We start from the raw sequence: 144179 nt of genomic DNA on the forward strand, positions 1-144179 counted from the left end.
CTTTCTGTCCCAAAAGCGGCAGCAGTCGGGTTCAATCTATTATTCAGTGAGGTTTCTCTGCGGCATGCAAACAGAGCATCAATAATGGAACCAGCAGCTAATGAGTCACCGAATACTGCAGGAGCATAATCTATGGGCCACAATGGAGGATATGGACCATGTGTGGACAAAAATCAGTCGCACTGTGAGAAGTGTGCAAGGAGCTGAAACTAACAAGGCTCTCTGCTCTGCTCATTGGGAGGACTCCTTTGTAGCTGCACCGCACAGGCGACTGGTTTCTGTGGTGTTCAGCTGTACAGGGCCTCTAGAAAGTAATCCTGCTAATCAATCACTAAAATAATGTGACAACACGGCAAATGGATTTTTTTCTCTGCATTGAGTTTATGGTCGTAACAGCTCTTTGTCATGTGGGTCTGCTGTTCTGTACTGTAAACAAAAATAAGAAGAAAACAGAAAAACTAATCCTGGAGTGACTTTTTACACAGGTTCAAACAGGGATGCTATTCTGAGGTTCCCAAAACCGATGCCATCCTCGTCCTGTCTGTAAAAATCACAAATGTGAGTAGAGACATGATTTTTTTTAATAAATAAAGAGAAACTTGGGTGTAAAACTTAAACAAAATCAAAGAAAGTTAATGTTATAATCCCACATGTGATTGAAACCTAATGAATGTTGTAGTACATGATGTTTAACCCAATATGCATTCAACTGCTCACTATAAAATAATTGTTTCCCCCTTAAATTACACCTATTAATGAATTAATATTAATTAATATTAAAGTAGTTGTGACACAATTGTAAGTAAAGCGGTAGGTATATATTTGCATATACCTACCACTTAAGCAATGGTGCACGAACACCCACTAACAGTGCAACAGGTGCAAACACACATCAGTCGAGTAAATTCATCCTGCTGTGCTGATCTGTATTTACTAAAATGGAGCCAACACATATTCAACTGTTACCATATAAGAGTGAAAATTTGGTTGCTGGCTTTTCCTGAATGATAGATATTTTTATTCAGTGTATCTGAGATACAGGTTGGTTACAGTGCTGCTTTCTTTAGATGAAATAAAGCAGTTAAAGCTCCTGCACAGTGTTACCGGCTGTTCAGGTCTTCCTGCTGCTGCAGAGGAAGTCGAGACATCAGTTCTTGGTCGAATAGTGTGAAATCTATTTTTAATAATTTCAGTTTTGTCTCTTTGCACACAGACTTTAGTTGTGTGATCTTTCCATTGACTGACTGCTTTTTTTCACTGGCGTGTATGAACATGAACTTTAACCATTTTATTCTGTTTATACTTGGACAATTTATCTGAATTGGGACAGATGTTTTTTGTGCATTTGTCCATATTCAAACAAAAGCTGTTGGGCGTCATGTTAGCCATCTTCAGCAGTATTAGCTTCCTCCACGTTTGCAGTTGTGTCCTCAGTGAATGAAGCAGAGAAGTGCTGCTGAATTAAAGAACAAAGTCCAAAGAGACAGCAAAAATTTTACTCAACAATGCTAATTTGTAGGAATTATGAAAATACGTTCTTAATTATACATTAGTAACAAATTTCTAAATAAGACACCTGGTTAAGCTTCTTGCAGAAATACACTTGGCATCAGTACTGTGACTCACAGTGTTACTGAAATGGTCCCAGCTTGATAGATCTGGGTGCTTTGACAGGGCCTCCGGGTAGAGTTTCTGACTGTGTATTACCAACCTGGTACTCTTTCTTGTGTGAGTTGGCACATAGACCATCAAACACCAATTCTACTCTTGCACGTGTCCGTTGGGCCGTGTTTAGAGTGTAAATCAACAAAAGATTAGATGTAGATGTGTCAGAATCAGAATCAGAATGGGGTTTACTGCCAAATGTTGAGCAGGTTTACAACATTAGGAAATTGCTGCGGTGCTTCAGTGCAGGAAATCAAATCTAGAAGTTCATACATAGATTCTGTTTGTAGCTCGAACAAAGATGCACTGATGAATCACTTTGGCACATTTGATTCAAAAATTATGTTAAATATCTGGAGTCAGTCGTCTCCTGGTTTATGGATAACCCTGTCATAGATAGATATGGGGACAACTGATTGACTGGGATCTGCAAGAGCAAACGAGACCCCAGCTGCAGAACGTGAATTCATGATCATCACAAATGCACAGAGTGGGTAAAAAACCAATATTATCTTGAGGTATTTGTTTTTCTGCTCGGTTCGCTCTCAGTGATTCTGTTGGTTTGCACATCAGAGCTCTGAAACTTGATATTCTTCAACACTGAATGTTACTCAGTGTGCACAGTGGTCTGACACTTTCCCATAGTCTAAAAATAGGAGATGTGAAAATCCCTTTACTCTGTCGCCAGATCAAAGATCACTAAATTAACTTTATTTATTCAAACTAAGTGTTGTTTGTGACTCCTTTGATAAACAGGTGTTACCAAACTGGGCTGTTTGTGGTGTTAGAGCCTTTTTGCCTTATTCTGACAAATAATATACAGACAAGCCATCAAAGAAGAATATGTTATAGTGTTGGTGAGATCATCCATCCATCCATCCATTCATCCTTCCTTCCTCCCTTCCTCCCTCCGCTCATCCAGGGCTGTGTCGCGGGAGCAGCAGCCTAAGCACAGAAGCCCAGGCCTCCCTCTCCCTGTCCACCTCCTTTATCTTGTCCGGGGAACACCCAGGCGTTCCCTGTCCAGCCGAGAGATATAATCTCTTCAGCGTGTCCTGGGAGGCGCCCAGGAAGCATCTTTATCAGATGCCCGAACCACCTCAACCGGCTCCTTTCGATGTGGAGGAGCAGCAGCTCTACTGAGCCCCTCCCGGATGGCCGAACTTCTCACCCTATCTCTAAGGGAGATGCCAGCCACCCTTCGGAGGAAGCTCATTTCCACCGCTTGTATCTGCTTTCTCGTTCTTTCGGTCACTACCCACAGCTCGTGACCGTAGGGACGTAGATCGACCGGTAAATTGAGTGCTTTGCTTTTACCCTCAGCTCTCTCTTCATCATGACGGACCAATTTTGGCCCATTGCTACGATCCTTATACAACTGTTGCAGGAGCTTGGTTCGCATAGCTGGCAGTATGTCGGACTTCCGGTGGGTGATGGACTCTGCCAGGGCTGCCGTTTGTCACTGATTCTGTTCATAATTTTTATGGACAGAATTTCTAGGTGAGGCCACGTGGTGGAAGCCTTTCACTTTGGTGGTCTCAGAGTCTCATCTCTGCTTTTCGCGGATGATGTGGTTCTGTTGGCTTCATCGGGCGATGGCCTCCAGCTCGCAGTGGAACAGTTCCAAGCTGTGTGTGAAGTGGTGGGAATGAGAATCAGCACCTTCAAATCTGAGGCCATGGTCCTCAGCTGAAAAAGGGCGGAGTGCCCACTCTGGGTCAGGGATGAGCTCCTGCACCAAGTGGAGGCGTTTAAGTATCTCAGGGTTTGTTCATGAGTGAGGGGAGATTGACAGACAGATTGGTGCTGCGGTTGCAGGGATGCAGATGAGGTTGGCTAGATTAATTTGAGCAATTATTCAGCTTGCTGGTTAAGCTTGTTGGCATTAGCTGATTAGCTTTACCGTTTCATCCAAATGTGGTCATGTTTGGCTTCAAAAACACAGCTTTTTAAGGCGAATTCTTAAGTTGATGATTGAAAATGCACAGAAAATACAGCAGTTATGGTTCTTTGTACACTTTTGTAGATTTATCTGTAAAATTTGTGAATGAATTGCTTTGTTTGTTAAAATAAAATATTATTGAGACATTATTTCCAAACACAGACGTTTCTACACGGTCCAAAATTTTTGAGCAGTGGTTTACAGGCATAAAAACTCTTCTCTGAGCTTCCTCCTGACTCTTCTTGTTTCTCATGTGTTATCGTTCAGCTGCCTGAGGACGATGGTGGTTACGCAGAGGTCAAAATCAATAACACTTCTACACTTTAAATGGATGTTTTCTGTTTATTACACACCTCTTTTTTACGATTCGCTATCCTTTAAGTCTTCTGTGTTTTACCAAAGACAGCTGCCTTCACTTCAGACCTGATTTTCTGTAACTTCACATAATAGAAAAAGTAAATGAGCTGATTTTTTTATTTTTTTATTTTTTTTAACCAGGTTGCATAATTTTAGATCATCCTCGTGATAAACATGCAGAACCATTTACTGCTGGCGGTTAAAACACAAGGTACCTTTTTGGAGAAGTGCCAGTGTGTTTGGCCGGAGGAGCTCACTGATTCACTGAAGCTGTAACTAAAATAAGCTGAAAACACCCTGTGATAACGGCGTGTATGCAGCCGAATCTTTGGCTCAGACAATAACATGTTTTGTTCACTTCATAATTAAACATTCACCGAATTCAAGGAGACAAAGCCGGCAGTGTTTCTGCAGCTGCAGCGCAGCTCAGTCAGACTGCCGGAGGTTTGCTGCCATCTTCTGTTTAATGAAGCCATGCGCCATGTAATTTATGGGTTTGGTCAAATTTTATCACTTAATTTTTTCCAACATTTATAACACCTCGTGTCTTACAGGAAATATTCCAGATTTTAAGGGCTAAAACACACATTTAGTTTCTGTTAAAAACGAAATCAGTTTTCCTTCCACTCAAAGAATGACAACCTGAAACTAGAACAAGCTTTTTTTTTGTTCACCATGTTTTACTCTATAACCAGAGTCTATATAGTCTATATAACTATATATGGTTTCAATAGCAAAATGAAACCAGTTTAATGTCTGCTATTGTGGGGAATACAAACAGGCACTGATAGCCAGATATTGGTTTTATCTGTTTTATCTTGGAGGGCCTGGATCACAGAGGGTCTCGGGATTGATGCTTTCTTGTTCCTTCATTTCCTGTTCAGCTTGTCAGTGTTGCTGTTGGCAAACAACAGCATCCCTCCTTTAGCTGTAGTGCGTGACATCCAGTTGCTGTGACACTTAATTTCAGTGTTGCAAACTCAGATCATCCATGTGTCTTCATGTGGATTAAGATGGATAGATACCTCACTGATACCACAGCAGAGTAATACAAAGTAAAAATAGTAAAATCTACAATAAACAAACAACAGCTGCATAATACAAAAACTTTTACCTGACAGGTGTGTTTACCTGTCACAGAGTGAAGAGTTATTATATCAAATCAAATCAAATCACTTTTATTGTCACATCACATGTGCAGGTACATTGGTACAGCACATGTGAGTGAAATTCTTGTGTGCGAGCTTCACAAGCAACAGAGTTGTGCAAAATACAATAATGTAAACAAGCAAAATACAAGAATGGCTACATCTGAAACTAATAAATATATGTACAATATATAATAGTATATGCATTTCTGGATGTGTATACTAAATATTTTTCTACGTGTGTGTGTGTGTGTGTGTGTGTACACATATTTTACAAATTAAATAGAGTAAACAATAAATAAAATATATAAAAATATACAGAGTTGAGACATGTGCAAAACAGTGGCATTACTGTACAGTATGGAGTGCATAATGTTAAAGTTCCAGTAGTGAAGCTGAGGTGTCTATGACGTGTTCAGCAGTCTGATGGCCTGGTGGAAGAAGCTGTCTCTCAGTCTGCTGGTACGGGACCGGATGCTGCAGAACCTCCTTCCTGATGGAAGTAGTCTGAACAGTTTATGGCTGGGGTGACTGGAGTCCTTGATGATCCTCCCCGCTTTCCTCAGGCAGCGCTTCCTGTAGATGTCTTGGAGGGAGGGAAGCTCACCTCCAATTATCCGTTCAGAGCACCGCACTACTCGCTGGAGAGCTTTGCAGTTGTAGGCGGTGCTGTTGCCATACCAGGTGGTGATGCATCCAGTGAGGATGCTCTCAATGGCACAGTGATAGAAGGTCCTGAGGATGCGGGGGCTCATGCCGAATCTTTTCAGTCTCCTGAGAAAGAAGAGGCGCTGCTGCGCCTTCTTCACTGTTTTGTTTGTGTGTACTGACCACGTAAGATCCTCAGCCAGATGTACTCCAAGGAACCGGAAGCTGCTCACTCTCTCCACAGCAGCGCCGTTGATGGTGATGGGGGTGTGTACTTCTCTGCACCTCCGGAAGTCCACTATCAACTCCTTTGTCTTTGCGACGTTGAGGGTGAGATGGTTGTCTTGACACCAGTGGGTCAGGGCGCTGACCTCCTCCCTGTAAGCCGTCTCATCACCATTGGTGATAAGACCCACCACTGTAGTGTCGTCCGCAAACTTCACAATGATGTTGGAGTTGTTAGTGGCTGTGCAGTCGTAGGTGTAGAGTGAGTATAGGAGAGGGCTCAGTACACACCCCTGTGGAGCACCAGTGTTCAGTGTGATGGGGGATGAGGTGATGCTGCCCAGTCTGACCACTTGGCGTCTGTCAGACAGGAAGCTAAGGATCCAGCTGCAGAGGGAGCTGCTCAGTCCTAGATCCTGCAGTTTCCTGTCCAGCTTCGAGGGAACGATGGTATTGAATGCTGAGCTGTAATCTACAAACAGCATTCTCACATACGTGTCTCTCTTCTCCAGGTGTGACAGGGCAGTGTGTAGTGTCAGGGCTATGGCATCATCAGTGGACCTGTGTGGGTATCGAACTGTAGAGGGTCCAGTGAGTCGGGTAGTGCAGAGCAGATGAAGTCCCTGACCAGCTTCTCGAAGCATTTGCTTACGATGGGGGTCAGGGCTACAGGTCGCCAGTCGTTCAATGAGGAGATGGTGGAGGATTTGGGTACAGGGACGACGGTGGCCATTTTGAAGCAGGCTGGGACTACAGACAGAGAGAGGGAAAGGTTGAAGATGTGCGTGAACACTCCAGCCAGCTGAGCCGCGCATGACTTGAGGACGCGGCCGGGAATCCCGTCCGGACCAGTAGCTTTGCGTGCGTTCACCTTCCTGAAGCACCTCCGCACATCCTCCTCAGACACAGTGTGCGCACTGACGTCATCCGCGGTGCGCACACTGTCCGGTCTCATGGTAGCGTAGAATACGTTTAGATCCTCACACAGAGAGGCCGTTATACAGCTTTATAAAGCAGTGTTTCCCAACCACTGTGCTGCAGCACATGGGTGTGCCATAGAATATTATCTGGTTCCACCTGATTAGTACTCTAAGCGATCGGCGTGAGTAATGGACAACGGTTACATTCCCTTCCACTAGAGGGCAGTACAACTACCTGCTCTAATTAAATGAGTTGCCAACTGCTAGTAAAACAGAAGAAGACCAAGAAGAAGGGATAGACAGGAGGCACTTGTCTTAAAAACCACGATCCTCCTCAGCTATTCTCTCCTTTCTGAATTTCTTCTCTTTCCTCCTGTTAACTGTTTTTTTTTGTTTGTTTCTGTTGCATTTCTACTGAACTTTTTTCTTTTTTTTTTGTACCATCTTCACTTTTTTCAGCTTTCTTCTTGCTGCTTCACACCTTTAGAAGAAAGAAAAAACCTTAGAAAACTTTAAGTCAAATAGACACAAATGAAGAAAAAATGACCTCAACCTTCAAAAAGCCTCTCAGGTAAATGTTGTCGGCTCAGTAAGACGACCAGCAGAGGAGGCTGTGGTCTCACAGTAAAACTCGCAGCAGCCTGCACCTTCAAAAAGTCCTGTGAGAAGATTTTTGAAGCTCAGTGTCTGATTTCATTCTGATCTCATGAAAAAAAATCCAAATAAAATATTATTGTATGACTGTTTTTTTTTTTTAAACTAAGATATATAACTATAGTTATCAATTAATTATGGGACAAAAAATACTTATTAATATGTTTCGTAATAAAAAATCAGGGGTGTTGACAGAGGGACTCTGACTGCTGATGAACCGAATAATAAAAAACAGCACAAACACACACAGACACACTGATGCCATTAACTTGGTGCGTATATATAATGTACAGTTTCTGTCTGCGAAATTATAGTTGAAGTGTGAAAGTTTAACCAACAACAGCAAGAATGTTTCTATTATTATTAATATTAGAGCAAAATGTTTTACATTGTTCTTCATGCTCTGGGCCGATGTTTGAGGTGTTTGATTGGGTAAGAACATAAATAAGCAGTATACTTCCTTGCATCGTGGTCCTCGGTGCTCATATAAGATGACAAACTGCCATCAGTGAGGGTGGCATGTGCCCACGTTGCGTAATCCAACACCTTCTGGCTCCTCTCTCAAAGCTAAAAATACCAGCAGGATCTGGATCTCCATCTGATACCATCCTCACCGTCTGCATCTGCATGCTTCCACCTCACACTGAAAAAGAAAAAGAAAACCCCACCCATCCCTTACGACTGCTTTAATCTCACGCAGAGATGTCGTACTGTAGCTCTGATTGCAGGTCGGCTGTAGGGGATCTCAGGGTGGCTGACGTCGAGGCTTTTCTCCGGCTCATGGTGGTTTTAAGAAGCAGCACTCAGACTGCTGACTGCAAATACTGGATGTAAACAGCACATGTCACACTGTGCCAAAAATCTCACATTCAGGACTGCAAGTCTGTGCCATTCTTTAACACTCTATCCTCTGCTGCAAACAACAGAACCAGATGGTTGTGAAATACTTTAAAAATTGCACATATATGCCACCATCATTGCTCCAAATGCAGACAATTTTCCCCCTTCAAACTGGAGAATCTTCACCCTCCCGTGCACGGACACAAACTGGTACACGGGGAAGAAGCATGAGCTGCAAAAATGGAGGCAATAACGATTCATTGCATCACACCGTAAGTCATTGTGAAGTTATTCGTTTTGGTCTTCATGGCCTCCCTCTGACTTGTATGTTATTTTAATCTTTTTGCCAAAAAAGTTTGCCACAATAAACAAAGACTGATATTATCAACCCTAGTATTTTTTTATTTTTTAAAACGTCGTTTTAGTTTTTTTTAGTTAACTTTTATAAGTGTACACAGATAGTTGATGATTTCTCTCTGCATACGTTTGCTGTCTGCGGTGAAATCGCAGTCACAAAGGTCAAGTTTTTTATTTTAATAGTCAAGAATTCAGATTTTCTGGACTTCTGGTTTCAGAAGTGCAAACCTGAAGAGAAACTCTTGACTGTAAACACAGCAGGACTGGTAACACCTGCACACTTACTCCAATTTTCATTCCAGCCTAGATCTTTTTCAGGGTTTTTATCCAGTGAAAATCCAGATTGTTGCTGTGACTTTTTTTCTTTTTCTTTCCCTCAGTATCTTTACAACCATTTCTTAAACTGAGTTTTTCATCAGTTCAAGCTTTCATAACTTTCCACATGACCCCCTGATGAAAAACAGAGAAAAGCCTCAGAAGTATTACAGTTTTTATCAATATGTGTTATGTGCAGTGTTGGTCAAGTTACTTGAAAAAAGTAATCAGTAACTAATCCCCAAAAAAGTAATCCCGTTACTTTACTGATTACTTATTTTCAAAACTACTTAGTTACTTAGTTACTTTTTAAAAACACGATTTACAACCTGAATAGGTGATAAAGCGATAGATCTTTCAGCCCAATTCTACTTTTTCTGCATAATCCATCATACAAAATGTAATCAAATGGAAAAGTCTCTTTTTTTTAACTTGTTTTATTAGTTTTAATCTTTTAACTTTATGCATCAAGCAAAAATTTAATTATATGCAACATTCTCTGACTTGAATAAATTAGTTTAACATTTAAACCTATTTTCTACACATTCCAGCACATAAAATAAAATATTTTTTGTGTTTACACTCAGTCTTTCAAATAGATGCAAGTAAAACACAGGAGAAAATAAATAAAGTCAAAGACTCAGCGGTCCTGTTGCTCTATTTTCACCTGTAAAGCAGGACTACGGTAGGCGGAGGTTTACCCTGGTGCAGGTGTGCCGTGGTCAGTTGAAGAATCCGCGAGTTTCACTGTGAGTTTCCCATTACGTCGTAGCTACTCGGCGCTTGCTTGGAAGTTTAGGGTTTTTTTTCGCTGTAAAAAGAAGTTTTCTTCGCACGCACAGCGGACACTAATGTTTTTGTCACTTTTTATGGAATCAAACTCAAAGTAAGGTCAGTACTTCCACGCTTTACACGCTGCACGCTCATACTCTCTCCCACACTCGATATGTGATCCATTGTTGATCTGCACACAGCTGTTGTCACTAACGGCGCACTCGCTTACGTCACTATCGTGAGACATTCTGGCAAAAAATCACGGTTTTAGTAACGCAGTAAAGCAGCGTTCCTACGGGAAAGTAACGGTAATCTAATTACCGTTTTTGCAATAGTAATCCCTTACTTTACTCGTTACTTGAAAAAAGTAATCAGATACACAGTAACTCGCCCATCTCTGGTTATGTGACGTTTGCAATTTCACTAAAGCAGAACAAAGTGCTGCCTTAGGGGAAATGAAAGTTTATTTAAAAGAGACATAAACATTTCAGACATGAATCAGCAGTTGAAAACATCAACACTTTGACTTTGATCAGTGATTGTAATAAAACTGAACGTTACCTCGACAGCAGTAACACTGGTTTTAATTCAGTGGAAAATTAAAATGTGTTAAGTCTGTTTTTAGTCTCCTGGCTGTCATGTAGCATCGAGGTGAGATGGAGGAAACATCGGTGGGATACTGGAGACCGAATAAGCATCCTGCAGAGTTACACTCTTTCTACACATTTCTTCTCATTAAGTGCTGCAGCTTTTTATACAAACAGCTGCTTTAAATGTCTTGTTTTGTGCTGCTATCTGATTCTCTCAGTGTGTAATCAGACATTTCTTTCACTCTTTTTCTTCTCTCAGATGTAATTAGCTCCGCAGCAGCTGAGCGTGACTTGGGGAGCGCTCGCCCTGATGAAAAAGAGGTTAGAAGCAAACAACTGGTACACATTTCTACAACTCCTCCTTTTATCCCCTTTCTTCTATTCATGTTGCACTTTTAATCAATTTCTGTGTTTTGCTTTGGTGTCACAAATCAGAAAAACACTTTTCATTTTGCACATTAAAGACAAGAAATCCAGATTGCAGAGATGTATGGAAGTTCAAGAATGACAAAAAAAAGAGGAATTTCAATCCAAGATTTCAGTTTAGTTTAAGAGATTGCAGAACTCCACTCTAAGAGAGATTGCAGACTCAGTTATTAAGGTGTGTTTGCAGATGTGATCAGGTTAGGGTTGGTATAGGGAATTATGAAATGCTGTACATATGACTGAATACTCTGAGTTTGGACTTGTTCTCAAATGGATTACATAAGTGCCTCAGCTCTAAGTGCATAAAAAAGTAAATAATGAAATTTTTTTTAAAAAAAGAAGAAATGAATGAAAACAATGTTTTAAAATAAAAAAAAAACAACATTTGAAAACAAAAAGTGCCTCCTTTGCTTAATGAAGGAGAAATGTGACAATATATAAATAAATAGGTAAATGAATGAATTAATTCAAAATGTGAAGAAAAGATACATTTGAATGGAAAAATAAACATAATAATAATTTCAAAAAGTGTAAATAAATGTAAGTTAATTAAAAAATAATTTAGCATTGAAAAATTAAAAATAATGAACTTATTTGCACAATTAATAGTATTTAATTGGATTATTAATATAACATGTTAATATATTACATTTTTTATCTTATATTTATATTTGACACTCTTTTGTGGGGAAACTATATTAATAACTTATTAATACACTTGTTGAATGTGTGTCTGTGTTTGACTGAGAGCAGCAGATAAGTTGATAACACTAATAATCAGCAGCAAAGAGAAACAGGACAAAAGTTCACAATCTTATGTTATTTTGATCGGACAGATCGTCATCTGGTTACTTATCTGGTTGTTTCTTGTCAAATTGCAGCTTGGTTACAGTAACCATTACCCAACTCAAATTATTATTATTATTTTTAGCCGTAAATAACTATTAATTGAAGATAATTAACTACTAATACACACTTTATTCATAGTGGTTGTGATAAGGTGTTATTAAAAAAATCTTGAGAATTGTAAATACAGATGTTGACATGTAAAAGTTGCAAACGTGAGATAATGAAGCAATTTCTACTCTCATTTTGACCCAGTGAGTAGTGCTGGCCTATCAGGTTTAAAATACACTGAATTTAATAAACTTGGTCACATTTTGTGGTTTTATACTTTTGTTGTTAATGAACTTCCATACAGCGACGGGTGGTAGGTTTGTTACCGTTTAACACTCTAAAGGCGTCGTTCATGATATCACTCTCATGTCCAAAGCCAAAAGTAAATCTTCAAAGTTAAACTTAGACCTTAAAATTAATTCTGAATTAAATGATAAACTGAAAAATGAAATAAAAAAACATAATTTTAATAATTCTTCATCTTTTGGATACATAATGCTGATAAATCATCTGCACAAGAAGGAAAAATGTTGTACATGTTTTACATTCTACCAGAGACATTCAACACAACAATCTGGATATCACAATGAATGCCACTGTATCCACGGTGGCATTCATTGTAATATAATCTGTCAGAACATTGTTTCATCCCTTCTGCAGTTACACTGTAGAGAATTTCCACATCTCATAATCAGATCAAGTTTGCACTCTTGTTTTGTTTTTTATGGTTTGGATGTTCCTGAGTTGAATATTGCTTGAGACAGTTGTGCTTCCAGTCACCAGAAATGTAATATGATCTGCTGCTGCTTCGAGAAATGTTTCATTCTTTTAAATCAAATTGTACTGATGCTGTAACTTACTTTTTAAAAAATGTCTCTCAGTTTTTTTTCCCACCAAATTTGCTAAATTGTCTTGAAGAGGTTTTTTTGCCCCAGAAACTGGTTAATTTAAGCATATTTTAGGTACCTCTTAACGTTAGCTAGTCACTATTCTATTAACATCTGTAGCCCTGTGTGCCTCCATACATAGTTTCTGGTATACAGCTAAAACATGTTAATGAAGTGTCTATACAATAATGAGTATTTATAACCTAGGGACGCAACAAGTAGTCTGTATTTGGATTGGATATTGGTCAGATGTGAGGTCATCTGTTAAATTCATTTCGACTCAGAGTCCACTTGCGATCAGCTGTGAGCTGCTACACTTCTTGGAAAGCTGATGTGTGTTGTAAGCACGAGTGATAACATTTCATTTACGCTTTTGTCTTTTGTTGGATATTTATTTGTTACATTTATTTTACTCACATCTCGAGTCAAGCCTGATGATGCCATAGAAATGATTTCCCAGCCCTTGTTTCATTTAAACACTGGTACCAGAGTGGTGAAACGTGAACTGGAAAATGTTGGATTGTTGCATGCTTGCCACAATCATGTAGAACTGGAGCAGCTTCAGAGTGCTACTTTGCGCTTGCCTGCTGCTCACATTGGTTTTAATGAGGAGCGCGGTGGCTCAGTGATTAGCACAGATGCTGCTGGTTTCAAACATGTGTTGGGTCTTTCTGTGCAGTTTGCATGTTTTACTAGATTAATGCTCCCTGTATCGGCCTAAGAAACGCACTCTTCACTTCCCGGTTAAATAAAAGTTTAAAAAAACAACAACAAAACTGTAACTGAAGAACAATGGAAACTGTATTTCATCTGTGCTTATCAAAGTAAAGCTAACAACCTACAGCAAATCACTGACATGGATTTATTTGTTTTTTTTCCTTCTTTTTTTCATTGGCTGGCACGCTAAATAAAAAGTATTTAATGCACACTAGCAATGCAGCAAATGTCTGGCACAATTTTGATGGTGATGCCATTGGTAACATGCTAATTTAAATAAATATGTTTTGCCATGCACTGATTTTTGCGGCACCATGAAATGCATAAAATGTATTTAATACCAAATGAGCCAAAAAAGGCAAATTCTGTTTTGTTGATTGATTTTCTGTAGTATATTCTGTAAACATACTGTGTATATACATATACATATACTAGGGGTGCAACGATACTCGTATCGATATTGAACCTTTCGATACAGTGCTTTCGGTTCGGTACGCATATGTATCGAACAACACAAAATTGTTAATTTATTTTATCAACTTTCCTTCTGACGATGCTGTCTGTGTTGAGCGCTCAGTGGATCTGCGCTCGACAGTGCAGCCTAGGTGGAGTAGTCGAACGCAGATTTACTAATCACCTTATATGTTTAATATGCTGCTGAGAATATAGCCCAGAAGAAGCGTATAGTATAGCTTATTTTGGAAAGAGCCATTTCTCTGTAATAAACTCTACTTTGTTGTTTCAGCAACATTAATTTTAAAAACTGTACTTTTGAGTTAAAATATATTTTTATAATTTTAATAAATGACAAATTAAAAAGGCATGAACATTTTTTGTATCGAAAAAATATCGAACCGTGACACCAAAGTATCGAACCGAACCGTGAATTTTGTGTATCGTCGCACCCCTAATATATATATATATATATATATCATTAATATGTATACTGTGATAAATATCAGAATATTATAATTATATTAGAATTTTGAATTGGCACTGTTAACAAGCTTGTGGACCTTTTCTTTCAGGAAAATCTACAAACGTTTGAAACCAGTGGTTCCCAAAATTTTCACCTAAGACTGAGATGTGTTTAGAGTGCGTTTGGGGTGCAGTGCTTTCTTCATTTAGGTCGTTTTTGTTTGAATTGCAGTTTGGAAGGCAGATATAGAAAAGCTTAAAAATCTTATTAAAAATGACTTGAAATGCTTTTATTCACATGGCATGCTCATGTTTTACCTCTAATGCTCTTTGGCATACAAAACTCCACAAGCAAGCAGGATTTAATGAGGCTTTAATCTGTGCCTCCTCGTCTCCCCTGTCCTCCTCGCTGTGACCCTGAATCAATCTCAGTACTCCAAGCTGAGGGATGTCTCACTTCCTAAAATGCATCAAGAGGACAGAGGAGAGAGGACAGGCCGAGGCACAGGAAGAAGCTGTGATTAAGGATGCACAGACATATCCTTGGAGATGTTTTTACCTTCACTATAAAAGAAGCATGGCACATAGCTGGACTATGAAGAACATGGAGAGAGGAGAACTCATCTTTTTATTCATATGTTGTGTCAGTTATGTAAGAGGATCAAACATTCAGCCTTTGTGTGTGAGATTTTTGAAAAAAAGGTATGATATCCTGTCACATTGCATCATATTATGAATTTAATTCACAACATGATGCAATGCCCTAAATATAAAACATGTCACGAGCACAGTTACATCTGAGGTCATAAATTCGGCAGTAGATGGGCTGTAGTTGTTGTCGTTTCCATTCATCGCCTCCCCCGCTTGAATCGCTGGTGGGAGGGACGTGGGGAGAGAAGTCGATGATGTGCAATCTGGGAAAATTAGAAAGAGGGATGGAAACCGTCGCTTTTCTCTAGTCATGTGCGACCAACAGGAATCTTCTAGCAATAGGAATCAACAAAAAGCTCTCACATCTACAGAAAGCCCTCATTTAGGCCGAGGTGTTTGCTGGTCTGTAATTTATAAATCGAAGCTTGTGTTTGTGTACGTCTTCTTTATTTGTTGCTTCTTTGTATGTAAAGAACGAAGTGGTCCGTTCCAAAACCTGAAATTCGGATGGGTTCTGGATGTCCAGGTTGATGACCTGTAGATTGTCCTTTTTGATCCAAAGATGTCTTTTTATGTGGACATCCTTTTGTACGCCTCATCCAGGTTCCAAGATTCCTATTGGTGGAATATCCTTCACACCAGCTTGTGTGTATATGTTAGTCCCCATAGGGAAATTGCTCCTCTGCATTTAACCCATTCACCCAGTGCAGCGCCCGGGCAGCTATGTGCTTTGCAATGGAACTTTGCTATTGTTTTAGTAAACAAAGACTCTTATTAGTGGAAGTAGCAAAGAGGTACTATTTCCTGATGAAGGCTTGTTGTCGGAACTCAAAGAATTTTCATTGAACATGACCACGCCATGAGAATAACAGGCATCTTTGATGTACTTCAGAACGAGAGTCCCTTGGAGTGTTTTGATTTTTAAGCTGAGACTTTATTTTAGCGCTGTCAGCGTTAATCTTGTTAAAATGACGTCAACGCCATAACCACATTAACGCACTAACTCGCTAACGTCTCCGTTAGCGAGTTAGTGCGGATCGCTCTGTGCTTGGGGCTGCACGGCGCTAACGCGTTAACGAGCTAACGTGTTGACGCCGTGAGGCCCCACGCACGGAGCGATCCACGCTAACTTGCTAACGGAGATTTGCCGCGTTAATGCGGTTATGGCGTTAACGCCATTTTAACGAGATTAACGCTGAGAGCACTACTTTATTTACTTGGGGTTATATTTGAATGAATGCAGATGGTACGTATATAGATAGATGTAGATGGTATACAAAAAGGGAGTTCTTCCTTCCCACTGTTTCCAAGTGTTTCTCATAGTCGATTATCTGTCTGTTGCCGTTTTATCTCTAATATTATACAAAGTATAAGCCACTGTTGTTGTGAATGTGAATTAAATTTAATCCAGTTTAAGGATTTAATTATGTTGATTTAGAATAAACTTCTTTAAACTGCCTATTTAAAAACTTGCCATGTGACCTCTTATGGGTCCTTATCCCGTATATTGGGAACCACTGATTAAACCATACCAGCAGAGATGGAAAACATGAAGACAATCAGATTGGAAAATTACTACTTAATCTACTATATGCAATAATGTTAAATTTGGGATTATATAGAATCAACATAGCAATACAGCGTTATAGACAATTTGTAAAATGTAAGTTTCAATATTTATAGATATCATATCTGAGAGTGCTTTAAATACAAACCTACTTCAGTCACTAGTGTATTTACATTCAGATAGATTATAAATGTTGGGTTTTACATATTCAAATCTATTAACATGTTTATATATTTATATATATATTTAAAACACACACATCCATATGTACAGATAGTAAATGTCATATTTACATACAGTAGGTCACACTGTTGTGAATGTGCTGATGGCCTGTTTGAGTTCAGCAGCTGGACTGGAAATAGCGCTTCGAGTCGAGCTGCTTTGGGACACGCTGAGATTCCCGAAGGCAGCAGGGGTATTGCTTCGTGTTTTATTATTTTCTGACAGAAAAAAGTGAGTCTCGACCGTAGCCTCCTGTTCCCCAAAAACCAGACCTGGACCTGTTAGAGCATTGCCCGGGGCGTTTCCTTCTCCTATATTGCTTTCAATATTGCTGCTGTTGAAGGAGAAGCCCGGGAGAGCTGTGCCGCTGTAATCCAGGGGCGCTGACAGTGTTTAATAAGGGTGAGGGATTCAACGGGAGGTTGGAGTTTGTTGCTGTGTCTTTCCTCTTGTGACTGGAAGGGTCAGAAAAGATCCTGAGGGCCCAGGTGGATGATTATAGGTGTGGCTATGGTCTGCGGCTGGTAATAGGCACTGTCGATGTACAGGCCGCCTGCGGAGAGGAGACAGGCAGGGTTAACATGATTAGGAAATAATCATTATCAGCTAATGGAAGGCTTTTTTTCTGAGAGTAGATAAACATAAATCCACTAAGAATAAGTCCATACCAAAAGCTGCTGTTCTGAAGCGGATCTCAGCCTATATCCAATCTGAAAATTACTGCCATCTTGTGGCCACAGTTGGTTACTGTCTCTGAAAGCTAGCTTGCCTACCAGCCACTGAATCTGTCGTGTCAAGGGTTATGGTCCACCCTCTGTCAACAAAAGCTGGAGCTTGTTAATCATAGAGATTTGAACTTTTTCAAAAGTTCAAATCATTTGCTAGTCGAGCTGTTCCTGCCCTTAGGCGGTATAAAAGATGAACACAGCTACTATGTCACCCAATGGTTAATGAGGTCTCTATGAAGCCTCGAGCGGAGTGTTTTTACCATTTTCATCTTAGTGTAGCTAGTTAGCCAATGAGCATACCTAGGATAATCCTCCTTCACAACTGTAGTAATGCACTTTCTCACAAAACAAGAGAGTTGCCTCGTTTTTTTGCAGCCAGCGCAGTCGCCCCCTGCTGGCCATGGAAAAGAATACAGGCACTTCCAGGCTGGCTTCATTTTTTTAGATGTTGAAGTTACCCCCATGTTTTATAAACATATGTTACAGTCTGATTCTGCAGATTTGTGTGGAGACGCAGGTAGCTGTAGCATGATGGTCATGAAGAGGGGACCATCAAAACAGGAAGTTTATCCAGCAGTATTTTTAAATTAGAACGTAAGAGGTCGTCTTGGTTGACCAGAGTTTAACGAGTTTCCAAACAGGAAGTCGCAAGAGAGACGCTTTCAGCACAGAAAACAGAGGCAGCACAAAATTCGGAAATGTTGTGTTTTAGTCGACTTTAATTTGTATCATTGATGTGTTAAACAGTTGAACTGCTCATTAACACAGAGGATAAATTGGGGAGCTGCACTGAGGCATAGTATAAGAGAAACGAAGCTTATTTAGACCTGTGAATAATGCAGGGCTTTACTTTATGCTAGTAAAGTCAAAGTATGAATAAAAGTCTTAATATGTTGTAGGTGGCGATAAGGTTTTCTTCCTGATTCAGTGTAAGCAGTGAACCTAACTGCACTTTTCTCTATACTGTAGTTGATCGAGGATACGGGCTTGGAGATCAACTGTATGAGTGAGGAAATGAATGTGAGACAGTTGCTTCAGCCTGAGCAGGTTCGCGGTGGAGCCCTCGGGGAGTTTGTTGTAGAAACTTACCCAGAATGTGAGCTCTCCTTCAGGAGCAGAAAACCCAGAGTTTCCTTCATCACAAGTTTATCAAACTAAACTCACTGGAACAAGCCCCAGGGGATCAAAACTCATCGAGTGCAACAGTTTTGGTTTTTAAATGGTGTTAATGCAGTTCATTAAAACTCCACCTTTAAGATATTTTCTTCTCTCTGCAGTCAGTTTAACAAAAACAAACAAACCAAACACCCAGTGTCATCAATTTAACCTGTAACATGAGCAGAGCAGGACACGGATCCCTAACATTCAGGGTGCTGCTGTTTTTAGAGGAAGCTTTATTGGCTCTCAGGATTGTTAAAGGCCAGAAGAATTAAGTAGATTCAATGCATGCATGATGGATGCAAGCCCTTTAAACAGGGAAACAGAGAAACCTAGAGATAAATAGAGAAACCTATTAAAGCCTTGTACTTGGTGACCGCGATGTAAAGTCAGGCAGAAAGAGCATTAGAGATTACTGCAGACATGGCTTTACTAGCATTGTTTAGAAATCTAATTTAATTGTTTTTAAGACCTGTGCACATTAATACCTGTTATCCTGCTCTAAAGCTATCGCTATATTAACAGTTAATTAACTAACAACTGTTCTGTATGTACTGCAAGGACTAAAACCTTCACGCCTCTGACACAAAGCCTTAAATAATGAATTTTAGAAGCTTCAAATGAATAATTATCTTGAGATTCTTCAATTAGCCAATGACAAATTTGTTAATGTCAAAGATAATAAAGCTTCTTTTCTGAAGGCACCGGGTGGACTTTATCTTCAAATTATGAGAAGGTTTTGAGTTGATAAATACTGCAGAAAGACAGATTTCATATTTTAAAAAAAATCTGTTTGTACATCAAAAAATTCAGAGATTTTATTTTAAAAAGTGTTTGGCCTTGAAAGTTTAAAATATGATGCTAACAAAAGCCAGAGCTATGAAAATTGGATGTAACAATTATAATAAACTTGAGGTCATGTTTAAGGGTTTCTTAGTGGACACATGAGATGGAATAGGTGAGTATGTTTTGCATTTCTATTACCCAAGTCAGGACAAAGTTTCTTCAGGTTATATTTGCCTGACTGTGGATGTTCAATACATTACAATTATTTCTTACCCACGTTTTGACATATGCAATCCCAGTAGCAGTTGGGGTCGACCCTGCCACTAGTTGCTAGAAACTGGGTGGTTGTTGACTGCCGCTAGCTGAGAATGATCACAAAGACGTTGCTTCAATAAAGACGGGATCTGATGCAGCATTGTAAACCTCTCTGTGACCAGTATCACCCACGGACTGTCAGCACCCTCCAGTTCGCCTGTCGGTTGTGGTGTCCAGAGGCTTTTTAGCAATACCATACATTGGTTAATGCGATGAATATCCATCGGCATGGGAAAAACAAAATGTTTCACATATTTGGCAAGAAAGCCTGTCTTGTGACAGAGTAATTAGTGTGACTAATACAATATACTAATTAGAAATTTCAGCATGCAACAAACTGGGGACCACAAGTTAATCAGTTGTTGACAAAAATATTAATTTATTTAAAAAGAATATTACCTACAAACATAAAACAGCTCTCTGAGAAGAAATTATTTGAACTCAACACAAAATGGCTCATACTCAACAGTAAGTGTAAACTCGGACACTCGATATCCAAACGAAAGGAAAATATTTCTCAGTGCAACCGAATATTGTAAACCTGTCTTTTTTTTCTCTCTAACAGAAACAAAACATCTGCAGAAAACGGAGAGAAATGAAAATACAAAACAACATTCACATATATGAATGATTGTTAAAGGAATACATAGCCTTTTGACAAAGAAGCTCTGATCACTTTCACCTCAAGGACATGCTGTAATTTAACAAAGTATGTTTATAATTATTCATTTCCCTACAACAACTGATTTTTTTTTTTACTCTATTAGGGACGCTGAATTATTGTATGTTTAGTGTGGTGTTGGCTCTTTTGGTTCTTTACAATCACGGTATAGCTCCATATTGTTGGTATTTAGTAGTTACTTAGATTTGAAAGGTCTTTGGTTCCCTCCAGATTTATTTTTAGTTCTCTAGTTTCCACATTGAATATCTGTTACTCTCTTTTTTTCAAAATATATATAAAAAAAAAAAAAAAAAAAATTTAGTTTGCTACTTTGTAGTCACTTTATACCCGGTCTTAATTTAGTTCCCTCGAGTAGTTAAACATTTGTTTTTAAATCTATTAAATCAAATAGAATATGGTAAGCTTTGGGACACTTTAGGGAAATTAAATAAATAAATAATTTACCTAGAGATGATGTTTTATTGAATATTTCCATCGTATTCTTTGTCATCTGTGTTTCTTTTGCTAAAAGTTAGTTTTAGTGAGCCATTTCATCATCCGTGTGTAGTTGTTGCTAATTTAGTTCCCTACAAACCTGAATTTATGCATTTAGTTTTAAGTAACCTACCTGCTAGTATATTACATAGTTAAATGTATTTTTAGATCCCTTCTGAACATTTAATGTATTTATTTACATATTTACTGCATCGTATTTTCAGTAGTCTCACTTCACTTCCTTGTAATGCTCATGCCATATTTAATTCTCTGCAGTAGCCATCTTCAGTAGATCGAAGGGAACAAAATAAGAGCCTCTAAATATATCACTATCCTGTTAATTTAATCCTACAGAGAATGTTTGGATCATTAAAATAATTTAGGAACACTGTAGGATGATGTATTAGAACCAGTTGCTTTTTCCCCCACTGCATAAACTCTCACCGATAATCATGTAGTCGTCCTATACAGAAATTCCCACAATAGGAAACTCAACCATGGTCATTAATTATTGTTTATTGCGCCTCATAATACTAATGACATTTAAGTGGATAATATATTTTTGTTTAGTAAGTTTTAAGAAAAACAAACTACACTGTATTATTGTGTTCTCTGCTGGATGTATTACCCAGCAGGACATGTAGGGCTGTTTAATTTGTCATATTTACCTCACCAGTCTTCCATACACTGCTCATTAAACGCTGAACTTTTGATTGCGTAATGATTTAATGATACAGAGCTTTTTTGTCAAACTCTGTGTTCACATGGATAGTAATGACATGACTGTGAAACTGTTTTAGCCCAGAGGATGAATGCTGTACAAAAATCCCACTGCCTGATTTGATGCTTAAAGGTTTGTAGACTGCAGGGTTGGGTTTGTGTCGTGAATACACAGCCAGTCAGGATATTCCTTTAACAAGTGACTTCCTGTGAAGTGGGTGAGGGAGAGTCCTAATAGGGGTAGAGGTGGGTGACGGGGTATGCTGTGGGAACTCTGATGACTGGGACAACTACTGAGGGCATTCTGGAGGGAAAACCTGAGGAAGAGTGAAAGAAAGAAAAAGAAACTCAAATGTTGGGGTGATGGAATAGATTAAATGGATGGATTAAGGATCGAAAGTGAAACTGGGAAATTACCGTAAGCAGGGAGGGCGCCTGCAGGGCTGTAACCATAAGGAGCACCAAAACCTGCGGGGGGTAAAATAAATCAAATGTTATCATTAAATAGCACCTATATATACACACACCTGTATCACCCACAGCTTTTGTAATCTATTATCATCTCAGCAATAGTTTTCACCTACATCTATGTTGAATCATATTAAAAACTGTTGTGCTTCCAGCCCTTTTTCCCTTGTAGATTGTCTGCTCAGCTGCCATTTTATTATGAAGCTCGCCAGAAACTTTGTTAATCTGAGCAGCTTTGTACAGCACTGGGGGGCAATTCAATGTTGCACTCAATTAATGTAGCACTATCAATCTGCTACAGCTTTAATTGTGAGGCGCAGATGGAACACGAGTGTGTATTTACCAGTGAGAGAGCACCGAATTATGGCTAAAGTTACTCTCAAATGGGGGGAAAAAAAGATCTAATCTACTGTAATTGGTGGACACAAGGGTCATGTCAGTTCATCAAATAAAAATAATAATCCTACCAGACCAAGATGAATTTGCCTGAAATAAATCTTGGGAAAGACATGTCTTAATATGAATTATACAAAATTTTGGGTCCAGGCTGTCATTAGTTTTCTCCAATAAATAAATCAGGGTGAGGTGTTGTTAAGTGTTTTTAGCACTAGATCCATTATCTAGAAAACTACTTGAGATAGGTCCTTCGAATTTATTCTGGGTAAATATTTGGTGCTAATCTGATCCATTCTCTTGGACCTGGACACTGGATAGTGTAGTGGTAAGACTACACACCTTTGGAGCAGGAGTCACAAGTTCAGTTCCCACCATCCAGTAAGGGTCCTGGCTAGACCCCCCATGCTTAAAACCAAGCCCGGGAATGGCGCGGCTATGTCTGCAGCTCGGACGCAAGAATTTCACTACATCTTGTACCCTGCATAACTGTGTATGTGGCAAATAAAGGTTGTTTGTTTTGTAGGGGACTGATTTTATTTCCAGATTCTTATACAGAAGGCTAACAACACTCTGGTGTAAATCCTGAGCACTGAATTAAAGATCATTCAGTATAACGCAGGTTTGTACAGCTTAATAACAGTCAGTCAAATGAAGGAGTATTGATTTATTAATTTTCCCCTTGGTATATGTAACGGACATGTTAAACAATGATGTGACTGCTGTGTGACTCACCTGGTGGGATGTATCCATGTGCGGGTGGGGTGCTGATGTAGGGAGCTCTGGGGATAATGGGGACCCGTGGAGGTCTGGCAGCGAGGGCTGGGAGGGTGAGGACCGAAGCCACGGGTCGCTTTGGCTGTACAAAAAAATAGACCACAGTAAGAACAATACATGTTTTCTTTCACTGGGAATTTATTAACATTTTACTCACATCCTGATCTAACTGCTAAAAGGAAAAAGACTGATTTAAGTTTAAAACTCTTTGATTTGTCTCATCTGTCAGTATCTGGTTTCCAGTGTGGGCAGTTTCCTGTTATTTCAACTCTATTTATACCTTTAATTCCCTAAAAGCGTGGCATTATTCCCAGACATTGACACCAATTCACACACAAACACAATGCAGGACGTTAATTTGAAAGTCATTCTGAGAACCTTAATGTTTTACTCACTGGAGGGTTTGGCCGTTTCTTCTTGTTGGTCGTAGATTTAGAGCCGGAGAACAGGCTGTTCAGAGCGGCGAGCGCAGCGCTGGCTTTGGCTACTTTCTTGTTGGGACCCGTTCCCCGAAAAACCTGCTTGTCTACCTCAACCTGTTATCGCACACAGAGATGAGAGCTCATATTAACAGGGTTCCTCCTGCTAAAGACTGAAGTCTTCAAGACGACAAAGAAGAACAAAAAAACCACTTAGATTTGTGCACAAGATCGACTCAACAATAACTTTATTAATAAGAACAAAACGCTGTTCCCCGATGGTTAGAGAAAAAGTTTATGTTTGAAAGAAAGAAGAAAATCAAAATACTTGAATTTGAGCAGGCTGCCTCGATTCCCATCATGTAAAAATTTAAAACACATTCTGCAAAACACAACACGGCTTCAGTACAGCTGCACTACTTAGATTAAAAATAACTGATTCTCATTGAATTTGCATTTCTTTATTTTGTTGCTAGCAAACATACAGTGCAGTAAACTGTTTATCAAACATTTAAATTGCAATATTAGAATTTTATTTAAAACAATTAACTCCTGCTTCCTTAAATCCCCTTTTAAAGCATGTTAGCATGATTAAGCCTGATGTCTGTAGACTCTAATACCAGTTAAGGCCCTGTTTTTTAAGATAAATGAATTTTCTTAAAATTTAAAAAACAAATTTACATATTAAATTTACATTTTTCTGTTATATTTACATATAATAGAAACATACAGATTTTCATTATCAATGTTACAATAAATCTAATAAATTATGCCATGCTATTATAGATTATGCCAACCAGCTTAATCTATAAAAAGTCAAAAACAACCTTCTTTTCCTGAAGCACCGCTTTGAAAAAGCTCTTCTTTTGTTTTAATAATGACTTAATCGACAAGGGAGAAACCGGAAATTACATTAACTGCTATGTGATACAAGTAATTCAGTCCCACACCTGTCGTTAACATCTTCTCTGGAGCACCTTTGTTTCTTAATAAGACATCTACATATGCAGCTCTTTTGTTGTTAATGCCAAAGGAAATCATCGCCACATAAAGAAACACAGAGCTTCTTGCATAAAGCACTGCAACAACATATAGCCTTAAAAAGCAAGCAGAAAACAAACTACAGCAGCGATTTTACAGGGACTAAACTAGTTTCATGTTCGGCTGCGTTTGCTGGCATTTAAAGCTGTTTTCATATACAGGAAGCTCTGAACATAAAACGCATTCTGTCGTTCATCTGCTCCTAATAAGAGAAGACATCGGGGACAGAGCGGAGCAGTGAGTGGAGGTGTGTTTGTTTTCCTACCTCTATGATGAAGCGTTTGTCGTAGCTGCTGCCGCTCTCCGATATCAGCTCGTATTTGAGGCCGCGGCGTTTCTCATTCAGCTCCATCACCGGGTTCTTACCTCCTGCCGTCAGGATCGGTCCAGGAGCTCTAGACTGCAGACGCATGCAGAGAGAGAGAATCAGCTGCAGGCTTTACATCCGGTTTATCCCCCGAATGTGCTCAAGAGCTCATGTTTCCTCAAAGTAAGACAAGCTATCTAAGCAGCCCGTTCACATCAGGTATACCTCCTACATGCTGGAAGAGTGAGAAAGAACAAGCTGCTGATATTCAGTATTTGCTGCACAGCTTACAGATACAAATGCCTATTACAGCTAATTAGAAAATGTAGTCTTTTTGTTTTTCATCTTTACTAAGCTGCTTCTTTTCTGTTTTCTTTATGCAGTGAGATATTTTGCGCCTGTCATAATGTATTCTGATCTACTTAACCTATTTTGTTAAAAGACTCTGTAACAAAATCATTTCCCAACTTTTGAGATAAATAAGGTATCAAAGTATCCAAGGAGCTTAGAAAGAAAAGCGACTGGACTTCTTTAAGTTCCTTGAAGAGTTTAAGTTCCCAGGTATTTAAGCCCTAGTGGGAGTTGTGCTGTGAAAGAGACGCAACAAATGCAACAACGGGCGTATGTCCCACAAATAAGTGTCCAGCCCGCAGTATTTATGTATTTATTTATTTAGTTAGTTAGATGGTTAGACAGTTATAAGTGCACAAACTCTGTGCTGACAGGTAGGCCAAAACAGTCATTAGCGTTCATCCTGGGCTTAATGAAGTATGCAGACTGTGCTCTCAGCACCACCAGGCTACCTTTTTTTTTTTTTTTTTTTTAAACTATGCAATTCTGATTATTGAGAGCTAATATCATTTTTAAAATTCTATTTTTTCTATATTGGTTCTTGGGATTGTTCAATCAAAGCATCATCATCATATGACCCCTCAACCTGAATGTAGGGAATAAACCACGCAAAATTTACAGGAAACCCCAGGGCCCGTCTGAACCCTGACCACAAATAAAAATAAACACTTTAATAATTCAATATGTTAAAATTTATGGAATTCACATAGTAATAAGTTTTTGGTATGCAGCCTATATTATGAGGTTCTTTGTGTTTTTGCTCACATTTTCAAAGACATCATCCCAGCCCACATAAAACGCAGCCCACTGATAGTCACACACCCATGCACATCTATCAAGTTAACACTGATCTAACACACTTTAATTTCTATGACTGGAAGGTTAAAACAGAGCTTGAAAAAACGTTCTGAGGACACGACTGAAAATGATTTTAAAAAAGTATTTCCAAATAACAACTTTGAAACATCTTGATGTAACTTGGAGAGCACTTAAAAAAAAGAAAAACTATCTGAAAGTCTGGCTCAATACTTTAAAGAAGAGTTCAAAGAAATCTAAAGAATAAATCAAAATATCAAGTTGCAACCTAACAGAATAAAATGAAGCTCATGCTTCTTCATGGTCTGATGAACTAATAACCCAGCAAACCATTGGCTAAATGAAAAATCAGGTTCTACCAGTCTCAGAAATAACCTCCACATCTGGTTTGGGATCTATGAGGAAACCTGTGTGTAAGAATATTATTTCACTGTATTTCATTTTCTTTTAAATTGTATCTATTTTTTTATGTTATTAGATTAGACTGAAATGGATGAATGAAGAAATGCTTACTGGAAATAGTTTCGGTGATTTGCAGTATAACATGTCTGAATGGTCAAACTGACTTTTATTTATTTTACATTTTCAAAACTCAACTTTGAGTTTTTATATTATAACGAATGAGGAGGTTTACAATGAAAGCTATCAAAAGAATGAAATTCAATTAACTTTTATTTATATGGCGCCAGACTCCCAGCAGCTGAGCTCTGACCGAGCAGCAATTTTAAATGGCTGTATCTGTCATTTTAAAAAAATGATTGTAAACCTATCGAGATTAATATTTCACACACAACACCTACAAGCAAGGTCGTCTGCTCTTTATAAAACACGGGCATAACCATTGTGAGGTCGACAAACGTTTTTGAAGTCCCAAGTTGAGTGTTTTCACCATCGCCATTGTCAGTGGTTTGACGCCGGACGTGACGAGCGAGGGGCGGCTCTGACTGTGAAGTCTCACTCTCATTGAGTGTGCAAGTATGTAAACCTACTGTACACACACACACACACACACACTTACAAGTAAAAAGGAGACAACCTCAACAACCAAGGGACTGCAGGGGACAAACGGAGCTACAGATATAAGAACTAATAAGATGATTAAGCAAAACTTGCTTTCACGCTGCTCATGTTATTGATACTTGATGACATGTTTCTGTTTTGCTGGCCTCAGGGTAATCCCTAACATTAGTTAAGTGTGGTTGTGAAACCCAAACTCTCCCCACACTCTGCTGGAGGTCTCTTCCTGTTAAAAGGGAGTTTTTCCTTCCCCTAGTCACCAATTGCCCCTAAGAGGGGATCCTCTTTCTAAAATTTTACTTTATGATGAAAGCATCTTGAGGTGATTGCTGCTGTGAATTGGTGCCATATGAATAAAACAGAAATGAATTTTAGTGGTGATTTTAAGAGAGGCATTGAGGTATCCGGGAGTGAGTAGAAACATGACGGCCTTTTGGATTTTTAGAAAATTTGTCCTTCACATAGAAATCAGTCTTCAGGCTCTCAGAGGCAACAGAGTCGGGGAAGGTTACATTTTTGTTCACATAAGGACAGGAAAAAAAAATTAGTAATACATGAAAAGAAAGTTCCACAGAACATGTTTAAATCCAAGGTTTCCAGCCTTTGTAATCAGGACGACCGAAAATCTGCAGAAGAATTTTTATTGTGTTGAATCTCTAATGAACCTCATGGATGTGTTGTAATCAGGAAGAACCTTTCACAAAAGGCCATAGTCTGTGTGTGTGTGTTCGTTCCTCACCTCCTGTGTGTCTGTGGAGGAGGTGATGGAGGTGGAGCTGGAGCTGGTGGACATCCTGTCGTTCTTCCCTTCGCCATCTGACTTCTCGTCGGCACTCAGCGAGTCCACGTCTCCATCGCTGCCGAGCACGTAGCCCAAAGCCTGCAGCGCCTGAGGACGACAGCAGCGAAAACAAAAACAGCCAGAGGACGTTCATTTAAATTTCATCACCGCACGACTTCCTGCTGCATTCAACACGACAGTCATCGGATTACAAAAGTAGCGGATAAACTTTTTGTGACGTCCTGACAGCCGCAAATGGGAGATGAGTCACGCTTTCGCATCCATCATTTGTCACTGAGCTGTCCTTGAGCAAGGCACTCAAACCCCAGCTGCTGCAGTGAGGCTGCAAAGCGAACAACAAGAACAGAAAGACTGGCTGTGCTGGGAGTGTGAAAGTGCAACTGAATGAATAAATATGTGTGAAAAAGACTAAGTGTGAGCAGTCAAACTTCTAGTTCAATAAAAGATTTGTCACAAAAAGAACATTGTGTGTTCTCGTATCGATTTAGAAGAAAACTTCAGCTGCTGTTTCTTTGTCCAACTTAATGTTCAGCTTTTAAACACCTGAGTACAAAATTATTGACAAACCAAACTAACAGGCAGACACAGGACTGGAAGCTAAAGTGGTGTTGTTAACCCTCTGAACCCCCTTTTACTTGCTTCACTTACAGATGTCATAATTTTAAAAGTAGAGAAAGCAACTTGATACCTGTGCTGATATTAAAGTGGACCTATTCTGCTCTTCCTTTATTTTTTATGTCTTTTGCTTTTAGTGGAGTTTCTGCAACTAACGACAAACCGGATTTCCTTTGTTCTCATGATTTCTCTTGTTCTTTTTAGTCTTAGAAGACTAAAACGGGGGGCGACCGTGGCGCAGGAGGTTGGGAAGTGCATTTGTAACTGGAAGGTCGCCGGTTTGATCCCTGTGCTTTCTGTCCTGGTCGTTGTGTCCTTGGGCAAGACACTTTACCCTACCTGTCACGGTCCTGGGTCTTATGACCCAGTGTTTTGAGTTTTAGTTCATTTTGATGTTTTAGTTTATGTAAGCCCTTCAGGTTCCTAAGTTCATTTGTTATCATGCTTAAGTGTTTCTAGTTCTTATTATTTTCCCCTCGTGTTTCCAACTATGGTAAATCTCCCCTGCTTTTCATGTGTTTCATGTCTGTGTCTTACATTGTGAAGTTTGGGTTGTCATGTCTACGTCTCATTATGTTTCCTGTTTTATTGTGAAGAGGTCTGGTGTTTCTGTGTTCATCGTGGTCAGTTTTACTCTTCCCCTGTGGCGTTGTTATGTTCATGTTGATCTACTGTGCCTTTCTGTTCCATGTTTCAGATCCCTATGTTCTGTCCCCCCCAGTTGCTGTTAAGTTTGCGTGTTTTAGAATTCGGTCAGTGTGTTTCCTGTTTTACTTTGAAGGTCCATGTCTCATGTGGGTGTTTCTAGTTTTGCGTCCTTGCCTCGTCCTGCTTGGTTGCTCTCAGCTGTGCTCTCCTCCTGTGGCTCATTCCCCCTCGTTATCCCTCAGTGTATTTAAGCCCCATGTTTCTCTTTGTCAGTGTTGCGTCCTCCATCATAGCGGTGTGATTTTTCCCTGTGGCTCCTTGTGCTTTAGTTTTCCCAGTTTAGTTTATTTTGTATTGTTTTTCATGTCCCACTCCACGCCAGCAATAAAGCTGTGTTTTTTGAGTTTACCTTTTGACTCTGTGAGTTTGCGTTTTGGGTCCTACTCTTGCCTGCACCCAGCCGTATTGTGACACTACCGCCTACTGGTGTTGACCAGAGGGGCCGATGGCGCGATGTGGCAGCCTCGCTTCTGTCAGTCTGACCCAGGGCAGCTGTGGCTACAACTGTAGCTGCCTCCACCAGTGTGTGAATGTGAGAGTGAATGAATAGTGGAATTGTAAAGCGCTTTGGGTGCCTTGAAAAGCGCTATATAAATGCAATCCATTATTATTATTATTATTATAAAACAGTTTTCAGCAGTTTGAAAACTCATATGTGTATTAGAATTTGAAATTAGAGCCTAAAAGAACTGCAGGACAGTTCGAATCCACTTTCTGTGATGTTTCCTGTTTGTTTTGTTTTTTAATCTTTCTGTATCTGCTCGTCTGTGTCTAAGTGTTTATGGAGCTAGTGCTGTGGAATCCAAGTCCCTATAAATCAATCGGTCTATCTATGATAACCCAGTTAACCCAGTATCTAAAGGAATAGGCTCTAGCCCATCGTGACCCTGAGCAGAATTAAATGGTAGTGATGTTCATCATTTTAGTTTGTCTCAATCTGAAGCTTTCAAACATTAAGCACAAATCATACTCTGGATTTTGAGGTGTTTACATGTCCCAAAGAAGACATTTGCTAACCGATGACTATCAGACAACCCATCTAAGGTTCATTAAAATACAACCCCCAGACTTCTGTGACTTTTATGCAGCTCTTTGAACTGTGTTGGTACCTTGAGAGCTACTTGGAGCTTGGCGGTTCTCTTGGAGTTCCCTGTGGCCTGGTATGTGGTTCCCTGGATTTCCACGGACATGGTGAAGACTGGAGCGTGCACTGGGCCGGATTGGGACAGCAGGCGGTACTGAAGGCCCGGGTGGATCTGGTTCAGACGCATCAGAGCATTCATGGGATGGTTTGGATCGGTCATCCTCCAGTCTAGCACTTAAAGAGGAGAGATGCACATGTTATTAATGAAACAGAGACCTCATGACTCCACAAGCAGGAAGTGAGAGAAGCCATTTCATTGGCCCAGCTTCTTTCCTATTAGCAGCTAGCTGATGGGACTGGAATGACACCGTCCGGGTGTTACACCACTGACACTTCAGCCAGCGACACTTCACACCTACACAGTGACGAGAGATGAGCTGCCTCCCCGGAGTCCTGAGCAGTAATATCTCACTGATGAATTGGAAATGAAACCTCACTCCTGGTGACATCCATTACAAAACAAGTGCTGAGTGTCGCCAAATAATAAGCATTTTTAATAATAAGCAGATTTTAGTCCAACTCTGTCAACTGTGCTATGAGGCTACAAAAGATTTGACTTTGTAAACAAAAAAGATCTATAAAGGACAGAACTGAAGCCAAATGACATTTGTCAGCTGTCAAACTTTTAATATTAATATAGAAATGGGAACAACATCATAGTCTGAAATCAAGTTCAACAAGATGCTTTAAAAAAACAAAAACTCTTTGGACCCACAGGAAAACTGATCAATTAAACAGGTGCTGGTTGTTTCCAAGGAACTGACGAATGCTCATTACATAAACGTGTGCACAACATAATGGAGACAGATCCATGTACGTGGACTTATCCAGTCAGTTCTATTTATTAATCTATGAATTTAATAAAAAATAAACTGTTCAAACAACCTGCAGGGTTTCATAGAGAGGTGATAACAGATGTCACCAAGTGGAAACATCCGGGGCAGAAAAATGAAATCAATTTCCAAAAAGTGCAGTTCCTGTTAGGGCCACCTGAGCCTGGCTTCAAAACGGAGTCAAACCCACAGACTTGTATGTTAAAATGTACAACTCTAAAACAGAGATGAACTTGCAGGTATTAAAACAAACAAACAACCATTTTGGCCTCTGTGGATAGTGTCCACTCTTCCTTGAGTTATACTGGTAAGGCTAGAAGTTATGGCTCCTCTGACTGACAGATGCTGTTCCTCTAATGACCACTTGGGGCTCGTCACAAAAGCGAGTAAATCCACATAGAAACATTCTGTTACCTGTTTAGATTTTTTTTAAAATTATTCTTGTCATCTGAGTTTTAATTTGTAGTTTTATAAAAAAACAAAAACAAAAAAACATGCTTTAGAGCTTCAAGGCTACAGCTGTCACCACCTGTACCATTATTACAGGTATTCAAATCTAACGCAGGGTTAATGGACTGGGCAAAGTTGAAGAGGAAGAGGGCCGGCAGAAACGTTCATGTGTAATTTCAGATTCTTGAGAAACACTACAGAGTTATCGATGATGCCGAGGTGATCATTTATTTGCATATGGCCACCCACAGATTTCAGCTTTTGTGTAACAGGTGTCACAGCGGGGACACTTGAGGCTTGTGAAGTGTGCAGCCGCCTGGTTCTGCAGCCACTGTGTGTAATTACTGAAAGGTTCTGACAGGCACTTTAGACTTGAGTGCGACTTCTATGAATATGGATGCAGACGAGGTGTAAGAAAACGAATGTGGAGGTGCTGGTGGACAGGTGCCGGAAGGAAGACAGGGGGAGGTGTTAAAGCACTGTAAGTGTGTGTGTAAAACCCAACATGCGCGCGTGTGTGTGTGGTGGGAGGTGGTGAGATAATTGCGTGGCAACAGCCAGCAGTATTAATCCTCCTCTATCTCTGCCTCCGTCACCTCCTTTGAACTGGAAGCAGATGAGGGCTGCCGGAGACGATGGTCCCAGCGAGGGCCAATTTAATTACTGTGACACTGACAGACAAGACTCTGAGAGCGAGGGGGAGGAGGAGTGAAGAGGCCGAAGGCTGCAGCCATCAGTGCCAAGACCGTTTAGTTTACGGCTGCAGCTAATTATTATTTTCACTGTCAACTAATCTGCTGATTTTTATTTTTTTTTTTAGCAATTATTGGATTAAACTGTCTATAAAATACCAGAAAAAGCAGCCAGACATCTTTAAATGTCTTGTTTAACGAGCAGTCCATGGCTAAAAATATCCATTTGAATATCTGTACAAAACAAGTGTCAAACTCATGGCCAAACACAGCCCTCTGTATGCTTTAATCCAGTTGGAACATCCCTTTTTGGCTAACACATTTTGGTCCACCTAAGCTCAGCTGTGGTCTGCACAGGAACACAACAAACCAAACAAAGGGATTCAGCTTCCCAGCACCCAAGCTTACGAACACAAACTGGCAAAAAAAAAAAAAAAAAGACTGGTGCAGAGGGCAGGCGGTTTAAAGAAAGATGGGAGACTGAGAAGCGTGTGTGAAGGGAGGCCTGCGTTTCCACCACGACACAGGCTCTGTATTCAAACAACATTTCAACTCCACGCACCAGCAGAGATGCAGAGCCACGGAGGAGGAGACGCGAGGCAGAAAGCTGCTGAGCTGAAGAGGCAACTAAAGCAAAACATGTTTTTTCTCAAAGTGAGATTTCTTCACTGCAGAGGGGAGAGCTGAGCGAGAGATTTTCAGGGAAACTGAAGTTTATTTGCAAATTTTCATTTTTATTTGTTACTTGTAGTTAATTTTATGCAACACTAGCCTGTGTGCAGCACAGTACATGATCAAAGATTCTTTTTCTTTTGTTGCTGAGACCAGGATATAAAGAACAGAACTAAAGTAGTGCATTAGGAGAGAAACCTATATGATCTGAAAGTGAAAGCTGATGTGATGCACTTGAATACACCATAGAAGCTAAAACCATTCAGTGTCTGAACACAGGTGATGTGATCTGTGCATATCAGGTGACCTGTGCACGTGGATTTTATGGATTTTATGGTCTGAACCAAGAGAAAGTTAAAATCCTTTGAGACATCAGTGGGCAAGTAAAAATTATTATTAAAAAATTGACATAAATCATCAATATTTCATTGAATTTGAGTGAACTAGAGCAGCGGTCCCCAACCCCCGGGCCTCGGACCGGTACCGGGCCGCGAGAGTTGAGGTCAGGTGTGAAATGTATGGTTTTCAGGGTTTTCAGCATTATTTTGTTATCGTTTTTATCGTTTACTTGGTTTTCCTGGGTCTTTTCACATGTGTTATGAATAAATCTTCTTTTTTTCGGTACCGGTACTAGTTTTATTTTGTTGTATTTATCCGCGACACCTTAAAGGCCGGTCCGTGAAAATATTGTCGGGCATAAACCGGTCCGTGGCGCAAAAAAGGTTGGGGACCGCTGCACTAGAGGAAAAATGTCTCATTAGCAGAAAAAAAGTTGTGTTTTGAGTGAAACTTTGTGTAATATGTCAACAGAGCAGCACAGCAGGGGGGCCACACAACACTGTAAATCATGTCCTGACAGCACCATATGAAGTTATGTCAGCCAAGAAATATGACAAGATGCCATACTTAAAAAATTAGCCTGATAAACACACTGTCACAACAGAGACGCCGCCTGTGTAAGTGCTGTCCAAACAGCTGCCACAAAACCCTCTGTGAGGAGGGAGTGTTCAGAAGGCTAATAAAAATCTGGGTGGTTTGACACTGTTCTGGTGTTCAGGACTGAAATCTGACATTAAGCCACTGTCACACAGACCTCTGTCAACCTGAGCTGATTGATTCCTAAAACTGTCTGAAGCTGAATGTCTTTTAAGCTTCACCAGCTTCTCTATCAGCTCTGCGGAAATCTGATAACTTCACACAATTTTCTGCTTCGAGGACACATCTCACCTAAAAGCCACTGCTGCCTGAAATCTTCCTTAACCCGCTTCATGCTGCTGACTAACGCCGCTCTGAGATGCAGTGAAGGGGGCGACCTGGTTCCTGAAATGGATTCCTAATAAGATCTCATGAAGATATCGGACGTCGCTGCCTGCTGGGTTTTACACATCCAGACTATAATGGATCACTTTCAGCAGGGTCAGGCCATTTTCTCTCCTCTGATACAGAGATTGAAGTGAATGTGCCGTGTTATTCTTTGGCCTGACAGGCCGATTTGATCCCTGTCACAACAAAGCGTCCCGGTTTCTGAGAAAAGATCAGCGTCGCTGCTCACTTCTTTCAGCTCCAGTGCTTCACTTTTCCACCTTTTACACAAAGACCTCTTTTACAGACAGCTATAGTGCATGTCCAACACACACTGAACCATGAGCCTTGTCTCTTAGTCGTCAGTCAATATCCACTTATCTGCTGTGAAGAGTTTTTGTCCAGGGAAGTCAGCCTCTGTATGACGCGGCAAATGTGACCTGCACAGGATCAATCTTTTGTGCACATTTTTAATATGTCGCCATTTTCCATTAAAGACAAGCCAGAGTTTTTAATATCATGATGGTGGAAAGGAATCCAAATAGCGCTTTAGAGGACACAACCTGCAACAGCCAGTCCCTACAAACACATTAGCGCTGTGTCACTAAACGTTGTGTCTTTTGTTATAGACAAATGCAGGGTTGAGTTGCTTTAAAGCACTTCATCAGCACTTTAATTGCCACTCAGATATGCACAAGTGCACATTGCTGGAAAATTACGTTTGTCAATGGGGTAATTCGACTGTTCATCGAGAGCAGGAGAAATTAACCACCGCCTTAATAACTTTTACAGAGCTGGAAAATCCGCTGCCACAATATTACAGCAAACGCGCTGTTTAAACAAAATCTGAATGAACAAAAATCAGCTTAGTATTAAGAAGAATCATTATTAAAAAGGCAAATTTAAAAGAGAAAGATAAAAATGGGTTTATCTACAAGAAGTAAAAAAAAAAAAAAAAACAACTTTCACATTGGTTCATATGTTAACTCATGAATGTTCAGCTGTAATCCAAAAAGTTCCAGGAATGGGCTCATAAAAAGAAAAAAAAAATCTGACTTAAATTTGGCAGGTTCCAATGTGGCGGCTTATTTTTAGATCATTCATTTATGCCCTCTTGTACCTCTGTGACGAGTGCTGGATCAACTCCAGTGGGTCAAAGCAATGATCCTTCAATCAGATTTTCATTTTCTGGAAGTGGACAAAGTCACAGAGAAGCAAAGCTGGCAAGCAGACGCGTGGTGAGTACAAACTGTGCTGGTGTGGCCAAAAAACTCCAGTGTTTTCAAAGCACTTTGTGTTGGCACGAGATTGCACGCTGGCAGGTACTAGTTCAGAGGCACCAGTTCAGAGCATTTCCTCAGAGTTTTCTCCATCAGATGGTACGGGACATTACAGCAAAACTCTGGGCTGGCGGTCTCCGAGTGGGAAATGAATTCTTGGTGCAAAGCAAAACAGCAAATGCTTCCAGTCTCGCTCATCGCCTGACGAGCTGCCTTTGTTCTTCCGTTGAAGACCGCTCGGTTGTATCTGGAGAGCCAGCTTTGATGACACTCCTCATAAAATTTGAGTCTGTTTGAAACAGAGTTGATGTTTGCTCTTTGTGTTAGTTTTGATCACAATGATCTAAAAATGAAATCTTCAAAAACTCCAGAAGATGACCGTGAACAAAAGAGCTTAAAAATGTAAGTTAGCTGAGGCTTTATGGTTTTATCACTGCATCCAATGATTTTATGGTCTTAAATAAACGCCGAAGTTAGTCTCTAACTTTCATCTCAGTCAAATTATGATCTTATATTCAAACACAATTTGCAGTTAACTATTGTGCATTACTTTTGGAGGGCACTGCATATGGTATCTACAGTTGTATAAATAATTAATATTTGATGAGCCGTTTCCAAGAAGTGCCAGAACCTCTCTGTGCCTCTTGGCCAGAATAATATGAAAGAAAGAAAAGACCAAAAAGCAATAGTTATAAGATGCAATAAAAATAACATTAGTAAAATATAAAACAATAATAAATTCATAATAAATCTAACCCAGCTATCCTGCTGCTCCAGAAACCAGAGGCATGCTGAACTCTCACATTACACACATACTTTCACTCACATGTACTCACAGTACTGCAAGTGTCTGACTGTGGTTTTACTGCAATAATTACACTTATGCATATGTGTTTTTGTCTCTTTTTGTCTTCTATTTAAGCACTTTTCAGATAAATTATGACCTTCAAGAAAGCCGGCTAGTTTAGCAGCTCTGTTCATGTTGTATCATATCTATAGTCTTCTTTATATTCCTTTTTTGTCTTTTCATAATGATGTAATGAATTACGCTTTCAGTTTTCTTATGCAGAAAGAAGTTTTAGGATCACAGCTCCAACTAGATCTTTATGCCATACTTGGCATGTTTAGAAGGGATGTATCGCCTGAAACTGCACCTGCCCCTGAAAAGCTACCAACTGTTCATCCACACAGAGATCAGGACGAGCGATATAATATTTAAACATGCAAAAATCCCTGAAAAGATATCCTTCATGCACATGTAGAGTTTAGATGTGGAAAATACAACAAAAGCCTGATAAAGTTTATAAAAACCCACCAGCACACCAATGAACCAATTTACCCAAGTGACTATGGGAAGTAGATTGATGTAGGAAACTTTATGTTTGGAAATATCACAAGAGCATAGAGAAACATATGGACTGGGTTAATAAATGAGCCCCTTCAGCCACTTTAAAGTTAAATTACAGCACACAACATAAGGTTTTTAATCAATATTCATTATATCGGAGTCTTGCTCTTTTCTCCTGTGTGACTTCGAGCTTCCGGCAATGAACTCTGTTTAATATAAAGCTACAGCCAGCCACGTGTATCAGCCTGAATCTAAGTGTCTGCTGCACCTCAGAAGTGACAGGAAGAGGATTTCGATCATCTGAGCAGTGATTCTTCGATACGGGTGAGTTGACGGTCAAAGTCACCTTTCATCCTTTTGATGAAGTCTCTGTCGTCTGACCCGATGTCCTCCCGGAGCCTCTTCTGACAGCCGCCTGCAGAGCGGAAACGACCGAGCACTTAAAACATCACACTGCCCACTCAGACGCACATGCCGTCTAAGCATGCTGTTTTTATTAATGCTGCCAGGACTGTATCTGAACAGAGGGCTCAAAAATGAATTTAAAAAAGGTAAAAACAGGGAAACGAATAAACTTGCAAAACAGAGAGCACAAACAAGTCTGCACGCACCTTCTAACAGCCTCGGTGAGGGCTTGCTGGCTGGCAGAGGATCCATATTCAAGACCTTGTAAAGCTGTCCAAAGGCCAGGAGGCGTAACGCATGCTGAAACACACACAGCCGACAGAATAAGGGCACATCACTGCGGTGGTAAAGCCACAGAAACCCTCCTGCACTCACAGGAGAGCAGGGCCATTTATTCTCAGATCAATGTGCTTTAATTATCGGGGAAACTTGAGCGAGCTGCTCGCCGTTTGTGTAAACCAACTAATTCTGTTGGGAGAAACTTCATGCATTATGGAGACGAGGCACAAACAAAGGAGGAAATGGGAAAAATATATTCCCAGACTTGCACTTCATCAAGAGAGCAAAACAAAGATGAAGATGAGGATGTCTTTATATTTCTCACTGCTGAGCCTACACTTTCTGCCCGGGGGCCAGATTTTGTTATTTTGTGTGGAGCAGCAACGGTGGTGGTGGTAGTAGTTGTAGTAGTCTTGGTGTGGGTGTAGATGAGGAAGAGCGTTCCCACGGTCATTAGCTGGCTAATTAAGCTGCCAGTTTGTCAAAGCTTCCGCAGCACTGAGGGGCTGCTTATCTGAGGTCAGAAACCATGTTTCTGTGGACACTCAGCTATTTATAGTGCTGACATGAGCTCAGGGCTCCACCGGCGGAGGCCCAGGACTCGTTTTAAATAACCCTCCATCAATCGGTGTAGCGGGAAGGAGTGTTACATGTCTGATTTACTGGAAAAAATGCTGACTTTCGTACAGTGGGTGGAGGGGGGCATCGAAACGCACGATAGTGGGATGTTTCAAGGTCTCACAAGTTGCATGGCTGAGTCTGACTTTTTCTTTCTTGGCACATGAACTGATTTTTCTCAGTGTCTGTGGCTGGTTTTATAGTTGGAAAGCAGGAAGGGAATTTCTCAGAGGGAAAGATGTAAAGCTAACATCCATAAAGAAGAGTGTCTTAGATGGAAAATGGATCTCTAAATTCAGAACATCTGTGGTTTTGCAGCACTGATTCACCTCCAGGGAGGAACGAGTTTGGACGTCACTGATCTCTGAAAATACGGAAATATTCTCAACTTAACTTTAATCTTTCTTTTAGTGATTTAGTGTTTAAAAAAATAAAATAAAAAAATTAACTTCTTCTCTCATCCCAGACTCGATGAAACTGGAGATTTTCAGCAGCACCAGTTAAAACCTGGACAGCTGTGGCCCACAGGTGAGACATGGAGTTGGAGCTGAGCTAAAGGGGGGTAATATAATATTAAGGTGTAAGCACAGTTAGGTTCATAAGTTTTTGGGCAATGACACATTTTTTGTAAATTAATGGACCTCACTGTGTATCATTGTGCAAAAGGGACATAACGGCTCACTAAATCCACAGTTTGTGTCTTCTTTTCCTTCAAAATAAGACATTCCGTTCCTTCAGAAGGCTCGACTGAAGGAATATTATACTAGTAGGTGTTCAAATGTAAAATATGCGTAAACTATGCTCAAAGTCTGTTCTTGCAGAATGTTGTAAGCTTCATCATGCCTTCATCTTATTACACATGAGACATTTTGTCATATTTACTGAGTAATCTCAGATCAATTTCAGATAACCGGTTAACAAGAATGTGGTTATTATGTAGTAGTAACAAAGCAAACAGTATTATACAAACACACTGAAACCCACCCGAGGGGAAAAAGTCCTGCACTATGGGGCAGATGGCTAAAATACTAAAAGAAAATCGGTACCTTTATGTGAATAAAAACATCAGTATGATATCTGCTGAGTAATTACTACCATTACTCAACATCCTCTCCTACCTCAGTGATTCCTTCACTGCACTGGTTGTCTTTAAACTTGCTCCATCTCAATCCTGGCAGAACTGAGGCGCTGGTGTTCAGCCCGACAGTTTCTCTGAAAAGGTCAGTCATTACATCGGCCCGCCTGCGAGCAATATCAGATCTTCTGCTAAGACGCCTGGTGTTATTTTTGACCAGCATTTGAACTTTGAATCTCACATCTCAAAGCACCTCCAGTTTCTTTCATCTAAAAAACATCACAAAAATCAAACCTCTACTGTCATCCAGTAATTCTGAACTTTTAGTACACACTTTGATTTTCTCCCGTCTCGATTACTGTGACTCACTTTTCACATGGATCTCTCTCTCTCTCTCTAGTCCTCCCGAGCTCGTCTTTCAGCTGTTCCAGAAACAGTAGTCAGCGCTCACACGTCAGCCCATTCTTGCTTCTCTTCACCGGCTTCAAGTGAAATTCTGCATTTATTTTATTAACAACGTAAAGACCTTGTCTTATAAAGCCATGCAGGACCAGGCTCCACACGACATCTCATTATTATGTAACTGCTTCCCCTCCCTGAGCCTATTTCTCCTGGAGGTTTCTTTCTGTTAAAAGGGAGTTTTTCCTTCCCACTGTTGCCGAGTGCTTGCTCACAGGGGAGTCATCTGATTGTTGGAGTTTTCCCTGTATTACTGTAGGATCTTTACCTTATGATATAAAACATCTTGAGGTGACTGTTGCTGTGCTTTGATGCGATATAAATAAAACGGAACTGAATTAAAAGGGTTACCTATGCCTATACTATATATGCCTATGGTTACCAGAGCCTGAAATGTCCTTTAGCCACGAGCCTTCAACTACAAAGTGATACACAATGAGCAAACCAAAGCCTTAAGATCAATTAAGCTGTGAATTAGTCGACTCTTCCCCTACAGCAAGAAGGCTCAGATCCTCCAGCTGGCTGGCACCTTTCTGTGAGCAGTTTGCATGTTCTTCTTGTACCTGTGTGGGTTTTTTCCGGATACTCCACCTACCCTTCACAGTCCAAAGATGTGTGGTTAGGTTGGTGATTTTAAATTGCCCATAGGTGTGAATGTGAGTGTGAATGGTGATGTATCTGTGTGTTAGCCCTGTGACAGACAGCCAACCTGTCCAATGTGTACCCTGCCTCTCACTTACCAGCAGCTGAAATGGATGGGGAAAAACTAATGTCAAAAAAAGTGACATACATTCTGAATTTTGTGGGTTGAAGAGCTTAGCATGCACACTGCAGGAAGAGGAAACCGTGATGTCATCATAGCAGGCGGATGGGTAACATGTTCACTGACCTGAGCGCTGTGTGTGATGGCGTCGGCCTGCTGGGCGCTGAGGTCAGACAGGACGTCCATGGGCTCCCTCTCACAGGGGTCATGAACTCCTGGACCCCCTTTGAAGGAAAAAAAAAGAAAAAAAGAAAAAACAGTCAGACATTCGAACTTTATTTCACTCAACAGGTAAACACAAATTATTCTCCTCCTGCCTTAATGCTTTTTACGCCTCACGTAAAGCACTCAGTAAGACCTCAGTGCATGAAAGGTGCTTTACAAACAAGCTCACCTTACTTTAATGTGCACAGACTGAATAATAACTCATCAGTGACCGAGTGCATTCATGAAACAAACTGCCCTCAATGCTGAAGGAACTTCGGAGCCAAAATTTAAAAGTCCAGTGACATCATCACAAGGACGAACTCGCTCGAGCTGAAGTTTTCCCAGATGAAGCATTCAAACACAGCAGCGAGCAGCGGTGGAAAAAATAAACGTGAGAACATATTTCTGTTTGGAGGTAAATAGGAAACATTTCTCCATGTGGACTGCACGAAAATGAAAACAGAGTCTCAGGGGATAAATGTTCCCATGATTCAGGAAAATACTCCATCACCAATTTTAACTGAATGAAATCATGCTGCTGTGAACCCGCTGGGACTCTGTGCCCCAGTTTGGAAACCATGAACGCATCACAGTGCACTCCACAGCCTGCCATGAATCTTAGGACCATATATGTAAAGACATTATATTGCAGAAAAACCACCTATTGACGTCTTGCAGACACGTCACAGCTTACCACGTGACATTAATTCGTCGGCCATTTTGGACACATCAAGTGAGTGAAAAACCTGCTAAACATTATGCAGATGAGAAACTATGGCAATCATGAGTAAACAACAAGTGTTTCTCTCAGAGGAAGTAAAACACTTTCATGGTAAGCGTCTTGCTCGTTATGTGGAGAAATTGGGCAAAGGAGGAGCTGAGGATGGATGTTTATTTACTCCCTCTGAGAGTGTTTACTCATGTTGTGAAGTGCAACCCTGGCCCTCTTCCCAACTTCACGCCTCACGATTTTCATCATTTTGTTATCAACAACCCCTCAAATTATACTGGATGAGATCTGAAGCCCTATAAAAGTTTGGAGGCTTATCACTATTTTGTGTCAAGATGAGTAAGAAGCCTCAGTCATGGGACTGCCTGGAACTGTAGTCACAGGATCAAGTGGTCACTGCTCAGGTATCCAACGGATGTTTATGAAATTTCTGATATTGACATGGCTCTGCGTATTATCCCTAACATTCTCAAAAGTCAGTGTAGATCATTGTGATTGATGAGAGTGATACTGAGGCGAATTGTTGAGAATATCCATAATTTTCCATCAGTTAGCTTCTGTTCACCGCTATTCCCCACTGTTACTGAACCCTTTTTTGGAGTGGATCTAACGTGGGTAGACGTGAACTTAGCATGTGCTGTGAGAATGTAATCAAACTGTTTATCACAGGAAAAGTAAGAGTTTTAGGACGTTAGCATGACATTAAAATTAGCTTGCATAAACATAGCTTATAGCATTATGTTTTTTAGCCGGCTCTTGTCAGCTGTCTGGAGACAGGAGGGTCACATGTCTGATCTGCTGACGATGACCAACTTCAGAACCGGACTTCAGTTTAGGACTGAGGCTGGTAGATGGATGGCAGAAACACCTTATAACTGATACTATGACTGATACGGCTGTATCAGAGTTTTTTAGCCCCCATATTCTTTTATCCAAATCAGCAGGTAAGTGATAAAAAAAAAAGATTTTCTTTCTTTTCTTGATGAACGCAACAGTGCAGCAGAATATAGGCCAAAAAACATGGCAGCAATAATTTCTATGTAAACAAGGTACGCGTTATTGCAGGGGTGGGCAACTCCAGGCCTCGAGGGCCGGTGTCCTTGCAGGTTTTAGATGTGTCCTTGAACCAACACAGCTGATTTAAATGGCTAAATTAGCTCCTGCAGTTCTCCAGAGGCCTGGTAACAAACTAATCATGTGATTCAGATGTGTTGACCCAAGGTGAGATCTAAAACTTGCAGGACACCGGCCCTCGGGGCCTGGAATTGCCCACCCCTGCGTTATTGGATATCGCTAACAGTTATCACATCCATGGCAAACACCTCTTAAAGTGATTTTCCATGATGTCACATGCAAAACTCAGTCCTAAAACCGTCTGAGGAGTTTTAATGCTGTGTTCATCTTTATCGTTTTTTGTCCTTATCCTTTCCTGATGTCTTCTGCTTTTCTTTCTTCATGTCTGTTTCCTGTCTTATTTGGCTGTTTTGTGTTGCTGGTTTTCCTGCCCATCTCTGCGGTAGTTGGCCATTGTATCTACCTGTTATGCTTATCCACTTTCACTGTGTCCTCTTTGGGTTTCTTCTTGACTTTTTTGGGGGACCTTTTACCCAAGTATTGCTTTACTGTATCTTGCTGCTAACCCTTTTCATCACTGGGCCTCACTCACAAACAAATGCACAATGTGAATACAAATCTGTGTCTCTTCAGTTAAACACAGAGAAAACAAAGGCAATTATTTCTTATTTTAGTGGCAAGGAAGACACATCAATGGTGACTGGATTGAGGTTGTAAATGAAAATAAATGCTTGGGGACAGCAATCGATGAAAAACTGTGTCATTCAAACAAGTGTCATTTACAAAGATGCACTGCAGCGATTGAATTCCATGCGGAAGCTGCGACTCTTAGGAAGCAACCACACACACTTGATCTTTTATATTGTTGTTTTGGAGAGAGAATTCAAACTTTCCACTTTATTGCCTCGTATCTTTATTTCCCTGACGTTAACGAGAACAAATTCAATAAGATTGTAAATATGTCTGGTGAGATTGCAAGTCAACATGTATTGTGACACATCTTTGAGTTGAGTGAAGGAAAAAGGGTGAGTGATCCTCAGTGATGTGCCACGCACTCTCGAGGAAAACGAGTTCCAAGTGTCTTCTATACCTTACAGCAGGGGTGTCAAACTCAAATACACAGTGGGCCAAAAATCAAAACTGGAACAAAGTCGTGGGCTAACATTAATATTTATTGGAAAAAAAATCTTCCTCCAGATATAAGAATGAATCTTTTCTTATGGACTCAAACAAGTTTTGCTGAAAAACTGAATATGGAACAAGTAAAGCTTAATACTAAACAATATATATATTAGCTGTATAATACCAGTAGGCCAGCTCTAATAGTAATTTGGTATGGCTTCGCGGGCCAAATGTAATTAGGCTGCGGGCCAAATTTGGCCCGCGGGCCAGAGTTTGACACTTATGCCTTACAGTATTGTAAAAATCCAGGGCACGGGAGCTGTTTCACTTGGACTATGTGATGCATTAATTCTTGGTGAACATCAAATGTTACCTGAAATGGCTTAAACATTTATGACCTTACTGGATACCACTCATGTCTCAGGTAAAATTTCACTGTTTTTTTCTTTTAAATGATTACAGTGAGTTTTTCCTTCCCACTGTCGCCACGTGCTGAGGGCATCACGTCATCTTTGGGGTTTCTTTCTAATATTGTAGGGTCTTAGCATTACAATATAAAGTGCATCAAGGTGATAGGTGACAACTATACAAATGAAATCGAATGCAGCTGAATTGTTTGTAAGATTTTATTTTTTTATGTAATGTTATGTTACTCTGAATGAAAATCAGTTTCTGTACACGTTGGCTTCTTAGTTTATTTGCTTTTTTTTCTGATTTCTGTTCTGATAGTTTACAGTTTACACCTGTTATCAGGCATGTAAGCACTGCAGAGTAACAGTGCATGCTCAGGTTTAAATGAATGAACTAAATATAAGCAAAACTGGGATTATATTTTATCGTAAGTCTATATATTACAGATATTTGCCGCAGTTCTTCAACTCATAGTGCATACCTCTCAGTGAATTCTGTATTTGTTGAATTGCCTCTAAATTTCTCTCAGGTATTCATCAGATTTTATATGACTTCATGAATATTAAGATATTCCTGGATGAGCTGTGGCTTCTGAATTGCAGCAGAGAGAAAAGAGTGAAAGTGTAAATGATTGCTGACCTGGGAGAAGAATCCCTGAGGCGATGCACTCGATGACGCGGCGCAGGGCTTCACCTGGACCCAGCGGCCGGTTACAGGTGGCTATGGCCTTTTCACAGATCAGCTCCAAAGGCTGCAGAGGACGAACAAACACAAAATACTCAGTGAAGGATGAACTATATCAGTCACAGTCCTGATTCTGTTACTGGGGCAGTTTATTACACGTCACACATACCAAGCACTTTTAAAGGACAAACTTAAAATAAAGCTTGCAGTTTGCATCTTCCATGTATCTACGCCAAACATTATTCTGATTCTGGAGCCGTCACCTACCCAGCCCTTGAGAGGCTGCCACACAGGCAGCCGGTTGCACATGTCTCTGAGGATCCTCAAAACGATGACGCAGGACTTGAGGTCTGTGACTCTGGCCTAGGGAGGGAAAAACGGGCAAAAGTCACCAACAGCACGAGAAGCATTTTAAAGAGGCAAGTGCTTGCAGGCTCAGCAGCGCCAGCTCTAAAAAGTGAAACTTTTAGACTCTGAAAGATGAAAATTGTGCAGCGTTATGAGAGGCATTTTCATGAGTTCTGAAATTTCAATATGCTGCTAATACATCTCTAAGAGACTGAGTGTGAGATTTAACGTGACAATGTGAAAATATCAGACGTATTACATTCAGGGGAGCTCAGCTGTGGAATAAATACTGCAGCAGCTGCCTCTGTCACAACCTCTAAATTCAGGCTTAGAGTACCTCGGCTGAATCTGAATTTTTCTATCCTGTCGCCTCATTCCTGCTGACTTTAAGCTTTAAGTTAACTGTGGTTTATTGTGTTTTTGCCTAATTAATGACTGCAATTTCACATGCTGACTTTGTCTTGAGGGAGAGTTTGGGTTGAGAGCACAGCTCTTTATGACTCTGCACACTCCCAAAAATCAAACACCTTATCTAATTAAAATTTGGGCAGCTCCCACCTCAAGACTGCATTCCTCTCATGCACTGCTGGACCACTCCCAGCATGGTTGCCATGTTTAGATTTCTCCCTGGTAGTCCAGTTCTGACTTCTTGCACTTGGAAGAAATGCGCAAGACAAACTTAATCTGTTCACAAATTGTATATATGTTATATAAATATGTACTTTTTACATCTTTTTCCTTAATCGTTCAATTGTATGACAAAAACGGATGCATTAGGTGCTTCTTTAGAGAGCCACAAACACCCTACAAGCTCTGCAATCTCTCTATTCTGTCTATTTATGCAACACTGCATGTACCACAGCTAACTGCTGGGCTCTGTGGTACAGACACAAAGCAAAGTGGAACAAGAGAAAAGAGAAAAGAAGAAAAAGAAAAATGAAAAACTCCACCAAAATCTTAAAAAAAAAAAAAAGAAAGAAAAAAGAAAATCCTGACCAGACCAATGAATGGGACATTTCTCCAAAGAAATAAATGAACAGCCAACACTGAGATAACACAAGTGAAGCCGAAATGTAGTTTTCAAAATGTGATTAACTAGAATGCCTGCATAAATATTCATATCGAGAATAATTTCATTTTGGTGGATAGCTGGTTTGTTACAAGTCTGTGTGTGGTTCATTTTCCTCATAATCATCATTCTTAGATGATTAAATTGATAAAATTTGAATTACAGGGAAACTAGAGAGATGAAAAAAATAAAAAAAATGACACATCGATTTCTTTTTACTTTTCCCTCTACTGAGGCAGACATCTCAGCATCGTTTGCCACCCAGAGCTGCTAAATCCATCTGGATTTAATGAAGTCTGGTAGAGAGGTGGGAATGTGGACAAAGGAAGATGCTGATGTATTATGGAGTGGATAGAACAGTGCATTTAGACCAAAGCGTTGCCCCGGGCTGCTGTTTTTGGACCACTTAGGAACCCAGAAATGACTCTCCTCCTACACAGAGTGGAGCAGTCACTAGGGGGGACACCAGTAACGAGAGAGGGACCAAACTGTAGCCAAAGTATGATGAGAACCGCTCTGTCGAACGACCTGAAACTTTGTGCTCTGTGCACGCTGTACAAACACAGATCAGATAAAAAGACAAGCACACAGAGAGTGTTATTTGTCACTTTTTCAATACGATAATTCTCCACACAGTGCCTCAGAGTAGGAAAAAAAAGTGTCTAAACTCAGGACAGATGATTCACTCAACACCTTTACATTTAATAAAATAGCAAACCTGTTGCTAAATTCCTTCAAGTTTAAAAGAAACCACTTGAAGAATATAAAGAGAAAAGTAACTGAACTACCCAAAGAAGACGGTGGTTGAGGCTATTACATCTAGACTTTAATAGAAAGCAAATTAAGCCTGAGATTACTGACACTTTAATTTGCACAGGATGGCTTTTCATAATAATCAAGACTGTAATTTCATTCAGGTGGTCTCACTGAAACTACGCAGACAGGGCGAATGAGACAGACGTCACTATTTGTATCTACAGTTATTACAAATCAGTGGAGATCCTCAGGTCATGTCAGCCCGTCTGAATATGATGAAACAGAACCCGGCTTGTGCTGCTACACCTTCAGGCCACAGTGCAGCCCTTCACTCTGATAGTACTTGTCAATTAGCTCTCCTTCCCCGAGGGAAACTACTGGCCGGTTCACCTGACCTTGACCCTCATCTCTCTCTCCTGCCTCTCAAGTGGAGGAAAAGCTCAGTTCATTCAGGACAGCAGAGCTGAAGCTCATCTGAAACTTGATTTGGTGAAGAACCTCTTCATGACCCCGTCTCCGTCGGAGCTATATTTCAGGCTCCTCAGCTACTCACGCTGATAAAAACTTCACTACTTCTACCGTTTCTTCTATTCCCATGCTGCCTGTTCTTTTTCTAACAAACTCTACAAGCTCATCCTGGAAACATCTATATTCAGCTCTGTTACTCCACAGTTGGACTCACTGGTCAAGTTTCTCACAAAAGAAAGGGCAAAGGAATATGCATCGTTATCCAGTGCAGTTTTCTGACATCTGGAGTTGAGCTTATTGACTGATCTGCCATTAAATACGGCAAAGAGCACACATAAGATTTATTAGCATAATGCACAAAGTGCAAAACTGTGTTGAAGGAACTGTTCTGTAGGTTATCTACTAACAATTTGCAATCAGTTAATTCAAATAAGGACAAAAGCAATACAACAAAAATAGAGAAAACTGGAAAGTCAAAAAAGCAGACCCATTGAGGGAGCAAGAAATCTTAAATATTATATCCATTTCTCTCCAGAATTTTTCAGCACCTCGCTCTAATTTTCTGTCTGTATGGGAGGTTTGACAAGTTCAAGTCGAAGGAAAGAATCTAGCTCCACCTGTGCTCCACCTGTGGGCATCAGTTACGCTCAGTGACACCTGAAAGACACATTGTAAGATTCATACAATATTGCTGCCTTTTTAATCGAGCCCAAGTTGCTTGTTAGTGTTTTGTACGGAGCCAATGTTCTCACTCTGACTCCACATTAAGTTCCATTGTGTTGTATTAAAATAACAGTTTTATTAAAGACCAGGAACAACCGAGGCTATGCTCCAAATATTCAGGGTTAAGAGCTAGTGGGAAAAACCAAAGCCCCCACAGTTTGAAGCAATCCACCCACATCAATTACATGCTCCTTTGGATAACTACCTGGCATACCTCACAGCAACTACTGCAGCTAAATAAAGCGCACAATAACATTTTCTCCAACTTTAAGTAATGGTGCATTTTGGAGTAAACTGAATGCTACAAACATGACTAAATCACGTATTTAAATACTCTCCTCCCCACATTTTTGCAAATGTTGCATTTAGGCGAATGCAAAAATAACTGCCAATGATTTCAGTCATTAAATGTTGATGCATGTCTTTAATAGATCAGGAAAGCAGCTTTGGAAAAGGAGTAAAGAACAGAAGACATGATGAATGATGCCTATATCTGCTGTTTAAATGATTAAAAAAGGAGCTTCATTTCAACCTCTCATTAATGTGTTCATTGTGGCTTGATGAGTTTCAGGGAAATGAGATGCACAAGCTTCACTGAGTCATCCCAGAGCTCACATACTTTACACCCCTCTCTGGAAGCAGGTTCTACAAACTGTTCAACAGTTTCTTCCCACAAGCTGACGGCTCCTGAGCACCCCGCTGTCCCCCAACCACCCAGTCGGCCACCTTGGAATGTCTATAAATTTAGACCTATTGTGCACATTAGTTCATTTGCATACTGTCTTAAAATTGCATTATCACTATGTAAGAGAAATGAAACAAATATACTTTACTGCTGCTGTGAACAATTTACAATTCCCAGCTCATATTCAGTCTTCTTCTTATGTCCTTTATACACGTGCTTGCATCGTGGTCCAGGAGTAAGTAACAAAGTGAACAGCTTTTCTGAAAGTGTTATTTTCATGTAAATTACTTCAGGTTTTCAGGACCACATTGAAGACAGTTGAAGAAAAACACAGAGTGTATTTGGTAGCAGTGGCTCCTAAAACAGACATCCATGGCAACAGACAGGTTCACACGATGAGATGCTCCTGAAATTGGTATTGGTTATGACATCAGTCCCTTTATACTCGGCGATGATGTGCTTCCCCCTTCCGATATGTTTTGTGTTTGTATTCAAAATAATGCATGTTCATCCCAAAATGTCTTATAACGCCGTTCTGTCAGACCACTTGTTTGTCCCACTGCTATATAAAACTTCATGGCAGAAAAATAACAGCGGTGTTTCGGCTGAGTAATAACGTCCACAGCGGGCGGTTGGACGGGTAATTGCAGGTGTATCAGACAGCCTGGTTCTTGTCCCATTTGGTCTGCTGTTTTTCTACTTTCTAACTTATTACTTGGTCATGGTTAGGAATAGAACACACTTTGAAATCTGCCTCCTGCACAGCAGTAACCTTGCTAGTCTACAAATGACTAGTTACCTTGAAGCGCTAGGGCACAGATGTGGACAAAAAAACCCACCTTAAATGATCCATGCTAGTGGTTTTGAACTGCATAAACTAACAGGACTGTGAACAGACTCCCCCTGAAATTAGCCCTAAAAGAAGTCAGGGGAAGTTCCTGTGTTAGGTGGAAAACTGCCTCAGCTTATACAAGTAGAGAGAACCAAAAACTCTGAACGTAAGGAGCAGGTTGTGTCTTTGTTGCTGCAGCAGTGTTGGTATGAGTGCATCAGTTGAGCAGTAAAAAGCTTCATAATGTCAATGCCGTAACACCTGCGTGCTAATGATAGACTTCATTACTTTGTGTCATTTATTATGGTGATAAAAAGAAAATCTAGGTGCCATTACGTTTCCTTCAAAACCAAGTTACTGTCACACATTAAAGCCAAGCAAATGTAATTTTAGGCACACGGCTGAATGCTCAGGTTGCCAGAATATAAAGACAGTGTAGAGAAATCTGTCACAGCCCAGCTGTGCTCACCTGGAACCATTTGGCGTGTCGGAGTGAAGCCAGTGCCGCCTGGCACTTCTGCCTGTCCAGGACGTCCTCCTCTTCCTCCTCCTCCTCCTCCTGTCTCCGTTTGTCAGCGTCCTGCTCGCCCTCCTCTGGAGAGAGGGACAGGATGAGACAAGACAGACTGAGCGTGAGCACGCTGACCTCTCACACTCACACACAGACACACAGGCAGCAGGGTCGGACAGCTAATTATTAGGCAAACCCACTGATCTGACCGAATGAGCTAAGAGGAGGGGAAATTTGAGAAATTGTGTGATTTTTCTGGGAGAGGGAGGATTCTCATGCACAAGGCAGGATCTTTCATGACACTGACAGGAGGAACCGGAGTAGACGTGAGCGCATGCGTCTTGCTGCCCGGCCGAAGTCTCACTCTAGATGCAGATCAGTGGCTGAAGGCAATGGAACACGCCAGATTAGTGTGTTATCGATTACAGCGCAGGACGAAAATGAGAGCATGGCAATGACTCAGGACCAAAAGCCAGATTAGAGATTAAAAATAACACTTTAGAACAAGAACACATTGGATGGATCGAGAAAAACTGGCTCAAGGGGGTCTGAGTTTGGGTCACAGGCAGAGTTGATGCAAAGAGACATTAGCTATTCCACTTGAAGAGGGGGAAAAAGTCATCCTGCTCAAAAGGCTATGCAGTTTTCTGGGGCGCCATGCTAGTATTTTCACTCTTGCGGGGTCGGTCAGATGTTTATGTTTGACTGAAACAGTCTCTCCACACCGGGTTCCTGTGGGGAGCACTCCTGCCATGACTGGAGGCCAAGCCATGGGAGAACGACAGCAGAAGAAGAGTGACAGCAGATGACAACATAAACATCTGAGAGTGAGAACGCCACCCTGGAAAGAAAGTGAAGGCTGTTTGTTCTCAGGAGCAGCTAAGGGGTGCCCACTGTGGGACAGTCAAGCAGACGAACAAAAGGGGGAACAGACCGCAGACCACACTGCAGAGCTCGGTGAAGGCCCGCAGGTTATCTCGTATCAAATAAATCTAAGATAATGAGTTCCCTGCAAGCTGAGACATTGTTGCAAATATCAGATATTGATTGATGTACCATCTCACTCGAATCAGTGTCATTATGGTTCAAAGCACTCTTCCAATGAGCAACAGCCAGCAGAGATTAAATTGGGACTAAAGCTGACAGGAGTGCTGACGCAGAGCATTAAAGGGCTCTTGCTCATAGAGAGGAAACAGCAGTGTAGCCTCTAAATCCACAAGTATTCAAATTCCAATTTATCCATGTGGCACCGCAGCAGTAAAGCGAGCCGAGGAGCGATGCATGTGGTCTGGCAGTCTGTTGCTGTAGAGACCGTAGTGAAAGCTGAACAGGATGGAAGAGGTGGAATACAAACGAAGGAGCTGATGAGAGAGACGGGGGATTTCTCCCATGTCACTCCTCCTCCAAGACCAAGACTGAGTGAGGACCTTCATGTTCTGCCCCCGGGACTTCTGGCTTCTATTTACCACTTTGGCAGCAAGTGTGCAGCTAATGGCGTGATTTGTTTTAATCGTGCATGTGTGGGCGCACTCTTTACGTTCTGCTTGCTTGATGCATCTGGAGACCTCGGAAACAAATGAAAATGAAGTGAACCCCGACAACAAGCCATTAAGAGGCTCTTAGTTTGTGGCTATAAACTAAAGACGGAGTACAAAGTAGACAATTGGATACCAGGGTCACGCAAACGATGTTCCATATAGATAAACAGACAAAGCAGAGCATGATGGATACAAACACTTTACACAGTACACGACAGGCTGAGTGGAATTTATGGAGTCTCAAGTGTGCCATGCTAATTACAGGTGCTTATTTTTTTCAATAATTAATTATTTAACTTAATGTAAAATCTTAAAAGTATTACAAACACGTCAGACCTTTACATTTACTGCATTCCTCTGCTCTTAAATGTGCCAGGCTAATGATCGTTTTTCTTTGTAAGTTGGAATCAATTATTCAGTTTTATGTAAAGTCTAAAAATAAATCATTAGGGACCTACCTAACCTTTACTGCATCTTCTTCATTATAGTGAAATCTATGGAGTCTTTGGAGCCAATTAAATCCTTAGATTTGAAATACACCTCATTATCATTACTATTCTAATTATTTTGGCAGCAGAGTGGTTCAGTAGTTAGCAATGTGACCTGACAGCAAGCATGTACTGGGCTCAGATCCACTGGCTGGACTCCGCATGTTCTTCGAGTACCAGTGTGGGTTCCTTCGGCTTCTTTTCACAGTCAAAAAGCAGGCATGTTAGGTTAACTGGTGATTCTCGGTTGTTATTAGGAACCCTAATAAACCCCCCTCCCCCCAAAAAACTATAATGACATTTTTCTCAACTTAAGGCTCTATTCAACCATTTTGAGTTTTTATGTTTTGTTGTTTTAAAAGGTGCTTTTAACTTGTTCTGCTTGGTATGAACACTGTGAAAAAACAAAAAAAAACCAATCAGATTTATTAAGACGGCTTGTTTGTTTTGCTGTTTTGAAGTTATAAATTTCAAAATTCTAAATTGTAGAAACAGATGTCATGTGCTACTTTTACTATAAGTACTATTTATTAGATTGACTTAAAACATTTTATTCAATAAAGCCAATATGCAGGCAGCTGTGATTTGCCTGATGCAATACTATATACAAAAATAACTACTGATGTCATCCCATCAATTATTTTAATTATTTCTTTCTTTATATTTTTTGTCTAACAACACAAAACTAAAAACGTTTGGACAACTAGCAATTATCTGATCCGAGAAGCTGAAAAAAGTGAGTGTTTGTATTTTCAAAATCCCTGACTGACATAAAATTGCCAAATATCAATTTTGTGTTGTTTAATCAACTAAACAGTTCATTCTTATCTAACACGTGTAGCTTTGTCTCTGCTCTTTGCTTTGTAAGTCAGTTTGATACAAACTGCAGGGATTAAAGCATCATTCATCATCAATATTGAACTTCTTTTTAATCCTGTGTACTGAATATAAACCTAAACCAATGATAAATTTTGGTAATTAACCAGAGTTAAATTTTAAAATTAAGACCTACAAGAAGCTACTAGAGGCATTAGCTTGTCTCATGGTTTGGCATTTGTTTTAAATATTCTGATTAGCTTTCATTTAAAGATGACTGCCTGTAATTGAGTTCACAGGACTGCCGAGCGCCACCTACAAATTAAATTACATCTAAATGACAGCAACAACCAGATTTAGATGGACCAGCTGGCCAGTCATTAAAAAGTGAATTATTCTGGCAACAAACTCAAAGCTCCACTACAGCAGAGGGCTAAAAACACACGTAGATTTAATCATGAAGGAAAAATAAGGAGTATGTGTGTGAAACAGTGAGCGGTGAAAATTATTTCCCAGAGGCAGGCCATGAAGGAACCATCAGTCACAGGTCAACACCACATACAAATAAGGACAACCCCCACTAAATTCTCCCCGGCATCATTAGCTTAGGGGAATTTCGATTAGTGACCGGGACATCAGAGTAATTCAATTAACACAATTTTTCCAACATGAAATTATGGGATGTCACTCTGAGCCAATAACAACTGATCAACAGACAGAGGTCAGCCCCAGTAATTAAAGCAAAGGGAGCACAGGTGTGGATGTGGGCTGCTGGGTAATGTAGTCATTTTGTCCTTTTGGTGTGTGTGCTCTATCAGTAGACATGGACCAGAATTTCATGGTGACCCAGTGAGAAGTCCAGTTAACAGAGGAAGGGGTGGGAGAAGAAGGAGGGGGGTAGAGGAGCATGTCTGAGGCAGAGAGTGAGAGTGGGTTGGTTTGGTTTGGTTGTTGGGGAAGCCCCTTGTACCCGGGGTTTCCTGCTGTTGGGTGTGGGGGATGCCTCGTCAGCAGCGGGGCCGCAGAGATGTGCCAATCCACGCAGCGAGGCGACCTGCGGAGCTATGGCAACAAAACCAAGAGTCAGTGAGCAGCGGCCAGCTACAGGAGGCACACGATAAAAACCAGGGAACCACTTAGACTGTCAGGGGTCAGTCACCAGAAAAAAGACCCTCAGAGACCCTGCAAGGTAGCACAGATAGGGTTGAGTTTGGCTGGCATTTTATTACTGATAAAACCCTATTTTAACACGTGGAAAAGACAAAAACCCAGAAACAGCTGAAGTTAGAACTAAACTTGATTTTGATTTGATATCACCTTTACTTGGCAAAGAAAGAAGAGACACCCCATTGGTAACCTCATTATTTAAAAAGAGAGAATGAAACAAACAGTATGTTTCAAACATGTGTCCCGGGGCCATTCTCAGCCTGCCATTGGGTTCTATTCAACCCACCAGATGGCTTTTTCAAAGCCTGAAAACTGCAGTTAAGTAATTAATTGCTCGGATTTTTCAATAAAATGCACTGGTACACATCAGTGGAGATGTATGGAGTGTTAAAGTAGACAATCTGTTTCAATCAAAGAATTTAAAAACCCTACTGTTTATTAATCAAACCTCTACAAGTGTAGGTTTAGCAATTTTGCTTTGTTATCTGTTTAACTTTTTTAAACAAGTGACGCTTTCAGTGGTTTCACGACCTTCATATCAAATCAATTATTCATTTGTATTATGATCCATGTTCTACTGCTTATCAGGACTTGACTGTGACACTTAAGCATTCACAAACCCCGCCTTGGAAAGCGTCAGGGTTGGACATGTCTGAAGCATCTCACCTCACCACACGTTCTCAACTTTTCTAGGCAACAACCATGAGTGCTGCATGTGCGAATACAAATGCCCTGCACAGCTCATGTTTAACCTGCCAGCTCTCTATTTTAAAGTCTGTGTAAGTTCCGTTTGTGCTGAAAAATGCTGCTAATATTTCAGTGAATTCGCAGCTAGAAAGTGGGTGTCATGTCCTGCCAACTGTGTAATCTCTCCAGACCTGATTCTCCTGAAACTGTCTGTGTGGAAACAGCCTTAATCAGATGTAATTTCAGGTTTGCAAAGTATTTGGAAACGTTAAACTCTATGGCCGTCCTAAATACCTTTTTTATGGATCCATCCATCTATTTCAACCATCCATCTATATTTTCTGCCTCTTATTGGCATCCAGATCACAAGCCCAGAGGCTCAGACTTTTCTCTCTCTCCGACTCCACCAGCTCTTCTTGAGGGTGGAGGTTAGATCTACATGTAGTTAGATATACCCAAATCTCTACTCGGAGCTCTTTGTCCTCTCTCTAAAGCTGAGATTAGACCACCTTCAGCAGCTGATATTTGTAAACATCATCTTTCAGTAACTAACCAAAGCTTGATGCCACAGGTGAAGTAAGAACCAATGTTCTACAATAAATGTGGTCAAATTTAAAAGGAGTTACACAGTTAGCGAATGTTTATTAACCTGCACGATGTAACACAAAATTTAAATCTCATGTTATATTGCAGACATTTAAACATTCATGCATGTGTTTCTGTCTACAGACAAAACTCAGTTCTGGCATGCTTGTCACAGAACTTCATGAACTTGTTAAGTCTAAACTGACGCAGGGCTGATGATGCAAGAAGAGTCAAAAATGTGCCTCCACATTACAGTTTCCACTTTCTGAAACTAAATAAAACCAGATAAAATTGCATGTCTGCTGGGCACAGATACAAAGCTGCTCAGAGCCAGCTCATCACAAAATTAACTAGTCAATATCTATAGTCTGCAAAGTAACATCTGAAACAAATGACACACAAATAGAGCCATTTGGCCACAATCACCAAACGTACATTTGGAAAAAAGGAGTCAGTGCTTGATGGAAAGAATCAACTGCTGACTTTTTAGCACTGGGGTGGAAATATTCTGCTTTGGGTTTGTGTAACAGCTAGTGGCACAGAAACATTACAATGATGGAGGGAAGGATGGATTGCGCTAAATTTCAATTGCATTGATGTCCTGCAGTCAGTCAAGAAAATGAAACAGAAAAGATTACTTCAGCAACAGCAGAAAAAGCCAAAGAAGACATCAAAAGCCACTTTTAGCTACTATAAGAAACATAAGCTGGAGCGTTCAGAATTTCCTCTCAGCCATTTGAGCTGAACATCTGCAGTGAGAACTTAAAGTAATCTGGAGAAAGAGGGTTTAAAAGTGAGAACAGAATAAAAAGACTATTACCTGACTATAAAAAGCATTTGCAAACTGCCATAGAGGGACTGCTGAGTACCAACTTAGTAGGATACCCAAATCTTTGCAATTTTTACAATTGCTGTTTATTTTTCAGCAGAGGAAACGTCCTCCTGGGTGGTCCAACTGTATACATGCATCCTCCTCACATTCGAATAAAATGAGTAATTCTTGCTTAAAATGTGTAATTTTTCTCCCATTTTTTTAAGATCTACTTGTTCCAAATTCTATTGGTTGGATCCAAATTTTACTCTGCATGTAGCAAAAACAAATAAAACAAATAATCCTGCTGGTCGCTTAACAATCAACAGCGTCAATCCTTAGATTCATTCAATAAACTGCCAAAGCACTCTTTGAATGTGTACAGATGCCAGGGAGGAGGTGCAGGAGTCCTCTGTTTTCACTGATGTACTTCCAAGTGAAGACTGAAAACTCTTCACATCACATGACATTGTGACAGCCTTCTCACAGTCTTGGAGGTGGGTCCAAGCTGCAGCCTCTGGACCTGACAAATGAAGCCAACGGTCAAGTCACAAAGACTACATTTCCTCTAATGGCCAATTGAAGCTGCCTCCAAAAGTTATCCAAAGACTACCAGTTTAAATGGCCAGCGAAGTCAGAATTCAGTAACCTCTGGTCATCTAAGGAGCTCAAAAATAAAGCAACTGGACTTTAAGTTTCATGAAGACATTTCACTTCTCACCCAAGAGGCTCTCAGGGTGTAGTTTCCCACTCCATAACAGCTGGTTTTATACCACATCTGTCTGGATTTCATGTCATTCAGCTGTCTATGACATTTTGGAACAACCTGTTTAAGAAGCCTGTATTTCAATTGTGGTTACTGGAAGTTACATTATTAGCTTGCTAGTTGCTATATGACAATAATTAGCAAGTACAGGCGTTGTAAAAAGACTGAAATTGCGGCCAAAACACTGACTGTAGTAATGCTGATGAAGTAATGTCACTGTTTCTTTTATCTGTGGGTGAGAACTGGGCCATCCAGCCTCATATCTACTCACCCTCCCCGATATAAACCTACTTTTGTGTCCGCACTTTCCACAATCCCACCCATCACTTACAGTAACACATCCACTGACTACTTGAATTAATGAAACTACTGCCTTGCACACACCACTGTTGTCCTGTGTTGGTTTAAATGCATTTTGTTTCTCTTTTCGTTGAGCCTCTTGCTTGGATTCCTGTTTGTCACAGCTCTGAAAGAGTAACTGGGAGACTCCAAACGCTGACTCCGAGATTATGCAATGAGCTGACTGACAGCAGACGGCCCAGTGCACAAAAACACTCAGAGTGATGCATTGGTGCTGCAGAGTGCTGTCTTTTTATGTAACAAACAAGCTTCAGCTGAGTTCCGACACCAGCTCACAGTGTTGCAGGTTACCTTTTTGGACTTGACGGTTTGGATTTCAGCTGTTTAAACCAACCTTAGAGAACATCTTTTAGCCTGTCCCCATGTATTCAGTAGTTTAACAGTGCTATATCTAAATATCCAACTATGTGAAAACATGCTAGGTCAACCAGAGACACACCTGCTAAAAATAATCCTAATATCTCAGGATAATATCTCGTTAAATAGAAATTATTAAACCAAGCATGATAAAAAAACCCCAAAAAAAAAACAGGTGTTTAAATGAAGTGTTTCTTCAGGGAGCTACTCTGTGGTTCACCTGAGTCTATTTAGAATATTTCATTTAAATTCTGCTGAAGTGTATGAAAACAGTATAATATGTCACTGTGTTTCATTTCACACTGAAATGAAACAAAAGAAACTGTGTCCTTGTGAGTCCTGACAGGATGCTGAAGCTGTTTTCCCTTCCTTGTTGCCCTGAGCTCGGCTGTGCTCTGCCTCTCTCCTGTTTGGCACAATCCATTTTTTTTTTACCTTTTTTGTGAAGGCTCAATCTTTCCCACTGTGAGTGAGAACCACTAAGGGACTCACGCTTCTGTAATGGCAGCTCTTCAGTCCCAGCTCGCCTATCATTCATTTTTAATTTCCTTCCCATCTGTGGGCCGAGAACAAACAATGAAACCGCTGATGGCAAACGCCGGCGGCTCTTGAGCACGTTTCCCATCAAATTTGGTCACCTGAAATGAGATTTTATTTTTTTATTTTTTCCACAGCTGGTTACACGAGATGAAATCTCTGTTTGGTGACACATATTGGTTCACTTGTACAGCCAGAGTTGTTTAAAATATATCTATTCTGTTTAAAAGAAGGCTGACTCTTTTCTTATCAGAGTTGCAGGAATGCAGGATGACACAAAAGGACACCAAAGACGGAAATATCTTTTTTCGTCAATCCAAGCCAAACATTCTCAGTGGAAATCATCTCTCCTTGGCTATTTCCACAACACTTGACCCAGATCCATATCATCCCTTCTCCTTTTTTCTCCCCGTTTGCCTCTCAGCTTTCAGACCTCTTGCTGTATCATCCTCCAGTTTTCCCCAGACTGTCTTTTAGTTTAAGCTCAGATTTACCTTCACATCCCTCCCCTCTTCCTTCCCTTTCAGCCTTCTGTAGTCATAAAAAGGTCAGATAAAAACAGGTGAGGCATCCTGCCGAAACAGGAGGCACAGATGAAGGTGGGTGGAGGGAGGGGGTGGAAGGGGAATGGAGGAGGAGTCAATACCTTCTTCCGTGGCGCTCTGCTCGTCCCTCATGGCTAAGGAGGAGAGGGTGATCTTCAGCGTGAGATGGGGGTCTTTGGTGGTGCAGACCTGGATGGCCGCCTCGGGCACGCACGACCGCACCTCGTATTTGTCGTCGGTCATTGTCTGCAAAGCAAAACTGCACGATTAATTAAAAATCGAATCACAGTTGTAGCACTGACTCCTGCTGTTTGTAACAAGGCATCACTGCTCTACTTATTTGGAGACTGTTTTACCTCAAGCTCAGGGAACTAATGGTCAGATTTTATCGTTAATTAAGAAAATAAGATGTAAAATATGAACGGACATACTTATTTTTTACAGAGCTATTCGTATTTTCTCTTGTTTTATGAGAAGTCTCAGCCATGTGAAGAAACTCAAAGCAGGAGCCACATGCTGGGTGTTAAAAAGCACTGAATTTGGTGAAGTTGCTCATACATTTATGTTATTCCTAATCTGTTGAATGCAACAGCTCATTACCATTTTTGGAAAATCTCCGGTTGGGTTGGTGTCCCCCCCCCCCCGAGTCCTTCATGTCACACAGCTGTCTCAAGATCCCAGAGTTTTTCCTCCCAGGAGCTTTCGGCTTTCTGTTTTTCAGCTTGTAGTCTGAGCTCAATTACTGCTTGAGTAGGCTTTGGTCATGTGCAGTTAAAAAGTATCAGTGGACAGGAAAAGAGGTGATGCTCTATACTTTTGCTTTAATTCGATTTTGAAATCATCAGCTTTCTTTTTTCATTGGCTTCCTAAACGAATCTCCGGCATGTTTTGTGATTTTTTTTTAAGTAATTTCCTCTATTATGTTACACTTCCTGGTCTATTTACACTGTCAGTTTGTGATTATCTTCTCCGCCCTTGTTAGTACCAGCTCTGTATAATTTGCCTACCTGTGTTCAATCAGTCACCTCGGTATATATAACTCACGGCTTTCACCTTCCACTCGCCAGATGGTCTTGTTTTTTGGCTCAGGCTTTCTAGCTGGTTTCTGTTGTTCCTCTTGTTTTCCATTTTCCCTCGTGTATGACCTTTTGTTCCATTTCATGGAATATTTGTCTTGCTGTTTGTTTTCCTGTGTATGACCCCTGCCTCCTTTACATTAAAGATTTAGAGTTTGACTTTTTCCCTACTCCTAGTTGGACGTGACAAGACAGTGGCTGTATTTTTATTCTAATGGAGTCCATTATTTACAAAGTGAGCATCACATTTTATTCAGAAGCAAATGTTTGAGACAATAGACATTTTGAATAAACAGTCTATTTCCTGGTAGGAATTTGAACATTTTCATGAAATATTGGGTTTACAGTGATTACAAGCAAGAAAAATATGTATGAATTGTGAGCGAATTAAAAAAATTACTGTGTTAAAAAGAGAAACTCAGAGCGCCCCATCGGTGGGTGTCACATGACCTCTGTCGTATTGGTGGGATTAGTGTTTTTGTTAAGGCCCCAGGTCACTCCAATCCTCCCTGCTTGTGTAATTTAACAGTTTTTTATTCTGATTAGTCTGTGCAGACCTGTTCATTTTCCATGTCTTCCTCAGCTCCTGACTCCTCCTGTGTCCTGCCTTTGATTGGTCCAGCGAGTGGTCTGCCCCATTCCTCTTTGTTGTTTGGTACTTGATTAAAATTACTTAATTCCTTTACAAACATAGCAGGCATCAATAGAAAGGTTTGCGTGCTGTGGGTTTTCTCCCAGCGAGGTTTCAGTTTCAGTAAGCTGCTCATGTTTCTCTCTGTTTGAGGCAGAAAGCTGGGTGAGGTACTAACTGTTACTAATTTTTCTACAAACACCAAGCTGTTAGATATCAGTCAGTCAGGTCAGTGACCTAAGGATTTAATTTTTTTCCTCTGGTAGCTTTTACGCTTTTATTACAAGTCTCTGTGTCTTTGTGTTGTGTTGCAACCAATCACATTGCACTCCCGCGTCTTTCCTTTATTGTGCGTGTTTGCTTTTATCTGTGGACTGTGAAACCTGCTCGGACTAGCTCACGAAACCTTCTGCCATCTGGTTAACGAATATTGCTCTCCCTTCACGTAGCAAAGTGGGGTTGTAACAGCTGTGAACATATATATCAGGAATTTACCTGTACATGAGTCATTATATTAAAACTAAATAATCCTGCTGACCTTATTATTGAACAGCCTCTGCCCATTTGCAACCATTCCTTTATTTAAATAACAGATTATCTTTTTATAATTTATGGAAATGCATGTGCAAGATGACCTTTAGGCACTGAAAGAAATAATGGCAAAACACATCTCAACAATGAAACACTAAGCAGGCCCATCAAGGCGGCAAAAGGCACAAACAGTTGTGTTTACATGCAGCTTTTCATCTCGAGTTTACACGCCTGTTATTGCCAGCCGGTTCCCAGCATGCTTCTTTTCTTTTATTCCAACCTTAAGATTGCTGTTACCTTCAGTGGCATGTTTTCAAGTGCTTTCTCTCTATCGCGTCTCTCTGAGAAATGACCCCATCAATCACCCCACTGCCTGCCAATCTCTCCCAGTTTGGCCCAGGAAACGAGAGCTTCAAATGGTTTCCTCCCTTGATGATAAAGCACGCACGGCAGCTTTGGCAGGTAATTAACTGAGATGAGGGGAAGAGGAAGAAATTTAGGCTCTGTGGATGACACTGCTGCTTTGTTAGCAACTGCAGTTGCTTGGGGAAACACTGCGTAGGGAGGCGCTCTTCTGATGAAATTATTTGTACGACTCAGGAGCACAGAGCTCAGAGCTGGGATGCTTAAACTCGCTGAGCTCTCAGAGTGTCGGGATGCATCATATTCAAGTGAAATGAGCAAAAGCAGGAAAAGTCCCAGTGGTCAGAGGTGCAGGGGTGAGTTTACACTATAGAGTCTGGGCTTTGGATGTCTAAAGGAAACAGAATGGCAGACATAAATCAAGTACGATCTCAGCAGCAGCAGTCACTTCCTTATATCATATCCACTTCAAATCATCTCCTCTGTACCCTCTCCTCTCCCACGGACTAAAAATAATCCTTTCATCTGGTTTAAGAAAAAAGAAACACCGTCACCCAGACAGATGTCTATAAAAGTCTGTGCTCCATTCAGACTGCAGCGCTCCTCCGTTGGTTTGTGCTTAAATTTATCTTTAAATGTGCTGCTAAAGCTCTGCAGGAGTCTTAACTAGAGGTCTAAACAACGATTAAACGATTATTTGTTTTTTGCATGGATTGGAATATCAATAACAGAACCCATTTTAAATATTAAAATTAATTAACCTAAGAACATGAAAATGATCTAATAAATTTAGGCTTTTATAAACAAGCCAAACGCAAGTGTGGTACAAAACCATGTAATCCTTCCTAGTTTTGAAAGCCTATCTTTGTTACACATCACAGTGAAGAGAAAGTATTTGGATTCTGGATTGAACGGAGTCTGAAACCTTGACTTTTATTTCTGCTTTTTTCCATTTACTGTCCACGGTTCATTAGAGTGCCTGCATCATTTTAAAAATCCAAATGAATATATTTTAAAACATAAATTTTTGCTTAATCAAGGCCTCAGTCACACCTGCGAAGAGACCAGTCACCACTGCATGTCAACCATTAGTCACTAGTGTACAGTGGAAAATGTCTATCCTCTAACTGTGTGGCGAGTGGTCGTAAAGAAAGTGAGTCACAAAAAACCTGCTTGCTAACATTTTACATGATGACGGTCGGAGAGACCAAAGTGAAAAACAGTCTCCAAGATTTCCAATTAATATGAAGCATTAATTGAAGCACTCGCTCGGATGCACACAGAATTTATTGAACTGTCTATAAAGAAGTTGTTTTTTCTTTTCTTTTTTTTTTAATTACTTTAAACCTTTTTTAAGGGAAAGGCTTGATATTCATTGCAGCTGATGCATTTTATACACTATACATTACTGTCCCATTGAGCCACATGAGAGCTCCTCTACTGTTCTTATCATCATCATCATCATTATGAGCACGTCTGTTCTTCAGTGTCACCAAACAACCTCTGTGGGTGTTGTTCCACTGAAGCTTGGATCATAAACACTTTTTAAAGCCTCCCTCAGCTGCGTGGCTCATTCTAAATGCGGAGTGCTGAACACCACAGTGGTGGAGGTGTGGCTGAGCGTACCTGGATCTGAAGGGGGAGGTTGGCGCTGATGGTGTAGAGCAGCAGTTTGGTGGGTTTCTCTCTGCACATTAGAACCAATTCCAGGTCCATGTCCCCTTTGATGAGGAGCCCTTTGGCTACCAGGCCGACACGCGTCACCCCACACAGCACCGATGCAGCATCCAGCCTGAGGGCAGATGGAAGGCAGCCAGCGTCAGATTATCCCACAGCCATGCAGAGAGTTTAGAGGTGATAACACACACACACTGAAGCCAGAGAACGAACCCTGAGCTGCTCAACAGGGTCTGATATTCCAAATGGATTAGCAACATTGAACAATGCTGAACAAGAATCTAGTGAACGATCTCTGCTGTCTGCAAAGGTAACGATCCTTTTTCTTTTCTTTTTTTTTTTTTTAAACAAATCTGAGCTAAAACAAATATTTCTCATGTATTTTTCCTCACTGGTTAGTTTTTTCACTAGTTTTTTAGGCCAATAAATATTAAAAAATTGTTTAACTTAAAAACAGAAAACATTCACAAGAACTTTTGTTAATGGTTCCTTAAATATGAAAAATAAGAAATAATAGTAGGAAATTCTACGTTTGATTAGTTTCAAGGCTAATAAAAATACATTTTTAAAAAATGCTTTATGTGTAGTATATGTGGTATGAAGTATGCAATCAGAGTTTTGCAGCTCTTTCCATAAAAAAATAAAAATGAAAGCATACCCATATCCAATTTAAATTTGACCCATTTTATTATTGTTGGGTGCTTGGGTTTTTTGTAATATGCAGGTCATTCCCACTTTTACTATATTTTTTAATGCCTGTGAAGCACACGGAAGCCAAACATTCCCATAGACTTCAGTACAACCAGAAGTATTTTTATAACCAGATGAGTCACCCCCTGCTGACCATTAAAGAGAATGCAGGCTTGGTGTATTTATATATTCAATCTGTGTATGTGCGTGTCACTTGCAGAAGTCCTGCAGATCGTGAATGACATGCTGAGCAAAGGGGCAGGTACCACGTGTACTTCACAAAGCTCCTTCAGGATCCCCTCCTCCCAAAGAAAAACAGTTCATGTGTGTACTAACATGTGTCTGTACTGACCTGCACCATCACATGAAAAACCAAAGATTTTCTTTGGTTTTTCAGAGCTGGTTTTATTTGTATAAAACCAGCTCTGCACTAAATCTTCATATAGGTGTTTTGCTAATATAGAAGCTCTGTGTGGATGTTTAGGCTACAAGCCAAATGCAGTGAATTTATGACCGCTGTGCGTGTTTAATTGCCCAGTCATCACACCTCACTACCCGATGAAGATATACGACACAGTTTTATAACGGGAGCGAGCTGTGCACAGGAAACAGCTGAAGGTAAAAACATTCTTTAAAAACTAGAACAAGACATAAATTTATGTCATGTTACGCTCTGAAAACTCGTTCTTATAAAACTGAGCTGAAGTAAAATACTGCACTAACATAAAAGTCATGGTCACGGTACAAACATTAAAGAGCACTCGCCGTGGGACGGACTTTTTCTCAGCAGCATCTTCCTCCACCGTGTCATCCCCGGCCTCGTTATTGGTGGATGTCTTCCCTGAGGATTTGCTGAGGTCATCCATCCAATCAGAGACTTTCTTGAGGGCTCCCTCCACGGTAGACACCAGCGTCTGGACAGCCTCCAGCTCCTCAGGGGCTGGATAGATGCTGGCGTGCTTGGCCATGACGTGGCGGTCGTCGTTTGCAAACGACCGAAACGACCTCTGGAGAGAAAGAGAGAGAGAATTTTTTTACTGTCTTTCCAGCTGGTGCTTACATCAGGCATGAATCACGCAGAGAGAGCAGGTGGAGGGTCATAGTGAGATTCAAAGACATGGAGACAGGAAATATGTTCACTGATGGACTTAAATGGACTCAGACCCATGGCCTTTACAACTTGTGGCCTTTGAGATGGTCTAGTTGATCTAACGTTATTAATCAGCATAAATATCACACCAGTGAGCACATAATGACCCAACGACTGAAAAGAGGCTGTAATGTTTTTTCTTTTTTCAGTAGAAAATGTTTTAAAATGAAAAACAAGACTTGAAGATACAGTTTAAAACATTCTCAGTTATAAATAACAGAAAGAGTTTCCTATTAAAACAAAACCACAGAGCAGAAATTTTTTTTTTGCTGATTTTCTGTCGACTGTAGAGCATATTTGACTCCATTTCCCTGACTGTGAATCCACATTTTTTTGTATTCACCAAACATCACGGATGAAATTAGCCCCTAGCCAACAGAGAGACACTGATTTCCACAGGCAGTGTTGGAGAGTGATGAATTTGATCAAACTGGTCTTGAGGTAGCTGAAAGCTACTGAGAGCCAAAACAGTGCACTGAGCAGTGAGCAGGCTAGTTGGGAAACTTAGTCGGTCGTCGTTATCTCACAAGAAAGATTAAACAAAAATTCTAAAAACTGCTACAATAATTTGCAGAATAATATTTGATTGCAATAAATATGGCTGTCAGCTGACAGAGTGTGGAGTGCAGATTATAAGTCGTTGCCTCAAGTGCAGGAGTTTGAGTATCACAGCTTCTTCTGCAGGATGAGTCTAGAAAGGGAACGACAGACGCATTAACGTTGATGTGAAAAGAGCCAGGCTCAAACAAAGCTGTCAATTTACTGGTTGATCTTTGTTCTGACCCTCCTCTATGGTCACGAGCTGTGGTTAGTGACTGAAAGAAGGCTACAATCGACAGAAAAGAGCTTCCTTACTGGGGTCAGCTTAAGAGATGAGGTGAGAAGTTAATTCATTCAGCAGGGGTTTAAAGTAGAGGCCCTACTCCTCCACATAGAAAGAGGCCAGTTGAAGTGGTTAGGGTGCCTGCTTAAGCATATGATGCCTCTTGGATCCCTCCTAGATGAGGCATTTCAAGCATGTCCTACTGGGAACTCGTGAACCTGTGCAGACCCAGGACATGCCGCAGAGATAAAGTCTCTCGTCTGGCGTAGAAACACCTCAGTGTCTTCCTACATGTGCTTCACTCCTTAGCAGCCTGTGGTAAGCTTGCTTCTGTTCACAATCATTTATTTATTTTGACTAAACTTCAAAGAAACTGACTTCATTAAGATGACAACTTTCTCCCTTTCCAAAGTTGAGTCTAATATTGTTCAATCTGTGACTGATCGATTTTAGGTAATCGCGATCAAAACGTGATTTTTGCCATAATCAAGTAGCCACACTAGACGTATACATGTAAAGTTCATGAATGGACAGTGTTGGCTAACATCACACATTACACCCTTAATCACTAAACTAGTTGTTATTTACCTATGCAAGCTATTCAGTTAGCAGGATGGTTAGATAGAAAGAATTATATGTGTGCAACATTCACTCAAACTCAAGTCATTTAGAATAAGAAGAACAGTGAGGTGTACAATATTTAAGGACAATTATTGCAACAACAACTTCTTATTGCATGGAGGGAAAAGCAAAACGTGACCGTAAACAAAGGAAAAACAATTTTAAAAAATAGATTAAAGGGGGAAAAGTCACTATTTAGATATTAATTAATACTAAACACCTCTCCCGCTAATGCACAACTTCCCCGCAGCACCTGCAGACAGGTAAGCACCGTGCCTTTTATGAGAAATTTTGTGAGGTCAGCAAAGCTCCCATTTTAACAGCACTCAGGTACTGAACAGTGTTTATAAATGGTAACATGGTCGGTGCACTTTACTGTTAGCATCACCGGCCTCAGCCGGTCCCAAGCTTGGATAAACAGGAAGATTGTGTCAAGAAGGGCCATCCAGCATAAAACCTGTGCCAAATCAAAAATGCTATCTGTTAACTTATCATTAAGGTAGCAGCTAGCAGCTATGGCTAATAATAAAATAATATTTATGTGAGAGTTGGCATCAAACATTATCAGTCCCTCCTGTCTGTAACATTAATAGAACAGAATAATACAAGTGTTTGTGTCTAGAAACTGTAACACTACTCTTAAAAGCTCAGACTGAGGCTGTGAAAAGTCTAGCAGCAGCTGGACAAAAACAGTGTAGTCGACCTTACCAGCTCTGGCCAGCAATGAAAATATGGAGCCAAGTCAAAAAGCCTAAAATGTTGGGTTTTTTTTTTTAACTACCTACGAGAATCTGTCATATACATACATCTTAAAATTATGTTAATGTCTATATTTCTTTGCAGTACATTCGACAGATTAAAATTAGTGCCATCGTTTATGTTAATGCCTCTTTATTTTTGTTTTATAATTTTTTCCCGTCATATCAAAAAATGTATCAAGTATTGAATATATTCCTGTGTATCTTCTAGTATTGGGTAATTAGCATCGTGACAACCCCAGTTAACATGTCGAAGCTCTACAAAAGCAACACGTTAACGTGGTCACAGGCAGGATTTATGATGCTAAAAGCCTGTAGCTGACTGCATGCAGACCCTAACCAAGAAGCCAAAGCTTAATTGACGACAGCAGAGGTGAACCGTCCTGTAGGACTAATACATTTCTACACAACATCTGTTTGGTTATATCTGATTTTTTACTGACTTGGCTGTCAGCTTTTATTTAACAGATACATGGAGATATGAAAAGTTTAGTGTTATATATTACTGCAAAAATATAACAACTTACTTTCTTTACAGGGAAAACTAAGGAGTAATAACTACTGAATAACAGGAATCTTTTACAGGCTTCTACAGGCTCTGTCACGACAGTTGAGTTAGTGGAGCAACAATCTGCTCACCAACAACAACCATGGAAATTGAGGTTCTCTTAACTCACTCCTCTGCCAGTGATGAGTGAAATTATTCAGTGCTGATGATCTGGATCATCACCAGGCTGTCAACAGAGTAATGATTCAAACTAAGAATGTGTTCTGTGCGTTCATTACTCTTTGTGTTCATTGTCCATTGCTTTTAAAGCCATAAATAGAGCATTTAATGAGCAAACTAACTGCTGATGTGGTTTACAGTAGATAAAATGCAGGACAGGTCCACCCACACAGTTTTATTTACTCATTTACAACCTGCTTCCCAAACAAGTAAAACAAAATGATCAGGACTATATAACACAACATGATGGTCACCTCAGACACAGCAGCCCCAACCATCTGCTGTTCAATCCTTTTGTTTACATGGGGCAGCCAATGACAGCAATGTTGAGGGGGGCGGGGCTAAAACACAAATTTCTTCCAGACCAAAGCTGAACTGAGGGTAAAAACCAAGTCTGCAATTGCATATGTAGGAAGGGTCTCCCCAGAAACCTGGAGGCTTTTAAAGCAGCAGAATATTCTCTCTCTCTCTCTCGTTTTATGGCCATGTCACTAAAGTGCCAGATTTGATCAATGATTATAACAGATTTCACATATGCAGATATTCAGCAGCCAAGTTTTAAAGGTCATCAATGCCAAAATACCAGAAAACTGGTTCAATGGTTGCAATTTGGATTATCATTATCATCATCATCATTGTTACTCATCAAACACCATCATCAAAGCACTGCCAACTCCTTTTAATTACAGAGAAAGCAGGCTGAAGCTGAAGCCGCTGCTGGAGGAAGCAGACTAAATCCAAAGCCAAATCGATTTCTTTGAACTTGAACACACCGTTTATACTTCGATTCCCGGTGCTTCTCCTGTTGCTGCTGCAAATGCTTGTTTCTGGTGTCAGAAAGATTCCTCACAGTCAGCACGATGACAGCATTACACCTGAAGCAACCTGCGCTGCTGCCAATCTGTGCGTGGCCTAGATTCAGCTGCTGTTACTTAACATTAACATTTATGGCATGTGCTTAGGGATGGAGCCCATCTCTCTGAGGGGTAGATGAAAAAGGGCTGATGTGCAAAGCGTATCAGCGCTCGCTTTTACAAGCCAAAGTACGCCGGTCGAACATCACGGCAGGCTTTCAGTCCAAGGTCAAACTGCTACCTCTCTCTCATCATCCCTTCCTCTTCTACTCCAGTCCGCCCCTCTCTCCTCCTGTTCTCCCTGCCTGCAGCGTGTAAGCACCCCTCATTACGGTGAGTTATTTATGACGGTGCTTTAATAATTCATGGCCACGAATCTCGAGGGCTTGTGCTGGAGTTGCGGGGGTCATTCATCACGACCTAGCTAATCTCTCGCTGAACTGCCACGGGGCATTCGTGGCTGTGTAGCAGCAAGTGTGGGCAGCGTCGACAACCATAACACACAAACATTAACAAGATCTACATGAAAGATTAAGAGTTTCATGGCATCAGCGCCGATTTGGATCACAGCCTGGCTTCATATCGGGCTGCTTCCTTTTGTTTGTGGCCTACGAGTCAGCTGGGAGTTCAACCTCGCGCTGCAATTAGAAGATAATCAAATCTACTGCTTTAATTAATTGCATTGCAAGGTTTTTCGGAGGATGTCTTGTACTTAAATCTAACATACAAATCAGAAGTAATTCCTTTAACATTTTGTTTTCACTGTGGAATCACTCAGGAGGATGATACCTGACACAAACAGGTTTTCACAGAGTAAAATCAGCCGGGTTTACTGTGAAGCCAGCAGACATATACAGATATGGATCCAGAAGTCTTTATTCATTGATAAAAAGATGTACATAAACGCTCTCTCAGGACATCTTAGCTGCATGCTTAAACCAAGCGGCAAGCCACTACAGTAGTTCACTTACGTTTGGCTTCGAAAGTGAGTTAAACCTGAACTTTGTGGCATCACAGTCAGATCCACTCGCTCATCACATCCAGTTTTAAAATGCCAAGGTCAATGGGATTTCTGTATACTTCAGAAACCAATGAGTGACTTAACCAGATGTTGAATTTAATAAGAACAAAAACTCCTTACATCCAGCCTTTAAGAACTCACTCTATAGCCATGTCAATTATTTAATTTAGTGGCCAAAGGCAAAGAGCAGTATATTCATTTTTTCAATTTTGAATATAGATTTAGTTTAAAATTTAATATAGAGGCTCACTTACGGAAAAAAAAGACATGATGGAAACTTTTAGTGATTCTGCTCAAGTCTACACATACTTATTTTGGTCCACCCAGCTGGTTCGGGTCTGCAGATATCTCCTCTCTAAAATATGCGAGAAATTCCTACTATGAATCAGACCTCAGGTTAGGGCCGTGCGATATGACCAAAATCTCATATCCCGATATAAGACATCTATCGTCCCGATAATGATATAAATTACAAAAATTTTACATTTTCTGTAAATTCTGGGACTCTCGGGCAGCTCGACTTGCGTGAAGTGTTTCCAGCTGGGCGTTGTGTACCTGGAGTCGAGTGTTTTAACCGATGCATGAAACGATACATTTTTAGACATAAGTTGTAACGGCCGCCGTTTTCTTTGTGAGTATTTATTACGCGGCGTGCTGCGGGGAAAAGCCTGTTCTAACGTTTGAGTCTAAGGTTTATTTTTTAGCACCTGGCGGCTCTTTTTTGTTTCTCATCCACAAACACTCTGCATACTAGTTCACATGATTCAGTTTATTTTGAAAAGTCTCAACAGGATCTTGAGCTTTATTGTGAAAGGTTTATGTGGAAAATAAACAAGTGGATACGTGATGGTTTTACCGTCATTGTTGCTAACAACAACACATAAAAAACAGGCGGTTGTCCATCCATAATGTGGTTATATTAAATATAAGAGAAAGAGAGAACTTAAACAAATATATATGTAGCCACTACAATGACCACCATAACGATCAAAAAATATTGCCGTAAACAGTTTATTTTGCGACATCACGAAACAAACGATAGCGTAAAATGAAACGATAGATGTTTGTATATCGTCATCCGATATATATCGTTATACCAAACAGCCCTACCTCAGCTGTCCGCACACCTCATTCATGACAGTCTGCAAATGTGCTCTAAATACAGAAAGCAAGTAATTAAACCACCTGTGGAATCTTTGACCACCACAAAGGAAAATATACATTTGTATTTGTTTTTAAAATCTGTATAGTAAAGACACTTTTTTTTAACAGTTAGCATTCGTGAAATTTAATGTAATATAGCTTTAGGCATTATTGCAGTTATTTTGTTTTTCTCAGCGTACTGCCTGACAAGAGTTCCACTAATTTTAGACCATTTCAGAGCAGGAAAGGAGGCAAGTGTTTTTTAACATGGCAAAATTAAAAATAATGAACAAAAAACCCCCCAACAAAACATAAACAAGCTTCCAATCCTTTTGCCCGGCACATTCAATGTCTACGATTAATTATATTGTCTGACACATAAACAAGCCACTAACCTGCCAGTACTCTCCAGACGACATTATTTCTGGTGAGTGCACAAACAAAAATGCAATAGATAATGTCTTCTGTTTGGTTAAAAACAAAACTTAGGAAGTAGCGTGAACACAAAATGTTACAGGCTGACACATACAGGATGATACTTTCTGCTAATAATAAAAGGTGGGGGTTGTCTGATGGTAAAGACTGTTTTCAGTCCATTCTTAGTGAGTCCTTCAGCACCAGGAATGATTGACTGGCACCATTCAAAACGGTTTTGTTTGGAGCTCAAAAGGACCGGGTGCAAACTGCGACTTTAAGAGAAAGTGATTCAGAGGTTTAAAAGCCTGACAGGTGAGAGTGTAAGACTTGGACTGCATTACTGTGTTTAATGCTTCACTTTCATCAGAAAAGTACTTGAAGACTCTACTCCTTAGATGTTGTTTACCTCAGAGAATCTTTACCATCAGGATGAGTATGAAAACGTTACTTAACTAAATGACTGTTATCAGTCGTTATCAGACGCAGGTGGCCTCTTCTGCTTAAAGTGTTGTATACTCTAATGCAAATGTGGTTATTTTCTTCTCCTGCTGTGTCTCGAGTCAGAAAGAAAACAACAAAAATCTACATTTGAAGGCTGGAGGCGTGGCGGTGCTTGGATCCATCATTCGATTGCAATTTAACAACATTTCCTTCACAGCTTCTGTTTGGTTCATAGACTAGACTTACCAGCTACCTCATTAGGTGTACTTGATAAACTGTTTGTAAAATATCTAATCAACCCAATCATATGGTTGTGAAAATAAGTGAATTTAGGCACATAGACATGGTCAAGGTCGTGTGCTGAATTTCAAAATTAGTATCAGAATGGGGAAGAAAGGCAGTTTAAGTGTCTTTGAATGTGACGTGTTTGTTAGTGTCAGATGACTGCTTTCAACCAAAGCAAGCAGAACAGCATCTCTGAAATCTCAACCCAACAGAGCACCTGTGGGATGTGTTGGAACATACATATCATGTATGTGCAGCTGAAAAATCTGCAGCACCTGTGTGATGCTATCATGTCAACATGCACTAAAATTCATGACAAATGCTTCTTGAACCTATGCCATAAAAGTTTAAGGCAATTCTGAAAGTACCCAATATGCAGTGATTATCTTGTTGTCATTCATTAAGTACAAGACTGCGTTGTGAAAGCCCAGAGGCCTGCGTGCCAATTAGTGCCAATTGACAGACTAATCTCAAGACCAAACTTCCTGGAATTATTTGTTAGATAATTCCATTATAATTCCATTATAATTCCATTATAAATGGTCCAAAGGGCACAAGAACCACAAGCATCACAAGAACAGCTGCCTGTGTTGTATGACTAGGTGTTTGACTGCTCATACACCTAAAGCCTTAGCAACAGTGGAGAAGAAACAATCCACCATAAAGCCGATATAAAGAGTGAACAAGGCATACAGGCCAAAACCATTTTTTGTGGCACATTATTATTTTAGCTGTAAAGTTTATCATTGTAACCTGGGAGTCAGTAGGGATTTACTTCCCTTTGAAACAGCCTCAAGTGGCCTCTAGAGGAACTGCAGTTGTTGACAATTAGCTCTAGGGTGAGGAAATAAAAAATAAATCACAGTCTGGGTTAAAACCCAGCCTGTTAAACTTTGTCACAACATTTATCACAGCATTTACCATCAGAGCTTTTACATGCACTTCTTCACACAACCACTAGATGTCTACATAATCTGGTTTTCTCCGCTGGTCAGTGGTTACAATGAATGGTAAGAGTCTATGGAGCCTGCTCAACGGGAGAGAAGATGCCCGCTGGGGATGTGTATGTGACTGATAACCATTAATAACAGCTATGATTGGGGTGATAAGATCCAGATCACAGGGCATCATCCAATCAGCTTTTTCTCAAAAATAGGACATGGAAAAGTAGAGTTACTCTTCTTATCAAGTTGTCGTGCTATACTGGAGAATTCTAGCATTTTAATTTTGTTTTCAATGTATTTTTCCTCTCCCTGAATGAGGTACACATGATCAGTCATCGTGCTGACTGATCATGTACCTGATCAGTGTTCACACTACAGGTGAATATGTGTATATAACAGCTGGAAACACACTATTGATAGCTAAACACACAAAATATACAAACACCAGACATAATCAGGAGACTCACCATGTCCAGGCTTTTGGAGAGGTCGTGGGAGGGGTTTAGGTGAGGACCAGAGTCCCGTCACTCGGCCTCTTCATGCAGTCGAACACCTCTCGACTGTCGGCTCCTCGGTCAGAGTCTCACTGCAGAGACAAAATATAAAGATTAAGTCCTCCATTAACCTTTGTTACACCCACACACTCAGAGAGTTTATTCATTTGTTGGATTGCTGGTATTGCTTTAATCTTTGTATTTGTACAGTTTGTTGCTTATAATGTGGGTGATCCAGGATTTAGAGCTTATTCTAAGCTGCTCTGAATAAACATCAGCTACATGCTATAAATGTGAAGCTGCATTATCAAGACTTAAACAATAATCCCAAATGTCACATTTTTGGACATTGTGCTCCATGTTGCACATCTATTAATCACAAATCTTCCATCCTCGTACAACTATAGCGGACTTAAAACAGAAGGTATGAAAACTGAGAAAACTTTCAGAAAAGCATCAGAGTAAAGCAAAGATTGGAGTGGAACCACACTTTCCACAAATCCACCACATCTTTTAGTTTTTATGTGAGGGCGGGACGTAAATCTGACGATGCTGACGTCAATCTGCCGCTAAAACAGACTCCACTGTTGTTTCAGAAATTCTACTCTGAAAATAAAAAAATGGTAATAACACAGGGCATGAACCACAATCTCCCGAGTTAAAGTCCTGTTTACAGTTATGTGTCAGTAATTTTAAACTCCAGCTCTCTCGTTTGTGTCTCTTTTGTCCCACCTTCCTCTGCTCTCTTCTCTTGGCAGATGGCTGGCCTTTCCTGAGCCGGGTTTTGTCAGAGGATTTTTCCTGTTAAAAGGACGTTTTTCCTTCCCACTGTTACCAATTGCCTACTCACGGGTGGATCGTTCGATTGTTGGAGTTTTCTCTCTAATAATTTAGGGCTTTAACTTTACAAAATAAAGTGCCTTGAGGTGACTGTTTGTGATTTGAAATGAAATGAAACTGAATGAAACTGAATTGAAAGCTAACCATCATTCACCACCTAATTTTTGTAACTTGTCACATACTCTGTAAATCCCAGGAGGGATTATTCTGAGCAGTGATTTTCTTTTTTATAGGTGCCACAATGGCGCATTATTTGTTTCTAGATTTGAATTTCATAACCACTTTCTGTGAGGAGTTTGCATTAGTAATGTGTGTGATTGGTCGACTCTTTGCTGAAATGTTGCTTTCCATTCCACAATAACTGAAAAGAATGAATAAACCAATAAACGTATTGTCTTAAAAGAGCAGAATATTTCAGCAAAACATATCAGTGTCTTTCCACAACTCTTTACCAAAATATTTCTAATATATTCAGGAATTTAGACTCTGGATTTTGTACTTTATACACAAGAAAGTCAGCAGCTTGTTACGCACCCAAGTTTCTGTTGTGATTTAACTACACCTATAATCTCTAGCTATTGCTTGGAAATTAATGCAATCAGGGGAATCTGTCCTGTTATAAATCCAATCAGATCATCCATTTCACATTTGTGAAAATTAAAATTATTTTTAAAAAGTCTAGAAGCAGGTGTAAATGTAGAAATAAGTAGTTTAGTCCCTTAGCTCCATTCGCCGAGGGCTACCTCCTGCTACACCCTTGGCTGCCTCCAATTTCTGTCCAACGTTATTAACAGGAACTGCCTTTCCACTACCATGTGGCGCTACTAAGCAACTGCACCTTGAAAATATTTACCAGGTTGAATTCTCACATGTGCAGAATAATAAACAGTCAAAATTAAAGAGAAAAACAGAAAGAAAAGATATATGATGACATCCATAGGATTTCTTCAGTTTGCTCAACAACTCCTTCAAATCACAAACCTGTAAACATGTACCATGTACCAAATGTAAGTTATTTGGCTATAATAATCTAAAACTTCACCCACTGATGGTGCTTTATGTTTAATATGGATGATATCAAAGATGTGCTCCCTATTATGAATAAAAATAAACCAGCTATTAACAATTTGAAACACACCACTTTGATTGTGACGCTGCTGTGAAATTGTTTTAATGTTATCTGACCGCAGACTCACACTAAGGCATTAATTAAATTACTCTGAATATAGTCTCACCATTAAATGCATTAGATGAAACTGCAGCTTTGGCCCACGCTGTCAAATGCTAATGAGATGCAAGTCGCAGCTTGTGGTGTAACCACGTGGTAATGGCGGTGCAGGAGGGTGAGTGAGCAGCGCTGCTGTTAAACATCCCGGGGGGACTGGCGGGGTTGAGCCAAGCGTCAATTAGATTCTCCGTCACCTTGACCTTGCTTTCAATGACAGACCAGAGCAGGCTGGTGGTGCTGCTGCTTCTTTTGCTTTATGTGGAACAGCCATTTTTTACCATCCAGTAAAAGGAAAAAACACAGTGCAACAGTGGGCAGAGAAATATCAGGAAAAAGGATTTTGATCAATACAACACAATAACTAGCTGAGATTTCTGCCTTTCAAAGCCTCGCGTCCCCACTCCTACTCTCTTTTGGAGCACAAACTCCCCAAACAGCACAACTTCAAAGCATTTACTACTGCTCAATAATGGAGGATGTTGCTACGTGTGAGAGACCAGGAACGCAACACATGAATGCTAACGAGCCTGCTTCTCACACTAAGAGAGCTGCATTTCTGCCACAGGATTCAGGCCTCCTCGCTCCACTTTTCTGCTACATCTCTGCTCCCATTTGGTTAACACATCTCTAGCATGAAAAGTGTGATTTGACTGAGTGCCGTGATGGATTACTGAGGAGGAAGAGGATGAAGGACGCAGTAAGGTGATGTAGTTACCACTTCTTTTGTTGGCAGACAGACCGAGGACCAGGCCACGGGTTTCTCTACACTCGTGTAAGTGACACATTTGCAGACAAAATAATAGAAAAATTCAAAATTGCTCTCACTGTTTTACAGAGCTGCAGGTGGAGGTAAACACACTGCTATTACTTGGGTGATTTCCTCATGTTCCTTGGACTACCGCTGCAGTCCAAGATCCCAGAGGTATCCCGAGGAAACTCACTACAGAGGCAGCTGATTAATGTGCCATTGTTTAGTGTCATATATTATATTATATTATATTATATTATATTATATTATATTAATTTCGTTAAGAAAGAGCAGGCGAGCCTCCTTGTGACGTGACATGTCGGAACTTCAATATGCTCAAAAACAAAATTATCTCATTGACTGTGTTGTTTTCTTAAATCAGCATTTTATGATTAAAAGTGGAATTGATCAGAACTGTAGGAGGATCTAAAATTCAATCACACTACAAAAACCAGAACAACACAAACAAGTCATACAGAACTAATATAAATACAGCCAGAGGAAGGATTCAAGTGTGATGGATGTAGCTTCAACCACTTATAAAAAGAAAAAGAAAAAAAGAAGCACATGGTACAAGGACAACAGGACCTACATCCCCAACCGTGGCTGTATATACACTTGCATACAGAGTTGTGCTTCAGTTTTAATAAAATCCCCGTGTGGGCTCATTTTCTAATAACCTTTCATCTCCCTGAAGAGGGCAGGCGATTAAAGCAAGATAATTAAGTATACAGCAATGACTTTTTAAGGACGTTGACGATACTGCAGCAGTGGCAGATGGTGAGCTCAGCATGTGACAAAAAGACAATGATGATTTAAAAAAAAAAAAAAAAAAAAAAGTAAAAAGCAGGCCAGGGCACTAGCAGGCAAGACTGTTAAAAATACACTTTCCACACAACTTTTATCATTGGACTGACATGTTTTACACTGAAAAGCCTGCATAATAAAGGATGTAAACACTGCGTTAAATGCATCCACTCTCTTTGAGTCAGGTTTATTTGCATAAACTTAATCACAGCTAGAATCTCAAAGGGCTTCAAAACACCCACATTATAGGACAATAAATTAAAACGCACTCCCCAATCTCAGAGCTTCGGCAAGAACAAAAACTCTGCAAATGCATTTCATTTGATTCTGTCAAACAGCCATTAACATCATTAAACTCCTGTCAAAGACAAATGTTTGCAAGAATTAAGCAACAAAAGCAAAATTAGTTTCACTGTGCTTCAGTGACGTGGTACAAATGCAGTGCTTGTTGCACATGGAGTACAAATAACCTTAGTTGCTTATGAGAACTGGTTATTTATAACAGAGGAGGGTCGAGCCAGGCAACAACTTGGCTGTGAGGACAGGCACAGAGAGGGGGATCAGTTACACGAAGGGATCTTACATGTCCCTAATTAAATAATAAGGAGCACAAAGATATCATAATCCAGACCTAGGCTTTTAATATTTAGCATCTGCCAACAAGTGTGATGACACTTTTATTATATTTGCTTGATTTTTCTTCTGTGAGGCACTTTCTTTAATTATTGCAAGTTACATGAAAAACAAAGCAAATTATGTGCATTTAAAATGTATTAAAATATGTTTTTAACCAACAATAAGAATTAAAAGTATCCTGTAGTCTAGATTTACATTAACGTGAATTCTAAATTAGACTGAATGTGAAAGGAATTCTCCAGTTATATCTTCCCATGTCGTGACCATCCCACAACACTGCTGTTGAGCTCTCATTACTTTACCAACAGAGGCTTCAAAAGGTTGTAAAATGAAATGTGGCACTTCAATGCATGAATTTAAAAAAAAAACATACAAACCAGGAGGAGGAGGATTAAGCAACAGCTATGGCAAAGAAATGAAGGCATCCTTAATCACTGTAGCTAACTGCAAGGACACTATTGATATGTTGGGCATGATTTGTAGTGAACTACACTGTCATTGGGGTCCATTTAGCCACCTTTTTTATATTAAGATCATGTTCTGTCTTGGTGTGCACAGATGTGTAATGGTTCAGGTAAAGAGTAAACTGAAAATAGCTTTTATTGCAGGGCGATAGTGGCAAGGCTTGTTGCAAAAAAGCACAGGTCATAGGCTGAGCCCAAAAAACAATGTCTGCACACTGATCAGCTATAAAATTAAAACCATGTAACAGTGGGTAGCTCCCACTCATGCTTCACAACAGCTCTCATATTTTGTGGTATGGACAAAAGACCTCTGGTGTCTACCACACACCACTGGAGGAGGATGCACTGTGGCTTGTGGGTTGGGACCTCTGCAGATCAGGCTTGTTCTGACACATGTTCAGATACTTTTATTGGACAGTCACTCAGCTATGGGCTCTTTCTGAGCACGTTCCTTGAACTGTGGGAGAGGTTGATGAGATCTGGGTGTGCCCTGGGCAGTAATAATGTTTAGGTGGTTGGGATGTGTTACACAAACCGTCACAAGATTTTGGAATGAGAGTGGCTTGAATAACACAGTATTTTCAACACTGCAGATCACATTTTCGGATGTGTTACACTTAGTTTGTATTTTACATGTTCTGTTGAATGTGGCCATATACAGAAAGCAATCCGATAGGAGACGTGAGCAGATGCAGTAAACCTGGTGTCAGTCAGAAGATTGGAAACTAGAAACACAACTGGCAGAATATAGGATGTTGTAAGAGATTGCTAGGATTGCGTGAGCCACAGTAGGCGACTAAGGTATGAATGAATGATGCATTCAGACAAACAAACAGCTTCACAGCTCAAGATATTTTCAGAAATCTCACTGAAATTCAAATAGACAACTTCCACATACAACCTTTGTGAATGTGTGCGACTGTGTGTGCAGAAAGGCAGAAGTGCTACTGGTTCCATCCCCAGTGGGACTGAAACACTACCATCACTACCAGAGTCAGAGGTCAGACTGTAGCCTGGCTAAAAATGCAACCACTCATGCTGCTGTAATGCACTCTGGACAACTACATCCACCAAATAGCTGCATTCTGCCACTACAAAACCATCCCATGCTCAGGCACTCGGTCCCTAATGCCTCTTCTAGCCTCTCCTGTCCCCATCCTCCATTCTGAGGAAAGGTTAGCTGAACCTGGGGAGAGTTTTATTTCAGGGCTGTGTTTATTTAGGTCGTTTTCACTGCAGGGAACTTTTATGAGCAGGCTTTTATGTTCATACAAGACTTCAAATAATGCCCTGCGCAATCCTGTGAGCTTGCACCAGGGGGGATGGGAAGAAGGGAAGAAAAAGGCTTTTTCTCTTATACAAAGCTTTTCTGACTAACATTTGATCTGACGACAAAAGACAATCCAGACTCTCTCATAATAATCCAAGTGCTGAGAATGACACTGTTTCCTACACTTGAGTTTTGCTTCTGAAGTGATACCTGCAAACTAAAGTAAAACGGCTCAAAAACTAATGAGAATAAAATTAACATGATTTCATGTTTTAGTTTTTGTTTCCATGACCCTCTCTCTCAGGAATTTATTTTGTGAAGTATAGTTCCTCTGTATTTTCCAGTTTTACCATCGACCACTTAAGCAGAGAAAAACTACCAAAAGCTTGGGGAAAACAAAAGCCTATAGCCTGGCTGTTTTAGTTTCTTTCCCAGGAGATTTGTTGCCAGGTGTCCGACAGAATTGCACTGTCAAGTAATCAATGCATCACGCTCATTTCCTTTCCTAAGCTGTATTACTACAAGGGTTGTTTGCTGGACTCAGCAGAATGAAGCTCATTCAAAACAGGATGCAGCTTGTTCCAAGCATGAGGCCAAACTCTCAAATAGCCAATGTCAAAAATGATTCTGAATCCAATTTGAGCAAACATATATTCAGAGACCAGACACACCAACTGTTAGGTTTCAGTCACATTTAGTAATCAGGTCAAGCCGATGCACATTTTCTTTATCTATACCATGCTGGCTGTTTGGTTTTCTTCTAAGTTTGTGTGTTTTTCCTCCTCTCTCTCTTTCTCATCTTCTCTCTCGGTTGGTTTTAATGCATGTTAAAGTTTTGGTTGTTTTGGATTTTTCCTTGTGTATTTGTATGTTTCGCATTTTAAATATGTTGATAAATTTTAATTTTCTCCCATTTTTAAATATGTTTTTCTGCCTGTGAAGTCCTTTCAAACTTCATTCTGAGCTTGACTTGATAAATCTTTAACATTTAATGTTATTTATTTGCCAATTGTCTACATCGAGCATGGTTTATTTAAAAAAAAAAAAAAATGTTTGGCCACCGCCATCTTGGTTAAACAAAAATGCAAACAAACAAACAAAAACAAAAAAACCCAAAACAAATTGACTGCTCGCTGATTTGTGATTGACATTAGTCGATGTCCCGTGGAAAACATGGCTAATCCACCTTTTTATAACGTGGTATGACCAAAATGTACAAAATAAGAGTGTTGGTTTTATTCAGTATGACACAAGGTGAGCAACTGAGCCCATAAACTCGTAAGTATTTACAGAGGTCCAGAAAGAAAGCCATTTCCCAGCCAATTGCAAGCGTTTTTGCAACCACAACTATCGCCATCTGGTGACCTTCAGATAAAAATGCAGGTTTAAGGCACTTCCAAATTGACATTTTTCTGACCAGAAAGTTACATCCATATTTTATACAATCTATGAATCTAATGCAAAATGCTTGTCGGTTTGGATTTCTGTGTCAAATATTAAACAGGAAGTTGTTAGGCTGCTTCAGCAAGCCAATCAGATTCAAGCTGAGACTCACCTTTGCATCCTAGTCTCTCTCTCATTACTATTTGTAATGTTCCATACATTAACATCTTTCATTTAAAAAAAAAAAAAAGAACTTAAAAAGGAAAAAATAAGCATTAAAAAACTCAAGTATACACTTTTCTAATTTACTATGAAAAATTTGTGTAATGTAAAATCAAACTGATAAGGGTTGTACAGAAAAATACATGCAAGTCCTGACAACATGAAACCGTAGCCTCATTCACCATCTCCCCCGTCCATCAGTCTGTGCACACTCACTCCTTTATCCTGACTGCAAGTGATTTCCAGAACACACTCGGGATTTGGATATTTTTGGGGCATGCTGCAGGTTTTCAGTGTGAGAGCACATATTATGACATATGTGCAGGATGTGAAGACGGGTCAGAAACTCCTTCTTCTATACTTAATTTCAAAAACAATGTGAGTCTTGACCCGCTAACCTCGGTGACAGAGCCTCATTCTCTGCAGCTTTCTCCTAACACTGAGGCAATCTGTGTGGGCGCTCCCACCAGCTCTGCAGAATCATAATGCGTTTCAGTGCAGGTACTGTAACCCTGAACATTATGACGCCTCACAGCACAGCAGAGAACATATTTCACCAGCTGCACAGATCCTCTGTGATCTCCTGGCAGAGCCCGAGTTGTCCGACTCTGCTGCAGAGCCAATAAACCCAACTACAAATGTTATAAATGTGAGCCACAGCTGGCAGGGAAGAGCTACACTCAGCAACAGAGATCCGAAGGTACACATCCGAAGGTAGATGCTTTTAGGGACAAGGCTATATTTACTAGAGATGGACCAATCCGATATTACGTATCGGTATCGGTCCGATACTGACGTAAATTACTGGATCGGATATCGGAGAGAAATAAAAAATGTAATCTGATCCATCAAATATCAAAAAAGCACCTCGCAAAACTTGCGACATGGCGTAACTCGGCTCATAACCGTAGCACCTCAGAGCAGTGTGCTCACGTGATAGAGCGGCTGTGTGTATTTGTAGCCTTGGTACCAAACCAGCATTTCATTTCCGAGGAAGTTTTCCCAGAGAGAAGTAAAGCAAGTGTGTAAGTTGATCTCTGAATGTTTGTAAAGCATTCCACACGTTAAGCTTAACAACCGATATATGGAGCGACTGCCTCTTCTCTCTCCCTCCCTCTCCTGTTGCTACTTCAATCATGAAACTGATCAATGATCAGCTGATCGGCTTTTCTGTCGCGACTCCGTCTCTCTTCTTTGTTTTTGGCCCACTTTGCACCAGAAAGAGGAAACCAGCGGCTGAACAACAGCAGCACGTTTAAGCTTGATAAGCTGTTGTTAGAATTTATTTAATATTACTTTCTACACCAGGATCTTTTTCTATGCAGCTGATGGCTGGTAACTGTGCAGGGGCGGATCTAGCAAAGTTTAGTTAGGGGGGCCGATAGGGCATTAACAGGGAAAAGGGGGCACAAAGACATACTTTTCTTTCTTACTCTCATTAAAATGTCTAGCTTTTAATAAATAATTATCTGGATCTTACACCCAAAGTTTTAATCTTGTGTGAAATATATAGAAGTCCATTACTGTATATAGTAACTGTTAAGTCTAATATACCCTAGTAAGCTATAGTACTTTTACCTTTGGGAAGGTGCGATCTGTGCAGTCTGCAATTCTGTTGAAGAAAGATGTTGAATCTATTTAATTATTCTTGAAAAATAATTTATTTCTGTGCATTTTTTTCCCACACTGCATCAAATTAAATTTGATTACATCGATTAAGCATCATGAGGTGGAGGGTGGGGGGTGGTTCCCTATTTTTCTTTGCTGGGAGTTTGCAACCCTATTAGTTAGGTTGCTTAATATTTCTGCTAAGTTCTCTTTAAAATACCAGAATAGGGAGGATGGTGTAGGTTTAAGTTTATTAGTTTGATCAGTATTGATGAGCTTTAGTGTTGTTGTTTATTTAAACTTGACTATGAACGTATACAAAATGCAGCAAGATATTAAAAAATAAACAAACAGTTTTATTGATTAAAAAAAAAACACTGTATCGGATTCATATCGGTATCGGCAGATATCAAAATTTATGATATCGGTATCGGACATAAAAAAGTGGTATCGTGCCATCTCTAATATTTACCTTAAAAAAATATCACAGCATGCTCTGAATTTATAGCCAGGAGTCGCAGACAGGGTGAGATGTCTGAGCCAGGCCTAGTTTCCTGTGTAAGACTAGAATGCGAGAAAAAGGAGTAATGTTACAATAAGTGTTATACATTTCAGTGAGCCTCTAAAGATTTGTACAAAAGACTCAATTTCTAGATCTTAACAAAGCCAAGCACTGGAAAGAAGAGTCAGGGCTAACAGCCAGAGATAAAAATAGCGTGTAAAATATCATCAAAATTAAGAGGGATGTTAATTAACACCTGGTTGTCTGTGACGTTTTAGCTGCTGCTCACAGTCTTTTTAAAGAAGCCATTATCCCATATCACAGGCTGGGATCTGCAGAATTTCTACACATTTGCTTTAAAGATGAGAGGCGAGACCACATCAGGGTCTCTAGAAAAGTGCTAATTGGAGGCAGAGGCCTCCAAACATCAGGCATCCTGGTCGTAGTTTAAGCAGACAAAGCAAAGGGTGACGGTCCACACAATTTAAAACAGAGCATATCGACTAACAGTTCACACCACGGCCTGTCCGGGCTCAATTGTTTTCTCTGCAATTGTTTGCGTTTAAATCTTAAATTGGTACTGGCTGTAAAGATCCATTAGTTGAGGTCAAGATTTATGATATACAACTGAGCTGTCTTGAGATAGTAACTAGATTATTGGCTGTGTGAGATGAACTACACAAGTCCTACCTTTTTTTTTTTTAAAGGGGGAAAAATTTCATTTGTTATGTATTTTTGCTTACATGGGTATAGATATATAAAACAAACAAACAAACAACAAACCCCCCCCCCCCCAAAAAAAAACAAAAACAGGTGGGCCCGAGGGTGTGAGCCTCAGTTTTGTAAGGAATTAAAAAAAGGCCTTGCCAGGAGGGGGAGACTCCTCTAAGAAAAAGAGCATGTCTGGGAAAACATGCTTACTTTCTCTGTGACATGACTGGTCCTTTATCGGCTCAATCCCCAGTTTTTGGAACACAGTTCATTCCATGATGAACTATATGCGCTAAAGTTTTAGCCAAAAAACGTACAGTTTCACACTGAGATCCGACCACCAATGCTCAGCTCTAGACTTTGTCGTGGGAACACACTAACCAATGGGTGACTGCATGCTTCTTTCATACTAGCTTTAAGGAAAAGTTGCTAATTATAAATTATTGATGGTGTTTTCCCAGAATTCAATTGTATTAGCGGCTGAAGTGTGGATGGAAGCACGTGTGTGTTTGCATGTTCTCGGATGGATAAAACATTAAAATATGTGCCAAACTATGCACAGATGGCCATCAATACACCAGGACAGCCCGCGCAATAAAAGTGTACGTGTGAAATCCTCAATAATCAGCAGATTATATATTGTATCACTGTTGGAAATAAGCTTTCCTTAACTAACACACAGCTCTGTTCTTTGGCTCTGAACCCTAATGCACCATCAAGACTCTCGGACCAACAGGGAGAGTCCGAAGACTCTGACTAGAGCCTTCAGGCTTCTGTTGAAATCATCATTTGGACAAAATTAACAGAACAGCAGTATTTGTTAAAGTCTGGCCTTGCCATATTTGGAAGCTTGTTAAGGATCCCCCGGTGTCACAATTAAATGGTTGTTAGAAAAAGAAAAAAAAAAAAAGGTCTGGGTTAATTTTCTGAAGAAGTGCATTTTAAGCCAATACCATAATGGCACAGAGTCAAAGCTGAGCCAGGTAAGCCTGTCAGAAAATATTCTAAATTTGATTATATAATCAAATATTACAAACATTTGCACATTTGACTATGAAAATGAATAAGTGATTGTGAAAAAAAAAAAAAAAAGACAGTGCTAACAGTGGATGGTTTTCTGGATTTCCACCATGAAAGTGTTAGACCCACTGGCTATCCACCCACCACACTACATACTGTGTGACAAAGCCATAACAGCTGTTTGGCGGGAGTTTAGGTGCAGTTCTTGCTACTTCAGACACACAGCGACTAATGACAGAACAGTAAATCATTTCATGCACCACGCTCCGGACTGATATCAGCTGAGGACCTTTTTGCCCAGAGAACTTTTATTTGGATTTTTGATATTTTTGCATTCTTTTCCCATAGTAACTCTTTCTGTCATTACATGTGTAATTAACAGTCATGGCGAGCCTTTTAAATACATAAGTGTAACAGAGCTAGCTTGTGTCTGAAAAAACATTTTAAAAATAAAACTAATTCTCAATGCTTGGCAGCACTTAAGTAAAGCAAAAATCACGAAAGCTCCTGAGCTGGACCCTAACCACAGTCTCCACTAAGAGACACTCAGTATCCAAATGTGGGCTCTGAAACATTTTAGAAGGCCAGTGATCCCTCTCTGCATCCAACAGTAGTGATGACATCAGTGCCAAAGGACACCTGGTGCAAAGCTCACACCGTAGCACAATGACAGAGCATGCATTGCCCATATTGACCCATGTTCTGCTTGTTTGTATAAACAGTTTCTAATAATGTTTTCCTCTTAAAAATTTTATTATAAATGTACATCTAAAGCTAAATAATGGTACTTTAAATTTTCACTTATTTACTGTGGTTGTCAGTTGTATGTGCAGGTATATGGAGAACACCCTGCTGTGTTTTTTGCCGATTTGCAGTCTGGCACAGCATGCTTCAGCCTCCAGTCCTGTTATTTTCTACAGCTGTTTAAAATTGTACCATCAAAGTCATGCAGACAACAATCAGCTGAACTACTCTGGTGCTGAACATGCCTACATTTAATTCAGGAGTTATGTGTACAGATGTAAGCTCTCAAAATGATAACAAAAAAAATAAAAAATTAACAAGCAGATAGAAAAATGTATAAATGAGTAATTGTTGTCATCTTTGCAGTGTTGGAGCATGCACACTGAACATAAAGCTTTAGGCTGGCGCCTCGCGGCATGTGTTCAGGTCTCTCCACAGAACGGTTAACCTCTGATCATTAGCAGCAGTTTTAGCAATAGACGGAGCCCACTATCTGCACGATCACCTGCAGTCAGGCTCCTTTGGAGGAAGGTGAAGTTTATAAAGCCCAGCCGGGTGACGCCCACACAGAGAGCTCAGGAAACTCAACTATTTAGTTATGAAACGGCAGCTTCAGTGGTTTTTTGTTTTTTTTTTTTTTTCCCAGAGGAGGATTAGGCCTTCATTAATGCATTAATGGATCAGCGCTGCACTGAGGGCCTGAAAATATCCAAGTAAGCACAACAATCTCATCCCTGGCTGATACTAAAAGCATCAGCAGCAGTGTGTGTCCATGTTTGTGTAATTGTATGCACACTTTAGACAAATGTTGTGCACTGGGCTTGTGTCACACTAGGACGAAGAGATTCTAAATTTAAGCAGTTTTGTTGTAAGAACTCAAAATGGTCCAAACAGGACCATTTTAACGAGAACCTTATATTTCAGCTGGGCAAGTGAAACCCTTCAATAACCCATTAATGTGGTACTTTGACACAAGTAGGCCTAATCATTTTGTCAGCAAAGTTTTTGCCATTGGACTTCAAGCCTGCCTGGGTTTAGCTCATGCATCCAAGAAGTTTAAAAATGGAAAAAAGGAACAAGCAAATGTTATTACCTAGTACTGTCCATCTTTACCATCTGTCCACTTATTCCCACTAACAGGGCAGCAGACAGGTCTAAAAAACCTTTTCAAAAGTGGTTCAAGGTACCAGAATTTCTGTTTGTCCCTCTGGAGCTATTAATTTGAAAAACCTAATCTGTCACATATATTTGCAAAATTTAAGTTAACACAGAATGTCTACCTCAGGATCTACTGCAGAGATTTTACAAATGTATAACAAAAATGAGCTTCTTGTATAATAATTTGTAAATTTGTTTAGTGCTAAAGTGTTTTATTCTTTGCAATCGTTTTTTGCACTGCATTCAGTGCAAAATAGAAATCCCTCCCAAAGGAATTGAGCTAAAGTGTATAACAGGTAAGACGGAATAACATTACGACACAAACTTCGAGTCTGGCTGTGTTGCTGCCACTGAACAGCTTCTCCAGATGGACTGTGCTTGGCTGTTATTTGATCATAGATGTTTACTTTAACTTTTTTTGAGCATTTTAAGCTAATTCAGGATCTGAATTCATTAACTAAGCTGTGCTTCTCTGTCCTTCTTTCTTCCTGCAGGTAAGGGATTTCAAACTTGCCAGACTCTGCTGACAATAGCCAAAACTTTACCCACCAAAGTTTTCCTGCAAAGGAAAACTGAGTCAAACTGTGAATGTGAGGATGTTGTCATAGCACAGAAGTGTAACCATCTCCCAGATAAAGCTGTCTCTGTATCGACAATGACTCAAAGAAGAATTTCCGCCTGGAAATTGTGAGACAGAACAGAGAGCAGCTGCTTTCTTCACTTCTGCCTTATTATTCTCATCCATAGAAGGAAGCTTGCCTTGCATTTTTATTGCTTGCTATACCATCTTCCTTATTATCCTTATAGTGTTTGTAAAGCACTTTTGCTTCTGCCCAAGAAAGTTTTATATGCAGCAGATTAAGTTTACATTTCATGCATGTACGTGTGTTTCTGTTTGTGTGAACTGCTGCAGGAAATTAACAGGAAAGTTGAGTTTGCACTGTGGATATTTACCAACAGTAATTGAATAGAAACCCGCTTTCTGTTTTAACAGACAGTACCGCTGTGTTTGTAAGGGTAAGCCTGGTTAGTCTTCATTGTTGAATGCATTTCTAACATCCATTGGTTTTATTGTCGATTCTATGGATTCTTCAAATTCTGTCACCGTGAACATGAAGCCTGGATTAATCTTTGAAAAGTTTCAGGAGTCTGCAACCTTTTCCTTTTTGCATCTGTTCTATGGAAGCTCAAAGCTAAAATTTTACCCAAACAGTTTTTTCATTCAGTGGGTAGGCAGTAATTTTTCAATGTCAGGACTCAGGTATTAGTTTTTTCACACTGAAGATTTTAGGTTGTTTGCCTCACCCAACTCATTTCCAGCTCTATATTTTTTATTCTTGGGCTGTTTTATAATAGCTTTACACGATTCAAATTTCACAATAATCCTTATTTATGTTATACCATGAAGTCACAGAGGGCCTTAGTGCATCTTTTGTCTGAAAAAACGCCGTTTTGCTCCCGTCTCTTTAAAGCTCTGCTCCCTAGGAGCCTTTTTTCTGACTGGCTGCCCTTCGCCTGACTTCCATTAACAGCTTTTAAGCCACACCTCATCTAAGGAACAGCCAGTCCAATAAATTTCCTGATGCATGCTCAATCATCCAGGTAAGAAAAGTCAGTTCTGTTCATCTGAACTTAGCGTTTCCAGTTGGAGAACTACGTCCAGATAAAAAAGTCAGTTTTTATAGGCAGGACAATTATTCATTAATTAACAATTTTTCAAGCAAAAAAAAATATTCAGAGTTGTTAAATTGTGCTGCTCTTAAATTTGAATATCTTTTGGGTATCTTTTCTTTACTGAACTAAAGATACCTGAAGTTTTTATTCCACACGAACCTGTTATGATTATATCCAGCTCTATGATTTAATTCTTGAATTTTACTAGCTTAGAGCTGGGTCCTTCACCAAACAAAATAATCACTGTAAAAATATTATTTTTTTACTATTCATTCTTACCCCCATGAGAGACAGAAAAAAAGGAAAAACCCACAAAATATCAACTTTAATAAAGGCTTAAAAAATTTAATCAAGAAAGTAAACTGTTAATGGCAACTCCAGCTTTGTTGTACCCTGGTTAAAGAGCTGCTTTGAACCGTCCTACTGTAAATAGAGATTCACATTAAATAAACCCATTTTTTACCTTTACCACATTAATTGCTCATTTTCTCCTAGCTGTCAGCTTCAAATAATTAAAACGGACAACAATAGGGATGCAACCCATACGGCCTCAAAGAATAACTAGTGCAAAACGCCCTGCAGAGGACTCCTTAAACAACAACAAATAAGCTGGCGAGCAGACTTTGGTATATGTGCAGCTGTAAAACACTTTCTGTATCCAATTTCGCCTCATGGCACGGGCTGCAACCAATCAGAAGAGAGTGACAATGAAGCGAGTTGCCTGCAGTGAACACAAGCAGCAGGTGGTATATAAGTGTGCGTGTGGCAGGCAGCATGTCCGCCTCTCAGCCAGGTAATGGAGACATCATGTGGCCATGCATGGCTGACCACTCACAGCTCAGCAGAGAGGAACTCAGAGGGCAGAGAACGTGGACACTTACACTTGGCCGTTTCCTTCCTAAATGATTTCACATATCTGCACTGTTGAACAACTATATATTTGAGTAAATGGGTGTCAGTATCACTCTGACTACAGGCTACTGCTTAGAGTAACAAGCTGACATTTGGAGTATAGCACACAAGTGTAGTTTTTCATTTAGCAAGAACACAAGTAAATGAACTTGAAGTGTTGGAGCTTTAGAAAAGACTAACTTCATGTTTCAGTTCATTTTGGTAATTAACTAAATTTACAGTTAAGCTATAAATGATTAAGTAGGCATTAAAAAAAAGAATAAATAACACCTAACACCTGACAAGTCAAAAGAAACACTGAAAATCCATCTTAAGCACAAAGATTCTTTTATAATAAACACTGGAAGCCAAAACTGTCATTTAAGATCAATTTCAAATGATTACTTAAAACATGTAACAATGACATGTAAAAACATTGTAATGTAATATGTGTTTATACGCCAGATAAAGAAGCTAGATTTTTTTCACGATTAGACAAATAAAGTGAGGTAAATAATGTCCACTCAGGAGTGAGTTCAGCACAAAAATCATCTGTGGAAACTGACCAAAAACCCACTGCAGTTATTTGTGTGCTACAGTAAATGGTGCATAGAATTATTTGAGCATTTGGCTCATCCCTTTATGATATAAAAACTGAAACATTTGACCCATTCACCAATGAGCCCAAACAAATTTCTTTCAATCTATTTTTTCTGCTTCTTGCATAGCCTTCATTGTTATTTTAGTGTGGTTGTTGTGTATTTTGAAGGGAGTGCACAGAATGAAATGCCTTTCCCAAACTTCCCTGGGAGCCCTGTGTGAGCCCTGAATAAGGTTCCAGTGTAAGAAGCTAATTATAATACACAGCAGCGTAGTATTGGGCTCCCGTCCAGGCAGCCTTCATGGACTCAGCCCAATTCAGTACAACCATTCACCTCATACAATCCAGTGCCTGGGAGAGAGTTATCTCACTGCCAGACTTTTCACCTCGCGGCGCTCCAGCAGACCTGCTGCCACTACACCTGAGGAATCAAATAAAGCTGTGAGCCGCACTCTGAAATCCACTTTCAAAGTTCAGGGCAGTCTATGCAGGGATTTAGGGACCGTTTTTGTCCTGATATTATGATGTTTTATTTTTTAAAAATCCATTTCCCAACATGAGCTCTTTTATGCAACCTTGCAAAGATTTGGCATCAAAATAAAATACTGATGAAGTGGCCATGAAATTTAAGGATTTTATTTCAATTCAAACGATATGTAACACAAATGGTGAAAATTGTTGGTTTCTTTCATAAAAGAGATAGTATACGTAGAAATAGTGCTTTGAAACAAATACAAAAACATGCATTTTTATACTGCTTCCAAATCCAAGGTACAGCAGCATCATTAGATTTTACCTTGAATCCCTAAATCTTTCACACAACAGAGCAAATCACACAAGGGCCTGAGCGGTCTCTCTACGCTGACTTTACCATAACACATAAACCATCAGAGTTGCTCTTTAAATATCATCTCTGGAGGTTTCAGCACCTGATCTCGGTGTTCACTGAAAGTTCAGTTCAATGAACGGCCAACCTGAGCTGATACGAGTCTCTGTACCTTCTAGGTGCCTCAGTAGGCTGTTGCCTTTAAGAGGTGGTGATGTTACGGTCGTATGAAGACGCACAAGTAAAAGTTTCATTATCAATGTTGTGTTAAGCTTTGTAAGATGTTCCTATAATGTATTTTGGCCTAAAGTTTAATCTCTTTCCACAGCACAGTGCACTGGGTGTCTAAACCTAGCAGTGTGGACCACCTTCCCTAACCAGAATGTGAAAATGAAAGCAAACACCAAGAAAAACTGTTTTTCATGACTGAGATAGGGCTGCTTATGAATTTTACATTTTCATTATGATTTTAACTTTTATTGACTATGAAAACAAAATGAAAAAGCTACTTTGGGCTGCTCCCTGTTTCACAGGTGGCTGTCACAGTGGGTTGTGCCGCATGTTTGGTTTGGCAGACACTTCACACCAGATGCCCTTAATGATGCAACCACAAAGGTGTCTCCTCCCAGGATCAAAATCAGAGGCAAACACGTACTGTACACCACCACACTATAGAGCCACTAATAACAATTAAAACAAAATAATGAGGGTAACATTATTCCTCTATTTTATTCTTGTTAAATAAATCAACACATCTCTTTCCTTTATAGCGATGCATTTTCCGCTGCCTTTATAGTCCGTTGTGGATCTATACGCAGTCACATGCAAATGACAGATGATTGGTTGATCCTATTATAGGAACAAAGCATTTCAAAATGATGCCAAACATGCGAGGAAGAAGAAGAGCCCTAACAAACTAAACAAACAGAAAGACCTGTAAAGCAGGAAGGTGGCGAGTTCAGAGAGGTTATGACTTCAAAAGCATCAGCACAGTCTGCTGCATTTACCATCTTACGGTAAAATTGAGGTCACGCACAAAAATCCTACTAAATTTGAAGACATGGAAACTGTAATGTTGATTTCAAAGTGCAAACTCATATATAGTTTAGTTCAGCGTGAGCCATGATGACTAGTTTAGTTTATTAAGATCTGCCATTAGAGACAGCAGTGCAGTAGCTATTCTTCTTCCAAATGATGCAAAGAAGAGTCAACAAGCTTTACATTTTGCTGGTCTCCTGAGGTACAAGAGTCCATTGCCATCTGTGGCCCTGCACACACAGACTTCCAACACTGACAGCAGGAAACCAGCAGTTAGTCTTGTAAGATGAACTTTAAAAGTAAAAAAAACAAAAACTTTTTTTTATTGTATACAATTTTCTGTACCTTTGGAAAACTTTTTTTCTTTTCTTGTTATTATAAATGTAAACAACAACAACAACAACAACAACAACTAGGGACTCAAATACCTTTTTTTGTTTGTTTGTTTTGTACATTTCAGAGCTAGGACAGGATTTTTTTTTATAAATAAAGGAGCTGTACCAAAGCCGAGCAGAACATAAATGAATCATAACTGTGAATCATGCAAAGCCACTGTAGTGGAGTCTAAGAATAAACACTTGTAACTGAAAATTAGCATAATAGGTCCATTCACTTTAAAGTGATTTTTCACATATAAAGAGCATTTTGAGATTCAACCAGCTTGCTGTGGCTGTACTTTCCACCAGCTGGGCCATCAGAACAGCCTGAAACAGTCCTGAGCACTGAGCCAAACCTACTCACTGTCAGGCCCTAAATACACCATGAAAAACACAAAGAAAGTTGAGCTTTTATGTTCTCAACAGTGAAGATGAAAGCTTGAGCCCTGGCAGCTTTTGAGGGCCATGATGCAATTCCCGTACTGGATAGCGCTCAGGTGAAGCTGTGGGAGAGTCTCCTCTGAAGTAGTTCAGTCCACTGATGGCTTTCATTAGTGTGCCTCTTGACTCCACCTCATCACACTCACAGCTTACATACCTATTCACAGCTTTCCTGCTGTGTGAAATAAAAGAAGTGAAGAAATGAGAGGGAGGGGGAAATAAAAAAATATATATTAAAAAAAAAAAAAAAAAAAAAAATCACCCATCCTAACAGCATCAGATGACCTCAGCTTTAACTTCATATACACCAATAAGTGTTTTTATTTTCTTCCAGTTTAAACCTGGTTTAATGAGTTGATTTAAAGTTCAGCAGCAAGTAATTTCAAAAGTCTGACTTGAGTAAAAACAGCTCTATGATGCTACCAAAAGATGAGAGATATCACTCAGGGTTAGCAAAGAGCTGAAATGTAAGCTCTCATCAGCCTGACAGTCGAAGCCATCTTATAGTATAAACCCTGAGACAGTCCTTACCTCGAGATGTAAGCACTGAAGTGGTTATATTAAGCCACACAGAAAAACAACCTGCAAATAAGTTATTTGGACAGTTTTGTTGTTTCAATTGTCAGGTTTTAATCTGATCACCAAATATTTACATTCCTTCATTAGTTTGATCTGGTTTTTTTATAACAAACTCAGGCCACACTAAGCAAAATACTAAATTTCACATCAGAGTTTCAGATTTTCCTAATAGCTGCAGACCCCTACCGCAGTGGTCCTTGATATCTTTAAACTGCTTCTTCAGAAAGTTGCCTCTCTTGTGGCCTGATGGATTTCAACTCCACTATTGTGGATCACAGCTTGAGATGGTAGTTCTTCTACAAAACCCACTGTGAGCAACATGGTCGCTCTAAACAGAACCTACAGCTCACCAGGGCTACAGAGCAGAATAATGACTATTTGTCAGCTAGAAGAAAAGACAGCGTGCTTCCAAAAAGTAGAGACTCTTACTTTATCCACTTGTTAAGTCTGACATTATTATTCATTTCAGATTCAAATGATCCAGTTCCCAAAAGCAAACAGACACTGAGACCACCGGGAGCTAACTCTTTCAGCTCATGTAACTGTTCTCCCAACAGTTACAAGAAAATCTCATATCAACATAGACATGAAAAAAATGATTTACAAGCATCAACAGAGTCTGGGGTAGTTATCTGGTTTCTAAAGCTTCCATTAAAGAATAAATAAATAAAAAGGAGCAGTGCTATAACTTTGGATGTGTAGAAAGATGGAAAACTAAATACCAGCAATGTCTGGAGGTAAAGTCGAGCTTATTTTGGCTAGCAAAAAGACTTATAGGCATGCTAATATAAATATATTAGCACAGCAACGTACAGCTGGACAATAAAAACATTAAAATAATTATCGTGAAAAAAAGTTCCTCTATCGCAATATAAAACATCAATATAAAGTTGACAGAGATCCATACTTTCACAGACAACATGAACAGCCAGTGACAATGGTAATAGCACCCCACAGACCAGTCATGTGGCTGCAATAGAGTTACAGCGATGTCAGGTTAGGTTGATACACAGAGCATAGCCAGCAGCATCACATGTGCTAATGTGTGGGCTGCTACACACTAGTATGTAAGGATTTTAAGTAGGAAGAAAAGAAAAGAAAAAGACAAAATGAAAACTAAAGCAACAGCGCTAGCACCCCAACACACAGCCCAAGTCTCAAAAGACGAGGACACTGTTGCCTTTTGACCTAATTTGGAAGTGTGGAGATATTCTAGTTATTTAAAACCCAACAAAGGAACAGAGCAGAATACACATTAAACTGTGTCAAAACCAGGTTTTCACAAAAACAGGTAACACACCCTGAGAAGCCATGATAACAGTAAGGACTGTCGAAAAATTATGGATTTACGCAGCTAACAAACTCAGCCACCTGGCGTGGCTTTGTTAGGTGAAAATATTCATTATGAGGATGAGAGCTCATCCAATGCGCTAGGCTTAAGGAACGAGAAATAGGATCATTAGGTCATCACTTATTAAACAGAAGTCATTTAGGATGCGAACAGCATTCGCCATCTTTCATGCGCACTCTCATCCACACGTGTATGCACCCCTGCTATCACCACAAGTAGAAAGCAGTTCTGTGGTAAACACTGGACTCCAGTCAATTCAATATTGTCTGCTCTATTACTGAACTTGGGTTGGGATCAGAGCCAAAAAACTACCGTAGATATCAATAGCATTAATTACATTTGTGGTGATAAAAAAAATGTAATTTCATCCAAACCATCTGAGTCTACTTCAGATATTTACGTGCCAAAAATACAGACAGCATATTTGAGAGTCTGAGTGGACCACTGAGACAAAACAAACTCTCCACTGACATCACACTAGTGACATTTCCTTTTTCTTTCCTTTAACAAAATAGAAACTCAGCATGTTTCTAGATATGAGAGCTGCATCATCTACAGTGAGATGCACGTCTCTCTTAATCAGCCCAGATTTTCCCAGAAAGTTTTCCAGTATCCTTTGTTGCTCACATCGTTTACTGGACAGCAAAATGATATGCAGTCAAACATGTCACATTCATTCCAAAGAAAACTGTAAAGTTCAATTATTTTGGCACGATACGCTTCAATTTAACATTATTTTCAGTTTAATTGCCCTAATTGGGTGTCATAGCTACCAACCTGAATTATATTAGGAAAAATAGACACCAACAGTCTAGTCAACAGATAATTGATAGTATTTCCTGCTGACTGACTGAATGATGACAAAAAGGATCTACAGAAATAAAGTCACAGCATATTTCTTTGGTCCTCATGCTGTGTTTAGGGATCATTGGCTGCTGATGTCTTGATGATAAATAAAAGGGCTAGTTTCAGCTCAATGTGCCAGTGTCACCCTGAAATCCATTTTTATGCTTATCCAGTGTATAAGCTCTGTCCTCTGTCCTTCATCTGCAGGAAGCTGGATGAACGCGAATGCACAGAGGAGAAAGTGAAGACCATCCTTTCATGCTGTGTGCAAAGTACCCTGCTTCTATGCGCCTTTTTCCAGCAAACCTCAAACAAGCAGTGGCTCAAGTCTATCTCTTTCAAACGGTCTAGAGACTCATTGGCAACTGCCTGGCAACCACTGGTCGCTAGGAATAAATGAGTATCCAACTAATCCAGCTACTCGCTAAGGGGTAGCTAAAGTGTGAAGAGAATGACGCAAACCAGAAACGGAAATTCGCTTTGACAGTAAAAGCATTTAGTTGAAACATGCTGCTTTCAGGGGTAAGGCACAGCGTTTACTGTGAAGGCGAACATTGTTCTTGCCAAATCTGGAAACCAACCATCCTCCATCCTAGTCCCTAGTCCTGTATCCCTGGGAGGCTTCCATCACCCCTGATTCAGCACAGTAACTGGAGTTTGTGTGGAAGAACTGGAGACTACAGCCTGGTTAGTGCAGGTAATGCACTGGGATGCGTATAGCTTGTTAGGACTGGTACAAATCCTAGTTCTTTGCAGGGTTGATTGGTTGTTATAAAATATATGTCAGACTTTGATTGGGACTGGCAACCCAGCATTCACAACTGACCCCCTACATGTTACTGTGAGTACCTTTGACCATTATAATCAATGCATTATTTCCAGCAGCCTGTAAACACATCACAACTGAATTTGAGCCTGATAGCTGATCAGGAAGCTGCACCAGTGCCAAAATGTAATACAGTATACATTAATGTCTGTGCAAGTTCAGCATACAGAGATTAAAAAATTCATAAGTTTACTAATGCATCTTCATTTATAAATTAGACAGCACTAAGGCAGCACACAAACTCCTAAAGTGAGACTGGTTCATGTGTTGCTGACTCTGAAAGATCTATTAATCAATATTTTTACATTAGAAATTACATAGAAAACCCAATAAATGTGACAGGAGTTGTTTCAAGTGATTAAGTGACAGATTTATTAGTAACCTTGCAGTTATTCTGAGTACTATTGTTTTGGCTCTCCCATCTCATACTGCACTGTTTTATTTCCAGCAGAAACAGGGATTTAAAATGATGCTCACCTCCCCCACCCATCTTCACAGCAATCATATCAGGTATTGGCAGTCTTACAGGGTGATGTTAGGACAATCAGACTATGAAGAACAGTTTTTCCCTCACAGACTTGCATTGTATTTGTGACAGCGGTTATTATACAAAAAAAAAAAAAAAAAAAGTTTGTCACCCTTCCCCAAAGAGACTCTGGACTTCTCCCAAAGTCAAATCACTAGAGTGGCAATAACAATATTTCATTATCTGTGGATCAAGGTTATAAAAATAAATGAGCAGAAATACCAGGAAAATGCAAAGACGTCTTCAATTAGGTGGCATGGACTCTTTGCATCAACTATACACTAATCATGGTAACAAGCACAATAGCCTCTCTCTTAAAAATGCATTTTGAGTCAGGAAATATCCGATGTGTACACACACATAGGCACAGATGAAGTGAAAATTGGTACATTTGCTTTTCTAAGTGAACTCTCAAACAATCTTGTTCATATGTTTCTTCTCCTGCAATCATTGTATTAGCAAAATATTTCATGACCAATAAAAAGCTAAACAACATAATCATCTGTTACATGAAGCTCAAGCAGTACTGTCAGCAGCTGGAGTCCAAGTTGGTGGAGATGGAGCATGTCTGACCAGAGTACATTATCTTTCCTTCAGAAGTACTTGCTACCTCTGTGGCAGAAACTTGGCCACTGAGCCAGGACAAAAGTAATTTCTAAGATCATCATTGCTAATTTATAGGTCAATATTGGTGGAAGACTTTGGGTTTTTGTCACTATAAAAAGACAATGGATACAATGAATTTTTGTATTTCTCATAGGCAAGTCATCTTTGAAAAAATTAAAGAGATTTGTGATATTTGGCCACATACAAATGTCGCATACAAAATTCTCTGTAAAAGATTGACAAGTATTATACTTAAAAGTCTGAACTCTTCAACATTTCACCCTTTATCCACAGCTTCCAGTTGCTTTGTGCTGTAGAAAACATGTCAGTTTTGCACATCTGGGTGCATCATCTCCCAGTGCCCTTCTTTTTTCTTTTCCTTTTTAAAAGATCTGATATGTTCAGCCCTTCCTCACCTTTTTTTTTTACTGCCCATCTTTTCCTTTTCACTACTTTCGGTGGAACATTGATTTTTATTGCTGCTGCACAACCTTTTACTGCTCCAGGTTTAATGGTTTTCCACAGGTGGTAGCATCCATCTATACATTCATTTATTGCTATTCAGAGGCTATGACATCGAGTCACTACTTTAAAAAAGTTAAACTGTTAAATATTGACTATAATTCAGGCCAAAATACCAGCCAGCAATTAAATAGCCCACCACCAATTGTTCCAACTCCAGAGATGTACTGCTTGGGCTAGCTGGTTAGTGGAACTTTCAAAATAAAAGTAAGAGACTTGTCCACTTGAAAACTGGCCACTCATGCAAAGTAGAAATAAAATTAGCAACCAGACATAATTTAGTCACAGTGAGCTGCTGAATAGCACCACACAAGTTCATAGTCACAACACACATTAAATAGTTAAATAGCAAATGAAGAAATACTTCAAGAGAGGTCTGGCTTTTGATGCATGTCATTGAGGAATTGAGTGTAAATGTAAGCTAACAGGGCTGTGATCAAAGTCCATGCAGGGTTTGGTAAACAAGTTCTGGTGCTGGCAGAAATAAACTGACTGGCAGCTACCACAATTCAAACATCCAGAGTGCTGCAGGGTTTCTGTTTTCAGAGCACATCAAACAGCTCGGGAGAAGAGATGTCCTCAGGGACTCTGGAAAAAAGTTTTAAAAAAAAATAAAAAAATGTCTCAGATGATGAGATATTCATTTCACCCTAGCAAAACCAAAGCGATGCCGGCTCCAACTGGATTCTGTCATCATCAGGGCTCTAAAGCAAGGTTACTTTCTGAGGTTTGTAATGCAGGATGAGCCGGGCTCTCTAGCTTGGTGAAATGAGGGCGAAGGATGAGCTGAAATAAGAGAAGATGGAGCTGATGGTGGTAGGAAAGTCTCTACTCAGGTTTCACAGTTTTACCTCAACAGCTCTGTTCAGTTACAGAGAACAAGAAGCCTCTGCAGACCAGCCAATACATGAGAGCAGACCGGAGTCTGAAGATCAATGCTGGCAGCAGGTCGAGAGAACAATATGCTGATGTAATTTTCATTAAATGTTAGTTTCAATTCATAATTTATGTGATTACATGTGTCCAGCATTGCAAAGCTTCTCTGTCATAAGAAATAAAGAAAATGAAGTTTTAATCTTAATCTCAGGCATTGGCTGTCCTTTAAAAGGACAAATGGGTTTGTGCGGATCTGACAAATTTACAAATATCAGGACAAAAAAGAAAAGAAAAACAGTTTGAATTACAGAAGCCATACTACCCAAATATTGAGTTATCCGTCTCTAAAAACAGGCTGAATCTGTGGCCTCCACTGTAATAATGCATTATTAAAGAACATCAAATCTTATTGCTCCCATCTCCATTATTTATGTTTGATTTTTGATTATGTTTTCATTATTAGATATTTCTTGAACTGCAGCATCACAGATGCATCTTATATGTAAGATTCCTTTCAGTCATGGACTTATGGTCCAGAATACTGACAGGTCGACGATGTTGTGGTCTTTCAGCTCAGTTTGATGAACTCTTGATGGTGGCTGGCGATGCCAATTCTTCTTCTGCTCTGTAACTCTGCAGCTCACTGAGGCTACAGAAGAACAAGGACTACCGCTCTGTAGTCCAACAGTGGAGTTGAAGTTCCCCCACTGGAGAAGAAAGTAAGAGGAACTTGTTATTGCCGCTATTTACTGTCATAAAATACAATCTATTTCTGTGATAAACTCTAAATTTACTGTTTGACTGCGAGTTTTAAACATCACCATTATTGGTTGAAAAATGTATAATCTCATCTCAATAATGCACAGTCAATTTATGAACATATTTTTCAGGTTAAAAGGATTAATCCCCCACTCTTCAACAAAAACGAGAAGCTTGTAGCTTAAAGAGATGCAGAGATATTTCACTATTGATATGCACCAGTGAGATTCCCACAAGATGTAAGCAAAGTATGACCTTCACTGCTAGATTTCTTTGTGTATTTTTACAAAGGGTGACTAAGGTATATGGGAAATCTAAATGTCATACAGTTAGCATCCAAATATTATGTCACATTTAACCTCTGATCTCACTTTGACATTTTGAATCTGCTTTTCAAGTTGACCCCAAAACACATTTCTTATCTTTAAAGACATTACTGTCAAGAGAAAGAGAATGAGATGAATGAAATATAGTGTAGTACAATATTAAATAATATAAAATAAACGACTACAGCCTTAAAAAAGTTATAAGAATTAGTAAAACAATGCTACCTTGAAGCTAGTCATTATACAACAGTTCCCAGTGAATACTTAATAGCGGTTTTGGCCTAATCACCACATTTTTTAGCAAGTTAATCCACCATTTCTCATTCATACATGTAGTTATTAAATAAGTGTGGCAGGTCTGTCTGGGTTGAGATCTTCTAACAGCAAATACTTTCATGAGGCTGGTTTCCATGGAGAGCTTTAGCTTCCCGCGATCATCTAAATGTGTTTTCAAAGCCTTTCAATGCTAAAAAAAATAAAGGCATGCTCAGTATATGTTATTCATGAAAATGGAAGATCAACAGGGAATATAAAACATCCTGAGATATTCACTTAGTGCAGGCAGCTCTGCTATAAAGACACTGTGTGCTACTGCAGGGAGGGCAAATCAAAAGGACAGCATCACTGCCATCCCCTGCATGTACTGCAGAACCTGAAGTGACCCACAACAGCTGGGGATAGCTTAAAAAAACAAACAAACAAACAAAAAAAAAAACACCATACCATGTGATGGTGCTCCAGAGCTAATGTCACAACCGACACGTTGGGAAAAGACCGTGAAGTGATTTTAGACAGCTGCACAGCTGGGATGTCCAGCATGCAGTCCACCAAAAACGTCCAATCCCGTCCACTGGATGACTTTGTAAAAAAAAAAAAAAAAAGGAGGGCGTGCATTTTTAACTTTTACCTGTATTTTGTCCTTAACAATCGATTACGCCCATGGAGTCTGAATTCCTCATTTCATTTGAGCGAGATGAATCTGGATCATTGTTCATTTTATAGTCTTTTTCATAACAAGGTTATCATGGCCTGTCATTCACCACTACATAAGTAAGAGATTTACTGGCAGTACTACATTTGAGAAAAAAAAGTTTTAATAATAGATAATGTTCTCTGTTATTTAATGCTTTAAGTGATGAGTCCAGAGATTTTTCTGAGTGGTTAGGCCAGAGAAGCCAAGCCAATGGGTTTCCTTTGATTTACTACAATAGCAATTCTACATAATGTGCAACAAAAATATCAGTGACGTAACATCTCTTCTCTTGATTGGCATAAGAACTAGGAAGTCATTCAAAACAGTTACCAACTTGTCCCATCCTAATCTGTTAACTTCTCAGTTAATAAAAGTATCAAGGAAAAAAAATTAAAGCTCATGACACTTATGGTGGAAAACTAAACACTGCATGGTTTTGTTTTTTTTATGTCAGACACAATGAGTTTGTGCTGATCTGAAGTCAACCTCAGCACCACTGGTCACCACAGCTTCAAATAAACTCTTACTATTCACTGTTTGTGTATTCCTTACATACAGCACAGGACAACTCTAATTGAAATCAAAATATCACACACACACTTGATCCTCATTTACAAGAGCAGTGTTGCATCCTCGTCAACACTTTTAGCTGCACCCCATCCCAAGGAGGCTGAGCTCCAAGGTTAGGCTCTGGTTACCGTTTCTATTTACCTTCCTTGGGATTGGAGAAGCCAGTTGCTTCGAGCAGTGCTCTGCTCACCGAGTACAACCCCCCCATCTGAAACCTGAACCTGTGACGTGTGCGCATGTGTGTGTGTATTTATCAGGTTCAGGCAAATGCATGGAATGCAAATGCAGGGGAGCAGTAATAGTACAGAGCTCCTCTTTGTTCCCAAACACTAATATTTCCATGTTTTAAGCTGCTGACTGTCCATTACAGCAGAGGTAAGGACCAGAAAATCCCAATTTCTCTTCCCCGTTGCCTTTCAAGCAGTAAAACCTGAGGAGGAGAGGATCTGTTGCTGTTCCATACCAACTTGCTTTCATTTGAGCCTCAAACTGTCATTTAAAACAGCAGCAGCTTCAGAAGTGACTGTTAAGTCATAATCAGCTGGTTCAATCTGGCACAGACATGTGACAGAGTAATATCATTTAACATAGATTAGGCATGAGGGTTTTTTAAGTTTCTTCTACATCTGGTAAAAAGGCTTATTTTTGGCCTCTGAATCCAATGACTCTGATTCACTTGTTATAAGAGCGGTCCAAGACTCCAAGCCTCCCCCACAGCTAAAAATTCACTCCACACAGTGCATGACTTCAGTCTCGGATTATTTTCTTGGGTGGGTGTGGGCAATTCTTAAGAACTCTGAATTTTGAATTTTTCTTATCTTAATTTGATATGCATTTGTGAAGATGTGATGACAAATGTACCAAGAATCAAGAGTCCATGACTCTAAAGGTTAATAATTTACAAGTTGGGCAAAGCCCAAACTCAGGCAAAATAACCCACCCACAACTTTAAGTGTTCTTGCTAACATACAGATATTTTTGAAAAATCCAGACAAACCAAGTCAACCTCCTTAGTGGATGTAAAATAAGAAAAGGGTTGGGTGACAAAGCAAAAAAAATACCATCACCACTAATATAAAAATATAATTTCTCTCAGGTTTAAAGGCAGAGTTTTGGAAGATTCCTGTATGATTCTTTGCTGCTGTGTTGCCTGCTGCTCTGCTCTATGTGACCACAACTCTGTCTGTGGGTTTGTTTGATTACCTGTACCAGGTACACCTTAGGAACCTGAAGGTTTGCATCTATATCAGATATCATGATGCCATCATGTTGCCTAGCAACCACCTAGGAACAGGCTACAATTACCCATTTTTAGCATATAAATATGGTGTGTTTTTATATTTTATTTTGCTTTACTTTTCTCAGTTTGATTAAGCGATGGTTCCCTGGTGTACTGGTTAATACATTCACTTTACATCAAAAGATCCCTTCTTTCAGACCTGGAAGAGAACAAGCCTCAGGGTCTGTGACACTAGCTTGTGTCTCCTAGTGCCAGGCCCTACCTTGGATAAATGGAATATCAGCTCTTCTAGCCAACACAATATGTCAACTGTCTACAATAATAACATGAATTCTACACGAACCTTGAGCCAACACCAGTTTTAATAATGTTTAAATGTCTCTTCTTGGACACAAATCTAAACTGTACAAATTCCCTGAATGTGATTAAAATTCAGATTAGAACTTCACCGTTTACATAGACATATAAATATAATGTGCAGTTTCATTCATTAAGCATTTTAATACAATGAATCAATTTGTCTAACTTTCTGGGAAGAGTAGAAGTTGTGATGTCTGATATAAATACACACTGGATTTGTCTTGATTTCTCATTTTATCTCCACCTTGTTGTGTTCCCCAGGTTTCAATTTCTCCCCTCTCGCAATGGTCCCCATTTCAACTTTAACCAGTATCAAAGCAGCACAATGCATAAGATGCCATCTTCACATTCTGTTGATAGTTTTAGTTAATTTCTGAATGATTTACACTCTTTTTAAACAAAGGGCATTTTTAGTACTGCTATAATTTGTTTATCATTCAGCCCTATACAAATCTAAACATTAGTATTAGTAACAGTTAGTATTTTTAGTATTAGTATTTAGTAGTTGGTATTTTTCTGTAACTAACACAAAAAACATCAAGTAACCCATGAAATATGAACATTTAAAAAAAAAAAGAAAAAAAAAAAAAGATAAAAGTTGTTATCCAAAGGTTTGACCGGCTCAGCCTACTTGATATCTGCCTGTATGCAGCCAATTAACTAAAATGAATTTCACACCTGAATGTCACAAAGCTTCAACTACTGCCATGGTAAATCCAAATCCTTATTCAATTCTTTTTTGTGTGAAACGTCTTTTGTCAAAAGCTTTGGTGCTGCTTGGCATTGTTTGCCTGAGAACTCTACTGAACCTCGCAGATTCAAAAGATACTCCCAATACTGGTATCTGTTGTTTTGATGATGATCTTGTAGCATCCTGTCTAAAATTGGGCACACACTTAACAACTGTCAGGCTAATTATACATGTGATTAAGACATGATCACTGGCAAATGGCCCAGGTCTCTTCCAGTCAGACTGAGCCAGTGTTTGGAGTCAGCAGATAGCCATGTAGTGTGACTGACACACACACACACACACACACACACACACACACACACACACACAGAGAGAGAAGTTGTATTATTTCCACCTATAAATATTTTTTTTTCCCAGAAGTTAAAAAAAATGCCAACAAAGACCAGCAGAAAGCGGAGAGAAGAAATGTGAGTTTTTTGATGGTTTTTCAGGTTGTGAATAGAACAAAAACTTCTAAATGGGGAAAAAGTAATGGAGGGAAAAATACCTTGGCAGATGTAAAGAAAGAAACATTAGTAAACACTCGGCAAGGTTCGCCAAAAACGCCGGGCACGTCAACCATTTTTACACACCAACAATCACAGCTGCAGCTATTTATAGTGCGAAGAATTAATCCTCCAATTAATAATTAAACAGTTATAAGATGCCTGGCACAATTTAACACACACAATGAATTATTTACAAGGCATGAATGGTACATTGTACATATTAATATTAATGTCTGAATAGGAAAGAATTGTGCCTGATCCCATCTGCCGGTGGATCACCGACTTCCTGACGGACAGGAAGCAGCATGTGAGGCTGGGAAAGAATGTCTCGGACTCCCGGACCATCAGCACCGGCTCCCCTCAGGGCTGTGTTCTTCTCCTCTGCTCTTCTCCCTGTACACCAACTGCTGCACCTCCACCCACCAGTCTGTCAAGCTAATCAAGTTCGCAGATGACACCACCGTTATTGGGCTCATCTCGGACGGGGATGAGTCTGCCTACAGGAGGGAGGTTGAACGTCTGGTGCCTGGTGCAGCCACAACAACCTGGTGCTGAATGCCCAGAAGACAGTGGAGATTATTGTGGACTTCAGGAAGCACATAGCCCCACTCCCCCCCATCATCCTGACTGACACCCCCATCACCTCTGTGGACTCATTCCGCTTCCTGGGTACCACCATCACCCAGGACCTGAAGTGGGAGCCCACCATCACCTCCGTCATCAAGAAAGCCCAGCAGAGGATGTACTTCCTGAGAGCGAAGACCTGCCAACGGAGATGAGAATTCTAACGCAATCTCGAGTCACTCATCCATCACCGGGACGCGCAATAGGGAAAAGACTGCAGTTCTACACTGCAATCATCGAGTCCATCCTCACCTCCTCCATCACCGTGTGGTACGCTGGAGCCACTATCAGGGACAAACAGAGACTGCAGCGTGTTGTGCGCTCTGCTGAGAAGGTGATTGGCTGCAGACTCCCATCTCTGCAGGACCTGTACACCTCCAGGACACTGCGGCGTGCAGCTCGGATCTCAGCTGACCCTTCTCACCCTGGACACAGTCTGTTTGACCTGCTCCCCTCAGGCAGGAGGCTCCGGTCCATTCGCACCAGAACCTCTCGCCATAAGAACAGTTTCTTCCCCTCTGCTGTTGGACACATGAACAATAACCACATGACTGTCCCCGCCACTAACACATGACCCTACGCTGTGTCACTGCATCATTTCATGTTTGGCACTGATCACCACCTGCACTCATGTATATATCTTTCTACGTAGCACTCATAAGTCTTATTCTCATGTATATATCTCATGTATATCTCATGCACATATCTTTCTTTCTACATAGCACTTTAATTCTTATTGTTTGCACTGAAGCACCGCAGCAATTTCCTAATGTTGTAAACCTCAACATCTGGCAATAAACCCCCATTCTGATTCTGATTCAATTCTCATTTTGCATTTGAACATGACACATCAGATTTTCAAAAAATGAGGACATTTTCTCTAAGGAATGCCTGTGGTTTTAATGATTTTTTTAATCAGTTTTAAATAAAATATAAACAAACTAAAGTTCCCTAACTGAGACATTTCAAAAACAATGGCTACATGAACTCTTTTCCGCATGTCAAATCTTTTCCTCATTAAACAAACATGGTCCAGGGTGTGTTCAAATGACCACAAGGCGATGGCAATGATTACACAGCCAGTGTAGTCTCACCCAGTCCTTCTCCTTGTAACCTGAACATCCTCATTACAGCTGCAGAGGCTGCAGAGCTCTGAGCCTTTATTCTCAACAACCATGATGAAATTATTTGACTTATTATTATCAGTCCTTTGAGACGAGAAGGATCTTTGTTGCTTTTACTCTTATGGCAGCAGGACTATGGTGATTTATTTTATGTCCATGTATCTTCACATTGCCTACATATATTTTATTCAAACCTTAAAATAGGGTTGCTCAATTAATCGAATTTTAATCTAAATTACGAGCTTTCAACGATCACCTCCCTCGTGCTTTACTCTCACGCTGCTCCGTGTTGCAAATCGAGCGCACCTCTCTGCATTTCGAACACGCGTCACAACAATTAAGAGGACCCGAGGGAAGCTTGGAAAGCTAAGCAGAAGTTATTTGGAGAGGAGAGTGACTGCCGTTGGTTGAAAAGAGAGGTAAAAAAAACAAACAAGCAAACAAACAAAAAAAAACTTCAGTGATGTGGAAACATTACGGGTTCGCGGAGTCAGATGTGGATCAAGTAGACACAGTGTGTAAACTTTGCTACGGTGTCATAGCTGCACCACAGAGCAACACTGCAAAGTTCACTAAACATAAATGTTTACATTTTTCATTTATTTTTTTATATTGCAAACACTTGCACTGTTATCAGTATTTGCACATTATTTTATGACAATCTTTAAAGCCATTATTCAATACATTGTTATTGTTAAATAAATATCGTCAAATAATCGAGATCTCAATTTCAGTGAAAATAATCGTGATTATCATTTTTGCCATAATCGAGCAGCCCTACCTTAAAACTCACTATAGTACATTGTATGCTTGTGTTGGACAGGCCACTTTGTCATTTTATAGACCAAACCGCTGGTAGTAGTAGGAATGTTTTCCCAGGAAATTTTATGCAGTCTTTTAAGTATAAAATAACTGTAACACTAACAACAACTAGAGTAATTTAACTTTATAACTTGAGAAGCGCTGCAAAACACTGCCACAAAATAAAACAATGTTTTTTGTTTTTTTACCTTGAATGTTTTATTTTCGTTCAAGTCTTTGTAACCAGCTGCTTAAATCGCTGCTTTTCCACCACATAACCATATCAGTAATTTCCATCATATTGTTTACTTTTGGGCTGCAGAACGGTTTTTTGAATATCTTCCAAAGCACTGTGCTTTGGTGGAGTTTGCTGAAGGTACTAAATCTTTATCAGAGGCTGAGATTTGCCTCCAGCTCTGAGGCTTGCTGAGGCTTGTCTTGTTGTTGTGTGCACTTGGATATGTAAACACATGGCATTGCGATAGCAATGATATTGTGAAATATTCCACTTTCAAATCACTCCAAAAAAATTATACATGGATGACATGAAATGGCACAGCCCAGTCACACAGTGTATGACAAGAACTTTTATTGTGAAAAGACGGAACAAGGAGCCCTTTCGCACACTCCTAGAACAAATCTTATTTTGGGTATGGGCCGTTTTTCAAAATGCACACATGTGTGTACTTCTGTACTTATGAAATGTAATAAGTAGCAACCCCAGTACAGCAACCCCAGTACAGTTCCAATTCAAAATTGCTGAAAATGCCCAGATGTGTTCTTGCTCCGCCCACTCTATCGAGGGTACATTAATCATGACTTGTGTGTGCTTGGTGCAGCCAAGTACCCCAGAATGCATTTCATCTGAAACTCAAAAGCGGCAATAGCGGAGGACAGCGGCCAAAACTAAGTAAAATTTAAAATATTACTGTCTTTGATGAATTAAACAAACTTTTAAAATGTTTTTAGGCATAAATGCAGATTTGTAAACTTCAAATATCTGTTTGATTTATCAGCAAGACATTGCCTGCTTGCAAAAGTGCTCCGATGTTTTTGTAGATATCCATTTTTGCTGGTCTAATGGACAGCTGCCCCACTAGCTGTCAGCTGACCACTCATTCAAGGATCATTATACCTGGCAGAAAATCTGAGTCCTGGCACATCATTTTCAAAACCCTTTCGCCACTCAGTGAAAGTTAAACACTAGATATAATTCACTCATATGCTTTCTAACTGTTGATGTTTGGTTTATTTCAGTGTTTTACTTGTTTCTGAGAAAATTGGTTTGTTCCCTAAAGTAGAAATGTGCTGTACTTATTGTAACGGCAGCTTTTCCTGAATTAAAACGAACATTAAAAATATTTTAATCCAGGAGGAAAGTATGAGCCTTTTCTCTGGAAGCAGAAACATCTGGGCCAGCATGTTTATGCTGTTCATGGAGACAGATGTCAAGCTATGAAACGATAAACCATAAATGATCAAATTATGTTTTTAATATTTACTCAACTCTATTCTAAACGCCAGCTGTCTGTTGTAAGTTGTGAGAGTCTACTAGAATAAAAATGAAATCATTCTAGCATCTGAACAGTTTGTCTTTGTTCAATAAACAGCGTGAAACAGATCATATGAATCACTAATAATAATAATCATGAAGACTAAAAGCAGTGAGGTTGCTCTGAGTGCTCAGAGTAGAAAAGTGCCATATAACAACCAGTCCACTTCCCATTTCAGTAACATGTGCATACATGTGCCATATAAATTACATTTTAAATCTAGAGGTGCTGACTACTATCATATTAGTCTTGTTTTAAGATCTAAAGAACAGTCACCTCATTCACCCATTCACACTTTCTTCTATGCTTTTTCTTAGTGAGTGCTTTCTATCTAACATTCACATTCCAATGGATGCATCGGAAAGCAACTTTGGGTTAGCATCCTACCCAAGGATATTTGGCACGCCAACTTGGAGTAACCAGGGATCAAACCACCAACCATGCGATTAGTAGATGACCTGCTTCACCTCCTGAGCTACAGCCAACGACAAGTGTTTACTGCAATTTTTCTAAATTAAGCTATTTTCTAAATCTTTCTATATTATTTCACCTTGATGGCTTTTTTATGCTTATTGTTCTTCTTCAAAGAAATCTAGTAATTAAGCGTATCATGGGCAATTTCCACCGTAAATATTAATCCGTGAAATTAAGGGGGAATGGGCGTAAAAACATAGCCAAGGTGGGGGGAATAGGCTCCAGCCCTCCCGCTACCCTAAAAAGGATACGCGGAAGAGAATGGATGGATGGATGGATGGATGGATGGATGGATTGGAGTAAAAACATGGAGATGAGGTGGGCTGAGCTGAGATGTCATGTGATCAGATACACTGCCATTCCACTTGTCCTCTGGAAGTACTGGAAGTACTAGCAAAGTACACAAGTACAAACTTGCGTACTTCGGTACTGAGAAACAGTCATGCACTGAACAGCAATAGCTACAAAGACACAGCAACCACATAAACACAAGCTTGAGTAGCCCACAGTCCTGGTCCACACATTTCTGACACTGCCCCCTGGTGACACTGCACAGCTACAACATGTACGTAACAGTCTGTTCTCCTGACAAGGAAGCACATTCAGTGGAAAGCAAAGGTTTTCTCCTCTGATGTGGGTGGTAAATAAATGCGCACCTGCTGAAAACTTCCTAGTTTGTCCTGTTGATGTGAGTTTTTTGTTTGTTACACTAAGAGGGCCCAGTACCACCCAATGACTCCCCACCCCGACACGCCTCTGAGAGTAGCATGAATATTAAGGCTGTTTGTCCAAAAGATCCATATTTCAGCCTTTAGCAGATGGAGTGCCTGATATTTACAGCATTACTATGAGGCAGTGCAGCAGACTAAACATGCAGCATTAACAAGGCTGCAAAGTACTGATGCTGTTCAGTGGAAACCTGCAGGGTAATGTGTGATAAATCATGCAGGGTGTAGGTGCATCTGCGCTATGCGGGCCTACCTGTCCTCCTCAAATACTCCAACAAACAGGTGCTCTTTCTCCGCTGGTCAGAGCCACAAATGAACGCCAGCGAAAACTTCATTTGGCATTTACTAGCAGGTAGTACACACGCTACCTACAGGAGAGGGTTTATACCCTGTAGAGGAGTGCTGACAGTTTGTTTTCTCTTAAAAGCCACATTCAGGACGGTTCGCGGGTCTCCACGCGCGAGGAAAACTTCCCGTTAAACTGTCCGTCTCGTGAACGAGCAGTTGGTTCAAACAAAACACGGAGTCCTGAAGCTGAGCTAAAGCCGGTCTGAAGTTAAACCAGGCACCCGCAGGGCAGCAGCCGACCGCTCATCCCAAAAACTGTCACAAAAAGCGGACACTTACCTCAAACCACTGTCCGCGGACGACCGGGAGGAGGACGGGAGAGGAGAAAGCTCAGCCGGTCAGCGAGTCCAAAGCCTCCGAAAACACTTTGCTGCTGTTGTTTCTGTCCTTTAACTGAATGTAAGTCCCGCTCCGGCGTCACTTTGTATCCGGACGGAAGCTCACAACGTGGAGTGAAGCCGGTGGCGGCGGAAGCAGCAACAACAACAACGGCAGCAGCACCAACGGTCTCCGGCCAGCCTGCTGCCTGTCAGCGCTCAGCGCAGGGAGAGAGAGTGGAGACTGACGCCGCGCATGCGCACGACGATCGCTACTGCAAAAACAGAGATCGTCTAATGAGCAGTTGCAGTCCAGTTTGTCTCTATAAATGGGGTTTGTGCCCTGGTCACACTATCTTTAGAGTACAGTACAGCTTTCAGATTTATGACATTCAAGAATTCAAGCAATATTCTTACATTCTGTCCTTTTCTGCCTATGGAAGCAGTCTTACATTTTCAGATCAATAGGACCAGGCAATATAAAAGCTGCAATCCCCCATTAAAAAAGTTTTTAAAAAGCAAAGCAAAACAAAACAAACAAACAAAACAAAACAAACAAACAAACAAACAAACATTTTGGCATAAAAATCTGTTTGTTGGGACCAGTCTTTTTTCCCCTATATAATATTTTAACCTGCAGAGCAGTCATAATTTTAAGTCATAATTTTAATAAAAGGGGGTAGCATTAAATCTGTTAAAAGTCTAAAAGGTGCACATTTAAAATTCTGTAGTTATATTATTATATTATATTTCCAAAATGTAAAAACATATGAGAATGTGGGCTTGTTTCTTTTTTAATAATTACACTAATTCTTTAATTATCTTTGTCCCCTTTTTCAACACCTATTCCACTTAATCCCAAGGGATAATCTGGCAGAATGAGATGCACACTAAATTCCTCCATGATTCTGTAGAAATTATAAGATGATTAAATATATTAAAATTATATAGGTTAAGATCGTATATCATACAACCCACCAGGTCCATTCAGATAAAATCCTCAGGGACTGGTTCCAGTAGAATTTTCTTTTGTATCCTTTAAGGACCTTTTGAGTGGAAAAATGTTACTGAAAGAATGGAACTGGATTAAAATTAAATCAGAAATTTGCTTATTTTTTGCAAGTTGTTTTTCATCTATAATTCAGTTTGGAGTTTTTCTCAAGTTATGAACACACAGAAAACTGCATAAAAGCTAATGCTATTCTATCAGAGAGACACTGTAAGTCTGCACCCACCAGTTACCATGACTATCATATATTTGATATAGCATATAAAATATTTTCAAATACAGTTTATTTTTCCCTAAAATCTAGCCTTTTATTGAGTTTCATTAGGTGCCTGGTGGTTAACCCAGACTCTTGGAAAAGAAAGGTATAACTTAAAATATTCTGAGATAATCTAAAATGAATGAGATTAAACATATCAATTTCTCACACACTTGGTCTCTATTAACTCTTAAATTTAGGAAAAACTGAATGTGTCTAATCAGCACGATGCTCAGGCAGTCTATATTTATGTGATTTGTTGTGTATGTCTAGGCTACAAAAGCTAAAGCTTCTTGACAGTTTCACTCTCAGTCAGTAATACAGAGAAAAATATCTGATTCCATGGATGATAGAAATTAGTACTAAAACTAAAAGCTGTTTTATTGCTCATTAGTGATGGCTGGTAATGAATGGTGAATAATAAAGATTATTGATAATAGAAAAGTCAGTGCTCTGGGAACACTGAATACTCCATCTGATTTTTATTCCAGATTACAGTTTATTTATGTTTTTTTTTTCTTCATCCAACTCAATTTCATTTATAACACAGAAACAATGGTCGGTAGATGCATTATGCTTATTTAACCTTTGTGCTTTTACAAACTTATTTACAGTGTGTTTCTCATTCACTCGTTCACACAGCTGCTATGGAAGATGCTGGTGTGCCATCTGCAGCACCTTGGCATAGTTCATAGATCAGTTATGCTTCGGATTCACAGGTATTTCGATTGAGTCAGATACTGTATCTATGTGCTGCAACTTCTGTCTATTTGCAACCAACCATGCACGCATTTTCATGATTTTCACTCGGCTATACAGGTTTAATTTGAGCCTAAAAGAGCTTCTACTGTTGGGCTTAAATGTGCTGTACACTATATAGCAAAGCAAACTGTGCTTGTAAATCTGTACTTTTCTGCATTTTAGATGCAGTGTTGATAAGATTTTCTGTGAGATGTGCAGCTTACTGAGGCTGAGGTGTAAAGGCTGAGGGGGAGGTAAGTTCCCTGCAGATTAGATAACACAAGCCAAGGACTTTCAGGGACTCTCTGGGCACAGCTGTACTAAAAATAGAGCTCAAAATTACAACTTTAATGTAGCTACATCAGGAGGCTAGCCTCTGCTGGGTGAAGATTAATGGATGATCGTCCATAGCTATTCTTACTGTGCATGCAAGCCCTCCCATTCAACTGTTTAAATGTTCCATCTGCAGCCTCTAATTTGAAAACTGCCGTGACATTGCACACCGTGCTTTGGTGCACTGTTTACTCTTAAGCTGTGCCCAGTCAATAGCAGGCTGCTGCAAAACAACCACTCAGACCTCTGCGGCGGCCGGCATGCACCTCTAGTCTGGCTGGTTGTAACGCGATATTCTCAAAGCTAATTTGACTTCGGCCCACAACAAAGTCACTCAGTGCACTTACCAGTTAGTGTGAATCACTTTGCTGCTGAATTATCCACAGAAAATGTGACACAGCTGTACAGTTCATATGCCCACCAACTGACAACCAGCTTTCAAAGACATGAATTCAAAATTTAAAAACACATCCAATTTATAACATGTACTACAAAATTAGTGCCATTAAATAAATCATTCGTTCAGTTGAGCCTCTTATTTTCTGGAGCCTTGACTTCCATAATTCCCTCCATTCTAAAAAAAAAAAAAAAAGGTAAATGGCCTGTATTTGTATAGCGCTTTACTTTACACTACATTCAGTCATTCACCCATTCACACACACATTCACACACTACCATAAAGGATTCTCTTTACTCAGGCTCCCTCTGAAGGGAGTAACTTGGCTGTTGGTCGGAAGTGGGTGAGGTGGCATCATTGCCTCACCCAATTCCTAACTTTTTGTTCATTTCAGAGTGAATCTTAAGATTTTACTGTAATCTTTCAAAACCCATCTGGGTCTGGCCTCAGGCTGCATTGCAGAATTCGTATCCTAGTTTCACCTCTTCTCTTCTCTGGTGCCCTTCTTGCTGTTCATGGCTGAGAACTAAGATCACATCCACATAAAACCATCAAAACCCTGTTTTGTTTGTTAGGTCTAGGTGAGTGTCTGGGCAATAGGCTTGCATGCATTTATGCAAGTAAAGGCTTGGTTCTACATTGAAAATAATACAAGTGATGAACAAGAACAGCAAAAAGAGATTAGCAGAGCAGAAACCATTGGCACTGCCAGTCAAATATGGCATGAGAGCAATTCTAGAACCAGCATTGCCAAACAAAGTCATGGCGATGTGAAGACACCCACACGTGAAGGTTGAAATCACAAAAGGAATGTGAGCCTATCTGAAATGTGTTTTCACTTGATTTTTAAGTCATGCTAAGAGGTAAATATGAGTGCCTGCATGATTATTCTCCACAGCTGGTCTGGACTAAAATACTAACTCTCACGTTTCAGATTTAAACTGGGTTTCTACTGAGGGGTTATAAAACACATCAGCCTCATGGACACTGGGTGTATTTGTAGTTTTAAAGTGAAGATAGCGCGAGTGTACCTTAGATCTAAAGGTGACTGCAGTTTTGGCATCAGGACCATCTACTTGTAAAACAACCTGAAGAAGCGTGCACACTGACGTTTTAATCTTCTATTGCTTTTATTCCTTCATTTAATTTATTTATGTTAACATTCACCTATTTGCCTTTTTGGACTTTACTTTAACTTAACCTTGATTTTATTTGACTTAACCATCTGGCTTTCTGTTTAAACTTATCTTCTAAATACACCTCTGCTTGTGTTAAAGTATTTTTAAATCTCTTTTAAACATAAGTTATTGTGCTGCAGCACAGATGGCGATAAACTCAACTTTGTTGCTATTCTTCTATATGTAGAGTATACTGTAGGCTACAAGTAGGTGAGAGATGGATTAAGGTGCATACAGCAAACACCACAGAAACAACAGTAATTAGTACAACCAGACAGACAACAGCACTCACAATTGTGCCAATGAAATATTGAAGTCACCAAAAGGCTGTAAATTGCATACCGGTAGGAAGTGCTATTAGATCATATCCTTTAAAAAAAACAAGAAAGGGTTCTGGGTTTGAACCTGGTTATCAGGTGCACCCATGCGTGTTCTCCTTCACCCTTTTTCCACTTTTCATTAGTGCCTGGCAGAAGGCGTGATCAGCCATGTTAGTTTTCCCCATAGAAATGACCACATGGGCCTTTCAGGTTAACTGTTGAATCTAAATTGGCCTTAAGTGTGGATGTGAGTGTGTGGTTGTCTGGCTCGCTGTTTTTGCACTGTGATGGACTCAAAAGCTTTCCTGGGTGTATGCTGCCTTTCAGCCTATGATACCTGGACATCTGCAGATGAATACACTACTTATACTATTACTACTACAAAAACAAATAAAATAAATACAAAAAGTAAATTGATGTGCACTGGCAAAGGAGGTGCTTTCCCACTTCACCTAAACGAGGACAGTCTGGATTTTGTGCATGATGGTCTTTGCTTGTTACCCCTCGCTGACCTCAGAGAACCTGTGCACTGTTACAAATGGCTGCACGTACCATGAAATGTTTGTTTCAGGGACACGAGGACAGTCTGTCCTGTAACTGATGAAATTCAAGAACGCTTCTTTTTTCCCTGCTGAATCCTGTTATGTGGGGCTCATTTAAATAAAAGAGAGGGACAGTGGAATTTGTGTGAAGATTCACAGCAAAGGTGTGAAGACTGTTAAAGTTTCATTTTCAAGCAATGCAACTATTACATGTCTCTGTAAATTACAGAAAAAGGGAAACCACATGTTCTGTGAGCATGTCGGCATTCAAACATACACTCCAGGTTCTCTGTTTATTTAAAAAAAAAAAATCTTAAATCTCCTTTTATCTCAAAAGACGTGATTTTTTTTTTGTGGAAGAATATTTATAACAAGGCTTGCTAGTCATGTCATCGTTGTGGGGGTGTGGCCAACAGGGCACATGGAGGATGTGTTCCAGTTACCATATTAGCATGCCAAAAGAAGATTTAGTTTGACCCAGATATGGAGCATGTTAAAAGCAGTATGTCAAAAATTCCAGGTTGTTTCACAACATCTGGGCAGATTTTGCAGCACCTCCAACCGCTCTGACCAACAAATCTGTGCCAGCTACATGTCACTCAGTTTAGATCAAATTTACATGTCATTTAATTTAAATAAAATAAAAAATAACACAAGTTAGTGTTATTACAGTGAAGCTGTGAGGAACATTAAAAGAGAAGTGACTCATGTCTGAATGATGTCACTTTAACCACTGGATGAAACCAGCGATGATCCCATGTCTGAAAAAAGCTTTACCTGTGGTTTTCAATTTTTTTTTTTGCACCAAAGGACTAAAATTTCAGGGAACACCACAATAATCATCTGCACAAAGCAGCTCATCTGAGTTGGCACGAGTTCTTCTTTCGATTGCACTGTCAGATAAGGGCAGCACTGACTGCTGCTTTCTGCAGTCTGGACATGGCATCAAATCTATGATATCTAAATTCACAACTCCACCAGTATATAACTTGCACTTTGCTTTCCTTGTCTATTCTATTCAAATAGCTTTGCTTTCTCTCAGAAGGGATGTTTAGTTTGCAGTGACACACTCAAACTGAGGTCTGCTGATGATTTCAGTCCAGTTGAAGCCACAGGCCAGTAGATTTCATGATCCCCCCCCACACACACACACACTTTTATGTGTTTTGCTCCATAAAAGAAAGCGATCTCTTTCCCTATTACTAACCTCCTCATTGTCAAAGACCTGAGAGATAATGTAGAGCATGTCCATGCAAGCACTTAAACTGTATATATCTACATAGGTCTCTCTCTATAGATATGCATCCATCCATCCAATGCAAGTAATACTTCCCAGGAGACATCTAAAAATAGACATCAATTAAAGCCCAACAAAGTAAAAGTGTCCTCTCTCCTTCTGTCCTCTAAAGGATCTCATGTTGCCTATTTCCATCCATCGTGTAAATCACTGTCGTCTCGAAGCTACAGCTGATTATTGTTTCTGGATTTAGCTCGACTTTGAGCCACAGATCCTGGGTGTGTCTTTGCTCCACTTGCAAAGCTTCAGCTTGTCAAGCTCTGAAGCGTATGGTTTTCCTGGTTGTTTGCATATTGTGGACAACCCTCTGGTCTTTGATGGGAGGCTGACAGGAGACCAGCATGTTAGATAAGCTACTCCTGGCTCTGCTTTGACTGCCCTGAGATCAGCGACGATCTGTGTATCAGATACGTGCAAACAGAAGTAGTGGCAGCAAGTGAATACACAATTACTCTGATTTCTCATCTTCACAAATGAATTTTCTGTTGTTAATCACATTTGCCAACATGGCTGATGGAGATGAGTTTGTGGTCTGAACAAATTTTTAATAATTCCTTTAACACTTTAGTGATGAAATCTTTCACAGCGATTATTCTGATCACCAGGAGAAAACCCCCAGTTTCCACCGTGTGTGTTTGGCAAGTGAAACAGCTGCAGGTACCAGCTGCACTTTCACATCAGCATGTATGACAAATCACTTAATTGTACAGATGTGCTAACCAGCTGGTTTTATAATACACCCCCTTATTTTTTTTAAATTACTGGATTATTGACAGTTAATTCTGTCATACTGTTCTCGTTTCTAATTTGGCTGTGATATTTTTTGCCACATGAATACAGATTAATTCAATATACTTTGTTTTCTTTCCTCTAAACCTCTAAATATGGAGTTACAGACAGGAAACACAAAGCTACTGAACTGGAACGAGCGGTGCACCAGTGAGTCATCTCAAGCCAAATCTTAAAATGAGGCGCCGTGAAGGCAACTTTTGTTTTAATGCCTCTCAGTAAACTTAACATGTCAGGACCTTGATCCGATTCCCATTTTCTAGTGTGGCTCTTTGTGAATTTTACACTACATGGGTCAGTGGTCCATCACAGGGAAAACACCGAGAGACAAACAACCACACTCTCTCACATCCAACCCTACGGCGAGCTGTCCTGCCCATATACTCAGATATGTCTCCCTGTTGTTGCCAATCATATCCTGACACACTTAAAGATGAAATATTGATATATTGTCAATAATGGATATATTGTAATATTATTATTATTATTATTAATGTTATGCTGAGAGGTGATTTTGGTTCCTAGATCCTCCAGCAGAGTGGAGCATCTCACTTTTTTGACTGATCTCAGGTGTAGAGGCAAAAAAAGCTCTCTGGCAGCAGAAGCCCAGGCAATTCAGGTAATACAAAGTAATCCTGCTGGTGAGTCACCACCACCGTGCAGATGAATAAACTAAGAAGTGCAGCGTGCTAATATACATCACATATTATCCAAATGAGCATTTGATTTTGATGACTTTATGCCACGTCATGTTGAAAATTGCAATAATTGCAGCAATTTCCATGCTTAGCTGGTTGTTCTCGTTAATTAATAAGCACACTCTGGTTCAGCTGAAAGTTGGGGCTGATGAAGACGACATGTGACAGCTGATCATTTAGGCTCCTGTGGTTTGAACTGATGTGTGCGCACCATTGTTGTGTTTGGCATCTCTCACGCTGCAGCAAAGACACACACTCGCGCTATTTTTTCTGCTCTCATTCTCCTACGATATTTCTTTTTTTCTCTCTCACATTTAAAGTCAGCTGTCTCTTTCACACAAACGCACACACAATCTCACATTTACACACGCACAAAGCTGACTCCCTCCATCTGGTATGCGTTTAACGCCACAGACGTCAGGTCCCCCACGTCTATCTGTAACGGTGTGCATCAGCAGCCGTCTCAGCCCTTCAAGTGGAGAGAAGGACGAGGCTTATCTGTCATGTTGCACCGCTCTCAAGTAACACTGTTTAGATGGAGAGACACACTGGCTGTTGTACTGCTGCATCAGCAAAGTGCCGGGTTACAGGGGTGAGCGTGTGTGTGTGCCTGCGCGCGTGTGTGTGGCAGCCCTGTCTGCGTCACTTAGCAGCAGGTGGACTGTGGAGTGAGAGAGCCTCCCTCACTGCTGCAACCCTACAGCCTGTTTTCATATAAACAGCCACAAGTTTGGATTGTTCCACTCTTGGCATCGTTCTGGTTTCACACTTATTACAATCCTGTGGATTTATGTAAGCTGAAAACTTAGATATTTAGACTTTCATTCCTGCTACATTATGCAAAGTCTGACTACTTTTTAGGCCATGTTCAGATTCACCGCAGCAGAGCAAATAAAAAAAAGAAAAAAAGTCCTCTCTTTCTTTGATTTCAGTGAAAAGAGAATTCGATATGGAAGAGATCCCTGACTACTTATGAAGTTCAGTTCAGTTTGGTTTTATTTATATGGTGCAAATTCTCAACAGCAGCTATGTCAAGGTAATTTATATTGTAAAGATCCTGCAATATTATAGAGAGGATGTTGACAGATGGTCCTTTTTGAGCAGCTCTTGGCAACAGTGGGGAGGAAAAACTACAAGGTGGGAAAAAAGACAGAAAAAGGAGCATAGACAGATAAAAACAACAAACAATCAGGCAACACGTGATCTTAAAGGCCTCATAGTACTGCATAATTCTAATAGAGCACTTCACTCTCAGACTGCTGGATTACTTGTGGTTCCCAGGATATTTAAAAGTAGAATGGGAGGCAGAGCCTTCAGCTTTCAGGCCCCTCTTCTGTGAAACCAGCTCCAAGTATGTATTCGGAAACACACACGCTCTGTTTTTAAGATTAGGCTGAAATCTTTGCTTTTTGACAATATAGGCATATAGGGCTGGATACTTACTATGTGTTTATACACCAATCTGCATTTAATCACTAGTATTTACTAACCTCTGCCTTCACTAAAAGCTTTGTCAAAAAGAACAGAGTGTCTGCCTCCTCCACCCAAACTGGGAGCTCCCAGGAAGCTTATGGCTGAAGGCTTTGCCATTTTACTTTTAGAGACTCAAGGAATCACGAGTAAGCCTGCAGTCTAAAAGCAAAGTGCACGGTCGACGTGATACAATACTAATAGGGCTTTGAAGTAAGACAGGTCCTGATCATGGGATGTTGTATGTAATCAGAATAATTCAACGGGGAGCCAGTTAAGGGAAGCTAAAATGCATATAATCTCTCTTTCTAGTCCCTGTTAGTACTTATGGTAATAAGGAATTACAACAGTCCAGCCTACAAATAACAAATGCATTACTTTTTTGTAGCATCACTCTGAGACAGGATGCTTCTATTTTGACACTATTGCACAGATTAAATAAGGCAGTTCTACAGATTTGTTCAGCGCAAGCTAGAGGACACATTCACAGCGGTGCATTCTGGAGGAAAGCAGCAACTAATGCACACAGTGAACCTGCGTGCTCAGAGAAATTAAATAGATGAAGTTTTGTAAACTTCATATTGTTGAAAATATGTTTGTGTTTGTTTTGTGTTTTGAGTTTCTGCATTGTAGCTGTTCCCAGTTAAATTACTCAGCTGCAGTAACTCTCTGGAGACAAGCACATGGACGAGAAATCCACTGCCAGATGGACATTTTCTGGATGCACACATCACTCAGCCATCACAAATGCTGAGCTTAGCTTTTGTTTGACAAGCGAGTGGATGTTCAGGAAGCCCGTGACGAGCCAGAAGCAGCAGATTTTTATTCAGCGCTCTCTGAAGCTGAAGCAGTGAAACACAGTGGCAGACAGCTCTGGTGGGAGTGTTCACAGGTTCGGGTCCAGCGTACTTAATTGCAGAATTTAATCAGTTTTTGAATTTGAGTTCTGGCCTGAAATTAAATAGTGTCGAGCTATTAATCTGATTTTCAGGGGCATTTTGCAGTGCTTATTAATCTTGGGTAGCGTTAAGTTTTTTTCCCCTCCTACTTCTAAATGCAAATTACAAACCTTCCAGGAGCCTTCCTGCCCTCACTAACATAATGATAGAATTTTTATGTCATTTTTGTGTGTAAATACGTTCAGATTTGCCTCTGAATCTGTGCTGACGATCTCTTTTGTTCATTGATTTGTTCAAGGTTTTGGTAAGTCTTAAAATCTGTGTTCTAAGTAGCTTGGAAAGAAAAGTGTCTGGACTTAAAGAAGTCCAGACGCTTTTCTTTCCAAGCTCCTTAGACTACAATGATCTGGATGACTGAGAACCTTCACAGACATAAAATCTGTGTTCTGCACACCCTTTTCTTACTGTAATTTATGCATTGCATGGACTGCATTTGTAGCTTTTATACAGAGGATCAGTCACAAAAGTCCATCCATCTGTTTTCTCCCACTTATCTGGGTCTGGGTTGTGGGGTTAGCAGTTTAAATGGAGATGACCAGACCCTCTCTCCACAGCCACCTCCTCCAGCTCCCCAGTGGGACACTGAAACATTCCTGGCATCCCTGTCAGAGAGGGGAGACAGGGAGGAGAGTTAGGAGTAGCCAAGGTGAGTTCAATGAAATATTGTAATTATTGAGAACAGTTTCTTTTCTGAAACAGGAGCTCTGGAGAGGTTACTGGCAGGCAGGTGAATATCTCAAGTATGTGGATGAGAGTCAGAAAGAGTGGACAGCTAGGTGAGTAACTGGTAAGTACTTTTCTTTGCAGGTGAAGGAACTGACTGAGATAATCATGTTCAGGTGACTTGTGGTGTTTGCAAAACCCCTCAGAGAGCAGGGATCCAGGTAAACAGGTTTGCAGGTCAGACTTGAAGCAGGCAATTGAGAGGCAGATAAAAAACAAGGTTAGAGGGCAAGAAGTGGGCCTGATTACCACCATGATGACACTGGCAGAGAACGGCAGCAAATGTGGGAAGAAAAGCCCAAGTGACAGAGACTTAGCCCAAGGTGGGCCAGCAAGGAAATGCCAGCCCTGGACATTTTTCCTTCTATGGACAGAAGAAGAAAGGAGATACCAAACCCAAGCCTGCCTGGACCTGAACACCTGTTTTACTCTTATGCTCTAATCTACAGATAGGACTATCTTCAGTGACTACCTTCCCTTTTTGTAAACATGTCTGTTATTCTTCTTCATGGGTTACCCTCCATGATTGCTTGCATTTTTTAAAAAAAATTCCTGTTGGACCCCAAAGCCAGACTCATGAGAGCGGAAATAAGCTTAAAACACAGATTTTTTTGCTGGCAACAGATGGTGTTATTTTTTTGGCAAATTGACTGAAAAATAAAATTAGAAGCAGCCACACCATTAGAGGAGCATTGAGAGATGAGAGAGGACACAACAAAGGCACGAGCAAACTGAAGGTTTAAGTACATAAGAGGGGATTAGGGACAAGTAGATACACCTGGGGAAAACCGCACAGCTGAACTAAATCCAACTAATAGGACAGGATGAGAGACTATCAAAATAAAACAGGAAGTAACTGGAATCTGAAACTTGACAAAACAAAATGGGTAATCAGATCACTACATAGACAGAACACAAACAGACTGGGCAGATATAGGGACACGACTGGGGAGTCAGAAAGGTATCACAGAAGATGGTAACCGAGTAATACAAAACCAAGAAAATGAACCAAAATATAAACGGACTACAAACAGAATACCAAATATTGAACATAGTGTAGTAGTCATAGTGCACTAGCGGACGTATACAGACTGAGACACACTAACTCACATTAGACTGTTGTAGTCAGTTTTATACACACATGAGATTACACCAGTCAGTAGAGCAAGTACAGGTGTGAGCAGCTGAGAGGCATAATAACAGTATCACCTTCCACATAAAGTAAATCACAGGAAGGATAACGGTTTTACTGCAAGAAGAGGGAACATAAAAATCCAGACAGACTAGAGTCACGCGCCCAACAGTGATCTCAAGGACAAAAATAATTGTGCATCTGCTTCTTTGTTAATTTGCCTGACTTAGCAATCATGAAACTACAGAGTAATGCAGAAAACCTGTAAATAGACCAGGACCAGCAGTTAATGTTAGTGTTTATTTCTTTCTCTTTTAGATGAAACAGGGCAGAATTTAACTAAATGTAACGTGGCTTGCTTACAAGGCTGAGGCATATTCTGTTGGAGCACACCATATTAAAGTGTCTGCTGCAATGCAGCTATTAATGTGACTGGCAGACCTCAAGTGGCTTAGATTAACACCTGAATCGTAAAATGAAAGGGGAAATATTGACTTTAATAAATACCTGCAGCCTGAAAAAGGGCGATGGATAGACACATGGCACAAAAACATAATTAACTTAAGAATCTTCCAGTTAAAAAATATTTTACATTCTTCTTCATATCATATAATTCAGCTGCTACACAGATTATAGTGGAATGGTTTGTCACACTCCAGCTCTCCTCTGGCTCATGGCTTTGTGGCTGTCTCAACCTAGAGGCCCACACAAGAGTTTTCCCTTGTATGGATTCCCCTTCAGCTGCTTCTCATGGTTCTGAATTGCCATGCTGTTTCCAGCAAGAAATCTACACTTACACAACATTATTTTTAGTGTGTTACTCAGTCCTTCATCTGGTCTGCTTGTTTTTGTCCCACTAATTTGTGTTTGCTGGTGCGAGAACGCTGCTGGTCATTATTGGAATGAACCGGCTGTGTCTTTGGTTATCAGTTAGAGCATTCTCAGTAGATCACCAGTGCATTTGCTGAATTTGAACTGTGCATTAATTTGTAAATCCGACCAGGAGCAACTTGGGGTTCAGCATCTTACCCAAGGACAGCAGTGAACCAGGGATGGAACCACCAACTTTCTGATTAGCAGATGACCTGCTCTACCTCCGTAGCCACAGCCACCCCAGCAGCTTCAATGAAATGTATTCTCCCTCAGTTTTATCAAGGTATCCAAACGGGTAATGTCAGGGGGTTGTTTTTTATTAATTTTACTGATAGTCAGCAGAATTTGGATCACGTAGCAGGACAGCTGTTGTAAACATAAAAGAATACTGAGGATACATTTGAGCTGAAGCAGTTAGGAGGAAGAAAACACCTCCAAAAAGTTTGCAGGTTTGATTTATGACTACCAGAAGGACATGTTTGAGGTTTTGAGGTCACGTGCTTGGCAAAAGTCATCACAGCACTGTGATCACCCATTAGGTGATCACTTGATGGATCTTCAATAAAGGATTATAAATTTTGAATGCTGTTATCGTAAGCACCTCGTGTTTGTCTTTACTTATGATTTATGTGAGGATAAAATCGCAGAACTAATTAATTAAGCAAACCTCATAATTCCTTCTTAACTGGGTTTATGTGGGGCAAAGCAATTTGTGGCTGATCACTCAGCTTTACAGAATGACTTTAGTGAATAGCCGGTGTTTTTACTGAATACATGAGTGGGCTGTTACACAACATCAGTCCCTCAGTCTGCTGCAGTCACGCTTTGAAAAAGAACAACTTAGTTTATTAATAGCAAGCAAACAAAAGGCATTTATAATCTTGGCAATTCAAATGCAAATTTAGCATTTGGTTTTCTTTTGATGAGCACAAAGATCAGTAGAGAATTTTTATTTATTTGTAAAGTGAAAAATGATGCCCTTTGCTACCTCTCTGCCTGTGAGGCTTCACAAGAGCAATTTGCCTCTGAAAATCAATTATTTACTCATTTGCATTGTTTGGTATTCATTATTTTCCACCTTTGACCAGAAATAATTAGTGTAGATGTGAAATGACTAACACGAGAGTGCAGGTGAAGACTGAGGCTCATTAATACATTTTTTTCACTGTTATTATATTATAGTTATGAAACCAAGTGAAAATGGCTTTAAGCTTGCTTAATTAAAAAACCCTAAAAAGCCATCAGTCTAATTTCTTGATGAAATGTCTGAATCATTCTTACAAACACTGTGAAACAGCATTTCTCTTGCTTCTGTGCATTTGTTAGGAATATATTTTCATCAGCGCAGTTTAACTTGGCTGAAGTTAGATATGTTTGCATTAACCAGATAAAGCAATTTAGTCTGAGGCTCTAATTGTCACGGTCTTTTGGATGCTGCTCTGGTGGTTGTGCTTACCTTCTCCACCACGGCGGCGCCTGAAGGTTCTGTGTCCCCCTGGATTCAACACCCACAACTTACTCACCTGTTGTTCATCCCAGCTGATTACTCCAGGCAGTATTCAAGGCCTCGTGGAGTACTGGCCTTTGCTGGATTGTTATACTCTTTTCAGTTAGTGTAGCCCAGCTCTTCTCTAGTGTGTTTTTCTGTGATCTCTTGGCTTGTCGCTTTAATCGTAGTCTAAGGAGCTTGGAAAGAAAAGCGTCTGGACTTCTTTAAGTTTCCTTGAAGATGTTTCACCTCTCATCTGAGAAGCTTCTTCAGTTCTAAGAGCAATTGGTGGAGAGTCCCAAGAGGGTCATGGACCCCCTATTGACCCTCTACCTAATCACACGAGCCAAGGTGTGAAAATGGGTGTGGTTCACAATAAGCTAAGGTTTCAGGTGAACCCATTGTGAAACCTAGCCCCACCCTATTATGTGATTTACTGAGGTCAAATGGCCCAGGATGTGAGTGAGTGTTAAAGCGTCTTATTATAGATGGCAGATAGTTGGTGTCTTAAAATACTGCCTCTGTTCAAAGATGGTCGCTCACAGTGGACATAGATGGCTTCTTTCACTCCTCTTTCAACCATCTGTCTTCTCTGTCCAAAATGTGAACATTGACATTTTTCCCAGAAGATTTTTCTTCTGGGTTCTAGGCTTAGGCATCATGGATGTCTCACTTAGGTTTGGCACTGTGTACAATAGGTTAAAATATTCTCCTTCATAGTTCATGCATTTATTACTTCTACTATAATTCATTATTATCAGGATGTCCTAAAAACTCCCTGAAAAGCCTTCAGTTAATCCAAAATGCTGCAGCAAGAGTCCTGACAGGGACTAGAAAGAGAGAGCATATTTCTCCTGTATTGGCTTCCCTTCATTGGCTCCCTGTTAAATCCAGAATTGAATTCAAAATCCTGCTCCTCACATACAAGGTCTTAAATAATCAGCCCCATCTTATCTTAATGACCTTATAGTACCATATCACCCTATTAGAGCACTTCGCTCTCACACTGCAGGCTTACTAGAGTATTCAAATGTAGAATGGGAGGGAGAGTCACCTTTCTCACTCACTATGTGTTAATAGACCTCTCTGCATTGAAACATACTTGTTATTAATCTCTGTCTCTCTTCCACAGCATGTCTTATCCTTTCTTCCTTCTCTCACCCCAACCAGTCGCAGCAGGTGGCCCCGCCCCTCCCTGAGCCTGGTTCTGTTGGAGGTTTCTTCCTGTTAAAAGGGAGTTTTTCCTTCCCACTGTCGCCAAAGTGCTTGCTCATAGGGGGTCATATGATTGTTGGGTTTTTCTCTGTATCTATTATTGTAGGGTCTGCCTTACAATATAAAGCACCTTGAAGCAACGGTTGTTGTGATTTGGCGCTGTATAAATAAAATTGAATTGAATTGAATAATAGTTACCCTGACAATGATGCATTGTGAGTATCACATCACTCTTAGTTATGCCATAACTCGATGCATCAAAGCACAAATGCTTAAGGACACCTTGTCTGTAAATTAGCCACATTAGCAGTAAAGCTGTACGAAGTGACGCCCCAGGAATGAGGACATGCACAATGAACTAATTCATTGTAGGACAAAAACACAGTTCACAGTTACAGTGACACAATCCTCTACTGCATATTTGGCTTTGTGTTTTTATACCCACTATTTGGTTTACCAAATGAGACGCATCACCTGGCTTCAGGTTACGCTGCCATCATAGTGATGGTGTGTTCCAATCACAAATTGTATGAATGCATTTTACTTTTTACATGAATTTGTTTGAATTATGCAAACACATTTAGTACTGCCACACATCGAATGATGAAGTCAAGACTACCTTACATTAACAGTCCAGTCTTTTGGTTATATCTCACTCATGGATGTTTCTGTAATAAGATAATTCATCTTCCAAAAATAAGTTTGCTTGTCTTGTCTGGTCCTTGGCTGTTCATGACAAAACCCTAATTCTTGCTGACAAGGGGAAAACCCCAAGGCACGTCCTGTCAGTTGAAGTAGATTTCATTTTGCTGATCACAGGTGTGTGAGTTATAGATGGGTTTTTACTCCCTGCTTATTCTGAGTTCTTTATGCTCAGCATCTTTTCTGAGTCCAATGTAAACACACAGTGGGGAATGGATTTAGCTCTGTGTATAAGAATATAAGAAAACTGCTGAAGATTTCAATAACATTTAAAGTTTTTTGAAGTTCAGTTCAAGTTCAAACCCTGTGAAAAAAATCTAAATTGACTCGGGATGACTGCCCAAGGAAAGGAAGACGAAGACTCAGCGATTAACAGCTGCTCAGATCTGCGCTCACATCGGTGCGTCCCAGAGTTCAAGCAGCAGATACATCTGACAGCTCTGCAAAGGCTGTTTGACCAAGACTCCGAGTGATTAAGTGCTCTGTTAAACTCCCAGCATGGTTGTGTGTCTGTAGTCTGTAGGTGCTATGCAGAGCTTTGCAGCAACATTTTGCAGTTGTGTGCTGTCACTGAACATATTCCATAGATCATTTTATTTGACTTAAAAAAAATCATCTATTAGATGTTGCCAAAGGAGCTTGCAAAGAAAAGCGTCTGGACTTCTTTAAGTTGCTTGAAGACGTTTCACCTCTCATCCGAGAAGCTTCTTCAGTTCTAAGGTCAAATGGTGGAGAGTCCCAGATATAAACCTAGTGGGAGTGACCCCCCACAGAGGGACAAAGGACCCCTGATGATCCTCTAATCACCTGAGACAAGGTGTGAAATTGGGTGCGGGCCCCAATCAGCCAGAGTTTCAGGTGGGTTCATTGTGAAACCTGGCCTCACCTTGTCATGCAAATTCCTGAGGTCAGATGGCCCAGGATGTGAGTGGGCGTTAAGGCGTCTGGGAAGGGATCTCAAAACTGGATTATAGATGGCAGAGAGTTGGTGTCGTAAACCCCCGCCTCTGTTCAAAGATGGTCGCTCACAGTGGACATAGATGTATTAGATGTTGCATTTGGCAGTTTTGGCTCACTTTATAACACTTTCCCAAATGTCATAAAAGTAATGAATGATCGGATGATTTGATGATTGGATAAACAGTTTCAGACATGCTCATATTCTTAATCAAGACAAACTGAGCATAACGTTTGTTCAGTTTTAGCCAGGAGCCAAACTCATGCTTGAAAAGAGCAGATTGCCGTTTTGATGGCTCAGTCTATATCATTTTAGAGAGCCTGAGTGATTTGTTGAAGGCCAATATTATCACCCAATACTGGCTATTTATTGATCTATCAGTATTAGCATTTATAACAGCCTCTAACACTCTAACAGCACCTATAGCATAAAGTTGAAAAGCACAAGGTGTTTTTTCTAAAAGCTGACCTGGTAGATTGACCTATGGGATGAATTTACAAAGCCTACATTGCCTTGTTTGAGTTATTGTAATCACAAGATTTTCTGAAATTACAAAACTCCTGGATTCAAACTCATCTGAGATTCTTGGTAGATAAATCCTATAGGAGGAATTTGAAAAACCTACATTGGCTCGTTCTTGAGTTACCACATGGGTCGACCTCAGGGTGAACTAAAAGGTGAAAGCTTACAGCTGTAAAGGAAAAAGGTGCACTGAACTTAAGGTTAATTTGCATGCCCGGCCTTAACTGTGGAAAGGTGGAACAATGTTGTTTGGACTGAAGTGGTCCTGACTGAAAGGCAGTTTGTGACTATTGCACCACAGTGCTGAAAATCTGTGTAATTAATTTTGTAGATTAGTGGTTGAGATGAGAGACTTAACATTTCTCCATAAAAGCTCACAAAAGAAAACAATAAAGCTTGACATCTGCATAATGACAGGCTGAGCTTTGAACTCTTCCCGTGGCTTTTGTCTTCACTCTGTTCTCACGCAGACACAAAAACATGATGTTAACAGCAGCGAACGTCTTGTCGACACATCACCTCCCTCCTCTGCTTTTCTCTTTTGCACTTTCACTTCCACTGACGCACAAATCCTTACACTCTCTCAGCTCCTTTTCTTTTTTTTCTCTCTCAGAGTCACCTTCAACCTCGCTGTTAATCACGCCTTTCACTTGAGGAAACCTCTTCCTCTGTTTTCTCCTCACTGCAGATCTTCCCATCGCCTCCATCTGCCCTTCACCTCCACCGCTGAATTACAATCAAGGGATCAGAAGAGACTAAAAAGACAAGAAGCAGCTGAGCACAGCAGTGAAACAAAATCAGTGAGGTGGTGTTGGCTGTACATGTGCGTATTTAAGTTTTGAAGGGATGTGGACACATGCTGGTCACCAGGTTCTCTGACTGTGTGTATATGCATGCAATCATAAGCAAACCCAGCATTAGCGCTAATCTACTGTATAATGGAAAATAGCAGGATAAAGTTCAAAAACAGTGTGTGCTCTGCTGCAAATACATATTCTTCTTAAAATCCTCTGCATCAGTATAAATAAGCATGTATCCCAACTAAAGCCTTCGTATGGCTGATTTTTAATTGAGGCATTCAATTCTTGAATCAATCTGACTTTGACTAGTATCACTATGACCAAGAAAGATGCACCACTGCTCTGTTTCATGAAATTTGGTAGAGCTGAAAAGAGGAAGCCCACGGAGAAGGTTAACGGACGTGTTGAAGGGGAACATGCAGATGGTTGGCATGACAGAGGAGATGATAGTCGGGATGGGGTGAGATGGAGGCAGATGATGTGCTGTGCTGGCTCCTGAAGGGAGCAGCTGAAAGAAGAAGACGAACAAGAAGCAGCAGTTACAATATTATCAATGTTTGCTGCGGCTATATTAATACTCATATTTACACATTAATTTGCAGTTTTGATGAAGATGATTAGACAAAAGTAAAAATGTGTATTTTGATTGTCAGGCCTGGTGAAGGTGACACAAGCATCTGATTTGTGAAGCCCAAGGTTGTTTATTGTGGAGTACAGAGGCGTCCTCACAGGAAGTAACTAAAAGTGACGTAAATGGCAACATGTAGTGGACGAGTCTCGAATTCAACTTTTCTTAACTTCGAGGTGGACTTTGAAGTGATTACCAGTGAGGGACAGCATTAACTGATACATTGCAGGGTGGTAAAATACATTAGCAGGTTACCTAGGCAACGGGAGCTCTGAATATCTAGTAGCAAGTAACTGTCAGCAACAAAGTAACAAACAGCATGTGAGTCACTTCATTCTTAGAATTTTATAGATAATGACTGAATTCGGAGATAATTTTCTCAGTCGGAATAAAAAAAGATGATTTTCCGTTTGACATTTTAGCATGAACACATTATTGCCCATCGCAAAGCACCGAGTTAAAGAAGAAGCAACGCCACTTTCTCTAGTGGCCACGTGAGACTCCCATGTTCAGACATCAACTAGAGAAGAAATAAATATTTTTACAGTGTCACAAATATCTTTTATCAAGTTAATTTTATGAATTTTATTCATTTTTTTGTTAATCATTTGTTCATTCAGATGATGTTAGGCCTTAAACTTGTGGTGTGGCCACGTTGATTCCTGTTACTGAACTTGACCGCTTGACTGTGTTTGTGCTGTTGGTGTCTTTGGGAGACACAAGCCTCCCCATAGATCAGATTTTTGCTCGTTCTAACTGGTAAAAACCCGTCCCATGGATGATTTCCTCCCAGCCCTCTTTTTTCAAATTCTTCTTTCTGTATTTAGTGGTGATTCAAACAATATTCAAATTAAGTTACTTAGGGCAACGTATGTTGAATGTAACATGCGAAACGAACGCAAACAGAGAGACATTGCATTTGCACCATTTAGCATCAATTAGCTTTTGGATTATTCAGCATAAACACTAATGCTAGCATGGCCATAAACCACATTCATTACGTTGCTGTACACATGAAAAGATTTAAGATGAACCTTACGGGAAAAACAACTCTGATAAGGCTAAGATTGGATATTTTACTATCAGACAAGACATTTACTCTGAGAATAAAATCAAAAAGCCCTCCAGAGTTTGCAGTTTGACTTAGCACATTCATGTGAACAGAGCTGGATTACAAAACCTGCTGAAAACTGAAGTACAAATGGTTTCCGTTCACAGGAAGCTACAATCATGAGTGATTAATCTTTTCCTCTTTAATCCCGTCGCTTGCTTTGGGAATAAAAGCGCTCACACTCATGTCACCTCACAGTATTTCTGTCAGATGGAGCTTGCCAATGTGTGAAGCAGCTTTCATCTCCATCTTTTCTGTCACCCAAACTCAGGTTGACTCTGCAAGGTACCAAAAGTAGAGACAGTGATAACACCTTTAAATCTGTATGGAAACGGTGTCAGAACACATTTACAGTCATGGTGTGGGGCGGAGTGGGAGTGGGTGGGAGAGGTGAGTGTGGAAGCTGTGCCTGTTAAAGAATAACAAATTTCAGGGAGCATAAAATTTAAAACTTTCTTCTGCCTCACACAGCCATAGACTGTATATAAAAGACAGAGATAACAAGGTACAAATACTCTGTTGCTGTACTTAATTAGAGTGTTCATGTATCTGTACTCTGAGTATTTATTTTTCTGACAGGTTTTTTACATTTGCTTCCTATGTTTTAAATAAATGTCTATACTAACAATATTTATGTATATCTACAGATAATTCACTTCACTGAGCTCCCTCCCAGTATTAAACCCATTTGAACCTAAATGAAGGAAACAGTAACACAAGACAATCGTATTTGTGCATTCAGCAACGGGCTTATCGCAAGGAAGAGATGAAAAAGGTAAAAAAATAAATGATTAATGCATTAATTGCCCTGGACTCGGTTAAAGAGGGCTAGAATGATCCAGAACAGCAGTCCATACATTGTGGTCACAGTCTTTCAGCAGGAAATTTTAAATGTAATGTTTCTATCAGCTCAACAAACATCAGCAAACACAGAAACAGTTTGTGTGTAGTTTGTCGCCCAGTGTGTTGCTAGCTAAAGGTGCAGCTGAGGTATTTCCCTGAAAGAAAGGAGTGGGGTAACTTCACTCAGAGATGGAGAAAGGTGTAAGATAGACATGACAGGAGAGGATGAAGAGAAGTTACAGACTGCTTAGTGACATTTGATAGACTGGAGATTTAAAGCTCAGACTTGAGTAAATTCTTTCAAATTAGAATTTGTTTATTTAGCATACGCTTTATGTGTTTAACTGTAACACATAAGGACAGCTGCTGCCTGTAAAGAAACCTGACTAAAGTTTGAATAAGCGTTTCACCCATTGTGAAAATCCATCTGAAATTTAAACTAACTGCTTCTTAGTTCTTTGCACATCACACACTTTTCATCAATAATATTTTATTATTACAATTATTTGTAATAATGTCATCACATGATTGTACATAGGCAAATCCATTCTGTCTTTAGTTTTCCACATGTGCTGTTTAACTGCATGCAACCAAAACCGTCTCAGAATGTATCAGTCAGATCTCTTCAACATCCGTTGCCTATCAATTCTTCACATTCACCAACCTATTTATCTATTACTATCTATTACTTTTGTAATTTGCATAGGATTTGAGCACAAACTTGGCATTTTTTTTTAGCAGAGGAGGCCCTCATGATTATGACAAAAAGCTTTAAAAAAAGGATTGTCGTATTTATTTCTTCAACTATTTGTTCTAGTAACTTGTTTTTGCTTCTCCTTCTTTAAGGCAGTAGCAATTTATATTTGTCCTACATCTACAAAGTACAGAGCTAAGTATAAAGCTGGTGCTGTTAATCTACTTTTGACAAAACTAAACTCATTCGATTGAGTTTAATTAATGACACGAGGCTTATTCTACACGTGGGCTTGTGCAGAGAGAAGTTTTTCTGCAAGAGTCACAAAAAACTTTCAAAGTTGCATCTTCCTTAAGAATCAAACAGAACTGTGTGAATTTATATGCTAAACCTTTAACTTTCAGTGGCTAAAAGTGCTTTGGTTAGGTATCCTGTTCTAGTGTTTGCACACAGGCTGTTCTCATTCTCAGGATGAAACACTATGCAAGTTTCTCAAAGCAGCTGGGGTGGATCAGTTAGCAGTGGTATGTGTGCACAGGGTGATGCCATTAGTTACATGGTGTTGTCACTCTGAACTCATCTTTTCTCAGTGCAAAGTTTGAATGGCTGTGCTTTACTTTCCTAAACCTAATGAAATAGTTTTAGGTCACTGACTCTAACCAGCAAGTGAAAGGAAATGCATGAAGTGAGTGAATACAAAACTAAACAGTGAGTGGGGGAAAAGGCGGGAATGGGAATGTGAACCACGGTGTTTTGACTGATCACACCACCCCAACAGGTACTTATGTGGACTTGTCTCTAAAGTAGGGCTTTCAACCCTCAGGGGTCAATGCTCCCCCTGCCCAAAGACAAAAAACATTGTATTTCCTTTTTATTTTTATTTATTTATTCATTTTTATTATTATTCACATGAGTACATATGGACTATAACAAACCCAGAGCCTACAGGCAGGGAAGGATAGAAGCTGTAAAGAGAAGAGAAACAAATAAAAAAAAAGCACAAGCTTCTTACATGGGTTGTACCACACAGCAGGCCATGTTATTTGTCAAAAGGCACAATCAAATGGAAACAGTGTCACTTTAATTGTTAATAGTCTCTATATGGATTATTAAAAAAAAAAAAAAAAACTTGTAAAGAAACAAAATTGGGGAAACTGCCTACAGTGAATAAAACAGTTTTCTAGGCTGCAAACATGTTTATTTATGCTGTGAGGTTTAAACACGGGAGCTGTGGAGCCAGCCTCTAGTGGCCACTAGAGGAACTGCAGACACTTTGCTGTTGCAACTTGCAAAACAAGATTTGCAAGTCATACTAATTGCATTAATTGGTATATTGATCTAATAGTGACACATGATTACATTTCACAAGGGGGAGATGAATCTCTAATTACATTTCAGTCCATTTTAATATCTGACCAGTATTGTTCCCCCTACAGTCACAGAGCCGGCTTGAGATTTTTTTAATTTTTAATTTTAACATCAAAACAATCTCAGTTATTACTATAATAATCATTTCATTTTAAGACCAAAACATTCTTCAGACGTAAATTCCAGAGCACAGTTTAAACCCCAGAAAGCTTGTGTAACAGCTCCTAAAGCCATGATGCGTGACTGGTGCTTTTCATGTGTTCAGAGTAAGTTTGGACTTGAGAGCAGATGATTTCCTCCCTGCACTGGCAGCCTCTGGCCAATCGCCCGAGGCCAGAGGAAGAAAGACCACATGAAGTCCTGAATTAGATGGAGCCGTAAATATTTGATGAGCTGCTGCATGTTTCCAGCAGCTTCACGGGCGTCCAAGGTCAGAAGAGGCTGCAGTGTCTCACTCTCTCACACACACATAGACAAAAACACACATACATGGGGACAAACTGTGAGACAAGCATTGGCAGATGCTTATGCTTACACTACACATGGAAGACTGTCACGCGTGTCTGCAGACACTGATTTGTACTTCTGTAACTGTTAGAACCCTTAGTGAAAAAATCCATTCCCCAACCTCTTAGTCTGCCTGCATCACAAAACAAAGCTTAACCTTGAAGTTTTACCCCCCAAACAGCTGTTTGAAAAAGTGAGAATTGAACAAAATGTTAGAAAATGGTACAATCTTCCACTTATATTTTATGTTATTAAATAAAACCCAAAATGTACTACTTAGTCTTCTTTTTAAAAATGTCCAGAGCCTAAATTACCATCATTTTCTAGCCTAAAGGTGACCTATTTTTTTTTTCTCATATACTGGTGGACGTCCATATTAAACATAGCCAAAGTTTAAATAATGAGGTCAGTGTCTGCACGGCTAATCCCGATGAGACACAAACTCAGGCTCAGACTGCTCTGAAAATGCCAGAAACACCTCATTTGGTTCTTTTCAGTGAGAAGCAGCAGCTCTACACTGAGCTCCTCTCAAATGACTGAGCTCTTCTCCCTGTGTCTAAGGCTGACCCAGACACATTACAGAGGAAGCTCATTTCTATGCCTGTACACTTGATCCTTTCCTCTTGATCACTACCCACAGCTTGTGGGTATTTGTGAATGGATGAACACAGGTGACTGCTGTTCACCCTCAGCTCTTTTTTTCACCACAGCAGAAGCTGAATGCACCAATCTGCCAATCATCCGCTCCACTCTTACCCCACTATTCCTCCCACACAGGATATTCAGACTCAGACTTGTCCTCCTCAATGAATCACCACCATTTCACATTTCCGAGTGATCCCAGGAGGGTGTTGTTGGGGTTTCTTAACCCTGGTCGGGTCTCCAAAGCAAAACTGGTTCTGTTTGAGGGTCTAAATTAAGTGTGACTCAAAATATGCCTATGATGCCAACATCTACTGATCACCAGTGCCCCACCCTGGGCCCACGTCTTTGGGTAAGGGACTGATTGTGAGAAACACGTGGCTGGGCCCATAGGAGCCTTCGGCCCAGTAATTTGCAGATTGGGCATCAATCAAAGGCCTCCCCAAGTGCCCAAACTGTCTTTAGAAACCTGGCACATCATATCATCTTGTATGGGAGATTAAGAGATACAGATTAGCTAAAGACTTCAATGCACAGCTGAGGTTCTGAAATCAGTGGAGGGTAAAGAGGGGCTGGAGTTTTTAGAAAGGATGCTCAGCAGGTCAGGGTGATTAAGACAGAGATAGAAATGTGCTGAGAAGGTGGTAGGAGTGCTGTGAGGAGCTGATGAATGTATTAAAGTGCAGAGTATTAGTAAAGAAAATGTGATGGGAACTATGAAGAGTGGTGGCTGGTCCCTGAGATAGCAGCAGCCTTTTTAACCAGACTGTTTAACACAATCTTATAGAGTGAGACTGAGAAATGGAGAAGTGTATTGGTTCTGATTTTCAAGAGCAAAGGTGAAGTGCAGAACTGTCGTAAAGCTGATGAGCCATACCATGAAAGAGTTATCAAAGCTGCGTAAAGAAGAGAAGTGAGAATCAGTGAGCAGCATTATGGCTTCATGCAGAGAAAGAGCACTAAAGATGCAATATTGGCTTTGAGAGTGCTGATGGAGAACCTTGGTGTCTTTGTGGATCTGGAGAAATGATAGAGAGGAGCTGTGGTACTGTATGAGGGTGTTGCAGGACATGTATGAGGACAGCACGAGTGTGTTGAGGTGTGAGGAGACTTTCAAGCCTACTTGTCCATACACACACACACACAGAAAAATGCCTGATCGATTCATCAATACAATTTGTTGTCTCATACATCATTAAAGTGTCATCAATACTTAACTCATTTATATTTAAAAGCTGCCCAGAGGCCTCCGTCTGATCCAAAAGAAAAAAACAAAAACAAAACAGCAGCACATGCAAAGTCCTTGCCTCCGTCTCTCTGCTGCTGCTGGCATCCATCCATCTGTGCTGATATATACATGCTGCTGCCACTCATCCATCTGCTGTGAAACTCAGACTGGGTTTGCATGCTCGCTGAGGTGCTGGCCAATTGATGGAAGGGAAAAGAGACTGCAGCTCTGCCTGTTCATGGAAATCAGCCTTCAAAGAGAGATTATAATAGAAGCACTAATGAAACTGCGCTGCTAAGAACGTCATTTAAACATTTCTGAATTTACACAGCACAAAATAATCCAGTCTAGGTTCCTTAAAAAGCTGGGAGAGCCCATCTTCAGTGCCCTCTGTCCTCTCTAGATTTAGAACAAATTGAAACTGAGGGCTGAGTTTACATAATGAATTAATAGAATAATATTTATTGAAGATTTGCATCTAAAAGCATTGCAGTCCACTGATGTCATGTCCATTATCTATTTAAGGCTCTGAAAAGACGGTCTAGCACTCACTTGAATCTAAAGATGACATAACAGTCATGAGATTTTGCAAAGATCAGGAATCTTGCTGGGTCACTGCTTACAAGATTACAACTAAAATGCCCTTGGTGGAAATTTCCAAGAAGAAAAACTGTTGAACAAAGCAGCATGCCTGCCCTTGGCCAGACCTGCCAATGTGTGTGTGTCCATGAGAAAAAGAAGACACTGCACAGAGTGGATATGAAAGTGGCAATAGTTGGGATAGAACAGAGAGACTGAAATTAATTTCATGTGGTTAGAATTTATCTGCATAATGTCAAGAAAAAAAAAGTAAGCAAATATTAAACATATTTAAATTTATTGGAATTTCAAGATAAGAAAAGGCTGACAGCTTTCATGGTCATCTCATACCAAGAACAAAATTGTTCTGATTTTATTAAAGCTTTGGACATTTGTCTGCAACACTGAAGCTGCAGGAAAGGTTGTTTTGTTGAAGGCCATAATTAAGTAACAGTAATCTTGTTGTGGCTAAATTTCAAGCTGGGTGTCTTTAAACCATCGGAGAAGAACCCGATGATGACATAATTAAATCCATTGAACATTTACAGCAGTGAAATCAGAGTGCCACATTCACGCTGTGAAAACGTATTTGCTCCCTTCTTGATGTCTTTTTTCCCCCCACATTTGATACACTTACATCTTTCACATCAAACGAATTGTAATATTAGGCAAAGATAAACTGAATAAATATAAAATGATGTTTTGATAAAAGCTATCCAATGCTACCTGTGTGGAAAAGGCCTAAACCTAATAAATAACTACTATATTTTACGGACCATAAGAAACATTAAGCAAAACAAACAGTCAGATACGTCAAACTTTACTCAACTCATTCTTCTTGCTTCCTCCACTTCTGTACCATTGATTCATTAATGTTGAATTCTCTCGCAGCTGCTCTATTCCCATGTTGCAATATATGAATGACTAACCTCGTATTGTGGATGGATTATCTCAGTTGTTCTCCTGACTGAAGTTTGGTCCGTTTACAGCATCCTGCCATGCGATTGCATTTGTCCCTAACCATCGGGAACCCTCACGTTAACTTTTATCGAGTGGAAAAAAATTAGCGTTCATCCTACAGCTTCACTGTGTTTATGTTATGCTAACATAGCTGTGTCGCTAGCAATCACGTAGCAGCAATCACATCATTATATACCAGCTAGTCCAACTTCAGTAACCCTACAAACATCTCTGCTGTTTAGTTTTCTGTCTTTATTTATGTTGGAAGTGAAAGCAAAGCTGTATGTCTTAATTTTTTCAGAAATCTCTCAGTCAGAACATGCTATATCATGTTTAGGTGGAAACTAGCGAGCTAACTTCCTGCTAACTTCTAACTGTTAAATTGAATACATTCTGTTTTCATGGATGCTTGGATGTTAAACTTAATTGTTACACCTGGTAAAGCAGCAACGCTGATCATTTTATTAAAGATGAAAGAATTTAGACAGTTTTTAACTCTCAGTGATGCCGCAGTGTTTGTTTGACTTTGGGACCTGAAGCGGAGTTTTGGACCCAGATTACTCCGCGAGTCTTCTGACTACGGCAGCCGTTATTCTCCGACAATCCATCAAAGCGGTGCGGCTTCATAGCTTACCAAAGTCGTACTAAAACATTTTTTGACAGATTTTTGAGCGCTGTGTACGACATAAAATTGGTTCGAGGTCAATAAGCACAACCAGAATTCACACATAAGGCGCACTGTTGATTTTTGAGAAAATTAAAGGATTTTAAGTGCGCCTTATAGTGCGGAAAATACGGTATACAATCAAGTGTTTGTGATAACTGGCAATGAGTCTTTCACATTACTTGGGCACAGTCTTTGCAGAATTGGTTTAATTCAGACACATTGGAGGATTTCCAGGCACGGAATACCTGTTTAAGGTCATGCAAAGGTATCTTAATCTAATTCATGTTTGGTCTTTATTAGGAAATCAGCCTTCAAAGAGAGAAGCACTAATGAAACTGCGCTGCTAAGAAAGTCAAGAATGTCTTTATTAGGCCTCTTTTTATTTTCCCTTTTGAGCCATTCAGAGGTGGATGTACTGGTTTGTCCCGTTGCATAACCCAAATGCACTTGAGCTTCAGGCCATAAAATGCAGTCACTGAGTTGACCATGAACTCCTCTGTTTACCAAAGTATTCCAGATTTAAATGTGACAGTTAAAGGCCAAACCTGTTCACCCAACAGGGCAATGAGCCAAAGCACAGGAGCAAAGCTACAGCAGAATGGCTCAAAAAGAAATTTAATTAAAGGCAAAGTCCAGACCTCAGCCCAGTTGAAACGCTGTGTTGGGAGACTTTGAGAGTTGAAGCAGTACGGTAAAGAGGGTCGGCCACAATTCTTCCACAACATTGTGAGAAACTGATAAAATTATTCTGAAAAAATTACTTCAAGTTATTGTTTCTGAAGTTTGTTTTACTAGCTATACTCACATTTAAGCTCACTGACATTTAACAATGGGAAACAGTACTACACGCACACAGAGCTACAGTACAACCAGTCAGGGTGAGGCAAACGGTCACATTGGAGGGAAAAACAAAAACAGGAAGTAAAATGGAACAAAAAGGAGCGTCCATCCATTTTTTAAAATTTCTGTGCTGGAATTTTATACACAAAATAAAAATACAGCCTCCCCTCAAAGTTAATGCAAATTCTTCTCCTGATAAGACAGTCCTCATTTTCTTGTGAAGAGGAAAAGCTTCTTTTTTAAAAAAAAAGATCCTTACTTATGATTGAGCCCTTGTAAGAACAAGGGTGGTAAGCACACCTCTCGGTGAATGATTTATCGGTTTTGGTCTTTCATATCACACTGAAAGAGATTATGTGCTGCAGAAATATCTTTTTAATTCAGCAGCAACTCACGAGCCCTCATTTGTCTCGACACGAATAGAGAAACCCTTTCAGTAGTGTGTGAATCTTGTCGGGAAATGATTTCTAAGCAGTGGGATGAACTCCAAACGCACACATGAACACAGGAGGGAAAATTCACATCCTCTGTAGCCTACTTCTTGGTGATAAGTCTTCTATTTTAGGCAGTTGTTAAGACAGGTAGTTTCACCTGGGAATTACCAGAAAGCCACAGAGTGGTGATAAATCACAGCCGTAGTGATGTGCTCAGCAAATGAAGCACAGAGGGAGAGCCGGTGAAATTAGCAGCAGAATGAGTCTCCTCCAGACTCCAGAAGCTAAAAACAAAGGCGACATGTAAAGCAGCTCTCGAGGAAAGCGGCAAACTGGGCACAGACCGCAGTGAGATGAAAATAGTGACAAACTGTTCACGTCGCAGGATGGTTACCCATCCTCTCCCCTTGTGATTTTTAAAAACAAGGCCTGCACTGCGGCTCTTGTTAACAGTAAACAGTCCTGGTTGCCTGGCAGGAAAAATGCCCCAGCATTCATCAGTCAGAGGCAAATATCTGAGACGGCAACGGCGAAAAAGAGAGGCTCATCAATATTTCAGCACACGCGATAACAAAAAGGAGGCCACTGCCTTTATGCTGACATTTCTGTGTCATTATTCACAACGAGATCTCTGTTCATTAATGCTTCAGGGTATGTATGCAAGAGGGCTGACAGGCAGGGACAAAAAACCCACAGAGAAGCTTTTGGTTCATAGTCTTGTTACACAAGATGCAAAACTACTCATGCAGAAATAAAATAAACAGGGTAAAGGGCTTTCTAAAGCACAGAAAGTGCCACAAGTGCTTCACTGCAGACATGAAGGACGTAAGCAAGAAGAAGAAGTGCGTATTAATCCACCGCTGAAAGAAGTCCACAGCTAACACACCACGTCTCGGTCAAATTTGATAAAAAATGAAGGGAGCCGCTGTTTGAGGAGTCTAAAAAAGAATCAAACTACATTACCCTGTAATTGTTTCACCATTTTTGGGAAGCCAAGCACTTTTAGAAGTTACTTTCCTTGGTGGGTAATCGTAATGTTACAGATTACTTTACAGTGGACGTCATTTGAATATAACCAGCGCACACCGGTCGCAAGGGATTCCCATGATGCATTGAGTTTTTCCTTTCCAGTCACCTTTCTCACTCACTATGTGTTAATAGAAATCTCTGCATTGAATCATATCTGTTATTAACCTCTGTCTCTCTTCCACAGCATGTCTTTATCCCGTTTTCCTTCTCCCACCCAACCGGTCGCAGCAGATGGCCCCGCCCCTCCCTGAGCCTGGTTCTGCTGGAGGTTTCTTCCTGTTAAAAGGGAGTTTTTCCTTCCCACCGTCGCCAATGTACTTGCTCATAGGGGGTCATATGATTGTTGGGCTTTTCTCTGTATCTACTGTACAATATAAAGCGCCTTGAGGCGACTTTTGTTGTGATTTGGCGCTATATAAATAAAATTGAATTGAAGGCAGCCAGTTTCATTTATTTCAGCCTTTTCCTTTTATGCTTTACTTTCCTCGTTGGCTCTGTCTGCCAGTCTCTTCCAGGTAATCAGTGGGTGGAGCTGACCTCGTTAAGGATGCCTCACACCTGAGCAGTTTGGGCATAGTGTAGTGTAGCTCTGGCAGAAGCTCTAATACAGGCTCACTGACCGACAAACCTTTGTGTTATTGTTTTACATGGATGCTCTCACTCATACACTGCATACTTACTGACTTGCTGGCAGACAGTTATTTGGTTTCCTTATTTTACTTAATGAAAATAAAACACTAAACATCTTCCTAAGAGTGCGTGTGGCCTCCTTTATGTCAGTGACTAATAAATAACTTTATTAAAACCCAATACTGAAATTTCAGAAGGACAATTTAAAGTAAATACGTTGCCCTGTCCTGTTTTTCTACACAATAATGATCTTCAGTGCACTATAACGAACCACAGCTGTCTGTACTGTTAGCAGGGTGAGAGGTTTTACCAGTGCTGAGAAAAAAAGACATAATTCACATCAGACCGGTTAGTGAAGTCTCATTATGAATCCTCGCTGCCACTAACTTGATGTTTTGAAACTGAAAAAAGTTAAAAACTGATACAAAAGCGAGCCTATCTCCACAGACAAGCGGAAAAATGCCCAACTTTATGGTAGGAATGACCAAGTCAGATTTATTTATTTATATAGCACATTTTAGACAACCTTAATTGACCAAAGTGCTGTACAAGTTATACAAAATATACACTATATAAAACATAAATAAATATACAATCAAATAAAACAAGTGAATAAGTCTGTGATTGCATAATAAAAGCCAGGGTATTGAGGACATTAACACATTAACCATGTGTACAGCCGGGTTATTCATGTCATGTAATTATACTGTAAACAATAAATGCTTCGTAACTACAAATGAGATCACAGGTCTCGTGCTGCTAGTTAGTCCAAAATTACAGGTTGAGAAAATTCAGCCTGCTACAGTTGAACTGTTTGAATCAGAGGAATGTGCTCCCTCCTCCTGCTTTGGCTAATGTTCTTGCAGCATCCTTGCAGATCAGCTGAAAGAGAAGAATCCGAATGCAAATCTAGTTTTAAAAGCTGTGTGTTTGACTTTACATAACATGAGAGATGAGGAGTAGATTAGGTTCGAATCTGGCCTAGAGCGAGGCTCTTTCCACTCAATGTCCTTTCTGATTGATCTGGATCTGATTCTGTGTTTCATTCAGAATTACTTCAGTCGACTGTCACAGGAAAGTGCCGTGCGTTTAATTAATGTGCAGTGATTTAGCATTGAGCACAGTGAAAAAAAAAAATCATAAATTAGCAAGCTTACAGCTCAGCGGGCCAGATGGTGTCATTAGATGAGGGACACATTTTAATTTGATCAACCAGATGTCCTCATATTCTCCATGTTTATTTGAGGTAAAGAGACCTTGACAAAATCATGTCAGACGTCATTTTTCTTTACTGACAGATGGCGCAGCCAGGAAAGTCCTTCAGCAGCCGCTCAATTCTTTCAGGGACACTTTCAAGAAGACTCTCCTGTGATTTCACTTCATGATCCCAGGATGTTTTAAACTGATTGTAAACCTGGAACACAACTCTGATGTACTCTTTAAATTGATTAATGCGTCCCAAAAATGCTAACAAAACAAGTTGTCAATCAAAATGTAGCCATGATCCTAAGCAAATCCTGCTTCATCATTTGTTTTACTCTCAATGGGAGAACAATTTGTGAAAGGAACAACTTGCTTTTTAAAATAATATTTGAAACCAGAAGTTCTGATATCTGGAGGGATCTTGGGGTAGAGCTGCTACTCCTGCATGTCAGAAGGAGCCAGATGAAGTGGTTTGGGCATCTGGTTCGGATGCCACCTAGGGATTTTCTGGGTACACCCAAAAGGGAACACACCCTTGGGTAGACCCAGAACCTGGTGGAGAAGCCTAGAAACACCTCAGGATCACCCAGGAGGAACTGAAAAGTCTGAAATACCCTGGTTAGCCTGCTGCTAGCATGACCAAATGTTAGATAAGCAGAAAAGAATAGAAGGATAGAAGTCACATACACAGTGAGAAATAAGCTGATTTTCCCATCGACTTCCATACAGTTGGATTTTTTATTAAATTGATATACTGTATATAAAAGATGGCATAGACATAAATTATGCTGCCAATGTTTGCAGCATGGATGCCAAGCTAATGCTAATTATTGCTAAATAAAATTTTTTATAAAGTACGTTTCACTCACCAAAACAAGCAAGCAGCATTATTTGTTAAATAATTGCATTAATATGCTCAAAAAGGCACCAATAGCACACATGCGGTCAAGACGTCCAGTTTAGTGAGTTCAGCTCCTAGGTTTACAAAAAAAAAACCCCAGCAGCATTTGTTAGGAAGGGAAACTTACCGAGGCTGTGATGGCCTTAAAGTTGAACTGCAACATTTATTCAGGAGTAGCCTTGTTGAAAGGAAGCACCCCCTGCTGGCTGCCAACAAGAATGCAGGTATAAAGCACTTTCTCTCGGCTTCGGTTTTTAGACCCAGAGGCTATGTCCAAATTAACAAATATATTTTATTTGTTTCTGATTGACATACTTTTTAAACTGAACTGTTAAAAAAGATACATATAAATTTATAACCAAGCTTTGATGTTGTGGCAATGTCATGGTAATGTACGCTTACATATATATGCACAAAATTTTAAAGCTGGGGAGTTATAATCTTAATCTTAACTTAATTTTAAGATTTTTAAGATAATGATTATTCCAAACAGAAGGCTGAGGATGCCAACACTGATCTGTAACGTTTTATGACCCATCCACCCCTCCTCCTCCCCACTCTGATTTGAAGCACTATAACGAGAGCTCTCAGAAGACGAGGTTGCTCAATATAAACAGTTTTTTTGGGCCTTTTCTGCTCATGATTGCCAGTTGAGATCAATTAGCAATAAAACTGTTGCCAAGTTGCAGCCTTTATATCACAAATATGTTCCAAGTTTGTTTTTTTTCATTGTAAAATTAGAAAAACTTGGATTTGCTTTGGTCGTGTCTCTGCATTTGACCAAAAGACTGATGTCCTTTTTGAGAGTGAACCCCTTAGCTAAAAGCTTGACATTATTTAAAGCGAAAACAGTGTTAAGCTGACAGTAGATTTCATTTTTTTTGGAGCAAATAGAACAGAAAGTGAACTGAACTGATTCACAACTCATCCAGGATTACATCCTGACCGTGTCTAAGCCTCAGAGAAGTCCTAAACTGATGTGGAAACAAACAGAATTTTATTCTTTTAAGGACAAATGAACTTTATTAGCGGCAGATAAAAAAGAATGTTTATTTTCACCCCATGCAGACAGCAATCCTATTTTGAGAACACACACACACGACTCCAAACTGATCCTGGGTCAATGAAATTGCTTTCAGATGCAGATACTCCCGAGTCATGCTGCATCTCACTTTGATTTCATAAAAGACAGAATATTTTACCACGGCTCTG

At 40.0% G+C, this 144179-nt stretch overlaps 1 protein-coding gene across 3 annotated transcripts; it reads right to left on the reverse strand.

Moving 5' to 3' along the window:
* Positions 1 to 16085: 16085 nt before the first annotated feature.
* Positions 16086 to 110569, reverse strand: LOC102306077 (spermatid perinuclear RNA-binding protein). 3 transcript variants are annotated; one of them, XM_042214238.1, is made up of 18 exons: positions 110263 to 110569; positions 73514 to 73632; positions 64628 to 64869; positions 63122 to 63287; positions 58996 to 59140; positions 50196 to 50320; positions 45113 to 45208; positions 44801 to 44912; positions 40744 to 40841; positions 37630 to 37723; positions 37365 to 37433; positions 30407 to 30615; positions 27912 to 28061; positions 24947 to 25081; positions 23617 to 23757; positions 23180 to 23303; positions 22001 to 22051; positions 16086 to 17273 (listed from the first exon to the last, which is right to left on the reverse strand). In XM_042214238.1, exons 2-18 carry the CDS (start codon positions 73514 to 73516, stop codon positions 17185 to 17187), a joined length of 2049 nt encoding a protein of 682 aa, XP_042070172.1. In that variant the 5' UTR covers positions 73517 to 73632; positions 110263 to 110569; the 3' UTR covers positions 16086 to 17184. The 3 variants fall into 3 exon arrangements, with proteins under 3 accessions (XP_042070172.1, XP_042070173.1, XP_005947707.1); XM_042214239.1 differs by having other exon boundaries at positions 16087 to 17273; positions 64640 to 64869; positions 110263 to 110568; XM_005947645.3 differs by lacking the exon at positions 16086 to 17273 and adding an exon at positions 20067 to 21900 and having other exon boundaries at positions 110263 to 110567.
* Positions 110570 to 144179: the final 33610 nt, after the last annotated feature.

The sequence above is a fragment of the Haplochromis burtoni genome, unplaced genomic scaffold (assembly GCF_018398535.1).
Source record: "Haplochromis burtoni strain Fernald_Lab_line unplaced genomic scaffold, NCSU_Asbu1 Contig_537, whole genome shotgun sequence".
NCBI lineage: Eukaryota > Metazoa > Chordata > Actinopteri > Cichliformes > Cichlidae > Haplochromis > Haplochromis burtoni.

Excerpts from the sequence above, each read along its gene's own strand:
- LOC102306077 (XM_042214238.1), bottom strand. Across the intron at positions 37,724-40,743 it reads CCATCACACACAGCGCTCAG|CATGCGTTACGCCTCCTGGC; the intron begins GTCAGTGAACAT and ends TGTGTGTTTCAG. Across the intron at positions 25,082-27,911 it reads CCTCCACAGACACACAGGAG|TCTAGAGCTCCTGGACCGAT; the intron begins GTGAGGAACGAA and ends ATGCGTCTGCAG.